The 144179-nt window shown below is 38.4% G+C and overlaps 1 non-coding gene across 1 annotated transcript; it reads left to right on the top strand.

Moving 5' to 3' along the window:
* Positions 1-112636: 112636 nt before the first annotated feature.
* TRNAC-ACA (transfer RNA cysteine (anticodon ACA)) lies at positions 112637-112709 on the top strand. Its single transcript has one exon. It is a non-coding gene; the product is annotated as a tRNA-Cys (tRNA).
* Positions 112710-144179: the final 31470 nt, after the last annotated feature.

The following is a 144179-nucleotide window of genomic DNA, read 5'->3' as shown; positions in this document are numbered from 1 at the left end:
ACATGCACATATATTTAGCAATCTCGGTATTTTTAAAACGACTCTAGAGATGCATCCCCTATGACTAAGTAGCTTGAAAAGCATAAGTTCCTTCCTGATCATTAAGAGACATCATATTTTGGTCAATTTGGGTGTGATCTGAACCAGTATTTGGGGCTTTTCTTTACCAGGAGGCTGTGACAATTCCCACAGGAATGTATTGTGTCTACCTCAATGCTGTGTTTTTTGCCTTAAAGGCCCGTACAGAGCCGGGGCAGGAAGCCTGCACAGCTTGGCTGTGGTGTGGTGGCCAGCGGGCCCACGGTGGTTCATCAGCCACGAGGACTACACTGTCGAGTAAGCCGCTTGGCTGGAAGGACCCCTGGGGATACAGATCTATAGCCTCAGCACCTGGCACAAACCTCCACAAATTCACACTGCCCTCCCTCAGGTCCAGGACACTCATGCACTAAGGAAAAAAAACAAAAACCCGCAAATGGGGAAAATTAATAAACACAATTACTAAGCGTGTTATGATTTTGTAGCAAATACAAAAAGGAAGTATTCTGAATCAACAGGAAATAAAGACAACAGTAAGTTAAACTCTAGTAAACTAAACAGCTTTTAAAAATGTATCTTCATCTCAGCTGGCTGACATTCACCTTTGGAAAGCAATATTTACCTTCCATTTAATTACATTACTGATTAAGTTACTTCAATCCCTATCAATGTCTGCTACTTTCAGAATAAATGATATAATGGAGTGATGACAACTCTGATGAAAATAAATATTTTCCACTGCTATGAAATACTGTACAGAATTGTAAGCACTATAAGCGGTGATTATATTTCAAAATTATGCATACTGCCTGAGATAACATTTCTTATGTTTTCTGAATATTCATCACCTGAGTCTACAGAAGAGATCTAAATGACAAAATTATTACTAAATCCATCAATTGGAAGACACTATGTTATTACTTAATATTTCTGAACACATTCTATTTTACAATCATTCATAGTACGCTCACTGAGTGCCAAGTGTTGCGCTAGAAATGGGGTTTACGGAGATGGATGAACCCAGAAACTTTGCAGTCTCACCACGAAGCCACCAATTCTTTCTCAAAAATGTGATCAGTAAGCCAGCTTCAGATGTTTCAGGATTTACATCCAAATATTTGAAAATTTGTTAATAATAAATAACAGTGATGCATTTGGTTATTACTTAATAATGTAGAATAAATAATGTTGCCTCTGGAAGTTCCACATATATTTTATGTGTGCATCCAGATAACATTTTCATATGTTGAGATAAAGAGAAATCAGAAATCTTCTAGGTCTTTTATACATTTTAACCAAAGGAAACCCTGATTTCTGTGGGACTGTATTTGAGTATTGCATGCTCTTTTAATTTATACAGACCAACTGAACAAACACCTTATTTAACTGAATACAAAAAAAAATTTTTTTGTTTATCAATGAACAATTTCTTCCTAGTTAAAGCAGTTACTAAGGCTTCCAATTTGAACTAGCTGTATTCATCATATACATCACCAAAGGTCAAATTCTTGCTTATCCCACAAAGCCAACCATGAAACTCGCATGCGTGCATGCCTGCTCAGTCACTCAGACATGTCTGACTTTCACAGTCCAAGGCCCCATGGACTGTATCCCGTCAGGCTCCTTCTGTCCATAGGATTTCCCAGGCAAGAATACTGGAGAGGGTTGCCATTTCTTCCTTTAGGGGATCTTCTTGACCCAGGGATCAAACCCACGCCTCCTGCATCTCATACACTGGCAGGTGATTCTTTACTCCTGAGCCACCTGGGAAGAAGTCCTGAAATTGGCATAGTGAATGACTAAAAACATCTTGAAAAGAATAAATATGGTTTTGGAGTGGGAAAAACATATCTCAGCCTGAAACCTGCTAGGTTTTCATCTTTTCGATTTTTAATCTTTGCCTGTTTTTTGACAAGACATTAATACCCTTTGGTGAACTGAAAGCCTTGATGTTAATTACTAAGCAAGTCTTTTATTAATAACAGAGCTAAACGATTTTAACACCTTCCAGCCACTTTCTGGAATGAATGTATAATCATAATTCTTTCAGCACATTGGGGGAAGTACATAAAAGCCCCTGGAAATTGTTCATTTTGCTTACATGAAGCTGTTAACTCAGTTAATTACAAGCCATTGTCTTGATATTATTTTTTTTCATACAGTTTCTTTCAACACAGCCATTTATTTAGGAAGAACCATGCACACTGGGTGCAGTTAAAGAAAGAAAGAGACTCAAGAGCAATTATATTTGGGAAAGGAGACACCAGAGTCCCTGTGGTCCTCATACCCACAGAGCCCTCCTCTTTCACTTGCCTGGAGATACCGTGTATGGAACATCTATCTACCCAGCACACTGCCCTGCATTACCCAAGTAGATATGTACCATCAGACTATGGAGGTCTGCACCCCAGTCTCCTCTCTAGCCAAGTCTTCCTTTTCTTAGAGCTCACATCACATGCCAGGTAGTAAAGAAATGAGACCGAGTGAATGTATGAATGAATAAACGGAAACCAAAGGAAGAATGCATATAAACTGGAGAGAAGACATGTGAAATTATATTTTTAAATTATCAATTTAATCCAGTTACATTAATTTATGGGAGTATTGTAGGTTTCTTCCCCATTGGTCTCTCAGGCTAACAGTATAAACATAATAGTCCTCTCTCTGAGAGTGACTTTGTTTATAGATTGTAAATATGATATGATGTGAGTGGTATATTTGATGATCTGTGGGAGTCAACTATTAAATATTCACAAATCTGGGACACTGGTTGCTAAATTCTTGGTAGCTTGAAATCAATCATGGTAAGTGTTTACACTATGGAAATCAGCAAAAGGTAACAATCACGGATTTCTTTCTTTTTTTGAGAGTGTTTGCCAAATTACCTATGGGGAGGAGTTGTTCCCTTCTCTAGGGGATCTTCCCAATCCAGGGATTGAACCCGGATCTATTGCAAAGTCCTTTATAAACCTGTGACCAAAAAAAAAGAGAGAGAGAGAGAATTCACAATATTCCAAATTCCTAATAATCAGCTCACGATGTGCCATTCACGTTTTCTTTCCAAAATTCTTTTTGCGTACATGTTTCTATCAAGTCAATTTCCTGGGATTATTAATGTAATATGAATATTAGCCATTTCATAAATAAGTACTTCTTTTAATAAGTCAAAAAATTATTCTTTTAAAATGTCAATGAATTTGGTCAAAAGCCATGTCTTCTCTAATCTATACACTTCCTGATTTTATAGCCATTAATGAAATCCCTTCTCAGCTTTGTTTATTTCAGGCTGAAAAAGCCTATTTATTTTAGACTCTCCTTATATTGCTGCTCTTCCCATCAGCTCTTTTTAGGCACTCTTTTCTGGACCAATTCCAGTGCAGTCCTTTCCCAAATGCTGCAATCAGAACCATTTGCAGAGTCTCACTTGTAGACGGAAAAAAAATCTGCAACATAATCACAGCAGAATGGTTTTTCACTCTTTTGTCTTTAATTATGAGTAAATGTCCATTTGTTTTAACAACAGCCACAGCAAAACACACCAGCCTGAACAACAAAGATAAAATCAGACCATATCCAAAGAGATTAGTGGTTGAAGTATACATTTGCTCTGGGCAGGAAAAGAACTTACTAGATTCTTAACCAGATTCATGAAATCTCATAGTGTAGAAAACACTTAATAATTCTCCTTTTCTAATTCTCCAGGAAAGTTGAATTTTCTCCTAGTAAGAATACAATGAGGCATCTGTTCAAATTTTCTGTTACTTAGCATTACCAATGAAAATTAAAGCATTCTACAAAATTAATATTAACAATACCAGATTTGTCAGTATTATTTTTTAAGTGCATGCTTATTAATATCTATAATATCCTTGATTAAGGCATATGCCTGAGACCAATTAATATATTTTGTTTTTGCAAGACTATTCCATACATATTTAAGCATCCTTTTTTAATCAAGCTTTATTATCTGTGTTTACACTGCCTTACCCTTTATAGTAAGAAAATAAAAAACAGCTTTCTGGTATCAGTTGGAGAAGCTTCACTTCCATGGGTGATATCAACTCATAAGCATGTCTATTGTATTTAAAGATAGCTGTGCAGTATGAATATTGAGGTCTATTTTTTTAACTTCCAATCATTTGTTGATTTTAAATCTTCAAACGCAAACTAAATTACATGGTCAAGAAACCACCAGAAAATCTAATTTAAGCAATATACCCTAAGGCACGTTCACGAATAATCACAAACCCAAGCAGAAGGTCTTCCCTAACTAAGCAGTAAGGAGGTCTCAGTAACTGTATTGAAAAGTAGGGTGTTTTCCTTTTGTATGAATAAATCCTTTCAATTTTAAGATATGACTTAAAGAAACAGCTGAAACCAAGCTTTGGAGAACTTCCAGTGCAGCAGGTATTCTTTGTATAAATGTGTGTGATTTAAGCACATATAGCTGGTTCTACATAATGCACGTAAAGTCACCAAAAAGTCCAATACAGAGTTTGCAAGTTCTTTTGAAACATTCATGTTTGACAAAACTATAGATGATATTCCAAAAAGGATATAATGAGCAAATCTGGAAAACTGTCCCACAGAAAAACAAAAACAGATAAATTATAGCTTTTAATCTGTGAGTATACTTTCTGAATCTCTAAAACAGGAATATAGCATTCTGTGTTTCCAAAACAGATTTGAAACTGTTTGTCCTGAACATCTTCTTTCCTGTTGAAAGACAAGAGTTTTTATTAGAGTTTGTTACTGGTTGGCTTGCCTTTTTGCCCTTAAATAGCTAATTTTTTAGAGCGACTTTGGTCCATTGAGGCATTTTAATATCCAAGATGCTTCCCTGGTGGCTCAGCAGTAAAGAATCTGCCTGCCAACACAGGAGACACAAGTTCAATCTCTGGGTTGGGATGATCAGCAAGAAGGAAATGGCAACCTACTCCAGTATTCTTGCCTGGGAAATCCCATGGACAGAGGAGCCTGGTAGACTACAGTCCATGGGACCTCAAGAGAGTTGGACCCTGCTTAACTAAACACCACCACCACCAATACCCAAGATGCTGTCCCTCATCCAGTTCCCCACAGCCAGCAAGTTGAGAACAAATTAGGTACAACTTCACGTCTTGATTTTTGATCCTTTGCAAACTGTAGATAAATTATGGTTCTGAGCATTCAATTTACCATTTATTTTTCATGCTAAGTAGATCAATGTATTTCCCTAAAGGCAGATATTCTATTTCTGATAATATTTTCCATCTAAAATATTGCTGAACACATTCAGATAAATAAGCAAGTCAGGAAAAACAGAGTTGCTTAAATTGGATCATTTTAACTGATTTTGTATTTTAATCTAGCTTTTCTCTTGAAAAAAGAAAAGAGCTATAGAAGGATGCTAAATAAAAAATGACATTCTGTAATTCTTCCATTCACGTTTTCCCAGCATAACAAGGAGACAAAGTCACCTTGCCAACAAGATTCAGTATCTTATTAAAATGTGTAGAAACCTGTATGTGCTGTTTTCTGAATGTTTACAAACTCTAAATGATGAAGCTAACTTTGGGTCAAGAAACACTCTTTGTTGGCCTTTAAAATATATCCGTTCTACAGATTCTAGTGGCTCTTACAAACTGAGACTCCATATCAAATAATGTTTAGACTATGTATACTGCCCTGCTCAGGACCCTTATACATAGTCCATGGTTAAACATTCTTTGCCTCAGTGGATTACTTCTAATGAACAATGAGTTGATTGTGTGGTTCAGTCCTATTAGTCCAGGGATCCTCAACTTCTGGGATCTAATGCCTGATGATCTGAGGTGGAGCTGATAAAATAATAGAGATAGAGTGCACAATAAATGAAGTGGGCTTGAATCACCCCTAAACCACCCTCTACAACCCTTGGTCCATGGAAAAATTGTCTTCCATGAAATTGGTCCCTGGGGCCAAAAATGTTGGGGACCGCTGCCTCAAGCCATTTGAAACAGTATCACAGTGACCGGCGGGGGGAGCTCCGTGTGCCCTTTGAATATCAGGTGTCTCTGTTGTGTCCAACTCTTTGTGATCCCCATGGGCTGTAGCCCACCTGGCTTCTCTGTCCATGAAATTTTCTAGGCAAGAAAACTGGAGTGGGTTGCCATTTCCTTCTCCAGGGGATCTTCCTGACCCAGGGATTGAACTCTGCATCTCTTGTGTCTTCTGAATTGACAGGCAGGTTCTTTACCATCTGAGCCACCAGGGAAGCGCAGTTACAAGTACCATCTTGTAATGGTACACAGATGACTTATTTTGTGATATGCGGTAGATAGACTGTGGACTAGAGAAGGATGCCCAGATAAGAAATGATTTATACCATGTGTCTTAGAAGGAAGAAACATAATGAAGTCTTGCTTAACAGAGAGTCTACAGAGGAGTTCAAGATAGAAAAGGAAATTCTAAATCATGTAATGAGAAAATGGCAATTAGAGGAATCAAATAGTTTTGTATCAGCTCCATGGTCTCATCTATTTTTAAACAGAATGACAGTTAATGCTGAATTTAAGTGTGACCTGGGTTAAGCATTTTGCTCTTCATATGTATGGTTCTAAATCTTCTTTTCCTCCCTGACAAACAAGGTAAATTAATATCAAAATAAACAGACCAGGGCTTGATGGCTGTCCAGTTCCTGCTGCTAAATATTATCAGATAATAAGCATCAAGGAGAAGGCAATGGCACCCCACTCCAGTACTCTTGCCTGGAGAATCCCAGGGACGGGGGAGCCTGGTGGGCTGCCGTCTATGGGGTTACACAGAGTCAGACATGACTGAAGTGACTTAGCAGCAGCAGCAATAAGCATCAAAACTAAATTCCTCTAGTAATTTCAGTAATAAAATTTCTTGAACATAATTCATACCCTTTAATGTGTCCAAAATTCCCTAAAGAAAGGTCAATGGATAACAATTTTTATCAACTGTGGGACAGGTAGGGGTATGTCTTCGAAACTTTTTTTTGAACCAGTGTTTACACATTAAGCACACTTCTTATTTTTCAGAGTATATGTGAGAGGTCAACAAATGTAGTAAAATTTCCTAAAGATATTTCTATTTTGTATAAGGTCAATTGTCCATATCAAAACAACATTATTCCTGTGATGACTACTGCTTTTTTATTATTGGAGGTGGCCTAAAAATGATGATTGTGGTCACTGAAGTTCACCCATATGATTTCACATCTTAAGAGCCACTGTCAAAGCCATTGCTACACGCCAACTCTATGCTAGAGCAGGTTATGTGATAGCGTTTTTACCTCTCCTGTGTGCCTTAGACTTGGGTGGGTAGGTGCTGGCTGCTGAGCTTATTTATGGCTTATAAATAATGTAAGCCATGTAATGGTTAAGAGGTGCTTTAAAATCACTCAGGGCTTGAATCCTGTGTTATCGTGGGCATGTTGAACCTCAATACCTTATCAGTCTACTGGAAAATAACAAATGTTTTCACCCTTGAAAACACATGTGAGTGTTGAGCTCAGGAGGGAGGCAGAAGGGGGTTTCAAGAGGGAGGGATCATATGTATACCCATGGCCCATTCATGTTGACGTATGGCAAAAACCATCATAATATCATTAAGCAATTATCCTCTAATTAAAAATTTTTTAAAAAAGAGTTGAGCTCATATTTACAATTCAAACAAAAATAATTGAAAATAATTATAGTAATACCAACAAAACAACATCCAAATTGTTTACCCTTAAGGCCTCCTTGCTCTGCCATAAGGATTTCATGAATTTTTACATTTTTCTATAAGTAATCACATAATTTATTTCTCTACCTATATTGTTTGCTTCTATATTCCACAAGAGCCTTTCTAGTTAAGTCTGTACTTTATCTACTATCCATCAAGACAGCTCACTCATTCTGCCCAATCCATCCTTATTTCAGAATCCATTCATTTCTATCTTCTCATGATAACCTCAGAAGAATTGAAAACCCGGTGTAAAGTGAAAACAAATACATCTTTGCAGTCTTCGCAGTGACAAGTTGCACATACCTGCAATAATGATGACCACCATAGAACTAATGAGGAACTACTGTGTGTCAGCGACTCACAGCTCTACTCAAGCAACGAGGGAATTGTGGTCCCATACACTTTGTGTACTAAAATTAATTCTGGCTGTATCTCAAATTTGTGTTTGCATTTCCCTTTTGCCCTTATTCCTTGATTTATTTGACTCTTACCTTGTATAATTTTACATTCAAAACTATTCACTTATATTAATATATTAATACATATGTTCTAGCAAACCTTAAGAAATTATTACCAATTAGCTAATTTGGAACTCAAAGCACTTGAGAAACTTGCCTTTTCAACATCACAACCACAATGCCAGAGACTGGAGTTGGAGGTTGTGGACTTGAACCCAGTTAAGTCTGATTTCACAGTTCAGGTCCTTCTTGGCAACAGGGTCAGTTGCTTATACCCTAACTTCATACAGCCATGAGTCATGTTGACTTAGATATAAATTCTTAGGACTTGGGCTACATTACATCTGTGAACCTGGAGTTTAGGGCACTTGTGGATGATTCACACCTGAACAAGATCTCTACACAACCATGGTTAGCTGAAGTTTCGAGTAGTTGCAGAATAGGGACAACTTTTAGGAAGTAATTGTACTTCCAATGATGACAGGGTACAGTGTGCCATGTGGGTACCTACTTCTGTCCTGTGCAAGGCCCTATGTGAGAAATCTTTGGGCAAAGTGAGAAGATCAGTGAAAAGAGCTGTGGGATGCAGAGCTTTGGACAGCCGTAGGCACTGACTGTACCAAAATAACTCAGTTAGAGGGACCTGTCAACAGAGAGGGTCTCTCAAGAGCCCAGAAATGCTCCTACAAAACCAGGAGTCGATGGTGGATCTCAACCAAATCTGGAGGAAGAGAAACTCCAACTCTGAAGGCTGGGTTAAGCATCATAGTGGGGAAAAAAAAGAAAAACATTTATTACAATTATGTGAGATAATTCTTTTGGCAAAATGACTAGAGGAGATTTAACCATTTATGAGGGAGCAGATGGGTTCTGGGCTCTAAGGATTTATCAAGGGGTCCTTACCTGCCTCCTGAGAAACCCATATGTCAGTAAAGAAGCAACAGTTAGAACCAGACATGGAACAATGGACTGGTTCCAAATTGGGAAAGGAGTACGTCAAGGCTGTATATTGTCACCCTGCTTATGTAACTTCTTTGCAGAGTACATCATACGAAATACTGGGCTGGATGAAGCACAATCTGGAATCAAGATTGCCAGGAGAAATATCAATAACCTCAGATATGCAGATGACACCACCCTTATGGCAGAAAGTGAAGAGGAACTAAAGAGCCTCTTGCTGAAGGTGAAAGAGGAGAGTGAAAAAGTTGGCTTAAAGCTCAACATTCAAAAAACAAGGGTCATGGCATCCAGTCCTATCACTTCATGGCAAATAGATGGGGAAACAATGGAAAGAGTGATAGACTTCATTTTCCTGGGCTCCAAAATCACTGCAGATGGTGACTGCAGCCATGAAACTAAAAGAAAAGAAGCTTTTCTTCCTTGGAAGAAAAGCTATGATCAACCTAGATAGCATATTAAAAAGCAGAGACATTACTTTGCCAACAAAGGTCCATCTAGTCAAAGCTATGGTTTATCCATTAGTCATGTATGGATGTGAGAGTTGGACCATAAACAAAGCTGAGCGGTAAAGATTTCATGCTTTTGAACTGTGGTGTTGGAGAAGAATTTTGAGAGTCCCTTGGACAGCAAGGAGATCAAACAAGTCAATCCTAAAGAAAATCAGTCCTGAGTGTTTATTGGAAGGACTGATGCTGAAGCTGAAACTCCAATACTTTGGCCACCTGATGCGAAGAACTGACTTGACTCATTTGAAAAGACCCTGATGCTGGGAAAGATTGAAGGCAGGAAGAGAAGGGAATGACAGAGGATGAGATGGTTGGGTGGCATCACTGATTCAACGGACATGAGTTTGAGCAAGCTCCGGGAGTTGGTGATGGGCAGGGAGGTCTGGCGTGCTGCGGTCCATGGGGTCACAAAGAGTCAGACTCAACTGAGTGACTGAACTGACTGACTGAGGAAAATAATTTACCCCAGAGTGGGTTTCGACAGACAGTGGGACAGAGGGAAGTTGCTTCTGACTGCATCCTGAGAAGTTCTGCTTTCTGAACATGATGTTTGAGAAATCGCATGTTTAGTATGAGATGTGGTACACTTTTATTTATCTGTTATCTTATGGTGTGGAACCTGTAAAATTGGGAGCACCTAGAGCTTAAAGAATTTCCCCTTCAAATCATTTTAATTCAAAGTGATATGACGCTAGAGAAGCAGATAGTGAATGTGGAAGCCTAGCCCCACAGTGGGTCCCCTGCTGACTCAGCAGTAAAGAATCTGCCTGCAGCATGGAAGATGCAGGTTCGATCCCTGAGTTGGGAAGATCCCCTGGAGGAGGGCATGGCAACCCACTCCAATATTCTTGCCTGGAGAATCCTGTAGACAGAGGAGCCTCAAGAGCTACAGTCTATGAGGTAACACAGAGTCAGACATGACTGGAGCGACTGAGCACAGACACACAGCTCTGCACTGCTCATACACCACAAACCCTGGGCAAAAAGTTGCAGATAAACCATCCTGTCTTTAGGCATCAATGTGACTTTCAACATTAAGAAATCATCAGAAAATTCTATTTTAATTATGCTTTCTACTTGAAATATTTTTCACCGCACACTAAAATAAATATTATACTGTGGATTAACTGACAGTTTTTGATAAGGACTTGTTGTCCTAGAGCATCTCATGACAATTTCTTTGCCTTTCCAAGATACATTAGCAGTTGCTAAGGAACCACATTTCACAGCCATGGCTATCTAGTAATACCATATGTGTAGAATGTCAGAATAATTATGTGATAACTGCTGTGAAAACCATGAAACTTGGACATTAGAAATAAGTAATAAGTTTTAATTAGAGTCCCTGCTACAACCATAATATAAAGTCCAGTTTTCCACTGAAATGTACACTCCATCATCAGAGGGGCTTGATACGTTACTTTATACTTGTATCCCCAGCCTAGCACAACACTAGCACATAGTAGGCCTACAAAGATGTCTACTGAAAGAATAAAGATGTTCCTTCTCACTAGCGCTCAAAAGTAGAATAATCTCTGTAAGGCTCAAGCCAGGTGATTCTCCAGGGAGAAGAAATGGAATGCTTTAAGAGAATTATAAAGGGATGCTTTGCATTTATAATATTCTCATTTTTCAAAGGTACTGATAATAGCAAAATCTTTGGAAATTCATTAGCAGTGGCATTTTAAATTTGCTTGGGGTAAATTCCATTCAGAAAACTACATCTTATTAAAAGAAGAGTGCACAGAAAAAAATACTGATTTACCCTGGTGGCTCAGATGTTAAAGAATCTGCCTGCAGTGCTGGAAACCCAGGTTCGATCCCTGGGGTGGGAAGATCCCCTGGATGAAGGGAATGGCTACACTCCAGTATTCTTGCCTGGATAATATGGACAGAGGAGCATAGCAGCTTATAGTCCATGGGGTCACAAAGAGTTAGACAACATTCAGCAACTAAGCACACACTATTTAATAACTTACTATATTTGAGACTAGAAGAATTAACCCATATCCTTGGGCTCACTTTTTCCACCCCTAAAGAAAGGTAGGGTTTGCTTATAACCTGGTCACTGTAATTGTTCCTATATCTGTGGTCACTAGTGTAATGAAGATATTCTACACAGCATGTTTAAAAGTGGTTCTACCCTTTGCTTTTGGAAATGCTCTTCATCTCAGCAGGCTGACATTCATCTTTTAAAAGGTATGTTTAACTTCAGTTAATTTTCAGTGAGAGCAGCAGTGCTTAGACAGACACTTTTTTAATTAATTATTTACTGAACATTTTCTGCCATAGCAAGTGTCGTGCGAAAGCCCTGATACACTCCATCTGCTGCTTACATTTTATTCATCCACTATGCCATTTTACAAAACACTAGAAATCAAGTTTGTCTGGCATAATAAACTCCTATGATTCTGCCCAATAAACTGTTATCCTCCGAACACATGCAGATTTTGTTTTCCTGTTATTTTTCAAAGGACTGCACAGGGTCACCAGGCATCCTTTGATCAGACCACACTATTCGCCAAGTACTGCCAAGTTCTTCTGGCTTCTCTGGGAAGGCGTTAACTGATTCTTTAGTATTCTAGATTGTAGACATGCCCATTAGATATTCTCTTTTCTGCCTATGCCTGATCAAATTACGTGGTCCAGCAATGAATCTAATCTAAAACACCTCAAAAATTAAAATATTATTTTGATAGGAAACTTTTCATGGGGCTTAAGGATTGTCAGTATTCTCATATTAAAGGGATGTTCTGTGATGGAGGTGTGAGGAAGGTGTGGGCTGTGGAGGCTACTGAAATCCCAGATCTATGATGGGAACAAATTAAAACAATCAAGCCTCTTACCATTTCTGAATTTCCATCTTCTTGTATATAGAAGAGTTACAGTCACACTAACCTTTTGACTGGCATGAAGACTCAGTAAAAGAATTAAAGAGCACGGCATAGAAATGACTTAATCATGGGTGATTAAGCACATTTTTATCTCCTCTGCCTCCCAAAATCCTGAATAAGATGACAGTAAAGGATCTCAACCTATCCTTATCTTTGATAAAAAATACATATATTTTATTGGGTTAAGTAGTAATATTCTACTTGAGACTGTTCCAGAAAAAAACATCTACTTCTGCTTCATTGACTACTCTAAAGCCTCTGACTGTGTGGATCACAACAAACTGTGGAAAATTCTTAAAGAGATGGGAATAACAGACCACTTACCTGCCTCCTGAGAAACCTGTATACAGGACAAGAAGCAGCAGTTAGTACCAGACATGGAACAACAGACTGGTTCAAAAATTGGGAAGGAAGTACGATAAGGCTGTATATTGTCACTCTGCTTATTTAACTTATGTTCAGAGTACATCATGCTAAATGACAGAAGAAATATAAGCAACCTCAGATATGCAGATGATACCAGAAAGAGCCTCTTGATGAAGGTGAAAAAGGACAGTGAAAAGCCTAGCTTAAAACTCAACATTCAAAAAACGAAGATCATGGCATCAGGTCCCATCACTTCAGAGCAAATAGATGGGGAAACAACGGAAACAGTGATAGATTATTTTCTTGGGCTCCAAAATCACTGCAGATGGTGACTGCAGCCATAAAATTAAAAGACACTTGTTCCTTGGAAGAAAAGCTATGACCAACCTAGACAGCATATTAAAAAGCAGAGACATTGCTGACAAAGGTCCATCTAGTCAAAGCTATGGTTTTTCCAGTAGTCATGTATGGATGTGAGAGTTGAACCATAATGAAAGCTGAATACTGAAGAATTGATGCCTTTGAACTGTGGTGTTGGAGAAGACTCTTGAGAGTTTCTTGGACTTCAAACCAGTTAATCCTCAAGGAAATCAGTCCTGAATATTCAGTAGAAGGATTGATGCTGAAGCTGAAGCTCCAATACTTTGGCCACCTGATGCAAAGAACTAACTCATTGGAAAAGACCCTGATGCTGGGAAAGATTGAAGGGAGGAGGAGAAGGGGATGACAGAGGATGAGATGGTTGGATGGCATCTCTGACTCAATGGACATGAGTTTGAGCAATATTCAGGAGGTGGTGGAGGACAGGGAAGCCTGGTGTGCAGTCCATGAGGGCACAAAGAGTCGGACGTGACTGAGTGACTGAACAAGGACAACATTGAGTCTGGGTGGGAGAAATCCCTCAGAATGCTTGAGGTGAAGCTTCCATGGGAGGCTGGTTCCTCCCTGACCTGCCTGGGTGCAGAGGAAAGCCCAAGCAGGGCAGGGACTGAAACCAGAACTCAACTCAATCCGAGGTATAACGAAAGCTGTTTAAAGGGACAGAGCTCATGTTCCTGGAGTGGCCCTTTGGTATGGAAGGCAGAGATGCTGAAGATTGGTGTTTAACAAATTCCCTCTAAAACATGAAATATAAACACTTGCCTCTGAATCCTTTGGACAGCCTTTATAAGATGTTCTCTACTCATTTTTACATGATGGAGCTGGACTTGACTTTCTGAGGTTGTGGCAGAGCTTTTTTAGTCTAGACCCCTAAGGAGGAAAACCAGAATTTTTATGGCTTGAGGCTCAGCAATCCAAATACCTGCTGCCCTGGACTCAGTAAAGTATGGCTGCCTTTCATTCACAGAAAGGTCCTGAATTGGTCAATAAATTACAAAGTCATTTACTCCACAGGCTTCTGCTAGGGCAGAGATGAGGCAGCCCATAAAGATGCATGTGTACGTGCATGCTCAGTCATGTCAGACTCTTTGTGACCAGTGGACTATAGCCTTCCAGGCTGCTCTGTCCATGGGATTTTCCAGGCAAGAATACTGGGATGGGTTTTCATTCCCTTCTCCAGGGGCTCTTCCCAATCCAGGGATTGAACCAGCATCTCTTACATCTCCTACAGTGACAGGTGGGTTCTTTACCACTAGCGCCATCTAGGAAGCCCACTCATAAAAGAATACATGAAATATATATATATAAATGTATGTTCTACTTAATGGATTTCTTTACAGTAAGAACTTTTCTAAAATAAAATACTCAAAGTGATGCCTTTTTGATAAACTGAACAAAACAATTCACCCTGTTCTTAATGACTTGAGTCAATAACTAGGACAATTGTTGAGATACACTGAGGATTTGAGCACTGATAAAGGACACAGGCTGAATAGCTCATTGATAGTTAATGAGCTTCATTTTGGGAAAAAAAAAATGCCTTGATGTCAGCTTGATTTTTGCTCATTTGCTTCCTTCACATAAAAGTGAGTTAGGTGTGCAGCTGTGTGACCTCCTGGGTGTTATAGCATGACTGCATCTCTCCATAATTAATTAGCAAATCAAAGGTTAAAGAAGTCTTCTCCAGAGTGATAGGAATTGCAAGCAGACATGCTCCCTGTCGTTCTCACTGTCCTCTGTCTCGAAACCATCAATTATTTTTGCTCAAATAATACGACTCCTGAATTTACTATATTCTTCAGTCTCACTTATACATACTATGGTTAATAGGTGTGAAGATAGAAAATGCTTCCCCATTACAGGAGTTTGTCAGGTGATACTGATACTGCTCTCTGGATTCTTGACTTATAACTGAATCTCAGACACAAGCTAGTACAAAAATTGGAAGTTGGATGCCATAACAAAATTAAATTCCAACACATTAACTTCCAGGAAAGAGGATGGTAAAAGATTCATATTACCACTTGTTCCCCGAGCTGTCACAGTCATCAAAAAACTGACCAAGAAGGACAAAGAGGAGCAAAAGTCAGGGATAAAATTGCACTAGCATTGAAACTGAGAGGATGACCAACCACAGGTCACAGGGCCACTACTGTGTGAACGAAAGCAAAGAAAATCACAAGCCACTGGCCAGAATTCACCCTCCTGAGAAAGCTGGCACAAAGCAGCAGAAAGCGATCAGAGAAGAGTCCGGAAGTCTCTGTTAGTGGTTTCTGTTTTGAAGAAGCCAGTGCTGGTGATGTGGGCCCCTTTCTGACCTGCAGGTCAGAGGCTCTGGAGGCCAGGCTGGAAGTGGAAGGAGCAATTACTTTGAGATGGTTGGTTAACATCACTGATTCAGTGGACCTGAGTTCGAGCAAACTCTGGGAGATGGTGAAGGACAGAGAAGCCTGGTGTGCTGTGGTTCATGGGGTCGCAGAGCCAGAAATGACTGAAGAACAACAACAAACAACTCAGTAACCGTGACAATGTTTGAAGGGTAGTACCTGCTCCTGTAAGAGATAAAATCTGGAAGGTAAAGGATCCTGGAGACCAAAACCCAGATTTACCAGTAACCGGGCACCAACTTAGCACAGCATAGGAGAAAGCATAGCTTATGACATAAAAGATGCCCAAAAAGACAGGTTCAGGATGGGGAACACGTGTACGCCCATGGCGAATTCATGTTGCTGTGTGGCAGAACCAATACAATATTGTAAAGTAATTAGCCTCCAATCAAAATAAATAAATTTAAATTAAAAAAAAAAAAAAAGACAGACAGGCTACCTTGACTTCTCATCTATGTGCCCACCTACCAGGCTAATCAAACAATTTTGAGCTCCTAATATCACTGTAATGGCTGCAAATTATCTGGACAAAAGGTGCAAAATATTCTCCTATATCCCAGCTTTTCACACTTTCCCAAGCCCCATAGGCTCTGACAAGTTAACCTTAATAAGCTCTGGCCAAGCTCTTCCGTTTTAAGGATAAGATTTTAAACACAACCTAAAACAACAATGAAATACCACTTTTCACTTAAAACATTGCTGAGATTAAAAGCATTGATAATAGACAGCTTAAGGAGGCTGAAGGAAATAGGAATCCTCAAAGACTGCTGGTAGAAACATCAACTGAAAAAAAAATTCTTCCTGAAGGGTAATTTGACAATCAGCTCTAAAATCCAAATGCATGTTCACTGACCCAGCAATTCTACTTCTAAAAATACACACTGATAATCAGATGAGTGTTCAAATATATAGTACAAGGATATTCTATTGATAATAGAGAATAATTAGAAACCAAAAAAAAAAAAGTACATCAATAGGAATCTGGAAATGCTATGGGACACCATACAAAGGAATACAGTGTAGTCATTAAAATTAATTGTATATGTCTATATTTAGTTACATAGGAAAAATCTGCAATGCTTGGCAAGTGTAAAAGGCAATTTACAAAGGAGCTGTCTGTGGAAAATATTCATTGAGAAAAAGTCTGAAAGGCTCCACATCAAAATGTATGTGGTGGTTGTCCAGGCTCATGGATTTATAAGTGATCTTCTCTTCTTTCTTTACAAGAGTATGTATTCTCTGGATATCTTTATAAGGAAAAAAAATTGTTTTTATAATTGAATATAATTTTATATTATATTTATTATTCCATTGTTATATTTATGCTTATAGTACAATAGTCACATTTCATATAAAGCTTATCTGCACTTTCCTTTGTTGGACACTGACACACCCCCAAACAGCTTTTGCACACAATCTGATACCAAAAGAATGATACATCATCTGTCAAGCACATATTTTGAAAATCCACTGACATACAAAAGCTCTGTTTTAAAACACATGATCTATCTGAACAGCAGTGTTAATATAATAATTTTATTTTCATTTCATCTGTTTCTTTGTAAAACTTATTAGAATCAGGAAATGCATCTATGAAAAAAGTTGATAACTTTTTCAGTTATTATAATTGAAAAACAATAAAATCATTATCTTTGCCAAACACATACAATTTAAAGTTTCTACCTGCATTGAACTTAAGTCAGCCAATTATTTTAATAGTGAATTACTTGACCTGCATTTCCCTCTTGAGAAAGTCCCTTCTCAAATGTTAGTGTCCATAACTCCTGTCCATAACTCCACAAAGTCATGTGACCTCATTCACATCCATTACACACTTTCACATCCATCACACACTTTCACATCCAATCCTCAGTCCCTTCACCCACTCACACACACAACTGATTAGAAAAAGAGCCAAGTGGGCTAATGAAATGTCTTTAAAAGGGATTTGTGTTAGAACAAAACAACTGAAGTTGGTCCCTTCTAGTGCTTGAGTGAAAAAATATATTGGGATTTTGGAAGATGATCTTCAACTAGACACCAAAAGAGAAGCAGAGATAAGGAAAATCTATATACACAGAAAGACAGAAACTGACTAATTTGTTTCTGGAAGATACTTTAAACTCTCTTTTTGGCTTAAGCTACATTTGTTTGAGGGGTTCCCTGGTGGGAGTTGATGATGGACAGGGAGGCCTGGCGTGCTGCGATTCATGGGGTTGCAAAGAGTCGGACACGACTGAGCCACTGAACTGAACTGAACTGGTGGCTCAGTGGTAAAGAATCCATCTGCCAATGCAAGAATCACGGGTTTGATCCCTGGGTTGGGAAGGTCCCCTGGAGAAGGAAATGGCTACCGGCTCCAGTATTCTTGCCTGGGAAATCCCATGGACAGAGGAGCCTGGTGGGCTACAGTTCATGGGGTCGCAAAAAAGTTGGACAAGATTTAATGGCTAAATAATAAATAACATACAAGCCATTGAAATAAGCCTATGTTCTGCTGTGAGAGAAAAGGATAAGGTAAAATAATATCAGTTAAAAATCTGGACATACTGAAAATTATTTTAAACATTTCATGTATAAATAGGAATTTTCTAATTCTTAACTCTCTGCGTATAAAATACCTATTTGTGTGTGTGCTCAGTGGTGCAGTCAAGTCTGATTCTTTGCAACCCCATGGACTGCAGCCCGCCAGGCACCTCTGTCCAGGGAATTTTCCAGGCAAGAATACAGGAGTGGGTTGCCATTTCCTCTCCAATGGATCTTCCTGATTCAGGGATCAGACCCATATGTCTTGCATCTCCAGCACTGGCAGGCAGACTCTACCACTGGATCACCCGGAAGCCATTATATACACATAAGAAGCCAATATGAAATATCACAAATATCATGGAATTACCTTTTAGAAAAATATTCCAGATTAAGAAACAACACAAATCTATAAATTGTATTAATGAGATCATCCAATGAACAAATATTGAGTGGATAAACCAGTAAACGAACAAATTATCCAACAACCCTTTTTTTTTCAGCTGTATAACTACCCCTCAATGTACCTTTTTAAGTTTTATTATCCTCAGAGAACTCTTGGCTATGAAACAATCTCCTGTGATAGAACCTGTTCATCTATGTATAAATCATTTATACTAAGGGAACAAGATTTAAAAAGTCAAAAACCATGAAGTGACATTAAGCTGGTCTCAATAGCCTTTGGAATCATGGGTGAGAAAGCTTTCAAATAAGAACAAGAAAATATCATAAAGGCATAACATTGTTTTTTCTGTAATTTGTATGTTTTCTTGATACAATCACTTTTCTGTGTTATTTGTTTTCTGTCAAAAAAAAAGTAAGGCATCCTGAAGCAGCTTGAAAGGAACTCAACTTTTAACAGTGAAGGGTGTCAAGTTGTTAGCAATGCAGCTCAGAACTGCAAAATCACAGAAACAGGCTGCTTTAGTAAGACTGAAAAAAATGAATAAATAAATAAAGCAAAGCAAGAACACTTAAAGAATGGTGAGCGATGTGTCAGAACAGACATGTAAGGAAAGAGCAAGTGAAAAGTCTCTGACTTCAGAAGAAGCACAGCGGTGATACTGAAGCACAGTAGATGGAGAGTGATCAAAAAGACATCAGCAGCTGACCAGGGAGGTGGTTAGAGTGGCCAGTCACCTCGCGGCAGAGTATCCAGACACAGCAAAAGCAGATCTCTGCCAGCTCCAGGCCACCAATGTCAAAAGAGATCATGGCGACAGATACGAAACATGACAGAGGGCAATGAAAACAGTTATCCTCAACTTGAGAAAATGAGACGGCATTGAGGAGAATGGAGAGGCCATAAATCATATTCATTTGAGATAACTTTATTTTTGTTTAATTTACAAGCTCAAAAACTTTATGGCAGTGTGCCAGAGTATACATATTTATTTGCAAAAAAAAAAAAAAAAAAAAAAACCTTGTTTAATGTCTCAATTAAGATTGGGATTGATATATATACACTATAGCTAGCTTGTGGGAAGGTGCTGCATAGCACAGGGAGCTCAGCGCAGTGCTTTCTGATGACCCAGAGGAGTGGGATGGGGGTGGGCAAGAGGGAGGTCCAAGAGGGAGGGGATATATGTATACTTATATTGATTGACTTCATTGTACAGCAGAAACTAAAACAATATTGGAAAGCAACTATACCCCAATCAAAAAAAAAAAAAAAACTATTGTATTCTCTGGAGCAAAAGTGCATGTGTGCTAAGTCACTTCACTCATCTGTGACTCTCTGCGACCTCATGGACTGTAGCCCACCAAGGTCCTCGGCCCATGGGATTCTCCAGGCAAGAATACTGGAGTGGGTTGCCATGCCCTCTTCTAGGGGATGTTCCAGACCCAGGGATCGAACCTGCGTTTCCTCTGTCTCCTGCATTGACAGGTGGGTTCTTTACCACTAGCACCATCTGGGAAGCCCAGAGCTGAAGTACATGAACCCAAGTATATCTGACTGGTCTGCTCACTGCTATAGCGATTCCCAGCAAAGACAGTCATGGTAGATGGTCAACCTCACTACCGCCCCTTTACCTGGTAGAGGAAAGGTACTGTGTGTTTGAAGTCCTTCCTTGTACTCTCTAAGCCTCAAATAAATGAATACATGAAGGTGTAGAGTAGAACAGAGATTTTGTTCATGACCTCCAATAACTTACCCAAGGTTTTTTATTTGAACTAAAGAACACAGAAAATTATCTGAAGGACTATTTTATCAATAGGACTGCACATAACTAGTATCATTCTAGATGAGAGGAGATAAGTGAATTCTTCACATACAGTGAATGGCTCAGACCACTAGGGGTTAATTCTCATGCAAACCCAGTTGCATGACTGGATTGAAAATAAACATTAAACTTTTAAGCTACTGCACCCAAAATAAACCTCATATATAATATTCACAAGAAATATACAGAAAGCCATTTGCAGTCAAAGTGACGCTTGCAACCAGAGCATTATAAAACCAACTCCATCACCTCAGTAATGGGAGAATTCCAAAGCATCTTGCCAGATTCAGATACGGCTCACAGATATTAGTCAGCTTTCCCTAGTCTTGCTAATAATGTCCCAGTGGCTCAAAACAGCAAATGTGTATTTCTCATTCAGAGCACCTGAGGGCTCATTCTTGGTCCCAGGTGTTCCTTCACTGGGAGGACCATGCGAAAGAAGGAGGCACCCATCTGGAACAGGCCATTCTCTAGAGAGAAGAAGCAAAAATGGGACTAAAGGACTTTTGTTCAGTCTTGGCGTGCATTGGCCAGAGGGTCACATGCACAAGGCACATATGAAGCGGTGGGGATGATACTCCCCCGTAGAGAGGGCCATGGGGGAGGGGACAGGAAGGAGCAGGCTCCAGTGCCCAGGGCAGAAAACATTTTGAGCAAATAATACAAACCAGTATAGAGTCAGAAGGAACAGGATGCTGTAGCACTGTGCCTGCCTGGGTGACGAGTAAAAGGTGGTCAACAATTTATATCAAAAATTGGAGAAAGCAAACAGCCTCCAGGAATTACTCAACAAGGATTTGCATTTAAAGTTGAACATCAACCAATTATAAACAAAAACTGGGAATATTTCATAATTCAACTGAGACCTTCAGTCAAGACTGGTGCCCAATGGTTTACAACATCATGACATTTGTATAAATACCTCTTTAAAGGGAAATTTGGTAAAACTTGTCAAAAATCATGAAAATATCCTTATCTTGACCCAGAAATTCCAATATGGGAGATTTCCTCTAATTAGACGTTCCCTCTTGATGAAAGTGAAAGTGGAGAGTGAAAACGTTGGCTTAAAGCTCAACATTCAGAAAACGAAGATCATGGCATCCGGTCCCATCACTTCATGGGAAATAGATGGGAAAACAGTGGAAACAGTGTCAGACTTTATTTTTGGGGGCTCCAAAATCACTGCAGATGGTACTGCAGCCATGAAATTAAAAGACACTTACTCCTTGGAAGGAAAGTTATAACCAACCTAGATAGCATATTCAAAAGCAGAGACATTACTTTGACAACAAAGGTCCATCTAGTCAAGGCTATGGTTTTTCCTGTGGTCATGTATGGATGTGAGAGTTGGACTGTGAAGAAGGCTGAGCGCCACAGAATTGATGCTTTTGAACTGTGGTGTTGGAGAAGACTCTTGAGAGTCCCTTGGACTGCAAGCAGATCCAACCAGTCCATTCTGAAGGAGATCAGCCCTGGGATTTCTTTGGAGGGAATGATGCTGAAGCTGAAACTCCAGTACTTTGGCCACCTCATGCGAGGAGCTGACTCATTGGAAAAGACTCTGATGCTGGAAGGGCTTGGGGGCAAGAGGAGAAGGGGACGACAGAGGATGAGATGGCTGGATGGCATCACTGACTCGATGGATGTGAGTCTGAGTGAACTCTGGGAGTTTGTGATGGACAGGGAGGCTTGGCATGCTGCGATTCGTGGGGTCGCAAAGAGTCAGACATGACTGAGCGACTGAACTGAACTGAAAAGAACAAAAGATACATTCACAAGGATGCACAGCAATGTATCTAAAACCCACCAACTGGAACCAATGTCATAACTGAGCCGTAAAATTGGTTTGAAAAATGATGGCACATTCACAAAAATAGGAAGTTCAACAGATGTAAAAGTGAGGAGGACTGGACTGGCAGCTACTGTCACAACCGTAAGACAATTTGGCGAGCATGGCAAGGAATAGACTCCTTGTATCTGCATAGTGAAGTCATTCATGAGATAGAATGTACTCAGAACGAGATACCTAAACACTATACAATTTTTGGTCATCATGGTTTTTTATTTGTCACTAACTTTCTATTACCTCCCCAGTTTGAAATGATAAAACCATATTTTTTTAATTTCCATCCATATCCAGTTGAAGAGCAGTTTCTCAAAACTCTTTGAGAAAGTACTAATTTAAAGAGACAAACTCAAATATTTCCTTTTCTCTGAGAATCTTTAATTAAGAGTATGAGCAGAAGGCCTAAAATTTAGGTGAACATACACACCTTCTGTTAATTTATCCCTTGAGGTAATATGGAAGTAGAGGAAGAATTAAATAGCTCTGCCAACAAAGACCTCATGTCATATAGGAAGATGATTTTATTTTATACTTATTCATGAACATTTCTTTTGCTTACAGTGTGATTTTTTTGTCTTATAAGAGGAGCAAAGTACTTTTATTCCTTTGGTTTCATAAAGAAAAGAAAATTATTGTAAAAACAAAAGAGACATTTGGGCTTGATGCAAAGGTGTGGATTCTATATTTGCGAGATTCATGCATCACATTTTCATGGCTTACTCTATGCAGGCCCAAGAGGCTGCACCCTCAGACCCATATCCTGGGTCCTCCTGTATGTGTGTGTGTGTGTGTGTGTGTGTGTGTGTGTGCATGTCATGTGTACACATGCGCACTCACTCAGTTGCATTCAATTATTTTGCAACCCCTGTGTGTGTGTGTGTGTGTGTGTGTGCATGTCATGTGTGCACATGCACACTCAGTTGCATTTAATTATTTTGCAACCCCATGGACTATAGCCCACCAGCCTCCTCTGTCGATGTGATTCTCCAGGCAAAAATACTGGAGTGTATTTTCTTCGCTAGGGGATCTTCAAGACCCATGGATTGAACCTGCATCTCTTGCATCTCCTGCATTGGCAGGGGGATTCTTTACCACTGCAACCCCTGGGAAGCCTGGGTCCTCTTTTCCTCCTAGCTGTATAATTCTGGAGCACATTACAATTTCTTGTCCTCACCTCCTAAGCAACACACACACACACACACACACACTCCAAATGAATATTTAAAGTGCTAGATCACTGTGGTTCTAACACTTTACTGGAAGGGCTACATTGAGAGAGCAGTGCCGAAGAAGACTCTCCATCTGGAATGTTCCATTCCATCCAGGCCTCTTTCTATAAACAGATGTATCAAGGAAACAAGATAACTCCTTGCCTTACAGAGGGAACATTGAGGCCATATAACCTCATCATTTCTCCTTCTCAAGGCCACCTCACACCCCACCTCCATGCAGCCCACTCCTGCCCAGCAGTTCAGAGCCATCCTCTTTCATCTTCCTGTGGTTGGTCTTCTTTTCTTTTTCTGGATGCCTACTGCTCACCAACCCCTACACAAATGTCATTGCTCACAACTGCCACTCTTTCCCCTCTTTTACTGATGACTCTCATTTCTTCTCTTCTCCATTTTTATATCTCCTGCCGCTGCTGCTGCTAAGTTGCTTCAGTCATGTTCGACTCTGTGCGACCCCATAGATGGCAGCCCACTAGGCTCCCCTGTCCCTGGGATTCTCCAGGCAAGAACACTGGAGTGGGTTGCCATTTCCTTCTCCAATGCATGAAAGTGAAAGTGAATTCACTCAGTCGTGTCCGACTCCTACCAACCCCATGGACTGCAGCCTACCAGGCTCCTCTGTCCACGGGATTTTCCAGGCAAGAGTATTGGAGTGGGATGCCATTGCCTTCTCCGTTATATCTCCTACTTTTCTGCAAAAAAAAAAGGTCCTCCTTCATCGGGGCATCACTTTCCTCCCTACATCACCACACGTCAGGTTTCTCCACCTGCTCATCACTTGTCATCCTTTCTAGCAGGTCCCACAGACCAAAACCTCCACCAGAACTCTTTCCCTTTGTGTTGTTGGTAGAATCTGAAGCCCCCAGAAGGTTGTTCTCCACACAGCGGATATATTCATGCATTTTTTATACACATGTAGCAATAAATATGAAATTTTAGCTGTAGCATTTGATATATACTTGGGTTAAAAAGACTTCCTCAATATTTAATCTACAAGGTGCATAGGGTGATTTAATATTTCCATTAGTGGTATGAAGAAAAAATATTACTATTTTATGCTAAAGCCTACTGAAGCATATTCAGAATACTAAGGAAGGGTAATCATTCTTCTCATTTAAAAATTCATTTGGAACTTCTAATTCATTTGGAATTCATAATTCATGTGGAAAATACCTTGAGAGGCTGTTTGAATATAAATGGCAAGGGCTTCAGGGCATGGTCTACAAAACAGAGTTGGAGGAGTTTAGAATTTCCCAAGGACAGGTTGGCTTTGCAGATGGAAGCTGGGCATTCTAAGGAAGGGGAGATGAACGGTGATGATCAAAGATTTCAGGAAAAAGAAAGACCCTAGAAGTACGATGTGAAGTCTGAGCCCAAGGAGATCTACAATCAGTCTGTATCAGGTAATGACAGATAATTTTCTGAGACCACTGATGTTGACATTAAGTTTTGTTTTTGTTTTTAATTGGGTACAATTGCTTTACAATGTTGTGTCTTTTTCTGCTGTACAACAAAGAGAATCAGCTATATGTATACATATATCCCTTCCCTTTTGGACCTCCCTTCCACCCCCTCAATCCCACCCATCTAGGTCACCACAGAGCACAGAGCTGAGCTCCCTGTGCTATGCAGCAGCTTCCCACTGCTACTGCTACTGCTAAGTCACTTCAGTCCTGTCTAACTCTGTGCAATCCCATAGATGGCAGCCCACCAGGCTCCCTATCCCTGGGATTCTCCAGGCAAGAGCACTGGAGTGGGTTGCCATTTCCTTCTCCAATCCAGGAAAGTGAAAAGTGAAAGTGAAGTCACACAGTCGTGTCCGACTCTTAGCAACCCCATGGACTGCAGCCCACCAGTCTCCTCTGTCCATGGGATTTTCCAGGCAAGAGTACTGGAATGGGGTGCCATTGCCTTCTCCACAGCTTCCCACTAGCTCCCTGTTTTACACATGGCAGTGTGCATATGCCAATTCCAATCTCCCAGTTTATTCCCCCACCCACCCATGTTGACTTCCTCATAATCTGCATGTGTGTCTCTATCCTTACCCTGCAAATAGGGTCATCTGAACCATTTTTCTAGATTGCACACATGTGCATTAGTATATGATATTTATTTTTCTCTTTCTAACTAACTTCACTCTGTATGACAGCCTCTAGGTCCATCCACGTGTCTACAAATGACCCAATACCATTCCTTTTCATGACTATGTAATATTCCATTGTATATATGTACCACATTGAGTTTGAGATTCTCTCCTACCTTTTAATTCCTGGCTTTCTCTACCCACTAGTCTTGCTGTCTACAAGGCAGCTATGAAGGTTTATGCCCATGGAAGCTTAGTAGAATGAAGAAACAGAGAAGGTGTTTAGCATGGTCTAGTAAGAAAGAACAGCAGCATCAAAATATGAGGTGTTCTTTACATTTTTAATTGTGATAAAATATAAAATTTACCATCTTAACAATTTTAAGTTTACAGTTTACTAGTCTTACGTACATTCACATTTCAAAACTCCATCTTGCCAAAATGAAACTCTATACCTATTAAACATCTTGTATCTATGATGACTACTCTAGGTACCTTACATAAGTGGACTCAAGTAGTATTTGCTTTTTTTATGATTGGCCTATTTCACTTAGCATAATGTCCTCAAGGTCCATAGAATGGTTTAGAATCTCCTTTCTTGTTAAGGCTGAATAACATTCCTTATTCTGCATATATCATATTTTGTTTAGCCATTTATCTGTTGATGGATACTTGGGTTGATCCCACTTTTTGGCTATTGTGAATAATGCATCTGTGCACATGGGTGTGAAGTGAGAGTTTTAAATAGGAGTTGATCTATTAGCATCGACTGATAACACTAGTTTCCAAGACAGTCAACTGTGAAAGAAGAAAAAACAGACATGTGAGTTGTACATGCTAATTTTTTTCTACTATATCCAACTTCATGAGAAACCCATATGCAGGTCAAGAAGCAACAGTTGGAACCAGACATGGAACAATGGATTGCTTCCAATTGGCAAAGGAGTACATCAAGGCTGTATATTGTCACCTGCTTATGTAACTTACATGCAGAGTACATCATGTGAAATGCCAAGCTGGATGAAGCACAAGCTGGAATCAAGATTTCCAGGAGAAATATCAATAACCTCAGATATGCAGATGACACCACACTTACGGCAGAGAGTAAAGAGGAACTAAAGAACCTCTTGATGAAGATGAATGAGGAGAGTGAAAAGCTGGCTTAAAACTCAATATTCAAAAAACAAGGATTATGGCATCAGGTCCCATCACTTCATGGCAAATAGATGGAGAAATAATGTAAACAGTGACAGACTTTATTTTCTTGGGCTCCAAAATCACTGCAGATGATGATTGCAGCCATGAAATTAAAAGTCGCTTGCTCCTTGGAAGAAAAGCTATGACCAACTTAGACAGCATATTAAAAATGAAATATATTACTTTGCCAACAAAGGTCTAGTCAAGGCTATGGTTTTTCCAGTAGTCATGTATGGATGTGAGAGTTGGACCATAAACAAAGCTGAGCACTGAAGAATTCTTGCTTTTGAACTGTGGTGTTGGAGAAGACTCTTGAGAGTCACTCGGATTGCAAGATCAAACCAGTCAATCCTCAAGGATATCAGTCCTGAATATTCATTGGAAGGATTGATCCTGAAGCTGAGACTCAAATCCTTTGGCCACCTGATATGAAGAACTGACTCATTGGAAAAGACCCTGATGCTGAGAAAGATTGAAGGCAGGAGTAGAAGGGGACGACAGAGGAAGATGGTTGGTTGGATGTCATCACCAACTGGATGGACATGAGTTTGAGCAAGCTCTGGGAGTTAGTGATGGACAGGGAAGCCTGGCATGCTGCAGTCTATGGGGTTGCAAAGAGTTGGACACGACTGAGCCACTGAACTGAACATCCAACCATCACCAAACTTATCTAAGCTTTGTATAAAACATATTTTCACATGAAAACTATATAGTAGAGCAAACATTTACACTTAAATTTCTAACAGGCATCTCTAATTAACATGAACACTAGTCTCCAATCTTCCCTTCAAACTGAGCCCCCATCAGTGCTCTTCTCTTACCAATAAAGGGCAACAGCGTCCTTCCATTTGCTCAGGCCAAAAGGCCTAAGGCCGCCCTTTACTCCTCTCTTTCAGTGGCAAATCCTATATACCGCACCTTCAAATTATAACCTGAGCCCAGCCATCTCCACCACCTCTAGTCCAGGTCACCTTCATCTTTTACTTGGATATTGCAATGGCCTCCCAACATCTGTCACTGATCTCACTGCTTTCCTCTCTATTCTCAACAGGGCTGGTAAAGGGACCTTTTAAGCCTTGTGTAGAATCATGATGCCCCTTGGGCATCAGCTTCGTTTCTGAGGAAGATCCAGAGACCTTGCAATGGTTTCTCCATCATAACAGGATGTGGTCTTCTGTCCTCTCTTTGAACTGACCCCTCCCTGCCCCCCTGTCTCCTCATATAGCCCCAGACACCCTGCCCTGTCTGCTGTCTTCCCCAACCTTACAGGATTCACCTGAAATGCTCTCCCTCCAGGACATCTTTAGCTCCCTTTCTTACGTCCCTTAATGTCACCTTTTCTGTTAGGGATTTTCCAGGAAACTGCATTTCAAATGGCCAATTTTCTCACTTCCTGAAACACTCCCTATCCTCCTTCCCTGCCGTAATTTTCTCCATAGGACTTATCACCTGTCAGTATACTGTGAGGTTTCCTTACTTTTCTTAGACAGTGTCTACCCTCTACCACCAGAACGTATGCTTCATGAGGGTCAGGAGTTTACTCACTTTGCTTATTAATGTACTCTTAGCAGGAGCAGTGCCTGGCAGTAAGTGAGTGCTTAATAGGTTTTTGTTGAATTAATTAAATAGGTAAGAAAGAATGAATAAAAGCAAAGTGTAAAGTTTTAGGAAAGGAGAAATATAAACAGAAATGTTATGAAAAGTGGAAACCAACAAGTGTCAACTAAGATATTTTTTTTATTCTTTGGAGGAAAATTGCTTTACAATGTTGTGTTGGTTTCTGCCATATAATCTAATTCAGTCATAATCACACATACATCACCTCCCTCCTGAGCCTCCCTCCACTCCCCGCTACACCCCTCTAGGTCATCACAAAGCACAGGCTGGGCTCCCTATATAATATAGCAACTTATCACCAGCTATCTATTTTACACATGGAAGTGTATATATATATATATATATATATATATATATATCCATGATACTTTCTCCATTGGTCCCACCAAGATTTTTGCCTTTTAGTTAGTTGACAAAACATAAATACGGCATTCAAAATAGTTGGCAATTAAGAAACTGTGAAAAAGAAAGGAGGCAAACAGCTTTTACTTCACTGTAAAAAAATCAGTTTATCTTAAAGTTATTGTAATCTTCAGTCTGAACAAAATTTGTCTAGAATGAAGACATCTATGATATTTTGAGTGTCTAATTTTATCAACTCATAAAGGTTTTCTTAGAGCCCAGTAAGATGATGGACAAATAACTCAAGAGATGCTCATAGTTTTCTATTAGTCAAGCTAAGGATAGAAGAAGTTAACAAGAAGCTTTCAGTCTAGTCAAACATCTTCGTTCAGCACCTGTCCAAGTCCTCACCAAAAAATACAGCTTAATTGGGGTCACTGGAAAACATTCTAGTTTTACCCAGTTGATTCTTTTCTTTATCACAAGATACAAGCAAATGACTTCTAGAACTAGCCATATATCCTTCAGCTTCAAGACACGTGGACAGATATTTATTTATGGCTCAGTTCTGCATTTCCAAGGTGGTTTGATACTCACAGAACATTAACACAAGAAGAGAGCTTCTCCTCTTCAATGCTTCATGAGCCATACCCTAAAAGCATCAGACTTTGAAATCACATTCAGTCTAGAATTGTGTTGCATTTTTTATGAGAGTTAGGAAAACCCTGTCTTTCTGAAATTGATGATCCCCAGGGCTTCTTACCGTCACCCTCTAAACACATTACTTCCATATATTTCTCCTCTTACTGTCTCTTCATTTTTTTAATTATTTATTAGGTTTTTATAGCATCTTACCTCTAAAGAGTTCAAATCCTATATGGAGAGTTTTTAGCAGTAAAATCTAATAAACATTTCCTAAACATTATGTACACTATTAAAGCAAAAGTGAAACCATAGCAAGAGCCTAAGAAGCTGTGATGAGGAAAATGAAGATGAAAAGAGCCATGAAAGAATTGTGGTGAGAGTAGACAGTTGCACATTTACAAAATAAATCTAACTCACTTCAAGCTCTATTCTAAAATGTTTTCGTGCTGTGACTGGGACTGCAGAAGGATGACCGGGGAACTTGTCATATACCTTTTGTTACATACATTGCAGTATGTGTGTGTGTGTGCATGCATATGTTCAGCCATGTCCAACTCTTAGTGACCCCATGGACTGTAGCCCTGCCAGTTTCCTCTGTCCACGAATTTTTTCCAGGCAAGAATACTGGAGTGGGTTGCCATTTCCTACTCCTGGGGACCTTTGCAACTCAGGGATTGAACCCGCATCTCCTGCAATAGCAGGCAGATGCCCATAGCCTTCTTTACATAAGATAGTAGTTACATCTGTCCACATGTAGACTAAAGTTACTCAGAATCATCTTTGAAGATCTGTACCTATAGTGTTTATACAGTATTAGCCTACACTTACATAATATGTACCATGCGTTAGACACTTTCTAAACACTTTATGAACATGGACACATTTAATTCTCACAGTATCCTGTAAGGTACTATTATCAGCTTCACTTCAGAGCTGAGGAAACTGAGGCATAGCTACTAAGTGGCAGATCCAAGGCTGCACTCCAGGGCACCTCCACCAGAAGCCATGCTGTGGTCCATCACAATAAACTGCGGAGCCTGGTAGGCTGCAGTCCATGCGGTCGCTAGGAGTCAGACACGACTGAGTGACTTCACTTTCACTTTTCACTTTCATGCACTGGAGGAGAAGATGGCAACCCACTCCAGTGTTCTTGCCTGGAGAATCCCAGGGACGGCGGAGCCTGGTGGGCTGCCGTCTCTGGGGTTGCACAGAGTCGGACACGACTGAAGTGACTTAGCAGCAGCATCTGCTCTTAGGCTAGAAAATATTAATACTAGACCCTTCTTAAGTAGGGGCTTCCCAGGTGGCGCTAGTGGTAAAGAACCCACCTGCCAATGCAGGAGACATAAGATACACGGGTTTGATCCCTGGCTCAGGAAGATACCTTTGCAAAGGGCATGGCAACCCACTCCAGTGTTTTTGCCTGGAGAATTCCATGGACAGAGGAGCCTAGTGGGCTACAGTCCATGGGGTCACAGAGAGTCAGACATGACTAAAGCAACTTAGCACACACTTCTTAAGTAAATTCCTTTCACTCTATTTTCTTGGACTTCGTGTTTTCTTTTTCCTTCACTCACTCTTGAAGCTGTTGTAAATATATGTAATGATTTTACTTATCTTATTTTTGAAGTAAAAGTGTACTACCCATTGTCTAACTAGAGATTCTAAAGTATCATTGAATTTAATGCTGATTTATTTGCTTAGAGTTACCATTAGCTGCTTACTTTTGGTATGTTGATCTTTTACCCTTAAAAGTCTCTCTAATACTTAGGACAATTTGCCCTTTAATAAGTCAAACATGAGCAAAATATAACAAGCAGAGGTTTAGGGAATAAACTAAGCCTTATTGTCCGGGGAAGCATTTAATTTCCTATATATGGTTCACCATTTCTTTGATTGAAATACTTTATTGGATTTTGCCTTAGTAAAGAATAAGCTGTTTAATCCAACAGAGATAACAGTTTCCAATAAAAATAGTGCATCAACTATTTAAACTATTGTGGTCAGAGAAAAGAGCTAAATGATACAGTTCTGATGGCTAACCGAGAGGCTAATTACTCAAAATAGGTTTTAGATGGCAACTTTCTGTCAGTATAAGTAATTGTAGATCAGTAATTACATCTGTCCACATGTAAACTAAAGCTATTCTGCCATGGGTCATATATATATCTGCTCTCTGACCCACCTTGTCTATGCCTCCCATAGCTTGCTGGGAGAGATTTTGCCGGTGCAATATCCAAGTTTGCTGGTACAGAGACTTCCAAAGCAAATATGGAAAAAATAAAATTGTTAATGGCCCACCCTTGCTCAGTGACACGTTTGCTCTCAAGTTTCAATTTCTTCATTCAGTCATTCACACAGCAAACAATTGTTGAGCTCCTTCTCTTCCCCAAGATAAAAGGGAAATTAGAATTTCCTGGCTTTAAGGAAGTCACATCTAAAAAGGAAAATGACTTAATAAATGGACAATTGTCCACACCTGCTTAGTCAAGTCACCTCTGAACCATTCTACTACTATGGCTCAAATTCTTCCTTTGTGCTCCAGCTGCTGAACTATTTCTTTTACTATTATTATTAAACAGACTAGGGAATTTGACAATTCATTTTAAACTGAAGAGCCCAGGAGATCATGTGTCCCTGGAATCCAGCATCCTATGATTTTAATCATTCTATCCACTCTCTTCCAAAAGCCACCACAAAAGTGCTTTATATGGAAGAGATATTTGATAGTCCTTTAATTTGAACTACATAGCTTTTAACTATTTCAGTATATAAGGCTTCAGTTCAGTTCAGTCGCTCAGTCGTGTCCGACTCTTTGTGACCCCATGAAGGCTTACAGGATGTCATATAAAATTTCTAAGTTCTTCATCAGAATGAAAAGAAATTAACCAGAGCTTTGATATGGACTTTAAACATGAGGAAAAGGGTAAGAAATTGCAAAACACCTATGAATCATTTCATCCAGCAAAGACAGATGTACTATTATGTAATCCTATGAAATGCATTAGAGAAATGAAGATGACAAAATTTGGATTATTTGGAGGCAGTCGGTATTCTACATGTTGAATTGTTACACCTGATATTTAGACTAACAAAAATATTACAAAGTTCTCTGAAATATATAAAAAAGCAAGAGCAATAATTTAAAACAACAGCAACAACAACAAAACCAATTTACATAGAAGAAAGATAAGGAGAATGATTTCTAAATACTTTCTTGTTGGAATTAACTCTCTGGATACAGATATTATCTGCTACCTACTCTTTTAATTGAAAAAAGATAAAGTAGTCTTTAAGGTAATTAGTTTTCCTGCATTACAATAATCAAAGAAGTATATTTTAAATGCTTAAAGTAAAAAAGAAATATTGCAGGGTAAGAGAACCCAGCACTGATTCCCAGCAGAGTGGCTCAGCCTCAGGAAAATGTACATCATGCTTGAGTAGCTGAAAACAAATCCAGAAATATAAATACGCTTTCTATTTAAAATGTGTTCTTGCATTTTATTTAATTTTATCAGACACATGAGATAATAGGTTGTTCTCCTTACAATGGAAGAAGCACCCACTGAAAGGCCACCAGCCCTTCAGGGCCTCTGCGCTCTGATCATCATTCATACTCAGAAAGCTATTTCTCTTTTTAGCTGTAGATCCAACTGGGTATCACAAAAAAGTTCTATTAAGTCCAGATTTTTCTGTGGAAATAAACTTTATTGCTACCCCTTAGAAGTACTGATTTCAGTTTGAATCATTTTTCTTTTAATCTTGTTAGTATGTGAGCCCCTGAGGGTCTTCCTTTATGACTAAGGCAAGTAATCAAGTCTGTTATATATGGTTTATTTGCAATCTGAGATTTGGGGTCTGTGTCAAATACCATATCTTGGTCTGGATTGTATGGACCTGTAGTAAAGCCTTTATTCAACTTCACCTAAAGTTGTGAGTAATTGTATGTTCATTTCCCACCTAATTTTCTACACCTAATGGCTTCCACTCTATATTCAAAGAGGTCATCCTTGAACACAGGCCAAGAAAATAGCCAAATCAATTGAACAGTGTGTTTCTTCACACCACTGAAAAGAGAAAATAGATTTTGATTTCTTATGCAAGCAAAGAGAACTAATGTCTTAAAAATGGAGGTTTCTATGTTAGAAAAGCTAGCTTGTATGTAAAACAAATTGCAAAAAACAGTTAACTGAAACAGAATTATTCAACATTATATTCTGCCTCATATTAAGGGAAAATAATTCTCCTTATTTTTATTTTACTTGCTTTAAATATTTATTTATTCAGCTGCATCAGATATCAGTTGCAGCACACGGGCTCTCTAGTTGCGGTGGGTAGACTCCAGAGCACATGGGCTCAGTACTTCCTGAGCATGGGCTTAGTTGCTCCCCAGCATGTGGGATCCTAGTTCCCTGACCAGGGATGGAATCTGTGTCCCTTTCATTGCAAGGCAGATTCTTAACCACTGAACCACAAGTCCTTATTTTTATTTTTTAATAAAATAGAAACCAAGTAGTTTACAGATATGATGAGTGGAAGATATACTGGATTAGCAGTCAAGGCATAAAGCAAATCATTTAATAACCACTCTAAATCTCAGGATATTGATGAATAAAATATTTTTAAAATCTAAAGACTTCCTCCAATCTATATTCACAACCCATTTGTATGTGTGGCTAATGAAACATCAAAGAACTCTTTACCAAGTCTCAAAAGGAGTGACCATCCCTGATAAATACCCTCAATCTTGGACTCTATTTTTTAACAAAGTCCTAGAATAGAATTTTACCTTTACTGAAATGTGTTGAAGCATGTTCAGTGTGTGATTTATCTCTTCAGAACATCTAGCAGTGGTGTATACTTACTAAATCATCCAATACCACAGACACAGATTTTACCTGAATTCTTCACATCGATAAATACAGGGATAGCTTTATTGCTAAGTCACATACCAAATAAAATACGTAAAGGGATTACTTACTACTAAAAGTGGTTTATTAGTCATTAAAATCAAATAAATCATTATTTTAAGCCTATTTATTCTCATTTTGGAGGAGATAAAAATATCGCAGTGATCTACTCATTACAACATTCAAAAACAGAAGTGGTCAATGAATTTTTTCTCATTGGAGTCTAAAAGATTGCTGCAACCTCAAGAAGAAGACAGTAAATCTAGAACTTAAAAGCCCAGACTTATTGACATAAACCTGACTTACTATTGGTGTGGTACTGAGCAAATTTTTCTATGAGCCAGAGCTTTATTATCTATGAAACAGAGGATACAGTATCATTTAATACTACTCAGTTGACTAAATGATATGATTTCTATAAAGTACATAACAGTACCTGGCACATACATAGAATCTACCAGATGCCACAAATTATTTCATGAATCTCTTTAATTGTATGATAGAGAAGTGTTTTGTGTATTACAATATGCAGTATGTCTCCACAGAGTGGTGTGAAAACCAAAGATATTAAAATGCAATAGAAGGTTAAGTGGAATTACTATGGAAAACAGCATGGAGTTTCTTTCAAAAATTAAAAAGAGAGCTACCATATAACCCAACAATCCACTTCTGGGTTTTCTTAAAGGAAATAAACTCAGGGATACCTGTGTTCCATGGTCATGGCAATATTATACACAGTAGCCAAGATACGGAAACGATGTGAAAGTTCATCAACAGGTGAGGGGATTAAAAAAAAAAAGCTAGCAAGGTAGGTAGCTATCTGTAGAAAGAATTCTATCTATAGAAAGAATGTCATTCAGCCTTTAAAGAAAAATAAATTCTGTCATTTGCAATAACTTGTATGAACATGGAGAACACTATTCTATGTAAAATAAATCAGACACAGGTGGCTCAGTGGTAAAGAATCTGCCTACAATGCAGGAGATAAGGGTTCACTCCCTGGCTTTGGAAGATCCCTTGGAGGAGGAAATGGCAATCCACTCCAGTATTCTTCCCTGGGAAATCCTGTGGACAGAGAAGCCTGGCAGGCTAACAGTCCATGGGGTTGCAAAAGAGTCAGACACGATTCAGTGGCTAAACAACAATAAAAAGAATCTAAAAGAATCAAACTTATAATAATAAGAGAGTAGAATGGGGGTTACCAGAGGCTAGAGGGTAAAGGAAAAGGGAAGATATTGGATGTAAACTTTCATTTATAAGATGAATAAGTTCTGGTTACAACATGGTAACTACAGTTAATAATAACGTACCACATACTTGAAATTTGCTGAGTAGGTCTCAGGTATTCTAAACATACACACAATGAGAACTATGTGAGGTGATAGATATAAGTAACCTGATTGTAGTGACCATTTCACAATATACATGTGTATCAAAACATAATATTATACACCTTAAATACCTACAATTTTTGTCAATCATACCTCAATAGAGCTGAAAGACAACAAAATTCTAAGATATGCATATTTTTTAACAGGCTCATTTTTCATGGCATTCTTGGAAATTCATTTGAAAATAATCCTTGGCAGTGCACAGAGCACTCCTTAGTATTCTCATCATGTAACTTTAGAATGGTGACTAGACAATTATTAAGTGGCATTTGTATTTTTCTCAGACTCAACTCCTTCATAAATAGATATTTTATTTAAATATTCTTTTTTGTTTGGACTTCAATTACGGTCTATCATTAATCACGCTGCATATTCTACAAACAGATTGAATTCAATGCATAAAAGTGCAAAACACTCTGAGCTGTCCTCATCCTGGAGTCTCTGGTAGAGGGATTAGTACAGCTCATTAACGGCTGAACTGCTGGGTCTAGTAGAGCAGGTCTGGCAGGTGAATACAAAGTAAACTGGCATTATGCCTCGATGGGGCTTCAAGGTGCAGAAGCCTATTAAATAAGGATGAAACACAGGCAAAACTTATGATAGAGAAATGGAGAAATACAAGGACTTCTAGGTGAGGAAAACTGCAAAATCAAGGAACAAAGTTAAAAAAGAGAAGAGCCACATTAGGAAGAGCAAGTAGTGATGTCTGTAGGAAGATGGGCTAACTGAAGGTAAGAAGAGGAAGATAATTTGAGGCTTATTTGTGGGCAGCACTGATTAGCAAGATGAAGAGGCTAAACCTCCTAAAAGGCACTGTCCTTGTGAACTTCGAAAATTATTTTAAATGAATAACAAAAAGGAATTCTATAATTATAAATTAAACATGTTCTTAATATCAACATTATAATGAATGAGGATTATACACATCAAACTGAAAGCTTAATTTAAGAAGTCTGGTAATCTAAAACAGAAGCTTTCTGCTGGCCCACCTTCCACACTGTAACATGAAAGTTACTCTCTGCTGCTATGTTAATGGAAGCTACAGCTAGGAGTTCTCTCTTCCTTTGACATATAATTTTATTATCTTTTAATTTTTATTTCACACATAATGTACTGTATGTGGTGACCCAAGGATGAAAGAGCAGATAAAACCAAGGAGGGTCTTGGAATGCAGGACTGAAAAATCAGACCCTTATCATCCTTCCCTCCCCCATGTTGTAACTATTACAGGATTTCAGGTCCTCCTGAGCAGTATAACCTGTCTCCCCTCCTACCACATAGCGAGAAGATATTTGCCTTACTCTCCCCATCCCCACCGAGTATATGCACCTCATCCAATCAGCAAATGACCCACAAGACCCCTATCCCACTCCTTGTGGAACCCCTTGTGGGTCCTTGTAGGACCCCCGTTCAATGTCGGTTCTCCCTTGAGCTGGCGCACTGTTCTAACAGCGTCTCCCACTCAAATAAACTTTCCCTCTCATTCTGTCTCATGTCTGGAAATTCTTTTCACGACACTATATTCTCAATTTTAAAGACGTTGATTTTCTTTTCTCAAATATTTCACACCTATAAATATTTAGCATTTGGTGACAATACAGTATAATTGAAAATTCTCAGAAACCATCTGTGTTTAAAAAACACACTATATGAACATAACAAATTTTCAAAGAAAAAATTTTAAACGTATTAGCTTTATACTAAAAATACCACAAAAATCCCGAAGTACTGTTTCATAGAAGAATTATTATGTGATCTAACTAAACTATCAGTGAACAAAATAAAGCATATGATTTGAAAAATATATTTTGAAAGATAAATGTAAACAACTTTCTCTTCACAAGGGAGTAAATAGTTTTCTCGGGTTAAAAAAAAAAAAAAAACTTATCAAAAGAAACTACATGTTCCAAGCTCTTTAAAAATTTGTCAGACTTACTTTAAGGAATAACTTAGAGGTAATTATTTTCCCTTCCAAGGATAGCAAAATGTGAAGTTCTTAAAAAACTTCATTGAATCAAATATTAACCACCAGTCAGTTCATTTCAGTCGCTCAGTCGTGTCCGACTCTAAATAGCAATACAGAATCATGAAAACACCTCTAGAATAAAAGTAACCCAACATGGCACAAAAAAGGCATGGCACTGTGCCCTGATGGTAAAAGTTATGCCATGAGGGGGCAGGTAAGGGGATGTTTTTCCCACAGAAGCTCACAAGGAAGAGGAGCCAGTGCAGCAAGTGGGCTATAACATGTTCTAGAAAGAGGAACTGAGGCTTGACCTCATCTGATAGGACCAAGACACTAATCGACAAGAAATCCAGCAATTTTCTGGGACCAGTACATCTTGGATTATGAGGTCTTGTTTTGTCTTATCCATAAAACTTGACTGCATCAACTACTTAATAAGGAAAACTAGAGACACTTAATCTTACACTGAGAAAAGGATAAAAGAAATCTACAAAATTCTGATAGAATCATAAATTGATTAAAGAAACTAATAAAAGAGTGAAGGCAAATATTCAGATCTAAAATGTACAAGGTGCAAGAACAGTGATGGAAAATTGTTCTATGAGCTAGAAACAGATGAGAGTGTACCGCTTATATCATCAGTCCATCCTGAAAACCTCCTGAGACACCCTAGCACCAGTCTGTGTGAACCCTTCAGAGGGGCAGGCTCTTGGGCTTCCATTCCACACAACTGTGGAAGCGGAGAACCTCCCTCTCCTCTAAGGTCCAGTCTCTGCATATGACCCACACAGCCACTGCCCTACAGGAAATACTGCTTCCTAGGACTTCTTCCCTGAGCTCTGAGCTCAGGACCTGCCTTGATGGGAGCTCCATACAACTGTTCCCTTTTTCGTTCTCTGATTTTTCCCCAGGACATCCCTTCCCTTGCCGCTGGGGATCTCCTCTTTCTGCCAAGGAACTTCTCTAAAGCATTCTCTTTCTCTCCCACATCTACGTGACACCTACTACAGGCTATTGAGTGTTGGAGTTTTAACTGAAGACTGGGAAACCCACTGACTCTAGATGTCCCTGCATTCTACCCACCCCAAAGCCCTGAAGCAATGATTACAAAGCCTGGCCTAGGCTATGAAATGCAGGGAAGAAAAATATAGAGGGATACCAATGGAAAAAAATACACAATCTATAAACTGCTGCTACTAAGTCACTTCAGTAGTGTCCGACTCTGTGCGACCCCATAGACGGCAGCCCACCAGACTCCCCCATCCCTGGGATTCTCCAGACAAGAACACTGGAGTGGGTTGCCATTTCCTTCTCCAATGCATGAAAGTGAAAAGTGAAAGTGAAGTCGCTCAGTCATGTCCGACTCCTAGCGACCCCATGGACTGCAGCCTACCAGGCTCCTCCATCCATGGGATTTTCCAGGCAAGAGTCCTGGAGTGGGGTGCCATCACCTTCTCCGAATCTATAAACTAAGATAGTCCAAAAGGTACCCAAAATCTGCTTTTATTTTACTGTGATTTATGAAATGTCATCTTTGATCAAAAGCAATACTCACCGTGATCTAGGCATAAGAACAGTCACAAACTTAGCATAGATGCAAAAGACAAGTTGACAAAGAAAAGCGGCAAACAGAATGCCATCAGAGGAACCCATGTGGTTCATAGTAAACTAAAACAATAAAAGAATCAGTGTATGCATCTGGTGGTGCTAGTGGTTAAGAACCCTCTTGCCAATGCAGGGACATAAGAGATGTGGGTTCAATCCCTGGGTCAGGAAGATCCCCTAGAGAAGGGCGTGGCAACCCACTTCAGTATTCTTGCCTGGAGAATCCCATGGACAGTGGACCCTGGCAGGGTACAGTCCATAGAATCGCAAAGAGTTGGACACGACCGAGAGACTTAGCACGTAGCACAGTCTCAGTGAAGACACATTTGCATGTGCACGCATGCACACACATACAAACCCCTATCTATCAAGTAGCAATAGTAATTTATTCTTGAAAATCAAGCCGCTTCAATAAAGAGTAACTAAATGAAAAAATATACTTTCATTAATTTCAATGGGGAAAAATTATGACATGTTTCATTTCAATTTAAAGTACCCAAAGAACTTGCACTGAGGAAAAAATATAAATATGTCCATCAATTAATGAAAACAATTTGAAAATAAATAGTTTCTATGTGAAATAGAACGAAAGCTTTGTTTTTTCATTTACCACACATTTTTATTCACCAATTATCAATCATCTAAGAGTTTATCTTGTATTCAAACTATATCTAAGAATAAAAGTCACACAGAAACACCTAAACACCAAAATAAAGACTAAACACGAGAGAGCTTAGACAGCAAACCCTTCCTCCAAAACTGTGTGCGCTGATCAAACTGAGAAGTTTTCTCACATACTCTTGGCAAAACAAGAAACTTTGGTTCATACAAACACAACACAAAATTAAAATTTGTTCCGTGTTATATTTTCTGATCAGAAACTGTAGTGTTAAGTAAATCTGGGGAGTATGTTTTCGCCCGCAACCATAATGTCAAAATATACCTTCTTAAAATACACTTAATGTACACTGCCGTGAAGATCTTTATATACTGAAGACAAAATGTCATCCAAAAAGAAGATAACTTTTCAAGAACTGTTAGGACAAAATGCCATTAACCAAACAGTTTCATATGAGGTAATTATCTATAGAGGCGTGTGTATGTGACTGTGAGTATAATTCATAACTGCATTAAGGAAAGGAAAGGATGGACAGAAATCCGGAAGATGAAAAGTTACACTTGGATCTAGAAGAGAAAATAAAACAGGATTACTTGGAGAGTTAAATTTTGTTTCTTTACTCTCCTGATAACTTCTAAAGTCTCCAATTTTTTAATTTTCAATTTTTGAACTTCCAGTACATGCCATGCAGGGGCAAAATGGTTTCTAAGGATAGTAGATAAACTACAGCATAATTCTGATTACAATCTTTAAAGAAATAATGAAGAAGTCACTTTATTCACTGTAAAATGACAAAACAGCAAAAATCTCAAAGTGCTCCCCTCTGTCTACAAAATGACAATTTTTCAACATCACACAGAACTAGATATGTGTATTTGATATTTCAGAAATGTTTATCTAAATGGGTAGTATCCTTTATTTAACTTTTAGATTACTGACTATTACACCAAACCTACATCATCAAACTATAAATGAATACACTATAATCAAAATGACTATTATACTAAATATACTACAACATACCTTTGAAAACTCAGAGATGTCACCTGAGTTTGTATAATCTATGGGTCATTTTGTGTGTTAGTGATTGTTGGGCTCTACTCATATTTGAAAGTTTTAGGGGATTGGGTTTAATCCAAAATGATCCCATGACACATTATTGCAGTTACGTTTGGAGAAGAAAAATCACAAATATGTACTTGTTTATTGTCATACATTTTTATGAAAATATGTGTAAAATACACCAAGATAGTTTCCTCAATTATTTATTTTTACTAATGATCTTAATTCAAAATAAAGGAGTGCTTTCTCTCACAGATATTATAATGATACAGTCTCTTCTCACAAAATCTACTCACATTTTACAAAAATTAACCTTACTAGTGAGCATTATGACTCAAAAAATATTTTCTGTGATTAAGCATAATTACTATATAGTGCATAGAGGAACAAAGGCCAATGTAAAACAAAGAGAAAAAAAGAATTGTTATAAGAAAGAATGATGAGCAAAATCTACTTACATGCTTAAAGGGGAAGTGAATGTGCAGCTAGCTACTTTTACAGAGCTAAAAAAATATGTATTTTATTTGTTTGCATCCTCCATCTCAACAATACATTCGAATTACACATTTTCTATATTTTCTGAAAGATGATTATGCTCAAAATGCTTAATTTTCCTTAGCATGCTTGCTCATAATAGAAAATTATAATTATAATAAGTTCTTTATCATTTCAAGTAAAATGATAACACTAAACTGATTCATATGCCTTTCATCTGGAAGACTTTTGGGAGAGAATCAAAGCCCATTTCATGATAGAGATTACCTAACACTTTTTAAAAAATCCCAATCATATTTAAAACTAAAACTCAGAAAACCAAAATGTGTCATTTGTAGTTAGGCCACAGATATGTAAGAACCAGAGAATCAAGCTAATTTTAAAAGCTAAAACAGATGTATCTACATCTTCTCAAAATAGGATAGATCATCTCATTTAAAAAGAACTCTTAGGTTGTTCGGAGCAAGATGAAAATTAAGAGAGTTGTGCTAGGAACTCAGTTGCTGGATGTCTTTTGTCTGTCGCTTCCATCCATTGTCTGCCTTTTTGCTGCTGTTGTGCTGCTTCCTGCCCTAGGATTGCATGTCCTCAGCTCTTCTGTACTCTGCCTTCACTAGGCAGTGGGAGACACCATAGAGATTGGGGAAGAGAGAAGAAACAAGATGAGCTGTTCCATCACCCACTCCCTTCCTGCTTTGCTGCTCCTGAAGTGGCAGCCGTGGGTCCCGTCTTCACCAGGCTTTAGTCACATTGACTCTCCCTCTCAACCCTGGTCTGTGATGGCTTCTCGCTCTTGCTAATCCCTACCTACCTGCCCCAACATCTCTCACTGGCTCCCTTTAAGCGGTCTCTTCATTAAATTCTCATTTATCAAAGTCTAGATAAGCATTTCACTCTTTCTTGCCTGGCGCTAATTAATAAGGCAAACAATTGGAGAGTCTAAGAGCAAGTAGGTCTAAAAAGACATTGAATATGGAAGGTCCCTTTTATCTCCCAGGGTATCTTTTAGGTCCAGGGAAAATATCATCCTGTTTCATATAAAGTGGAAATCTGCACTCAGTTTAGGAACAATATAAACAAAATGGGGGCAGGGGAGCCGGGAGGGATGTTCCCAGATAACTCAGTACTTAAGAATCTGCCTGCCAATGCAGGAGACATGGGTTTGATCCCTGGGTTGGGAAAATCCCTTGGAGAAGGAAATGGCAACCCACTCCAGTGTTCCTGCCTGGAAAATCCCATAGACAGAGGAGCCTGGTAGGCTACAGCCCATGGAGTTGCAAAAGGGTCGGACACGACTGAGCGACTGAGCACACACACAAACAGAATGGGAATTTTAATTAGGGATTAGATAAACCTCACAATACACTCTCTAAAACAAAGTTTTTTTTTTTTTTTAAGAATTTTAAAATATTCTTTATTGAAGCTACAGCAGGAAATTAATTCAACCTTAAAACACATTAATTTAAAGAAGGTATTTTGAGTAAATTTTTATAAGGAAAAGAGTGTAAGTAATCAACTCACAGAGTCACTGTAGATAGAAGAGGGGCAAACAAGAATATGCATAACTTGATTTGTGAGATAATCCATAGATCACCATATCTGAATTGTAATTACCAAGTTTGTGCATAAAAAGCTATATGTGTTACACTTTTAGGAACTGTATTATTTTCTCTTATAAAACTTGGCATCTTTATTTTGCTTTAGAACTGAAAGTTGCTCAGTCGTGTCCGACTCTTTGAACTCCATGGACTGTAGCCCACCAGGCTCCTCTCTTCATGGAATTCTCCAGGCAAGAATACTGCAGTGGGTAGCCATTCCTTTCTCCAAGCGATCTTCCCACCCCAGGCAGGGATCGAACCCAGGTCTCCCCCACTGCAGGCGTATTCTTTATGGTCTGAATCACCAGGGAAGCCCAGGTGGTGCTAGTAGTAAAGAACCTGCCTGCCCATTCAGGAGACATAAAAGACACAGGTTCAATCCCTGGGTCAGGAAGATCCCTTGGAAGAGGGCATGGCAACCCACTCCATACTCTTACCTGGAAAATATCATGGACAGAGGATCCTGGTAGACTACAGTCCATGGAGTTGCAAAGAGTCGGACACAACTGGGCAACTCTTGTGTGTATTTATTCACTTGAAATACAGAGACATGCTTTCTATCTACAGCTCTAGTTATCCACCTACTCATCTACAACTTCTTGAAAAGTAGCAGATGAGAAAGAATGAGACAGAGATAAGAGAAAACAAGCTGTAGAGAGGAAGGCAGAGAAGGGGCAGGAACTTAGCTGCTTATTTTGCTAACAGTTATTCTCAAGACACCTTCCCTACCATGTAAAGATTTCCTTGTCTCTTCCTGTGCTGTTCTTATGGCAGCCACTACCCATATGTACCCATTAGAACACAAACTAACTAAAGTTAAATAAAATTTAAAATTCAGTTCTTCAGTCCCAGTTGTCCTATTTCAAGAGCTCATGGCTAGCCTATTGGACACCACACAACAGATCCCTTTAGATCATCACAGCAAATTCTATTGGATTGCATTACTTGAGATATTCCAATGAGTGAACATCTCATATAAACCAGAACTGTATGTCCATATATATTATAGATACTTATGATATTTATACAAAATGAGATCAACTAAATCCTTAAGATCTGCAACTTGGTTAATGATAGTTTTTGACTACAGAAACTTCATATGTAAATATGTATTCTTTATAAATAAAAAGCATTTTTTTAGCTTTTCTTTTGGCTAAAATAAAACAAAGGTCAAAATGAAAATTACTTAAGCAATAAATTAAATACATACAAAATAGTCTAAACAGAAATAGTCTCTGAGGGCTGATATGCTGACTTCAGTGAAAGGTTCAGCATTTGCCATCCTCAAATCAGGCTTCTACTCATAATCTACATATGGTCATGAGTGAAATCTTACCCACAATCCTGGCTGCTGCTCCAGCAAAAAGAAGGAGGAGACAGAGACAGGGCATACACACTCGAGACAGCCACATCTATCATTTCAGCTATATTCCGTTGTTCAGAACCAAATCTGTGTCCCAGAAAGACTGAGGAATTCATTCACTAGTTATTAGTTGTTGGTTAAAAATCCAACCAACACTTCGCTTCTGAGATCAGAAAAGAAATACTGGGGAGCGAGTAGAAGGGTTGGCTCATTGCTCTGTCCACATTGACGCATTTTCCACTCAAATTTCCCTTTCCACTAATTACTATCCCCTCCCATCTGTTAGAGAAATTATGAGACCATTGACCACATGCTGAGTTTTCACTACACATACAGAAATTAAAAGAACTATAATAGTCTCCTTTAAATTGGTGGACATTTCTTCTGCATGTGTTGCTAATTGATTCCCAAACTTTAAAGTGCTCCTTTAACAAATATCACAGTAAGAGAAGTCATTTGAAACAACTGATTGAATTGTTTATCAGGTTTTCAAGAAAGAATTAAGTAAAAAATATCACTAAATCAGTGACACAACATGCTTTTCTAAGTATACAGCCTCTAAAATAGTTGCCACTGATATTGACAAAAGTCTAAAGAGTGGTCTATGACCAACCTAGATAGCATATTGAAAAGCAGAGACATTACTTTGCCAACAAAGGTCCATCTAGTCAAGGCTATAGTTTTTCCAGTGGTTATGTATGCATGTGAGAGTTGGACTGTGAAGAAAGCTGAGCGCCGAAGAATTGATGCTTTTGAACTGTGGTGTTGGAGAAGACTCTTGAGAGTCCCTTGGACTGCAAGGAGATCCAACCAGTCCATTCTGAAGGAGATCAGCCCTGGGATTTCTTTGGAGGGAATGATGCTGAAGCTGAAACTCCAGTACTTTGGCCACCTCATGCAAAGAGTTGACTCATTGGAAAAGACCCTGATGCTGGGAGGGATTGGGGGCAGGAGGAAAAGGGGATGACAGAGGAAGAGATGGCTGGATGGCATCACTGCCGCGATGGACATGAGTTTGAGTGAACTCTGGGAGTTGGTGATGGACAGGGAGGCCTGGCATGCTGCCATTCATGGGGTTGCAAAGAGTCGGACATGACTGAGCGACTGAACTGAACTGAAAGAGTGGTCATTGGTCTAATCATCTATAGAAAGTAAGGATTTGTCAAGGATTTGTAGGGAAGTGATGATTTTATTTATTTGACAATTAAAATATCTGCTTAGAAAACAGTATGTTGATAGATACTTGATACTTGCTTTGGGTTGGGAAATGTAAAAAAGTACAGTTATCTATTCAATAATTGGATAGAAATACAATGTAATATTAAAATGTACTTCTTTAAGCCTCTAATACATTTTTCTGCTTTCTAATGAATTATTAGGTTGTCCATCTTCAGTCTTTCTCTTTTTCTTCTCCATGTTCTAAGTATCAAACATTTGTTCTCTAATCACCTCAAATATCTCACAGTGAAAATATTGTTTTATGATGTACTTTAAATTACTAGTAAAGGGAGATAGTTTGCATACTGAAAGATACACACGGTACTAAAGAATTCCTTTCCTTTCAAGTTTCAGGTATAGAGCTTGATTATTCATTTATTTATTTCCTTATTCAGGAAACATTCTCAGTTAATAGCTTATGCTAAAAACATATTCAGGAAGTAAGGACTCTTCATGTATCCTTTGGCTTTCATTTATATACAGGGTTCTGGGTAAGTTCATAGCATTTCTGACCAAGCAGTCAAAAAGTACATTTGGGACACCTACATTTCACTTAGAATCTTTATACTTCTCAATGTTGTTTTCTTGCCAGTAGCACAGCAATAAGATTGAGGAGAATAGGATAAAGTTAAGCAGTTAAACTAAAACATTCAAGTTAATATTGAAGAGTAACCAAAGTACTACTAATTACAAATGTTAGACTCCCTACCCTGGTTAACAGCACCAAGATTCTTCTTACTATTGGAGGTAAAAACTTTATTCGATATTCTTTTCCTTTCCAAAATAAAAGAAGGGTATATTTTTTCAGATGAACACACCCCTTTCTAATTATAAATCATTATCTATAAAGCCTTATTCCTGGAGTTTTGAAATATAAATTCCTAATTTACCTCATATTTTATAATTTATCTTCAAAAGAAAGGCAGTAAAATTTCATTCCAAGTATAAGCAAGTTGTATTTCATAAAACTGCACATTAGGCAATCAATCAATATTTATTGAGTGAATGAAAGGTATTCACTTAAATTGAATACTGTCTGATTTCAATCAAACTTTCGTCTATAGTTAATGAGACAAAAATGTCTACAACATTGATTTTGTCAAAAACTCTAACCTTGAAAATTCATTTTTAAGCAACTGGGGTTTTCAAGCATTTAAGCAGATCTTAATGGCTCTGTTGCCTAGTAATTCAACTGTCCGTGACTTCAAATTTAAACAGATAGATTGCATATTGTGGAAATTTTGGAGACAGTTTGAGGGAAGCTGTGATTATATTTTCACTACAATGATTCAAGAATGAGGCCCGTTTCATTTTAGGAGCTATAACTATGAAAGGTCAATGAGATGTGATACCTTAGGTTGAGAGCTCTTTTTAGGTTAAAAAAAAAAATCCTATGATTAAATACAAAAGAACTAAATAAAAATCACTTAAAATATGTTTATTTTTAATAATAGTTTAGACATTAAGCAAAGTCAAGGACCTTTAGACCTTCCTCAAGGGCTATAGATAATACTCTGAGCCATGTCCTTTGTGCTGTTTCGTGGATATTGAAACCCCCAGCAGATGGAAGAAATTAACTACATGATGACCAGACTGTAGCCATGACATAAGCTGCCATGATCCTGAGAACTGGCATCAAAATAAATAAATAAAGGGAATAGACCCTGGAACTGAAGATTAACTGTACTTAAAACAATCAAGAGGACATGATAAGACTACCATGCAACCAATTTCAAGATGACTGTCAAACCTGACTATGCTGTTTCCGTATGTAGCCCCCTTCCTCTGCCAGAAACTACTCATTAAAGGCTCTTGCTCACTGATATTTAGAGGGTAGGGAAGTGGGGAGATGGCCTTTGAACATGAGCCCACCCTCTCCCCCAGTGGCCAGGCTCAGAAATAAAGTAAACTTTCCTTTGACCAAAAATTAATGTATTTTTGTACTTATGATCTTTCCTTTAATGTTATTATTTAAAAACAGGTATATAGTCAGTTGATATATAATTATTAATTATATGATTATAGTGTGTGTTCTATCCTTGGGATGATTATAGTAATTATTTAGTAAATCAGTCTTTTTTTGGTTTGGTTTTTTTTTTTTTTTTTTTATCTAAAGTAATCTCAGCTCCTATTCTGGTCAAATGTCTGTGCACAAGTACTATTCAACAAGCATTTGCTGAACCTTCATGGTATTCAATTTTACCGACATTCTAAATTTCTTGGATCATCAAATAAATGTAAAATTAAACATTTGCCATTCTGCCATTTCTTTTTCTCTCTGTTTGTAAGATACATGTAGTAGATGCTCATTGCCAACCCAACAGCTATTTCCATTTCTTTTTCCAGGATGGTAGAATTCCAATGTTAGTCAAGTTTCTACATGATTAGAAGCACATTCTGATATACTCTGATAAATCAAGAGAGGTATGTGTGACCCAAATCTTTCATAAGGCTTGAAGGAAGGGCTGGGGCAGGAATGGCTTATGGGTAAAATTTCCTCGCTCTCAAAAAAAGACAGAAGAAAGAAAGACTGTATTCTCTATTCATCCAATGGGTACAGCCAGCCTGGAGAGAAGAACTGCAGCATTTTTGCAGCCATGAGAGGAGTGAGAGAGAATAACAGGAAAACTGCACATCTGAGAACTTGATCACATTGTTGAACCGAAACAACAGATCTTGGACAACTTTGCATCTGGATTACTTTTTATATGAGATAATTACTTTTTTAATGGTCTAATGTGAAGAAAGCTGAGTGCCAAAGAATTGATGCTTTTGAACTGTGGTGTTGGAGAAGACTCTTGAGAGTCCCTTGGACTGCAAGGAGATCCAACCAGTCCATTCTGAAGGAGATCAGCCCTGGGATTTCTTTGGAAGGAATGATGCTAAAGCTGAAACTCCAGTACTTTGGCCACCTCATGCAAAGAGTTGACTCATTGGAAAAGACTCTGATGCTGGGAGGGCTTGGGGGCAGGAGGAAAAGGGGATGACAGAGGATGAGATGGCTGGATGGCATCACCGACTCAATGGACGTGAGTTTGAGTGAACTCTGGGAGTTGGTGATGGACAGGGAGGCCTGGCGTGCTGCGACTCATGGGGTCTCAAAGAGTCGGACACGACTGAACGACTGAACTGAACTGAATGTCTAAGTGGAGATGTTTCTATTACTTATAATTAAAATTATCCTAACTGATATAAAACACTATGATGAATGATTTCCTGTAAGAGGCATACATCAGTCAATAAGAAGCTTTAAGTTTTTGCAAAAAAAAAAAAAAAAAATGCAATACTAGATGAGTCTTGAATTAAGCCCAATTTTCCTTATTATTCCTTGAAGCCACTTATGTTCACTGTACAATTATCCTCTTTTCTTTCATTTCAGCTTGGTATTACAAATCAGCTCCATATTCCTGTTTAAGGTAGTGCTTCTAATATAAAACCATTATATTATCCAAACACGGACACTCATAAATTTTCTTAAAAACTGGTATTTTTTCAACTATTTCCCAGAAATTTGAATATGTATATTCAGATATATAGAGTAAATAAAATCAAACTTATCTAAAGAAAATTTCATATCATAGTAATTTTTAGGCACATTCTTTCTCCTCCCTAGATCCCTCAAGTTAAGAACCAATATTTTATTGACTTCAAAACCAGTGTATTGATTCTACTTATAAACACCAGGATAACTATGGCTAGAGTTTTATAATATATATATAGAAGTTATCAATTAAACAATCATGGCATTGTATTAGAGGGGAAAAGATATTTTTTAAATATCTTTTAAATTTTAAAATTCAAATGACATCTCCAAATGTAGAATCTTAACTCCAAGAAAACTATGTGAATTAATTATTTATTAATATAATTTATTAATTTACCAAACTTATTATAATTATAAATTATTTAAAATTATATAATTTTTCTACTTATGAATATACCTGTGAGTGGATGCATACAAATTTTAACCATATCAGTATAACAATAATTTCTATTTTCCATAGATTCAGATATTCTTTAGAGAATTTAATAGTAGTATACTTCACCAAACATCATAACACCAGAGTATTAAATGAAATGGGAATTATACAAGTTGAATAAAATGAAGAAGAATGGATGGTCCCAAAATTGGTGTCCCATCGTCCATTTCTATGAGTTTTTAAATTAGCTAATTTTAAATTAGCTCATAGAACATCTGTCCCTAGAGGAATTGTTCTGTACAAAGCTATTCTATAGTCTCCTTTAAAAAGTACTTCTTAGTGTATCTATAGATCTAAATTAGCTAAAAATGTAAACACAGAATTCATATACACCAGTGTAAGAAATCAATTTACTGGGAAAAATTTTTGTCTTTGTCTTTCTACTTGGTAGTCATGAAATGTATTTGGACTATTTTGTTTTGTTTTCACTCATTGGCATGACTCATTTAGCATCTCCTACAAAGAACAGCTCTAAACACAATAAAACATTTTCCAAGTAAAAGTCCTGTTCTGCTTGTTTTAATAAACAGATAAGGATCATTTGTACTTAGCAGAATAGATTTGCATATAAACAAGTAATGTGCTAAAAGGTTTCAATCTGCCATTTCACTTGAGGAATAATAAATATACTTTCTGGAATTTCATTGTCACTAGTATTTGTTTCCTTTAAGACTTCTTTGTCATATTGTATCAGAAGGTGGTAATTTGAAAAGGGAAGAAAGAGGAAGGAGAGGAAGGGAGAGGGGCAGAAAGGTCTGAGGATGAAGAGAGAAAGCAGCCTGAAGACCATATGGTCACGTCTTCCCTTGTCTTTCCCAATTGTTCCACTTTCACTATTGTTCACTGAATATCCAGAAAATAGCACAGATATTCTATTAGAAATCAAAGAAACTAGTAAAGTCTATGACTGATTCATGTTGATATATGATAAAAAAAAAAAAAATCACAATATTTTAAGGTAATCATCCTCCAATTAAAATAAAGACCAAAAAAAAAAAAAAAGAGGGCAGCACATAGTAGGCAAATTTCAATTTGTTAATTGAGAGTAGTTCAGGAAGTTGGCCATACTTTTACCGAAACATATTTTATTTTCACTTTAATATAGATCAATGTGCATTTCTTACAGTATAGAAGTAAGATTTATGTAAGAAAAATGTACTTGGTTTCATTTTAAAAGAAAATAAATTTGAAAGTCAGTTTTGCAAAGGAGTAAATAAAATTAAGAACACAGTATTTGATCTAGGTCTCCATGTGCTGTGCTTAGTTGCTAAGTCATGTCTGAGTCTTTGTGACCCCATAGACTGCAGCCCACCAGACTCCTCTGTCCATGAGATTTTCCAGGCAAGAATATCGCAGTGGGTTGTCATTTCCTCTCCAGGGGATCTTCAGAGCCCACGGATTGAACATGCATCTCCTGTGTCTCCTTCACTGCAGGTAGATTCTTTATCAGCTGAGCCATCCAGGAAACGCATCCCATAATGTTTTATATTTGTTCATTGTATTAACACACTCACTATACAAAAGCAAACACTTTTCACCAGTAGATGCATGATGCCCTGAAGGAACGTTTTCCTTGAAATGCCTGCTTTAAATGGCCATTGTAGGTTTTTTTAAGGGAAGACTTCCATCCAAAAATTTACCTGGCACCTAAGTCATGACAGCTTAAACAGTAGACTTGGCACCCATTTCCTGTTAAAGGACTCTTCGGATGAAGGTGTCATTTCAAATATTTTGAGGACACTGATGCATTTTCCCAAGTTAAACCTCCTGCCATGTTCAAGATGCTCTTTATTTCATCTCCTCCCTGGGTCTCCACTAACTTCCTGTGTGCTACAGGCCAAAACCGTTGCCTTTGCATCCCAAGCCCGTAACAACCTAGTACAGCCATTTCCTGCCATTTTCCACAAAACTGCCTGTGATACGGCCCACTTGACTTTCTCATCCCAGGCCCTTTCACAGATCTGTGACTGGATGTCTGTTCTTCCTCTCTCCACTCAGTCCCTGATCCCTCTGGTCACAATGCCGGGGCTCAAGTATTTTTGAACTCCTTATGCTATGGCTTGTTCAGACTGTACGCAACCCTGCTCCCAGTGTCTTCATCTTCATAGAGCAGTCTGTGCGTGTTATTTGTGGGCAAATCAGGAATGGAGAGATAAAAGGACTACTAACTCATTCATTTGTAAGTACCTATCATGCACCTAGTCAAGGCTATGGTTTTTCCTGTAATCCTGTATGGATGTGAGAGTTGGACTGTGAAGAAGGCTGAGCGCCAAAGAATTGATGCTTTTGAACTGTGGTGTTGGAGAAGACTCTTGAGAGTCCCTTGGACTGTAAGGAGATCCAACCAGTCCATTCTGAAGATCAGCCCTGGGATTTCTTTGGAAGGAATGATGCTACAGCTGAAACTCCAGTACTTTGGCCACCTCATGTGAAGAGTTGACTCATTGGAAAAGACTCTGATGCTGGGAGGGATTGGGGGCAAGAGAAGAAGGGGACGACAGAGGATGAGATGGCTGGATGGCATCACTGACTCGATGGACGTGGGTCTCAGTGAACTCTGGGAATTGGTGATAGACAGGGAGGCCTGGCATGCTGCGATTCATGGGGTCGCAAAGAGTTGGACACGACTGAGCGACTGATCTGATCTGATCTGATCTGACCATGCACCAGGCATCACCAGGCTCAGAAAAGACTGCATAAAACAAGATGTACTGCTGCTTCTAATGTCTTATTAGAGAAACAAAGAATCAAATAATTACAAACCAGACACTTCCGGTTCCAAGAAGACCTCTTGAAAGGCTCTCTAGAATCAGCTTGTCTCCTCCAGGCGTGAGGCAATATAAACATATAAGTTGATACTATTCAGATACTTTTTAGATTATTTCAAAGCCTTCAAAGTGCTTGCCTAATCTCCTATTTAAAACTGGCTGTCCAGCAGTTACAACTTCACCTTCCAATGCAGGGAGTACAGGTTCCATCCCTGTTTGGGGAAATAAGATCCTAATTGCCTCAGAGTCAAAAACCCAAAACTTAAGACAGAAGCAGTGCTGTAACAAATTCAATAAAGACTTTAAAAATGGCCCACATCAAAAATAAAAGCTTAAAAAATAAATACACTGTGTGTGTGTTGATTAGCAATCAAAACCAATCAATAAGGATTAGAAATTTAGTAAAAAGTCATCTTCATTAGTAACAGTATGAGAAATAATGTTCCTAAAATCAGTCAGTAGCAGCTAAATGACACTTTCTTTTAATTCAATTACATTTGGACAAGGTGTACAATTATTTATTTCAAGTTTTCAGTGATACCCAATGACCTAATCTGGCCCTATCTTTTTACTCTTTTATAATTTTCTATTCTAAGTATTATGGGTACAGTGTTCTAAAAATTAAAACACCAAAATACACTTTAATTACAATGATAATTCTAATTAAAATCAATTTCAAAAGCTTAATAATTATGCAACATATGTAACTAAAAGTATTTGTGTTTATTTTTCCAAGATCATTATTGGTACATAATTCATCTGATGAATTAAAAGGGATCTAAACTGAAATATATACAATGTTCAAGATTGAAAAATTCCAAGTTTTCTTCTGATTTAGTCAGTATTCAGTTGACTCATTCTCCAAAAGAAAATAGTTCGAATTCACTTTATATTTGCAAATATACCTAGCCAGGCAGGTAAACTTATCATAACAAATGATGTGGGAAATGTTTGACCAAGTTGAATGTCACTGCTTAAGGGATTTAAACTAAACTATAAATTTGAGAATAGGAATCATATTTAACCTTGAGAACAACTTGAGGTAAGGGTTTAAGTTTTTTTTTTTTTAATTCCTTAGTATTTTTAAACTAGATATGTTAAGACCTAAAGTTCTCCCTACACAACATGTCTCTGTTTATTCAAATTGTTTCCAAAAATATTTGCTAAATTATTACTATATATGAAGGTAGGAAATATTTGATTTAGGAAAAGCAGCAAGGATATAAACATAATGGATATTTAGCTTATGCCTTACATGAACTTCAACTGTAGTAATAAAGCATATTACAAATAGTAGAAAACTTTAAACAGTTGAAAAGCATCATTATATTTCAGGAGAGGAGTGAAGTCTCTGTTTAAATTTTTCAGCAGTACTACTTATACAAAATTATTCTAAAATATTAAAGGTAAAATAACCAGGGAGAAATATATCACACTTCCATCTCCACACTTTATGGTAGGATCTTTTTTTTTTTTCTTTTTTTTAATGGTAGGATCTTGAATCTACTATCTCTTAAAGTACATGTTGATCTTGAAGGGGCCAGATTGCTGGCTTTGAAATTCAACTCAAGTTAAACAACCCTGAGCAAAAACAGTTTCTCAGTTTTCTTATCTGAAAAATGGCATAAAAGCAGTGCGTATTCAAAGGATTATGAAGGACAAATAAGTTAAGATGTATAAATTACTTGGAACTTTATACATTATAAAAGCTCTGTAATCCAAGCTTTTATTATAGTCCAGGGCTTATAATTCTGCCATGATAACCCTTTCTCCCAAGAACAGCAATATTCCTACTCCAAAATGGTATTAGTTTTTGTACTATTTCTTCATCAGTGTAAAATTTTGCTCCTAAATCCTCTTGCCTGAATAGATAATTGCCCTCGTGTCATCTCTTTATTCTTTTCAATGGCCAAAATCCCTGGAGATCATGTTAACATAGCTTTAACTTCTTCATAACATTGTTTAATGAGTAATATGAGAAAAAAATGGAAGAATGAATACTACTATCTCTTAAAAGTACATGTGAATTTGAAGACCTTGAAAAAGGCTGAAACCTAACAGTTTAATTTACAATAAATCAAGGATGCTAGAAAATATTTTGAAAACAAAATCATATCACTCCACTTAAACATCTTCTGGTTGTGACTAAGCAACAATTGAAAACATTCCTTCTTTATCTCTTCTACAACTCAGAAATTTGGATTTTCAAATCTTCATTTTAGGGAGAGAAAGCTGCTAATGTCTAATCCAAAATCTCAGGACTGATACTTAATGGTTGACTGCCACCAATGGCAAACACATCAAGAGGTCTCACACCCTATGAGTAAAGCAGACCAGTGTCACAAGCGTGAAGTTTGATAATGTTTTCTCACTCTGGAGTTGCACAGCTCCTAACATGATCATTTTCATTCAAGTCTTCTGTTCCCTTGCAGTTAACTTCAGAGAGAATTTTGAGCTGCTTTAGGAAATCCTTCTGGGTTCTGTGTCCTTGTAGTTTCTCATTCCGAAAAAAGCGAAAACAGTCTGAACTGGTTTATTTTAAGCTGTATCTATAGAGGAAAGATAATTCTAAAAAAGAAAACGTATTGAAATAAGAATTCCCAGATGAAGAAATAGATTCATAGCAAAAAAAAAAAAAGTTTTAAAGAGGCAAAACAACTGACACACTTTGTTCATTTGGTGGAGATGATTCCAGGCCTGTCAAGAAAGCTCTGCCACTCAAAGTGGTAAATACTGGGAGAGCAGGTGGAAATGGGGATACGGCTATCCAGAACCTAAGGCAGAAGGTAAACGGTAGACGCATCTAACTGAAAAGGCTAACATGCTTCAGGTTAGTCTCCCAACTCCTATATGTATTTTTTTCCCTCAAGCTTCCAGTATGACTAGGAGTAGAAATAATAATTGGAGAAGGAAATGGCAAGCCACTCCAGTATTCTTGCCTGGAGAATCCCAGGGACGGGGGAGCCTGTTGGGCTGCCGTCTCTGGGGTTGCACAGAGTCGGACACGACTGAAGCGACTTAGTACCAGTAGCAGCAGCAGAAATCATAATAGCATTTATGGAGGATCTTCAGTAAAAGGGTAAGTCTCAAAATATGGAAGATTATTTGAATACATTGTTGAATATAATTGTATACTTAGCCAAGCATGCAAAACCATTTAGGTCCAAAACACTTCTGATGATACCTTCCTAACTGCCACACATGGGATTTCTGACAAATTTGGACTGACTTATTATTTATATTGGGCCTCCCTGGTGGCTCAGATAGTAAAGAATCTGCCTGCAATGCAGGAGACCCAGGTTCGATACCTGGGTTGGGAAGATCCCCTGGAGAAGGAAATGGCAACCCACTCCACCAGTATTTTCCTGGAGAATTCCATGAACAGAGGAGCCTGGTAGGCTACAGTCCATGGGGTCATAAAGATTCAGATAGAACTGAGCAACTAACACAAACAAACACAAACTACTTTTATTAATATCTATTGAGTATTTTCTATGTTACTAAACGTTGCTTTAAGCACTTTCCATGTATTAACTCACTTAGTGCTTGTAACAATCCTATATAGTAGGTGCTATCAAATGGTACTTTGCAAAAATAACAAGTGATGCACAGAATAGTCAATAACTTGCCAAACACCCATAACCAAGAGATGGTGAAGAATTTGAACTCACATATTCTACATTATGGTGCCCTTTTTCTCAAGCATTATTTGCTTATAACTGCTATTTTATAGTATTATCCATTATCCAATTTCTGGCTGAAATATTTATAGCTAGTAAGTATTGTGGCAAATCTATAGTAGAACACTTCTATACAAAATATAATTTTCTGATGGTGGCACCACTTGGCCATATATAATCAGAGAAGAAAAAAGAAAACTGAGTTCGCTTTTCTGTGGAAAACCATGGATCTCATTTTAAGATAAAATATAAGCAGTTACTTCTTAAGTGCTAGTTCTCAAAGATGCTCAACACTATTCTAGAAGCTTAAAAAAGTGAACCAAAATTCTCACTGGCTTTCTTCTTCCCTCAAATTAAGGAATATAATTTGTTAGAATATATATTCTCCTATTTATAGACTTGATGAATTTCACTTTGCTTAAAATAAAATCAGGCCCGTTAACATACCATGTTTTCTAAGTTGACTTTTAGGTCAAAAAAATTTTTTTTTTTTTGCTTAAATAGAGTTTCTGTGTAGTTTTAGTACTTTTTATTCAACAAGGTTTTGACCTGAGCTATTCTATATGTTCCACCCTGAAACACACACACACACACACACACACTGCCCTCCTTTGGGTATAACTCACCCAAAATGAAGTCAATAAGCTTCCTCTAAGGTGTGGTGCCTCTAAGTTCATTCATCATGGGCATCAGTGCCCAATCATAAGGTCAGAGAGGGTCTGCCTTCAAACAGATATCAGTATGCAACTTAGTGTGGTAGACCCAATAATTCACCCCAGAAGATGTTCACATCCTAATCTCATGAACCTGTAAAGATGTCAGTTTACTTGGCAGAAGGGAGTTTGCAGACGCCATTAAGTTAATATTAGAATGGGAAGATTATCCTAGATATCTGAGTATAATATAATCATAAGCATCCTTGTAAGAAGGATACAGGAAGGTCAGAATCAGGAGGAGAAGACGTAAGGATGGGAAACGGAGGGCGTGGGATTAAAAATGCTACATTTCTGACTTTCGAGATAGAAGGGGTTGTTGGCCAAGGAACACAGGCAGATTTTAGAAGCTGGAAAAGGCAAGGAGACAGATTCTTCTCTAGAGCCTCACTGACATAAAGTCCTACTGACAACTTGATTTTACCCAAGTGAAACCCATTTTGGACTTCTGACCTCCCAGACTTTGAGAAAATAAATTTGAGTTGTTTTAAGCAGTAAATATGTGATAATTTGTTACAGTGTCAGTAAGAAACTAATACACTTGGAATATATCTATAACCTTTAATGAGGTATTTAAAATAATGCAAAAGGCATTATGAAAAGTCTGTTTCTAATAGAATAAAATTCTCATCTTTTTATCTTAAGCATCTGTATCCACCCAATTAACTGTAAATATTATCCAGTAAGTGTTAGTCGCTGCCCAGTTGGGTCAGACTCTGCCACCCCATGGACTATAGCCTGCCAGGCTCCTCTGTCCAAATTTAGTGAGATTCACAGATCAATATTCAGCTTTCCTTGCTGAAGGAACTAATAAGAATGCTACACTATGAAAAATATGATACAGTCTATACAGTCGGATCAGGATTCTGCTCCTGCTGTCCTACTAATCATTTTCTAGACCCTAAAGTTTTCTTAGACTGCAAGGAGATCCAACCAGTCCATCCTAAAGGAAATCAGTCCTGAATATTCATTGGAAGGACTGATGCTGAAGCTGAAACTCTAATACTTTGGCCATCTGATGTGAAGAACTGACTCATTGGAAAAGACCATGATGCTGGGAAAGATTGGGGGCAGGAGGAGAAGGGGACAACAGAGGATGAGATGGTTGGATGGCATCACAGACTCGATGGACATGAGTTTGAGTAAGCTCCAGGAGTTGTTGATAGACAAGGAAGCCTTGCATGCTGCAGTCCATGGGGTCGCAAAGAGTCGGACACAACTGAGTGACTGAACTGAACTGAGAGTTTTCTTGCCCAGGGGCTCCGCTGCTAGGAGTGCTGTGTCCTCTTGCCAGGGCCCTTAATAACCTTTGAAGACTATGCACACAGTACGTGATCACTTATTTAAAATGCCTGACACTTGATTTCTCCGAAGGCTCACCTTCTCAGCCCCAACTGCCTGCTGTTGGCTTTGCATGTTATCACAGGCTGACTTTTGTTTACGATCTCAGCCCTTGGCACACTCGCTCTCATGCCCAGCCCTTGGTTCTCTCTAACCTGAGCATCTCTTTGTCACTTGCATCTCAGTTTCTTGTCATCAGCCTTGTGTCTGGCAATGCTAAAATGATAGGAAAGGTTATATTTTTATCCCTTTGGTGATATTTGTCCATGTCTGATTGATGATCAAATTCCACTCATGAACCAACCCAGTGAAATACTGCTGTAAGGCAACTAAATATCTCACTTCAAAATCAGCCCCCAAATATCACTGCTTAGCATGCCAAAGGACAACAGTGTAACCCTATGGCTGCAAATCATTTTTCAACTGAAAAATTTTACCCCCACGTTTCAGTGTGAATGTATAAAAAATAATTTAAACTGTATTTGTATAGTAAATAAGACAACACAAACAGCTGTTCTTAACAATGGGTTTTATGCATTTATATTGTCTTAAACTTAGTTTTCTTTTTTAAGGAATTCTTTCCCAACTGTCATATTTATTTATGTATATTTGTTCAAAAGTATAGTCAAGTTCTTTTCTTAATGCCAAATTTATTTAGTGTCAATACTGGGCTCAAAAATATCTCATTATCTCCATTAGGTCAAGTAGCATTCACAAAGTTTTAAAGAAAAATAATTATAAATTATTTTAAACATTAAGGTATTATTTAATACTAAATAATTCTAAATGTTTAGGATACAAATATATATCATACAGTACTATTAAGAGACAGTGGGTAATGACAATAGACATGTATTAAAATGTCACTGTGAAAATGTACAGGAATCCAAATTCGATAAGTTTAGGAATCACAGTATAAAGCTTTCCAGGTGGTGCAGTGGTAAAGAATCCACCTGTAGTGCAGGAGACTCAAGTTAGATCCCTGGGTCAGGAAGATTCCCTGGAGGAGGATATGACAACCCACTCCAGTATTCTTGCCTGGAAAATCCCATGGACAGAGGAGCCTGGCTGGCTATACTCCGTGGAGTCACAAAAAGTCAGACACGATTGAGCATTCACACACAAACACAAATATAGTCTAGATTACATGAGATGTTGCTGCTGCTGCTGCTGCTGCTGCTAAGTCGCTTCAGTCATGTCCGACTCTATGTGACGCCATAGACTCCCCCGTCCCTGGGATTCTCCAGGCAAGAACACTGGAGTGGGTTGCCATTTCCCTTTCCAATGCAGGAAAGTGAAAAGTGAAAGTGAAGTCACTCAGTCGTGTCTGACTCTTAGCGACCCCATGGACTGCAGCCCTCCAGGCTCCTCCATCCATGGGATTTTCCAGGCAAGAGTACTGGAGTGGGGTGCCACTGCCTTCTCCAACATGCAATGTTATCATCTTGCTAATGAGCAATAATTGGAAGAAATTTATTGATTGTGTTCTTTTATATCTTTTCCAGATTTTTTGAGGTAATATTGACAAATAAAAATTGTGTGTATATATATATTATTATTGCATGTATATTATATATATATAGTGCAATGTGATACTTTAAAGTGTACAATGTGATTTAATTTACATATACACTGTGAAATGATAACCCTATTATTTCAGAACTAATATTATATTTCTTATAAGTTCAATAATCATGCCCTGGGGGCTCCACCCTCATGACCTCATTTCAATCTAGTAACCTCCCAGAGGCCCTACCTCCAAATACCATCACTTTAGAGGTTAGTGTTTCAACAGATGAATTTGGAGAAGGGACACATATTCAGTCCATAACAATGCTGGAAGTGGTTATGCATTTTTCATTAAACTCACATTTCATATCTCAACAAAAAAAGAAAAACTTCACATTCAGAGTTTTTCATAATTCTTCCATATAACAAATACACATATTAAACTTGGCAGGCCCTTCTGGGTATTGTTACTCTAGTCATCACATTCTACTCACCCTGATTAGAAAGTATTAAAAATTTAAGTTAGGAAATGAAAGTCTTTAAAAGTATGACATTAATCTAGGGTAGTTCATACATGTAAATTTTTTATGAAAAGAATAATTATACTCTGGAATACAAAGAATTCAAATTAATGGTAACAATAGCATATAGCCACAGCCCCTTCTTAGATGCTGTTAACGGTATGCTCCAAAAGGAATTATTATAATGTGCTCGTGGCCCCTGGTGGCTCAGATAGTAAAGAATCCACCTGTAATGAGGGAAACCTGGGGTTCAATGCCTGGGTTGGAAAGATCCCTTGGAAAAGGGCGTGACAACCCACTCCAGTAGGCTTGCCTGGAGAATCCCTTTGACAGAGGAGCCTGGAAGGCTACAGTCCATGGGGTTGCAAAGAGTCGGACATGACTGAAGCTACTTAACAGGGCACAAAGAACCTGCTGGCCAAAGCAGAAGACAAAAGAGATGTGGGTTTGATCCCTGGATGGGGAAGATCCCCTGCAGGAGGGCAAGGCAACTCCCTCCAGTATTCTTGCCTGGAGAATTTCATGGACAAAGGAGCCTAGTGAGTTACAGTTTATAGGGCTGCAAAGAGTCAGACACAACTGAAGCAACCTAGCACACACACATGCACCCCTTAGTATAATAGAAACAAAATCAATAATCACGATAATGATGGCTGCTGCTAACTGTGAGGCTACCGTGTGCCTGTCCATCTCCTTACAAAGTAGGCACAACTAACGCAAAGCATGGAACATGAGAGACGCTTCCAGCTTAATGTTGTACAGTGTAATTGCAGTCTCAGATTCAGTGTGACCCTGTGGCTTCTGTGTTTACCCTCCACTGTGTTTTTTTGTCTTGGAAATCAATCTAGAGTTGGATTTGAGTACCAGGGAAAAGCACAGGTTAGCAGGCTAATGGAACATCTACATGACGTGCAATTCACATTTAATATAATTTTTAGCATACGAAGTAACTTAAATCTTCTCTCATAAGGCAATCATTTGTTTAAAAGATCTTCCTGACCTTCTTCAGCCTACACGAGCTACCAAAGCTTTGTAAATTTTAGAAACATTCATTTTTGGACAGCAGTGATGTCCAGGATTTTGGATTTTTCACAGAATTTGGGATGACATTTCCAATTCATTTATTCATTCATTCATTCACTCATTTCTTTCTTTGACAAATGTTTCCTGAATGATTGCCAAGTATAATCACAATGTTAGTCCTTTTTTAAAAATGTTCATTATATATAGCTGACACAACTTGATGTATGCTTGAAGCTAACACAACATTGTAAATCAACTATACTCCAATAAAAATTTTAAATAAATAAATATATAATGTGTATTATGACAGTGATAGCAGAAACTGCAAAAATCTGAAGCGAACTTTCACTGTAGATCAGAGATGCAATTCTCTCAACCACTGAAGCAATTTAATCCCCATTAAACACAGAATTTCTTTCTTTCTAATGTTTAATTTTTAATCATTTAAATTTGTGTAATAAATGTGAGCAGTATCATTACTTATGAGATTGGAAAGATCCATGTGTCCTCAAAATCACTGTCACCCCATGGAACTCTACAGTCAGAAGTAATTATGATTTTTCATCCAGTAGGGAAAGTATGAAGGAGATTGTGGCTTCCACTCAGGATTAGAAGTAAATTAACAGATCATCTTTATAAATGAGAGATAAAGCAGTTGACACTCCTCTACAGGCAGGAAGATATAAATCCACAGTTTGCTAATACCTGCCAATAATATTAAAGCAGAAATCAGTATTAATAATTACCATATAAACTATCTCTTAAGAAATCAAAGGATATACTTTATTAACTTCAGAAAAAAAAACCCTCAATTAAGAAACAAATGATACTTATGAAATATTTACTCTAACGAATCAGTCCTGTAAGAGGAGGTGACATATTTTTCCTGTTTTTAGTCAGGTGGAATAGGGCAAGAATTTTTAAGTGCATTACTTTCTTTCTTTCTCCCCAACTAGTGACAACATGATGAAACTCTAAGTACCAATTACAAAAATAAATAGGAGGATTTGTAAAGAAGAGGAACAAAGATTTCAGATGATGTGACATATTTGCTGTGGCCCATACTTTCATTCTTCTTGCTTTTAAATGACCTAAGTCAAGTTTTCAATTTTCAGTTGTGAAAATTTTGTAACCAAAAGAAATAGTTTCTTTTTATCCAGAACGAGCTTTCTGGGTGTGTGCTTGGTGGGTTTTCACAAACGCCTGCACCCAATCTTCCAACTTAAAGTCAGTTCTGAAGGCATATGTGTGCTCTTTTATAGCTGTGGCTTCAGACTGGTTTAAGTTCCTAGAATTTAAATAAATTATCTCTTGCTACCGGATCTAAAAATGTGAAAAATTCAGTAAGAGCCTCACAAGTATTCCACCAGGACTTGAGCCCTTGGGTTTCCCTCATTGCTCCCGGCAATCGCTGTACCGCCTACAAGGTATCAGAATATTATCTGGCTGCTCTGCTGTGAATCGATGAGACAGATACAAGCTGAGTCCCACAGAATCTACAAGCAGGATTCAGCGCTACCTGGAGATGGGTCACGGAGCTTCGGGGTGGCCCCACGATGTGATGTGTGAGCAGTAACAATCAATGCAACTCTTGGCGTCCATGATTGTCTGTTTACTCATTACTGTTAAATGTAGTCACATCACTTTGGGTCCTTTCTGTCACGTGGGCAGGAATAAGGCAAGGTGGTTAGAGAATAAAACAGAGTAACTCACAAATGGACGTTCCCTCAACACTATTCTTGAGTTATAGGAACTATGAAGGTCATAAGAGATGAGAAAAATAAAAAGAATGCAGGCAACATCATGGAAATAGGAAAAAGCTAGGCTGAGACACAAACGCATGTCTGTCTGATCCCAAAGGCCCTCTTGTCTCTTTTACACTCCACCTCAGCCCCTCTTCTCAAATGACATACTCCACTCAATCCTCAGAAATAATATTTGCTTATTATAAGAGTTGTAATCAAAGTTCAAATGTAAATGAGCATCTGGAAAGTTCCTAAATATTCTTTTCCTCTTGTGTCTCCACTGTCATTGGGGATAAACTCTCTGCCCACAGTTCAGTTCAGTCACGTCTGACTCTTTGAGACTCCATGGACTGCAGCATGCCAGGCCTCCCAATTCCTGTCCATCACCAATTCCTGGAGCTTACTCAAATCGAGTTGGTAATGTCATCCAACCATGTAATCCTCTGTCGTCCCCCTTCTCCTCCCGCCTTCAATCTTTCCCAGTGTCAGGGTCTTTTCCAATGAGTCAGCCCTTTGCATCAGGTGTCCAAAGTATTGGAGCTTCAGCGTCAGCATCAGTCCCTTAATGAATATTCAGGGTTGATTCCTTTAGGAATAACAGGTTTAATAATCTTGCTGCAGTCCACAGGACTCTCAAGAGTCTTCTCTATCACCACAATTCGAGACAATCTTGGAGAAATGTAACTTGCCAAAGGACACACGATTCATAAATGTTAGTTCAAGGCTAAGCCTGAACCCTTGTCATCGGTGGAAGTACATGAGGCTCCTGAGTTAAATGGTCTATATCTAGGCCTTCTGATGGGGACTGTCCAAGGGTTTGTGAAACTTCTGCTGCCCTCAGTTCAGAGGCAAAATTATGCTCAACCACTGGGATTACACAACTGAAAAGAAATATACCTTGCAATCTACAAAATGTGGGATTCTTCCCTTTTTGGTAACATTTTTGAAAAATCGGAATACAGACAGGTTTTTCACACCAGAATCATTCCTCTATTTACCCAAAGAGTAAAAACACTCACCTTATTCACTTGTTGTCCTTCTAAAAAGCTCACCCACTAATGTACTTTTGTTTTCATTCTTTACGTATGATTAAAATAATTAGAGACACCGCCCCTTGTTCCACAGGCAAAACCAATCATTGCTAATGGATTCATTTAAGGGTCAGAAAAACAACATTCTCATGTTAGAATGTCTTATAATAAACTGGATAACAATTTCACAGCCCAAGATCCTGGATGAAAATCTCAAAGCAAAGGAGGGTTCCAATGGTAATACGTTGCCACTGTTAATATTTGCCTAAGTAATAGCTTCTCTGACAGGAATATTCCTTATTTTCTATAGACAGATATTTTATGTCTATTCAAATTGTAGGAACAATCAACAACAATTTTTTGTTTGTTTGTTTATGTACACTGGCCGTTTTAAAAGTGTTTATTAAATTTGTTACAACATTGCTTCTGTTTTTGTTTTGGTCTTTTGGCCGCAAGGCATATGAGATCTTGGCACCTCAACCAGGATCAAACCTTCATTCCCTGCATTGGAAGGTGAAGTCTCAACCACTGGAGCACCAGGGAAGTTCCAGCATCACTTAGAAATGAGAAAAATTGCAAGGAATGTGGGCAGGGCCAGAGAGCTAGCAAAAAACTAGACTGAGGCGCAAACTCATCCGGTTTGACCCCAAAGACCCACTGCTTCTGTGACACTCTCCCTAGGCCCCCCTTCCATTCCACTTTTGTGGGGGTGGGGGGAATTTGCTTATTATAAATAATTAAATCAATATTTGAATATAAATGCATATTCTGAAGGTTCCTAAACTTATCTTTTATCTCTATTGTCACTAGGGATAAAAAAACTCTATAGGGATGGGACTGGTATTTGGCTTCTCAATTAGACCAATGTCAAGCTTGAGTGTTTAAATCGCATGACAGAACCACAGTTTCTTATGTGCATTTTTATCAGATTCAGCTCAAATGGAATACACAGAATTTATGTAAAACATGATCTTCATTTTGTGGATTTAACTACGCAGCAAGAAGCCTATTGATTCTTTATGCAAATACCACAGGCTACTTAAAACCTGAATTTATTTTGATTTTTACTTTTTTAAAATAGAGAAATGTGAAAGTCCTATGTATCATATAGTTACATGTGATATGTGAGCCAGTGATAAAAACAAAATGCAAACAAAATGGATAATAAATAAATTGCCAAGACCTTGTAAGGCCTATGATCAGGAAATTAAAACATAACACATCAGTGGGAATGTAAACAGGTACAACTACTACACAAAACAGTACGGAGATTTCTCAAAAAATTAAAACTAGGACTACCATATGATCGAGGCATTTCACTCCTGGGTACATGTCCGAAGAAAATTAAAACACCAATTTGAAAAAGATAAATGCACCCAAGTATTCATAGCAGCATTGTTTATAATAACCAAATTATAGAAGCATCCTAAAAGTCCATCAACATATAAGTAGATAAGAAAGATGTGGTACATATGTATAATGGAATACTACTCAGCCATAAAATAAAATTAAAGTTTGCATTTGCAACACCCTGAATGGACCTGGAGGGTATTATGCTTGGTAAGTTAAGTCAGACAGAGAAAGACAGATCCTACGTGTGTTTCACTTGTATGTGAAATCTAAAAAATTAATCAATGAATTTAACAAAACAGAAAAAGACTCACAGATACAGAGAACTAGTGGTTACCAGTAGTGAGAGAGACAGAGAGAGGTTGTAAATAAGATACGGGAAGAGAATCAAGAGGTACAAACTGTTAGGTATAAAATAAAGAAGATACAAGGATAGAATGTACAGCCTGGGGCATATAGCCAAAATTTTTGCTACAAACCTGAAACTAATATAATGTTGTATCTCAACTATGCTTTGATTAAAACAAGCATACATGTGGTTTATCTAAAATATCACATATAATAAAGCCAGTGCTTCAGTATCGATCATTTTCTTTTCCATCTAAGGATTAATAATTTCCTTTTTGTTTCTTATCAAAAAATGACAACAATTTTAAAAGACGTAGAATAGCTAATTTTGTATCTCATTTACATACTATACAAACAGAATTCAAATCAATTCACTTGCCCTAATTGTGGGTCATACAGTTTTTGCCACAAAACTAGTTTTTCTTATTTAATAAAATTCTCTTTGGACTATATTTAGGTGACTCACAATAAAAAAATACTTCTCATTTTCTTGTTGCTTTATATTTACATTTATCACATATGAGAAAATAAAAACTTGTGTGGCCAGAGTTATTAGTTTTCCAAACCATGACCAATTCCAGTAGCTATTTAATTCCACCTTTAAAAAGTACTGCTTCATATTTTCCTACATCTCTACAGTTTCTCAAATATCAAATACTGTTGAAGAAAACTTTCTATACCTAAAGATACCTTTCTATACCCAAGAGAAAAATGGCCACCTTGATATTGTTTCACAAAAATTACATGATGTTGAAGCCACCAGGTGTAGAGTTTGCAATGAATAATTCTAGAAAGCTAAAGTCAAATAACATTTTCTCCAACATAAAATGCAAATAATATACATAAGGGTTTTATCTTAACAGTTGTTTATAGAAGGAAATGCATGAATAAAAGGCACTTTTAGTAGGAACTGGAAAAAATACATCCATATGATACATAATTATATTATTTATTTTAATTTTTATCACCACCAATAAAACATTATGCTTCAGTCAAACTAGACAGCTTGCTTTATTCTTAAAAATGACTTGAATTTTTACGTATTCTATTCTATTCAAAATCTACATCTCAAGAGTTAGCTTTCCTGTGATAAATTTCCTCACCCAGCTGAGGTCTCGCTTTCTCTTGAGATGCTCAGAGCACTTTATAAGAATAAAATATGGTAGAAAAGGGGGACCTATTTTGATGACTACCCTCAAGAAAGTCTTCAGACTCCTCTATTAGCGTGACCTTTTCTAAACACTCCTGATGATGGCCATCTCTCGTTTTCCTCCGAACTATATCCCACACATAACTTCTAGTATAACATTTAAAACAACCTTCAGCAATTACCCATTTATCTTCCAGTCTGTTCCCCCAGAGTGGCACTGTTCACAGGCAGGATCATGTTTGATTCAGCTCCACATCACTCAAAACTTTCACAGGAAATAGAAAAATCTAAATGAATGAACATGGCCCTTGTCATTACGGTCTTTTATTCTATTCTATTTTAGTGAAGAGAAATAAACCCATCTACAGTACAATTTAAAATAGATTTAGCTCTTGAAAATACATTTCTAAAAGTAGTTCAAGATAACAGAAGCCTAGGTTGTCATGCCAGCACACAACTCTCTGCAAAATGAATGATTATTTAACACATGCTACCAAAGTTTATGGATGCATAAACATGGTTTTGTGTCAGGTCATTCAGGAAGGCTCTGCAGAAGAGGTGAGAGCTGAGCTCCACATTACAGGCTGAGTTGGTTGTGAGCAGTACAAAGGGCCTTCTGGGAAACACGCCAGTAAGAGCATCAGCATTTCGTGAATGTGGTGACTGATCCAATTAGCTCGAGCAAAGGGTCCTTTTGTGAAGAAAGATAAGAACAGGAAGATAAACTGCTTTTACATTGAGAAGAGTCTTTAACAAGTGACTAAAGAGATTTTTCTTCCAATAGAGGAGTCATGTAAGATTTTGTTTAAAATGGCATAATCAAAGCGGTATTGAAGAAAGACGAATTTGCCGTTAAGAGTGCAGAAGGGATAAGAACTGGAGTGAAAGATGAGATAGGAGGATATGGCCTGCGAGGTTGCTGCAGTTAAGACAAATATCACCCAATAAAGATTCAGAGTAGAAGAGTGCAGTGAAAAGACGGATTAAATACAAGCGATACTGTCAAGAAATAATTTACAGAAACCCTAAGACTGAAGGGATATGGAGCTTAAGAAGGCAGACAGAGTGAAAGGAAGGCTATTAGGTTTCAAAACTTTCTAAAGTGAGATTCTGAAGTCACTGAAAGATAAGGGGAAGTCAAAAGGCTAAGGAGTTTTATAAAGAGGAAAGCTGTTTCATTCCAGACACACTGCGTTTGAGCTGATGGCAGGCTAATCAAGCAGAAATGCTAGGCCAGCGATTGGAAAAGTGGGCCTTTGAGAGAAGACTAGACATTTAGTTGAAATCATTTTCCGGGATAAAGCCCTGAGAACAAAGTGAGTAAGCTAAGAAGAGTGTACCAAGAAAAATTAGGTTAGACTTTGAGCTAAGTACCCATGTTTAAGAGACATGAGTGTGGAGAGGAAAGAAGGAAAAGAATGACCTGAGACAGCAAAAGAGGAGATGGTAGAAATAAGGGATGAAAGAGGGCAGAGGGGTCCAGGGAGCAGAGAGCTCAGCAGTACCTACAGGACAAGGACATTTAGGCCAAGAAAAAGTCATTGCACTTAACATCAGGACGTTAGGAAGCCCAAGAAAACAGGTGAGAGAAGCAGTCACAAGGAGTTTGAGAATGAAGGGCTTTCTCCATCTGACCAGGAAGTCTGGAGGTGAAAAGAAGAAAAGCTAGCTGGAAAGAACGATAAGGTTTAGAGGAGAGGCATAAAGTAGAAATCACATAGCATTTTTATACAAAGAGGGAAGGTAGAGGTGAAGGGGATCCTAAAACAAAGAAACAAAAATGGACAGGTTTAAAAGGGAGTTTGACATAGGAAACACACTTGTTCTAAGAGGAAGCTTATATTTAGTATTGACAATTTTAATGTAAGTTTCTCCAAATTCTGCACTTTTTAAAAATAAGGCTTGATGCAAGCCCTGCACTTCTTTTGGTTTCCCAAAGAGCTTTCAGATTTTTCCAAATTCTTAGGAAATTTTAAATTTCTTAGTCTTTATTCAATAGGCTCATATGTCTATAAGATATTGTTTATCTCTGTTGTTTAAAGACAAGCCATAAAACAGTAAACCCACACTGAAAGAGGGATATAATGAAAAATAATTCCTTTCAAGGCCAAAATGATTTCCCTGGAAGAATGTGTAAGAATGACAAAGAAAGTGATCCTTATGCAGGAAAAGACATGGGGAGGGACTCACCAAAGCCAGGCCAGTGATGCCACTGATTATCTCCAGCATAATGTATGGCACATTATAGCAAAGAATCAATTATTACCAGTGACAGGTGTAATTTAAGACATAATTTCTAACTAACCCATCCAAATAATTTGCTTGTAATCTATTCTGAAGTTTGTTTTATATTTAATTACTAACAATTCCCATCTCATAAATAGTGTTTTCCAGAAATGAGTTTATAAATCAGTTGTCAGAAATTCAGACTGTATTTTTCATAGACTGTTTTTCCCAAAACATAATATAGAACACAGTGATTCTGTGAACACAGTAGCCTACAAAAGTTAACTTATTCCATTGTGTATCAATAAGAAAAAGCATTTTTAGTGACAGTTACCTCACTGAAATCTCTCAGGAATTCTATAAGGTAGGAATTATTAATATCTTACATTTGCAATGGGTCAATTGAAGGATTAAAGAGCAACATAAACTATTATGGGAGGCCTTGAGCAAGTTACTTTCTAATGCTGCAACTGACCCATTGCAAATGTATATAACATATAATACTTCCACATACATACATATATGTAGTATAGGCTTCGTTGGTGGCTTAGTGGTAAAGGTTCTGCCTGCAATGCAGGCATTGAACATGGGTTCAATCTCTAGATTGGGAAGATTCCCTGGATAAAGAAATGGAAACCCACTCCAGTATTCTTGTTTGGAAAATCCCATGGACAAAGGAGGCTGGCAGGCTACAGTCCATGGGGTCGCAAAGAGTCAGACATGACAGAAGAGACTTAGCACGCACACACACATGTGGCCTTGAGAGATTTCAAGTCTCCTCACCTGTAGAACTAGGATTTAAGTTACACCATATGCCTACTGCTGCTGCTGCTAAGTTGCTTCAGTCGTGTTCGACTGTGTGACCCCATAGACAGCAGCCCACCAGGCTCCTCCGTCCCTGGGATTCTCCAGGCAAGAATACTGGAGTGGGTTGCCACTTCCTTCTCCAATGCATGAAAGTGAAAAGTGAAAGTGAAGTCACTCAGTCGTGTCCGACTCTTAACAACCCCATGGACTGCAGCCCTCCAGTCTCCTCTGTCCATGGGATTTTCCAGGCATGAGTACTGGAGTGGGGTGCCAGTGTCTTCTCCGACAATATGCCTAGCCCTAGAACAAAAAGTACTGGGTATCAATCAGCTGCTGTTCCTCCTTTCTATTTTTTTAATTTTTGTTGCTTGAAATAGGTGTTTTAACACAAGCTAAAATCACCAAGTTTCTTTAACTTTTATGCTGACTTTCAACTATTTTGTCCCTGCATCTGCACTAAAAAAACAAATAAAAGACAAGATTGTGAAAATAAAAAGTGAAGACTCAATACGGGTCTCTCCAATTCCAGAGGTCTTAATTTTTTTATACTCTTTTCAAATTGTCCCAGAAGTCACTTGGAAGAGAATTCTCATTTAACAATATTATGTATCATTTAACAATATTATGTATCATTTAACAATATTATGTCAAAGAACTTTAGCGGCTTTTGCTGTTGTTCAGTCGCCCAGTCGTGTCTGACTCTTTGCGACCCCATAGACAAGGGTTTAATTTTCCTTGTTCATCCAGCTAAGTATATAAAATAATGCAACACAAACTGATCACAGAAACATAGAATTTTGGCTCTAAAAAGTGCTCTGTTGCAAATATTTATGCAAAGAATGAACAATCCAGTACTCTCCCTCTCCTTGTATCCCTCATTTCTAGAATATTTATCACCAATGCCCTCCAGACATGCACTCCCACACCCATACTCAGCTGAAACTTCTCTAGCTCTTAAAATCTAAACTTAAGCCTCCGATTCTCTGCCAACAATCTCCCATTTTTCTATCTCCATTTACTCCCACTAACCTTTTCTTTAATTTTTCCCCAACCGGTGTAGAATCTACTACCATTTCAAAAGCTTCAACTTCCTTCAGTTCAGTTCAGTAGCTCAGTCATGTCTGACTCTTTGCAACCCCATGGACTGCAGCATGCCAGGCTTCCCTGTCCATCTGCTGCTGCTGCTGCTGCTGCTGCTGCTAAGTCGCTTCAGTCGTGTCCGACTCTGTGAGACCCCATAGATGGCAGCCCACCAGGCTCCGCCATCCCTGGGATTCTCCAGGCAAGAACAGTGGAGTGGGGTTGCCATTTCCTTCTCCAATGCATGAAAGAGAAAAGTGAAAGTAAAGTCGCTCAGTCGTGTCCAACTCTTCGTGACCCCATGGACTGCAGCCTACCAGGCTCCTCGATCCATGGGATTTTCCAGGCAAGAGTACTGGAGTGGGGTGCCATAGCCTTCTCCATCCCTGTCCATCACCAACTCCCAAATCTTGCTCAACTCATGTCCATCAAGTCGGTGATGCCATCCAAGCATCTCATCCTCTGTTGTCTCCTTCTCCTCCCACCTTCAATCTTTCCCAGCATCAGGGTCTTTTCCAATAGTCAGCTCTTCACATCAGGTGGCCAAAGTATTAGAGCTTCAGCTTTAGCATCAATCCTCCCAATGAATATTCAGGATTGATTTCCTTTAGTATTGATTGCTTTGATCTCCTTGAAGTCCAAGGGACTCTCAACTCCCTTTTACCCTCCTCTTCCACTGTCTCTTCCTAGAAATCTATAATCAATCTAACTGTCCAAGTCTTCTACAATATCATAGTTTCTGTTTTTATAAAAAACTGCAGAACCCATGGGCTTTCCAGGTGGCACTAGTGGCAAAGAGCCTGCCTGCCCAATACAGGAGATGTAAGAAATGCAGGTTTGATCCCTGGGTAGGGAAGATCCCCTGATGGAGGGCATGGCAACCCATTCCAGTATTTTGCCTGGAGAATCCCATGGACAGAGGAGCCTGGTGGGTCATTATCCATAGGGTTGCAAAGAGTTAGACACAACTGAAGCAATTTAGCAATAATTCACAATCTTCAGTAGAAATCAGTCCTTCTCTCCTAAATAATATGCCTCTGTGTTCCCTAAGTTTATTCTTTTTTCCATTATCTTTACAGTTAGTTCTCATCCTCTGCAACCTCCATCAAACTCCTGATCTCACACCCAGCCCTCCATCCCCAGAAAAATACCTGGCTGTGAAACAGGAGGAAAAGGGGAAAGGCACAACCTTTAAAAGAAAGACACAGCCTGAGGACACAACAGAAACTAATTAGCATCAAATAGATCCAAGATGGTAGACGAGTGGACTTCCACTAGACCTTGAGTCCCAGCATATGCTCATTGTTAATACACCAGCAAACTAAATGACACACTCACGCCACGACAGGAGCCATGACACTTCCAAGGCTGACCATAAAGGTCAAACAATAGAAAGTGGCCCAATTTCTGGAAATCCCCACTTCTTCCCCATAAAAGCTGGAATACTCCTCCCACTCAAAATTACCCACCCCTACAAAAATTAACAACCCCATACCCTGGGACATCTCTCGCCTTTTGAGATGGCCCATGATCTATCTGTGGAGTGTGCTTCTCTGTAAAGAAACCCACTTTGTATATGTCACTCTGTCTCTCACTGAACTCTTTCTGTGATGAGACATCAAGAACCTGAGCTTTGAGCTTCCCTGGTGGCTCATTGATAAAGAATCTGCCTGCCAGTGCAGAAGACACAGGTTTGACCCCTGGTCCAGGAAGATCCCACATGCCGTGGGGAAACTACTCAAGTCCAATCTGCACTTGAACTCTAGAGCCCAGGAGCCACTACAGGAGCCACACAGGCTAATGAAGCCTGTGTGCCTAGAGTCCATGCTCCCCAACAAGAGAAGCCACAGCAAAGAGAAGCCCCAGCACCACAACCAGAGAACAGCCTCCACTCTCCACAACTACAGAAAAAGCCTCTGCAGCAATGAAGATCCAGCACAGACAAAAATAAATAAATAAAATTATATTAACAACAAAAAAAAAGAACCCGAGTTTCATTAAGCCCTAAAGCCAAGGGTGCTCTCAGTGAAAGACCATGGGTTCAAGTCCCAATCTGAGTTAGACAGTTTCACCACCAATATAACAGCAAAACAAGATGCTCTCAGGTAGGAATCCCCTCTATTTCCTGCCATCACCCACACCTATTACTCACGGACCTGTACATCTACCCATCTTTTCTCCCTCCGTGGGAAAGAATGCCCTAAACCCTCTTTCTACTTGTTCCCTCAGTCTCCTCCTCTTCTGCCTACTGAAGGGACAACCAGATCTAGTGACGACTTCCTAACTTTTCTCAGATATTCAGCCTTGTTCCTTTACTGGTTCCTTCTCATCAGCACAAAACACATGTTCAAATTCTCTCTTCCAAAAAGGTAGAAAGTGAAGCCATCTGTGGTAGGCTGAATAATGACCTCTGAAGCTAACCTGGGCTAAGTCCATGGACCCTCCAAATGTTACTGTATATGACAAAAGGGATTTTGCACACGTGACTAAAGAATCTTGACATTGGGAAATTACTGCTATCTGAATGGGCCTGCTGCTGCTAAGTCTAATTAAAAGAGGAAGGAAGAGGAGATTTGATAGCAGAAGAGGAACAAGGCAGTGTAAGAACAGAAGCTGGGGGAGAAAATGTGATTGGCTACAAGGAAAAAGTCACAAGCCAAAATATGTAGCTGACTTCCCTATACTAGAAAAGGCAAGGAAATAGACTTTCTCCTACAGCCTCCAGAAGAATCGAGCCCAGGTGACTTCATCTTAATCTTGTAAGACCCTTGGCTTCAGAAATGTAAGAGACTACATTTACAGTGATTTAAACCATTAAGCTTATGCTATTTAGAAACTAATGTGTGTATGTGCTAAGTCACTTCAGTCATGTCTGACTCATTGTGACTCTATAGACTGTATCCTGACAGCTTCCTTTGTCCGTATGATTTTCCAGGCAAGAATACTGGAGTGGGTTGCCATGCCCTCCTCCAAGGGATCTTCCTGACCCAGGGGTCAAACCTGCATCTCTTACATCTCCTACACTGGAAGGCAGGTTCTTTACCACTAGCACCACCTGGGAAGGCCCCACAAACTAAATAAACCAACCCTCAATTTCACGTCTCTCTTCTGCTGCTGCTGCTGCTAAGTCGTTTCAGTCATGTCCGACTCTGTGCAACCCCACAGACGGCAGCCTGCCAGGCTCCACCATCCCTGGGATTCTCCAGGCAAGAACACTGGAGTGGGTTGCCATTTCCTTCTCCAATGCATGCAAGTGAAAGGTGAAAGTGAAGTCGCTCAGTCGTGTCCGACTCTTAGTGACCCCATGGACTGCAGCCTACCAGGCTCCTCCATCCATGGGATTTTCCAAGCAAGAATATTGGAGTGGGATGCCATTGCCTTCTCTGACATGTCTCTCTAGCTACCCACAATGTATATAAGCCTACTTAGGTAGTGGTATTTCCTCAAGACCAGCTATCTTAGAAACATAATATAATAATAATAATAATAATGTTTGTATTTAATGGATTATATTTCAAAACTTAGAAAACCTAAATGTTTGCATTTCTTCTCTATCATAACACATTCCACTTAAAATTTTTAGTAATTGAAACACATGTATTAAAGCATGCTAGGGACACATAAGCCACTGGGGACTCTGACTTTGTTTTCTTCCATAGTTTTATTTATTTATAATTGGTTCTTGTTGGTTATCTATTTTAAATATAGCAATGTGTACATGTTAACCCCAAACACCCAATCTAGTCTTTAAATTGCTACCACCACTCTAAGACTAAAACAAGCAATTATAAAACAGAATGATTATTTAGGATAATGGAATATTTAAGCATTCAGATTACATTTCTGTACATAACTAGAACTGTTGTCTTTTAATAGAACTATCTTTGAGTAGATTCTGCTTCAGGGAGAAGGTTTCTAGTGATGTAAGTGTTTAAGCTTTAACCTGAATCTTGAGAAAAAGGCAGACTGATTAGGAAAACAAACAAATGGAAATGTTATCAAAGGGTTTTGAGTGTGCATATTGGTCAGGTTGCTCAAAATGGCCACACTTCCATGCATAGAAGAGATTCAAAAGAGGTCTAAAATTTTTCTCTTAGATTGGATCCTAAGAAATGACTTTCAGTTCAGTCACTCAGTCATCTCTGACTCTTTGCAACCCCATGGATTTCAGCACAACAGGCTTCCCTATCCATCACCAACTCCTGGAGCATGCTCAAGCTCATGTCCATCAAGTAGGTGATGCCATCCAACCATCTAATCCTCTGTCATCCCCTTTTTCTCCAGTCTTCAATCTTTCCCAATATCAAGGTCTTTTCAAATGAGTCAGTTCTTCACATCAGGTGGCCAAAATATTGGAGGTTCAGCTTCATCATCAGTCCTTCCATTGAATATTCAGGGCTGATTTCCTTTAGGATTTATTGGTTGGATCTCCTTGCAGTCCAAGGGACTCTCAAGAGTCTTCTCCAACACCACAGTTCAAAAGCATCAATTCTTCGGTGCTCAGCTTTCTTTATGGTCCAACTCTCACATCCATACATGACTACTGGAAAAACCATAGCTTTGACTAGATGGACATTTGTCGCCAAAGTAATGTCTCCACTTTTTGATATGCTGTCTAGATTAGTCATAACTTTTCTTCCAAGGAACAAGTGTCTTTTAATGTCATGGCTGCAGTCACCATCTGTGGTGATTTTGGAGCCTAAGAAAATAAATTCTCTCACTGTTTTAATTGTTTCCTCATCTATTTGCCATGAAGTGATGGGACCAGATGCCATGATCTTAGTGTTTTGACTGTTCAGTTTTAAGCCCGCTTTTTCACTCTCCTCTTCCACCGTCATCAAGAGGCTCTTTAGTTCCTCTTCACTTTCTTCCATAAGGGTGGGGTCATCTGCATATCTGAGGTTATTGATATTTCTCCCAGCAATCTTGATTCCAGCTTGTGCTTCATCCAGCCCAGCATTTCACATGATGTAGTCTGCATATAAGTTATATAAACAGGGTGACAATATACAGCCTGACATACTCCTTTCCCAATTTGGAACCAGTCCGTTGTTCCATTTCCAGTTCTAACCCTTGCTTTTTGACCTGCATACAGATTTCTCGGGAGGTAGGTATGGTAGTCTGGTATTCCCATCTCTTTAAGAATTTTCCACAGTATGTTGTGATCCACACAGTCAAAGACATTGGTGTAGTCAATAAAGCAGGAATAGATGTTTTTCTGGAACTCTCTTGCTTTTTTGATGATCCAACGGATGTTGGCAATTTGATCTCTGGTTCCTCTGCCTTTTCTAAATCCAGCTTGAACATCTGGAAGTTCTCAGTTCATGTAGTGTTGAAGCCTGGCTTGGAGAATTTTGAGCATTACCTTGCTAGCAGGTGAATGCAATTATGCGGTAGTTTGAACATTCTTTGGCCTTGACTTTCTTTGGGATCAGAATGAAAACTGACCTTTTCCAGTCCTGTGGCCACTGCTGAGTTTTCCAAATTTGCTGGCATGTTGAGTGCAGCACTTTCATAGCATCATCTTTTAGGATTTGAAATAGCTCAGCTGGAATTCCATCACCTCCACTAGCTTTGTTCATAGTGATGCTTTCTAAGGCCCATTTAACTTTGCTCTCCAGGATGTCTGGCTGTAGGTGAGTGATCACCCCATTGTGGTTATCTGGGTCATTAAGATGTCATAAAGTCATTTAAAAAATGACTTTACCGGCAGCAAAATAATAATATGGGCTTCCCAGGTGGTTCAGTGGTAAAGAATCTTCCTGTCAATGCAGAAAACACGGGTGTGATCCCAGGGTTGGAAAGATCCTGTGGAGAAGGAAACGGCAACCCACTCCAGTATTCTTGCCTGGAAAATTCCATAGACAGAGGAGTCTGGTGAGCTACAGTCCATGGGGTGGCAAAGAGTTGGACGCAATAGCACACACGCAGACAATAATATATTCAAGAATGGTTCCAAGTTTCCTGTTCTCAAGGGGCTGCTTAAGTCTCTTAAGATCCACTGCTTTTAATTGGAGTTGTTCTTATAATGATTAAGCTTCTCTATCCTGACATCAACAGTAGCTAGCTTATTTCAAAAAGAGAAGTATATTATACAAAACTATACCTAAGGAAAACTCTTTTGAAGCTACATCTTAATGGATTAACTCTATCTAATCATCATTATTTTGTAATTAAGCCAGTATAAAAAAGATTCTAGTAATTAAGCTCAGAATTCTTACCCTATCTCTTTCAAAGAGTCTTTACAGAATAATTTAGCATCAGAATAATGTTGTTGTTTTTATTAAATTTAGGGAGAAATTTCACTGATGGTCTCTTCTTAAATGTGACTGCCTAGCTTTTACCATTTCATTACATCGTGTGGGTTAATTGAGAGCGTTGACTGAAGCTCAAAAAATACATCATTTTTTAATGCATTTAAATACACAGATTTTCCTAAGAATCCAAGGACCCACAAAGAGAACAAAACTGTCAATCTTAGACAACATAGTTATAAATTTCTCAGATTGTAAATCTACAAATATGTTAAAAGTGACTTTAGATTTCCCCAGGGGACTAAGGACTTGCTATAATTGGAATGGGGGAAATACTATAATTTGCTAAAATGACTTTAATTCCATTATCTAAAATATAGCTTCTCTCTTTGGAGCAACAGATTATAGCTGACCACAGAGTCATTGGAGTGAAAAAACTTAGAACCCTAGATTAGAAGTTTGCTTCTACATGTTTGTGCTCGACATAATAAAAATCATAATTCTAGTAAACCCAATTCAGTAAGATTTACAACCGAAATGCACAAAAGAATTTAGTGTCTTTCTATCCAATACTGAGGAGTCACATAAAGAAGTCTGAAAATATTTTCAATCAAGTAAGCATAAGTTACAGTAAATGCATTTAAAAATAATCCCCTTTAATTGGAGATAAGCCCATATAAAGTTTAAAGGAAATTAGTTTAAGGGAAATAAAATCTTAACCACATAATTGCAAGGAGAGTGACTCTACCCCTAAGTACATTGAAATGTCTTTTTAAATGTTACATCATACAGAAGTAAAATATACACTAAGTAAAATATACACTTCTTTTTTTCTTTTGGGAAATCATATAAAAATATACATACATTTATTGCAGAAAAAAAGTCAACGTTACTACATTTGAAGAGCCAAAGAAAAAAGCATTATATTCATGAAAAAATAGTTCTAATATAGACTTATTAGTATTAATAATAATCATGGAAAATATTAGTTAAAATTCTCTCCAGTATCTTTCCATTTATGAAGTAGTATCAGTCTATATATGAAACAAGTTCCAAATCCTAAATGTGCTTTTCCTACATAGATTCATAAATTTCATTGATATACAAAAATCTCTGTACATTTGATAAATAATTTTCAGAGGATTCCTGTAGCAAAAGAACAAGATGACATGAAACCCAAGGACTTCTTGCTCTACAAGATGCTTTATGTCTTGAAAAAGCGGTAAACTCAGAATTTGTAATTACTCAAATATTCTTAAAAAAAAAAAAAAAGGAGAATGTTTTCTGCCCTTCCCAACAAAATTTCTCTGGAAAAGAAAAAAGAAAATGAGCAATTTTAAGCTTTGTAGCTATGAAGGGTTATTAACATCATGAGATAATATATTTTTGCTGTTATTCAGCTGTACTCTGTGACTTTAAGAATACAGGTTTTAATTGGCTTAAGTTACTAACATTTTTAAAATGTGCCCCTGTTTAATTGAGTAATAGAAGTTTTTAATATTCTTTAGCCTTCCATAATTTTTATTCTAATATAGAAATTGTTAACTGATGCTCAACTATCTAAAACAAAGGTGTTTTTATATATAAAAAAAGCTAGGCCAAAAAAAAAAAAAGTCAGGCACACCAAAAGCGATGCTGAAAAGCAGCTATTATATTATGAATGATCCATAATGTAAAACTATTTTCTTTTTTTGGAACTATAAAATATTATCAAATAAAAATATATCAAAGAAAATTTTATATATTTTTGTTTGTATCAAGGAATACACAAAATAATAGTCTAAAAGCAAACATTTTAGCAAAGATATTTACTATTTAAAACATCTATCTTACTTTGTAGGAAAATCTAAAATCTCAACACTGCTTCTTTTATGTTTTAAAAATTAACATTCAATGAGGTTCATTTGATTGTTGTAATTTTGACTTGTCCAACTTTGATGTGCCTGTGAATATAATCGATTATATAATATCCAGTATACCAGCTAATCAAAATTAGACTTGAAATCTAAAACTTCAGTACAGTTTCTAATTGTTTCTTGGGTCTTGTCAGATAATTTTGCCATGCTAGAAGTAAATGCCTTCTTATGTAGTCTCAGGCCAGTTTCCTGAACTGTGGAGGAGCGTATATTATAATTTATCTTCCAAAAAAGAAGCATAGACTTTATAGAGGTCATATATAAGAAACCTCAGACATGGATTTTGATCACTTTGACTTAACGTCTCCTTTCCAAGGTAATTGCCCATCAAACTGCTGAAGAAGCAAGTTTAAGGATATAATTTGGCAACTGGTCTTTAGAGATGTTCCTAAGAGCAAATGAAAACAGCAAACTCAATAAGAAATGAAGAGCAGGTGTTCTTTCAATTAGAAAGAAAAGAGAAGTTTCAGATAATGAGACTATGATGAAAACTCGTGGTGGATACAATCCGTAAAACACAATGGTAAGGTCGATATTCTTCCCACACACTCATCTGCATGCTTCCTTAATTAAATGAGCATGTTAGTTTGCATTTTTTAACATTTAATCTTGAAACAACTCCCTCTTTTCATCTTTAAATAATGACAATGTAGATTACTGAATATGTAAAACACGGTAAGAAATTAGTTTATAAATCTCTAATTGACTGAAGTAGACTGGAGCATCCTGTGGCATTAAACTAGACACATCAGAATTACAATTAAGAAAATCCTTGTTCTTTAAGAGATTAATAGGTGGGTATTTTGCATTTGAATAAAGCTTTCTACTGTATAAAAGTAATTCTATGTAGACTGCCTATACAGTACTTTTCCTGAAAGTCATCTCATTTGGTATCCACAAGAAGAAACTTATTTAAAGTTTCAGTAAAAATCATTATCTGAATATAACACAAACAACTGAAATTTTGCTGAACTGTTTTACTTGCTTCAGGGGAAGTTTAGTCAGATTTGTGGCTAAATACCACATCCATCTATCTAGTGATGTCTATACATGTTTATGGTTGTATTTAGCCACTTAATGATTATTCAGAATGAATAGAGTCAACTGGATGTGAGACTGTCCTGAAGGCTGCCACGGGTCTTTTTCAACACAGAAGTAAATGTAACCTTTCTTGGTCCAAATTACAAAGCTTCATCACCAAGACAAACTGAACCAAACCATTCATTAAAGCAGTCCGATCCCTCCAAACTGATCAGTCCTGTTGAGCTCTGGAATAGAAATAAAGTCACCCATTAAAAGGACTGTATGCACTTTTATAGATGGGAAACTGATTAAACACATTTTTCCAAATATATAAATAAATATGTTGCAGGTCTATGCACAAAGTAAGATGATGATAAGGCAGGAAATGAATATTCATTGGAAGGACTGATACAGAAGCTGAAACTCCAATACTCTGGCCACCTGATGCAAAGAACTGACTCATAGGAAAAGACCCTGATGCTGGGAAAGATTGAAGGCAGGAGGAGAAGGGGACGACAGAGCATGAGATGGTTGGATGGCATCACTGACTCAATGGACATGAGTTTGAGCAAGTTCCAGGAGTTGGTGATGGACAGGGAAGCCTGGCATGCTGCAGTCCATGGGGCCGCAAAGAATTGGACATGACTGAGTGACTGAACTAAACTGAAGGCAGGAAAACCTTAATCCATTTGTGTTCTCAAGAATGCCCTTTTCCATTCATTATGCTTGAATACTGAAAGCACATGCTCCCTCTGGTCTCAGCCTTCCCTCCTCAGTAGTGCGTTTTAAATGCACCCTTGTTCAGGAACAAAATGGAGCTGAGGCTGACCAGCAGTGCCCAGAACATCTCCTTGGCTATCCATTACTAGTAACATCTGCCCAGAGCCAGTAATTCATTCCCTAGGGATAAGATTGACGGAAAAGGCATATCCAGTTTCAAGAAAAAAGAAGTTCTCATGTACTATTGCATTCCAAAATTGTTCTAAAGGAAGCTGACCATATCAAAGACCATGTACAAGTTCTGTATCACTGCATAGAATTCCCAGAACACTGTCAAAAAGACTGCATGGATATCACTACTGCTATCAACTCACTGTTTAAGAAAATATAGAAAATATCTTGTTACTTTAGATTCCTGGAATCGTATCTTCTAAATGTCAAGTATTTTAAAGAAGTAAAAGATAAAATATGCTTGTAACAATTGCAGCTATAGTAGAAATAGAGTTACCAACGGAATGTTAGAACTGGAAGAGAACAGAATTTATCTTTTCTTGAACTATTTCCTTTTATACAAGGCTATAAGAACGTTGTTGGAAGATATTTGGCCAGGAGGGAAGATCAAAGGGCAAAGGATTCTACCATTACACTGAAGACAATCTTTTGGGAAGACTGATAGAATCTCTTTTTACCTTCTGGCCATCATGTCCTGCTTATAAGCTTATGTTACAAAATTGATAGGATCAAAAAGTGACTATCATAACAACTCATATTAACCCCACAAAGTAGGATAAGAATTGAGCTCACTGAACTAACTTCTTGGAAATTTCAGTGTTAGTATCAGCTTGAACTGGAAGACTGGACTCTGAGTCATGACAGATTACACCAACCTGCTACTGCTGCTGCTAAGTCGCTTCAATCGTGTCCGAATCTGCATGACCCCATAGACGGCAGCCCCCCAGGCTCCCCCGTCCCTGGGATTCTCCAGGCAAGAACACTGGAGTGGGTTGCCATTTCCTTCTCCAATGCGTGAAAGTGAAGCCGCTCAGTCGTGTCCGACTCTTAGCGACCCCATGGACTGCAGCCTACCAGGCTCCTCCAAACATGGGATTTTCCAGGCAAGAGTACTGGAGTGGGGTGCCATTGCCTTCTCCGTACACCAACCTAGGCAGGGCTATAAACAAGTTCCTTGTTCTATCTTGCCCTGAATTCCACACTGAAAAACATGGAGAAAGTATCATCAGCAATGCTTTCTCTCTTTTTTCCCCCAAGTGTGCAGGGATTTATTTTTCCACTTAGCAGTTTTGAAATATCAGCATACACAAATAGACTAGCTTGCCTACTTATACAAATTAGAAATTGAAATTCTCCCGTATAAAGTCTTCAAGCAGAATAAGATGATAGCAATAAGGCTTACAAAACAAAGGCTCTGCATATTGAAGTGCTCTGCATACCAGAACAAATAAAAGTGTCATTTTAATTTTACTTTGGTAAACATACATGCAATAAATTCTATGTAAAATATAGACCATTTATTCTGCAATATGAATGCATTTTAATAAAATTTTGTTTTTCTATTCTATTAGATTTTGTTTTCCCCAATGGGTTGAGAGAGAACTTATTGATGGTATATAATTTTTCTTAAGTTTCTGAGGAAAGCCTTTAGATTTTAAAATATCTCAGGGAAATACGTTGCTGAAAGCATGCATACAAATAGGCAGAATAGCCATTTAATGCAGGCCTGTGTACATTTAAACAAGCTGTGTGCTCTATTATAAATAAATAAAATAGCCAGTATCTGAGACTAGTTGAGCAAAAAAGTAGTTAAACTTGGTGAGATGTGAAATTAGGTTTTAATGCATGCAAAACACATTCCAATGCATATTTTTAGGTGGAGGCTGATTGACTTTTCTCAGTGTTTAAAATTAAAAGCTGCCTTTAGGCAGTTAAGAACCTTTGGAGAGCTTTTGATATTATTAAACTCAAGCACTTACATTTAGTTCTACCATACAGCCATGAAAAGACCGACACTTAAGTCTCATTCGACGCTAGATTTTTACATGGCCAGCTGGCAATATTGTCCCCTGCAGCCTGCTCATCAGCTTCCATCCGGGGTGAAACCGCCATCCTTCACAGGTGAATACACTCATTTTTTTTTTTTTACACCTCAATAATGTTTCCCTTGTGCTTGCTCACTCTCATGAATGTCATGTAAATAATAATGAAATAATAATAGAGATATAGATAGATAGCTCAATGCCAGGCATTGATTACTCTACGCACATAACTATCTCATTATATTCTTGCAACCTATACTGAGTAGGTATAATTACGAATCCAGTTTTGCTATTTGTGGGCATCACATTTAATGAAGTTTTTAATAAATAGCTTTGCCAGGTTCATAGAGCTCACAAATGGAGCTGGGAATGAATCTGTGTCTACAGGCTCCAAAGTGGAGCAAAGAGTGCTAAAACTGGCTTCTCAATCTAAATATCCATCGACAGAGGAACAGACAAGGAAGATGCGGTGCATATATACAATAGAATATTACTCATCCATTAAAAAGAATAAATCATGCCATTTGCATCAACATGGATGGACCTAGAGATTGTCTTACTGAGTGAAGTAAGTCAGAGAGAGAGAAACATCATATGATATCCCTTATATGCAGAATCTAAAAAGAAATGATACAAATGAACTCATTTATAAAACAGAAACAGACTCACAGACTTAAAGAACAAACTTATGGTTACCAAGGGGGTAAGTAGGAGATGGGATAGGGAGTTTGAGGTTGGAATGTACACACGTGTATTTAAAGTGGATAATCAACAAGGACCTACCGTATAGCACAGGGAACTCTGCTCAATGTTATGCAGCAGCCTGAATGGGACGGGTGTTTGAGGAAAGAATAGATACATATATACGTAGGACTCAGCCCTTCGCTGTTCACCTGGAACTGTCACAACACTGTTAATCAGCTATACTTATATATACAAAATAAAAAGTTGAAAAAATAATATTAGGTTGTATTAGTTTTCTTCTTCGATGAGAAGCCTGCAACTCATTTTACTCCATGATTAGGAATTTTCTATGATTAGGAAAACAAAGATCTTCTGTGATATGATCAAGCTCTGCTCAATAATTATGCATTAAGTACTTTTTGTACAAGATACTTGGCTAAGTGGGTGGCTGTCTTCATACTATATGTACTTGTCATTATTTAAATTCATTTCTTTTCAGAGTTTAACATTCCCCGGACTGAACTCTATCAGAGATGGTATGCATCGGTGACTATCATGATACTATTCTCTTTGACTTTCTCTCGTATTTCTCCAAAACAGCTTTGTTTTGATATATTTCACATAAACATGGAAGTGTGCGATTTGGGCAAAATGCAAACTAAAAATCTTGATTTGTCTGTTAAAATACACTACTGAGTCAATATAATCTATAAACTCTGATGCATCTGATGCATTTGTCTGTTAAAATACACTACTGAGTCAATATAATCTATAAACTGATGCATCTGATGCAAAGCTCCTACTGCAGGTTCTCCTTCTATATACAAGCATTTATTTCCTATTATTCATAGATCAAGATTGACTGCCAGATTCAACAGAATGGTCCTTTGGGAAAGGTGTGGTTTTTCTTTCTATGACTGTGAGTGGTCATGGGAACATTCCTCCAGGATGAAGTATGACACATTTATCCCAATAGTTGTATGACAGCAGTGCAAGTGTCTTGGGAGCCTGAGTAGATGACATATTTACCACCATCATTATCCACCTCGTCTAGATAAATACTGAGTGAAACAGGTGCTTCGACTAAGGAGAAATCTGTCCTGGGCACATAGATCATTTCTAGTCACATACTCACTTGTGTCTCATAATGAATTTGGAGGACAAGCAGTAAGATTAATACTAGAAAACAACTTTCATTTAAAGTTAATTAATTTTACAAATACTTATTAAGCACCTACTATGTGTGATGCCCTTTTCTAAATCTTTGAGATAAAATTTAATGTAAAAATAATTTGACAGCAGTTGTAAAGAGATATAAAATGTAAAATGTATTCATTTTGTTCAATATAACTTTTATGAGTACATAACCTATATATGGTTTTAACAATGCCTTTGAAATATACCTAAGTGTAATATAAACTTATAACTGACAAATATGAATCTTAAAATAATTTCAAGGACAAATAGAAAACATCCACACCTACAAACATTTTTAGCAGTTGCAATAAAAGGAGAAAATCACTTTTCTCAAATAGTCTAAGCTATATACTAAAACCAGAAGTTTTTAAGTTAATGTATGTGGAACTGGGATTTCATGTCATTTTTATAGCTCTCTTTAAATAAACCAATGTTGACAAAAATAAAGTCTTTCTCCAAACTTCTTGTTACGCGGTCCTATTCCATAAAGTGTGAGAACCATAGATAAAGCAGCAAATATGTTGTCTTAATAACAGTTATCTACAGCAATGATGAAGGGGGACTAAAAAGAAAGGGTGTGAAGACATCAAAGTCACGGTGCGTTGCCCAATGGGTCCTGCCTCACCTTCACCTCTAATAGCCCGGGCAATTCTGATTTCAATCAGAGACAAGTCAGGTCCTAAAGTTCCAGTTTCTGGACCATTAAGACTCAACCAGGATATCTCTTTTTAGAAAATTGTGTAAACTGTCATACATTGAAATATTCTTCTTTGCTTCAAGAAGTAGAAGTCCCAAACTTCCTCTGGATTTAAGAAGAAAGGGATATATTAAAACAGGTTATTTGAATTGAAAAGGAGAGAAATCAAAATAACCTAATGTTGTGTATGAGATGGAAGAGGAGTAAAAAGCAAAATTTGATTTCAGTGCAATATCATAGGACTCCAGAAAGAATGGAACTCTTTCTCTTCTCTGTTGCTTTTCATTCTTTTTCAGCAGCAGAGTCCACCACCGTGCACTGCACTTAGTCGACTAGAAGCTTACTTTCCAACCATTTAAAACTCTAGCAACACTTAAAAACAAAACAAAAAAAAAGTCCACTTTATCATCAGCTAAAGTAATAAATTTCACCAGGGGCAATACTTTCCCCTAGAACGAAAACTTGAACTGTATCGACATTTTTGGCTTTCACAGTGATTTGGCCGTGGGGGTTGGGGGGTGATGGTGTGAGGCTAAATCCTGGCAATGAGTCGAACAGTTGAGCACCACTGGGCCTTGAATCCCAGTCCATTTTACATATTTTTGAACATTTTAAAATAAAAGTTAATAAATTCTTACACAACTAATGAACTGTCCAGGAATACAACATCTATGTACATGGTAAGAGTGCTGTATTTTACTTAGTTCAGAATTTACTGAGCGATGATTACAACTTTAAAGAAAAAAATATCATGAGGAAAAATCACTCATGGAATTTGAGTGGAATAAACATCTTGTCAATTTGAAATTATAGCTTTTGTATTCACTGTATCCTAGCATTTATATTCTGAAATAATGGAACTTCATCAGATTATGCTTTCCTCTCTCATTTCCTTTTATTTCTCCTTTATATTGCAATTAGGGCATGATATTTTCAAAATTATGTGCAAGAAGGTTATACTATCAAAGCATTTGTAAGAGAATTCTAGAGGGGGCTTTGTAAAAATTATTTGCAAGTAAGTTATACTGTATTATCAAAGTATTTTATGAGATAATTTTAAAGCAGGCTTTATAAAAATTATTTTCCATTAAAAGTGAATATTGGATCCAATAGGGTTGAAGTCCTGTTATTTCATCCATATACCCTGGAGGAAGAATTTAATTGGGCCCTCTGGGGTCAGATGTCTCACCATGGCCCTATTAGTAATAGTAAAGTGGTTGGACTCAAGAAATCGGAAGAAGGTTGCCAGAAGTCCATCCTTAATGGCAGAGTAGGCCAAACCAGTGACACAGAAAGACAGACCATTCTAGATTTTTCCTATACTGTTACAAATCTGGCATAGGAATAATCATAAATGATGTCATAAATTAGGTCAATTTCCCCAACTAACTTTTACCCACTTACAGAATTCAACTTTTCCCTTTCCCATGCCTTCCTCTATGTTACAGTTATGAGTTTTTAATTCTGTTCTCTGATAATGCAGGACCTCTTACCAGATTGCCCTACCCAGGCTCGCTCATTCATTCAATTATTCACTGCTTCATTCATTTAATACAACTTCTAAGTATTTACTATATGATAGGCATCCATTTAGATGCTGGGTCTCCTGCATTTGCAGGAAGATTCTTTCCTGTTTGAGCCACGAGGGAAGCCTGCTCTGGGAATAGAATGATCAAACAAGATCACTACCTTCAAGGAACTTATACTTTATAGTGAAAAAAAATAAAAGTATATTTTAAACCTTACTTTGGGGACTTCCCTGATGGTCCAGTGGTTAAGACTCCACACTTTGAATTCAGCAGGTGCAGGATTGATCCCTGGTCAAGGAACTAAGACGACACAGGCTATGCGTGTGTGTAAGTGTGTGTGTGTGTATTGGAAGGCAAGTAAGAAAATGGTCATAGAGCAACCTCTATATCATGTTGTATCATGCTGAAAAAAATGGATTATAAAATAAACAACAGGGAATCAACAAAGGCTTTTAAGAAGGTGAGGGACCAAAATTATTATCTTATTCTAAAAGGGAAGTCTGGAGTCGTGGAATGAAGATTGCTTGTCAAATAGGCTAAGCAAAGAAGATCAGTTAGAAAGAGTCAAGAACTTGGCTGGTTTCCTAATAAGGTATTAATCTCCCTTTGAAGAACCATGAATAGATCTTGTTTCCTGGACTCTTCCATTCGTACAAGTTACATTGTCTTAGGCAATCCCTTACTAGCCATTGTTATCACCTGCCATCTTCAGTTAGATCTAGGTTCCTCATTCCCACTTTGAAATATGCATATTTGTATTACCTTACTCTTATTAGCCCATAAGTCTCATAGAACTTCTAAGACTTAGCTATGATGACTACACAGCTTTTACTGAAAGACTAAGGCTATAAAGAATAAAATATCTGCAAAGCCATCTAACCAACAGCTGAGATTTACAGATCAATAACCAACCATGTTCATTAACTGTGATGTGCATTTCAGAATACAAACACCTTAGCCTATATTTATTGAATTTTCTTCATAATTTTTCTATGCTTCTCTGCCTAGTTAAGTGGTTTCCTCTGTTAGCCTTCAGGCTTTGGGCCACCTCTCAGAGATAGAACTGCCAAATTCCCAGAGACATAGAAACATTACTGACTATAAGTTATCTGATCAAAATGTCAAAAATACAGAAAATCCACTAAGGAAATTGTCAAACATAATTCATGGTTCCTGAATAGTGTAATGTGAAGATTTCATCAAGATACACACAAAAAAGACTATAAAATGAGTCACTATTATCTACCAATAATCTGTAGCTCCCTTTTTTCCAACTCAAACATTTTAGTCATAATTGATAATAATTAATCAGTAGCTATGGTCAAGTCTAGCTTCCAGAAACCATCTTTTCTTCATTTTGAGGGCACCTTTATGCATTTCTAGGAACTTCTAAGTCCCTCTCCGTTCTGCTTCAGGCCTAGCCAATGTGCCCCAGTTTCCAATATTTCACAACTTACTCTGAGATGACTTACTAAGAATTAGAAAAGGAAAGTACAAATTCCTTAACGGTGATTCCAGCTAAACCCCTAACCCTCAGGCCACAACTGCAGCATCACATTAGAATTCACTGCAATGTGATCAGCATCACTGCAAGAATAAGAGAATAGTCAACAAAAGTTCAGAAGAGAGAAGATGAGAATTTGATCTAGGGTTTTAACAGAAAGTAAAGAAAGGATAAATGCTGACAATGTGGTTTGATGGACCCGCTGATCAATTAGATGAGTGAGACAGGTCAATGTGATCCAAAGAAGAGGATCCCAGAGCACCAGCGGAGGTACCTAAGTGTACAGTGACACCCTAAACCAACAAAAAAGTTTTGTTAAGCTGACGTGAGTGTAAAACATCCAAGTAAAGATTTCTAGAATAGATTGTTGACAGAGAGGAGGAAATGCAGTTTCCTCTGGGTATGCCTTACAGTGAATCATCCCCTTGTAAGTAAAAACAGACGCTATGAGTAGATTATGGGTTTGAGTAAGCTCCGGGAGTTGGTGATGGACAGGGAGGCCTGGTGTACTGTAGTCCATGGGGTTGCAAAGAGTCGGACACACTGAGTGACTGAACTGAACTGAACTGAACTGAATTGATGAGTAGATAAGACTAACTAGAAAGTATGTAAAAATAAAGAATCAAAAAAATATCATGAACAAAGTCCCAGGCAACAGGAACTTTGCAGCTGAAGATGAAAAGTAAAGCGAGAAAAAGAGAGTGAAAGATAAAGCTGATAAGAGTTCATATACTGCATTTCCATTGAAAATATAAAAAAAGACAAATTCTTGCTAAGAATTCGATAATGCAATCTATCAAAGAGCTTTAAGACTTGTATCTACTAACACCACAGTGAATCACAAGTTTTGTAATGTATTAATTTAGACATTGGAACATTTAAATCAAAGAGAGACAGAATTACCAATTAAGTCAAATGTTTGTTTGGGGTAGGAGTATCATGTTTATTTTGTTTACTTGGAGTCATTCTTTTTTTTTCAATTAAGCTTTAAACTGCTGATAACTTTCCCAAGTTTTAGTTGATGTTTCTTCTTGTGATCTTTATTCATTTGTACTCCAATACTATTCATGGTAAAACAAGAAGTGGAGAAAACAAGATTTCAATCTTTAGGATTTTGATTGCGCTGTATCAGCTGGAATACACTTAGCATACAGTCTACAGTTTTGAATGAGCAGAGAGTTTAAGATAAGACGGGTAGTGCATCTCACTAAACATCACAAAAGGAGTCAGAGAAGACAACAATTATACTCTGAGCATGTGTGCAGATAATTTTTATAATTATGTAAGTCTATAATCATTTGAGATAGAATACTATCATGGATAACGTTATGTTTTTAGCACGTTTGAATCATATTTTTCAAAAGTTTCTGAAATTCACTTCAGTGTGTATAAGTATGAAACAGGTATTGAAAAAAATTATTAGTTGCCAATTTTAAACACTTTAAAGTCAGTTATGTTTTTATTTATTACATGCAAAGAGCTCTTCTTGTTTTAGGAAATAAGTGAAATAAATACACACATAAAAACATATCAGTATTTCTAAAAGGAAAGAAGGCTTGTATAGTAAATGGACGCAGACACAAATGAAAGATCTTCACTTGTACTTGTCACATCCCAAAATGTATTTAATTAATCCAGCTGTATATATCACATCCGTAACTACTAAATGCTTAAAATTTCTCCCAAGAATGCTTTAACAATGAGGACCTTTATTATTAAGACACAATACTCTGCGTGGAACTGCTTATCTTTGCATCACAACTAAAGCATGAACTTTAGGAAACTTCATGAGATAAAATATCTAGATGTCCAACTGCCTCTGCTGCCTAGAGCAACTCAACTGATCAAAACATTGATTCTTGCAAAGTGAGTCTGAAATCAATAAATAGATAAAATGCTGATTCAGATGAGCTCATTTTCTTCCACTTTTATTAGTGTCTCCACACCAGACACAAGTAATAGACATTAGAAATGCAGAGATTTAGAAATGCAGGCAATCATTCTCCACAAAGGCCAAATTTGAGAACAACAACAAATAACAATAATGACTTAAGACAGAATGCCTTGGAACAAATAGAAGTTTTGATAACGTAAGTGCTAAATAGTGGTCTTTTACTTTGGATGTGCCTGGGTTTCATTTCGTGGTAAGCAGGTCCAGAAGTGATACAGCTATTCTGTGCAATGAACATCATGCACACAGCATAACTGGATACCGCAGCATGATAATCCAAACTTTTAAAAATTTGTAGCCTCTGACAAATGGAAGAAAGTACCTGTTTCTTCCTATAAGCTGTTCAGAAGAGATGAGAAATATTAAGGCATGCCCACCAGAATTTTATGAGAATAACTGAGTCTCTGCAAAAGGTCTTAATAATTTATGAGTATTTATACAAAATTATAGTCACTAATTCTTTATGAAAGTATTTAAGCACAGTGAAGAAAAGAAAAAAGTATTATGAGGCCAGGAATTAGGTAAAGACACAGGTATACTTGTTAGAGATGGGCCACAAATTTACCTCTGAGCATTTTAGCAACTAAAGAAGAAAACACAATCAGTTTTATGATGAAAACGATCGCTAAGATGGAATACCAACTGGTTGCTCAGAAGCATAACTAATTCTGGTATTCAGGCTAGATAGTATTTTCCTTTCATGAGTCTCATGTTGAGAAGGAGGTAGAAACCCAGAATATAATTCAGTAAGTCTTAGGTAAACAATTTCTTACTTGGAATAGTTAATTTCTTCTTCTGATTTAAATTTTAAAAACCCTCGACTACTCTAAGTAGATATAGGCTTGTGGAACTGCAACGATAACAGTATTTTCCCATTCGTGACATTGATTTATTATATCATGTTTCACAAAAACGTTCTTCCTTGTGGCAGCTGAATTGGTTGTTTCGACCCAAGAAAGAACCAAAGGCTCTTTTATCTCAGGTAGATAATGTGTATTTTTCTAGCCATTCTAAACAAAGATGAGAGTTTAAAAACCAATGTGAAAAGAAGTTAGATAATGATAACATGTGTCTCCAGCAAAGAAAAATACGGTAGGCTTTTGCCTCTCCTAGATTTAAGGTTGCATTTCTAATTATTTAGGAGTAACCCAGAATGTCCCTGATTTATAGCCATTAACAATTCTGCTGAGAAATGACAAAGCAAGTGTGCCTGTGCAAGGCACTAAGAGTTTAGGCCAACCTGATCCCCATCCCCCCAGAAGCCAAACCTCAAATCAACTTGGTTGTATTCTCTTCATCATGTCATTTAACCAGTCACTCTGGTAAATAATAAAAACTGTATTCTCTAGAAGAGTACCCAAATCTAGTTCTGATGATGAAAGGAAAGAGATTTGAGAAAATGATGGCTCTTAGGCAGAAAATATGTTATCATATAATCATACCTCCTAGTTAGACACTTAAATGTTGAGGCTTGCAAAGGCTTTGAAAAACATTCCTCAAGAAGAGGTGTTATTCAGTAATGACCCCGTTATGAATATAAAAGAAATGTCCTTGCAAAATAATGTTCAGTTATCTGTATATCTTCACTTGTGGTTGCTATATGTTACGTCTCAAAGATTTCCATTGAGGACTTTAGTTTGATTATGGATTAAATTATCTGGTATTTATTTCCAGGTTTTGGGGCTATCATAAAAGCTAAGAACATAATAATTTTAGTGTAAGTACAATAATTCAGATCTATTTTTTTCAATTTCAAGAACGATTCTAAATGTACAAAAGGTGGAATGCCAAAGCCAGATTGGAGGTTAAATCCAATTTATGGCCCTAACAAAATCAAAATTATTTGCAGTGATTCAAGAGTAATTGAATTCATAGTGATTCAATCACTCAAGTCATTCATAGAACTAGATAAAATATGTAGAGTTTATTTTTAAAGATTGATACAAGGTTATAAAACTGATTCAGTGACCTAAATTCATGATTTAATTATCACTTCCTCTAACATTTTATTCACAAACATCAACCAATAATAATTTGGCCCAAAGTAACTGATTATGAATGAGCATATCAGTAAAAAATTAAAACTGTGAACAATTATTCTGTAGCAAGTGTAAATACTATGACTATAGCTCAAATATTGTCAGTTTTCTTAGAAATAAGAATGTTAGAGGAATCAGTGAGAAACCTCTATCATCAGAAGTTCCGCAAGTATCCTGGAATTTTTGCCCATAAATAAGAACATAGTATTTGGATATAAAAAGCACATCTTTGAGTTCTGATTCCTTTATTTATTCACCCGGTGATTATAGGCATTTTCACTAGATTTTTCTGAGTCTCCATTTTGGTACCCTTAAATGAGAATACAGTATTCAAAAAACTTACCATGCTGTTCAAATGAGGCTATATTGGGGGAATAAAAAGAGCTATATTATCTTTATTTATTGATTTGGAAATGATTTCTTTCCGGGGGGGGCACAAAAATGTCATTCTCAAAAAATGTTCTCAGAGCCCTAGACTCTCAGACTTGGAAGATAGAGGTCAGCTGGTCCTGAGGTTTTGACTTCGTGTTCTTCAGTCTTAGAGTTCTAGGTAGTATCCTGGGGTCAAGTGCAGGGGCAAAGAAGAAGTGGGCTGATAGAGCCCTCAACCTCTCTTGCCCCAACTAGAACTGTTCCCCTTTTATGAGTATTAGATATTGTACTTGTTTAGAAGACACTGTTCGAACAAGTTCTTTAGTTGTGGCTAAAAAATGATTACAACAAGACCTAGATATCAAATCCAATTTCCACCCTGCAGTGCCACCATCGCCTGAGAAACCTGAGGCAGAGAAGGGCTGTGATACACCCACGGAGCCACCTATGGGTGACGGCAAAGCCAGGCTTGAAACAAGGTCTTCTAAGTACTGCGTGAACCGGATCTGTGCCCCTCCCACCACACAAATCAAGCTCCTTAAAGGTTTCAAGCTGTTAGATTTGGAGTGAGAGATTTAGTACATTGGGGTGCCTCTGACTTCCAAATGCCACTGAACTTCATCTTTAGTATGCAGTGATTATTTCAATTAATAACTAAGGCTGAAACTTCAGCTCCTGTTCCACTGATGGGCATTGCCATGGCAATTAAAGCTTTTCTGGCTGGATAATGAAAAAAATTTTTTTAAAGGTTTCTGATCTCCACTTGGCATAGAAGACTCTAGACAACCTATTTAATTCCAACAAAGCAGTATAAATGTGCTAAAACCAGATCAGGGCTTACAATATTTTTTAGAATCAATCTCTAAAAATACCATTTAGGAATATCAAGGAAACTCTCGAGATACTTGGGGCAATTTTTAATTTTTAGGATGGAAATCTCTGTAATTCTCTTGGAAGCATGGTAATCCTTAAGTTTGTTCATTCTGTGGTTGGCCTAGAAGTGTCTGGTAAGTTTCATTGAGGATATAAGATTACCTCAGGCTTCTAAACATTTTCCAAGAGAAAGAAGAGCATTAGAATAAAATAAAAACTTATATGTTAGTATGTTAAAATCTGCACTTGTATAAAATGAAGCAGTTCACTTCGTCACATAGAGATTTAGAAGCTAAGAATTTTATCACAAATCTATTTTCTGGATGCAAAGAAATCAAGGTTAACTGTTTCTCAAGCACAATTCTAAAGAATTAAAACTATAAACATATTTTGACACAAAATGTTTATTCATTTATATACTTACCTATTTAAATGTATATACACAAAAACTTCACAGAGATTTGAACAAAAACACATGGTCATTTTCCTTTTTTCCACATCGTATTTTAGCTGAAATTCCAATACAAGTATGAGAAACACCTTACTAAATATTATATAAAAGGAAAGCCCCAAAAGACATGTTGATTTATTGTCTTACAGCATTAAGCCATCTTGTAAGCTATGATTTTGAGTCCATAAATCTTAAAATATTCTTTTTCACTGGACCTTCAAAATTTGATGTATTTTCATTTGGTAAAGTCTGGAGATCAGCAAAGCTATAATAGCCAGTACAGAGACTAGAGTATACCCTTAGTGATGACAGGGGCCCACTGAAGACTTCTAAAATTATCATTTGCACAACTTCCCTCAAATGTATTTTTCTTAATTCTCTTCCTATTTATATCAAAATTGTTCCCTCATCCCACTTGTGTATGTGTGTGCTCATTTGCTCAGTTTTGCCCAACTCCATGACTCCATGGACTGTAGCCCACTAGGCTCCTCTGTCCATGGGATTCTCCAGGCAAGAATACTCCAGTGGATAGCCATCTCCTTCTCCAGGGGATCTCCCCATCTGAGGGATCAAACTCATGTCTGCTGCATTGCAGGCTGATTCTTCACCATCTGAGCCACCAGGGAAGCCCCTCATACCTCCTAAGCTATATAAAAAGCAATTGTTTCCCTATTGCTACTTAAAGTTTACTTCAACTTCAATAAAACAAGGCTATATTCTGAACACAAAGAAATCAACTTTAACTATTTCTCAATCTTGGTGACTGGTCCCTGCCGTCAAAAGAGAACTGGAACTTGACCTGGATGGTCAGAACTTATAATTCATTTAGATGTGAAAGAGGTCAAATAATTCAGTAGTCACAATCATGTTTTCTTATTTTAAACCAAGAAATGAATATATAAGGCAGGTTGCTAAAAATATGACACTGGTTGGACAGTACTATTTTTTACTATGGAATGACTAAGAAAAAAATACCACCTACTTACACTTATCACAAAGCCTCCTACACAGAAGCAAGCCGACTTTCCTGGGCTGAGTGTCTTATTGATGAAACAAACAAACAAAACATTTTTAGAATTCTTTTAAGTGCCAACTCTCTTTTTGATTGAAATTGTAGAATAATGTACTATGAGACTTGGTTTAAGATCTCCACAGTGTTCGATCAACTACTTGTTTAAACACTTATGTGTTTTTCGGCTAGATTATCTCACCCAAGCGCTGTACTTTCTTAATGACCTAATTGTATTATTCAGGGAAGCTTGTACCTTGCCTATCTAGGGCAAGTTTCAAGCTCTTGGTAGATGGAATTTTATTTAAATTGAAGAGATAAAATTAAGCAACAGTGACTGGACTACATTTAATTAACTCAAACAAGTACAATTATATTTATTGAAAAACTGTCTTATGCACCTTTAGGATTATTAACTATACAGTTTATAATTTTTGTACATTAAATGATAATTAGGAAAATATTCCAGAAGTATATTGTTTATGTTCTGCAAGTAATGGAAAAATTCGATTTTAACATCTAGCTAATCATCCTGTTAAAGGAACAATTCTGACAAATAAAAGCTGGTATCAAAAGAATACTGCTAAAGTTGTAATGTCCTCCTGATATGTTTTATGTTTTTGATCTCAAAGCAAATTACAGTTATTCACAAATATATGATTAGCATCTGAAAGCCTAATTTCTTGATTGCTAAATTAACAAAAATGAATTAAAGCTCATATTTCAAAAGCTAAGTAAAAGAATTGCCAAAGACATATGGGCTACTTAAACACACTATTTATTAAGCTTGATATCTCACAAACAAACACAGCAAAAAGCAAATGTATAAGTGCCAGCTCTGTAAATTAGTGGCATTCTCTGTTTCAGTGCATAAGATATGTAGCTTAAAAGAGGGCAACCCTAGAGCTAAAATAAAAGCTAAAGTTATTCTGTCAAATATCAGCTACTAAAAGTACTCTGTAACTCAGATATTCCAGGGTAGAGGGTGCTGTCTCTAATATCAATATTCATTAACACCCACGTTTCCAAAGCAGTCACCCATATGCTGGGTTGTTTGATGCTGTTTCTTCTTGAAAAACAAACACCACGGCAAAATCCAGGGTAAAGTTATATATTTATTGGAGAAAGAAACAGAGATCAAAAGGAAAAGCAAGACCAGAACACTTTGAGTGAGAATACTCTCCTTTCAACACTGATCTATTTCATCAGGCACTTGGGTGTAGAAGAGAAGATGAAACATGCTTGTCTTCATTAGCAAGTTTTATACACATAACATGTTAGTTTTCCACCTGTAAATCTTTTAATATGCAGATTACACTTAGTTTTATAATAATGACAGCAGTGGCTTAGCACCTAATTTCTGGAGCTTACCTTTAGTTTAGAAACTTGCATAGGACAACACTATTTTACTAAACAGTACTTTAAATATCAATATCCATGCATCCAACATAGCAAAAAATTTTGTTTGCTTTTTAATCTCAAAAATTGAAAACAGTTTGGCACAAAGATGAAGAATTAGCAGAACCTTTCTTCCCTAAGGCCTGGGGTGAGCAGGTTCAACTAATAAGGACACTAATGATCTAAAACTAAGCTAAATGGAATTCTTGCAGTATTATGTACGTTTGTTTGTCCATCAAATCCCAGAGAACGTTTATTATTTCATGTATTTAAAGCATCCCAGAAACTAAAGTACTTACGTGCATCTGTCTTAAAGTAAGCATCTTTGGATCATAGGAAGAAAAGTGAAGAAGCAAATGATGTCAAAAAATAAATATCCGGAGCTTTTTTTTCTCCTCTCTCTCCAGTTACTACATGACGGGCCCTTCAGCAGGAAGCCACCAGAAAATAACTTCAACTGGAATGGTCTAGAAATCCCAAGCCAATGATTTCCTCTGATAAGAGGTAATCCAGACAAGTGTTTACATACGCAGTTCACCCATCTTTACAAAGTATATATTCCAGAGTGTGTGTTAAAGTCCCCTTGTTCCAGAAGTGTAGCCAAACATGACAACACAAATTTTGTTTCCCAAACAGGAGGATCTCAACGTTTTCTATAAGGCTTGACTACCTTTCCTCTCTTGCCAGTTTTGACTTCCCACTGCACCTTGGCCCTCATGTAATTTTTCAGCACCCTCCACAGATCTTTGTCTCTAACATCCCTTCATCTCTTCCCAGTGGGTCATTGCCAAAACGTTCCCTCACCTTTTGTGGCTTATCCACCCAGTCTAGCACATTCTGGCTGTGAGAAGCCCTGAATAAGTGTGTAGCAGTTTGGAGGTTAAGGTGGGATCTTCTACTGAACTAAACAGAAGTTTTCACTGTGGATTTGCTCTTTTCACTGATTTAAAAAATTTAGTGATGCCAGGATTCAGAGGGAGATAAGCTAGCAGGAAACAAATGGAATATCAGGGAAAGTGATCCCCCCAAAACCATTTTTCCCTTACATTTCCCACAAGAATAAGCTTGTTCCTGTGGCCTCCTTTGCAACTCAAATAAAACCTACCCTTCTCCCAAGAGACTGGGATGCTTCGGAAAAGGCAATAAGATCTTTCAATCACAAAGGCATTGCGTCCTGCCTTAGGTTAACATAGAGATTATAGGAAACCTCTTTTCCAGGCCATGGTCTACGGATGGTGACCTTGGCCATAACACAAACTTATTGTTTCCCAACTCTAACTAGAGCAGCAAATATATCTCCTCCCTATTTAACTTTTCCCCAACAAACTCCATGTCTTAAAGGAAGTGATGTCTTGGCTCCTGTGATCATCCTCCCCCAGGCCCTTCTTCTACAGTGAGAGGCAGGGCCAGCCCTCTCACTGTGCCTCCTTGCTCTCCTATGCATTTAGCATAGGGATCTGGGGTGCACCTCCCAGGAGAACTGGGATCCTGGGTGGGCATGCTGGTGGTCTGTGCTCAGGGCAGAGAGAGCAGGCTGCAGACAGAAACTTTTGCCCTCTACAGGGGATTTCTCCCATCCTTTCCTCCTCCTGGGCAAAATCCGTTTCCCTGATATTTCTGGGGAAACCTCTACTAGTGAAGTTTTCCCAGTTGGTGGGGTGCGTCTAAAAGTCCACACCTGAGCAAAGAGTCCATCTGAACTGAATCTCTAGTATTAGAGACAACTCTCTGATGCAAGAGAAAACGCCTGGGAGGTAAAGAAGAGTGAAAAATAAAAAGAAAGGATGCTCCCAAGCATTGCCCCCTTTCCTGCTGTTTCATTTACCGTGAGCGGGACATTTAAATGATTTTGTGGATTTTTTTTTTAAGTTGTTTTTCTTTTGGTTTTAACGGGCACTACAGCGGTGCTCTTTGCTTATTTAAAGCTGTGCCCACAGACAGAGGGGCAAACTGTCAGCCTGAACGCTCCCGCCAGCCAACCCTTCTCGGTGGAAAGAGGGTGCGGCGAGGGGACCCCGCGGAGCGGCGTGGGGCAGAGGGGGTTCCGCGCGGGTCAGGAGAGCCCCTATTTCGAAGGTGGGAAGAGGGCAGAGAACCTCCCTGGGCTTCCCGCCCCTACCCCCGTGCAGCCCAGACCGGCTCCCGCCTCCCCGCCCCCTCCCCACTTCCCCAGAGCGGCTGGCGCGCTGTGGATGCTCCGGGCAGGCACGTTCTCTGCGCGGGTGTCGCCGGGCCAGCGGGGGAACCCCTCTGGTCCCTTCCATTGCGCCGGGTCCCCGCACCGCACACGAGTTCGCGCCCAGGGCAGTGCCGCTGTGGCTGAGACCGTGTCAGCGGTCGTGGGAGAAAAGGGGAGAAAAGGAAGAGCCGGGATGAAAACCAGCCATAGCTGCAGACAGTACCGAGAATCTCTGAGCGGAAATAGGCGGTCCCCGTGGGGGCCGGAGGGGCCAGGCAGCTCGGAGCGGGAAGAGGAGGCAAAGTGGCCGCGCAGCTCGGGCAACTTTGCTGGGTAACCGGGTGGCAAGGGGCAGAGACCGCGCCGCCGCCGCCGCTGCCCCGGCGCGGTGAACGGACACGCGGAGCCGGGTCCGGTACCCAAAGTGATGCTGTAACTGACGAGGGGAGGGAGGACAGGATGGCCGTGGCCGGGAGGAGCAGGCAGGGAGTGGACCCGGCCCGAGAGTGCACGCCGAGCCCCAGAAAGCCGCCCTCCATCCTCGTCCTCGGCCCTGGAAGGGGAGCTCGCGCCCGGGTACACTTCACCCCAAAATGCCCACTCGCCGTCCCATGGGGCCACCAACTATTCTAGCAGCGCGAGAAAGAGGCAGCTGGAAAAAAAAAAGAGACAGGAGAGCAAGAGAGCAGGCGAGCGCCAGCAAGGAAGGAACGGCGCCCGCTCCGAGCATCACGTACCTTGAGCTCCTCAATGTCCAGGTTTGTTGATCTGTCCATGGAGCGAAACTAAAGGAAGTGAAGAGGAACCGGGCAAGTGGGACCAAAAAACAATCTAGTCTCTTAGTTTCCAGCCTAAACTCAGCTTTATCCTCCTCCAAGCCCTGGCAGCATCTCTCAGTCTCATTCTCCGTGATCACGCCGCCTCCACCGGTTAAAAATAATATAAATAAATAAATAATAATTGTAATTCACTTTGTTTGACTTCCTCAAAGATTTAGTGCCAGGTGATCTTTAACCGCGGTGCAACACAGCTCAGTCGAATCAAGCAGGGGGTGGGGGGAAAAATCCACTCTATTTAAGATTATTTCTTCTTCTGCAATAAGCTTAGAAACCAGCGAATTGCTGCATCCCAAGAAAAAAAGCTGCTTCCCTGGACAGCATCATGCGGCAAATCTCAAGCAAATGTGTTCAAACTGAAGAGAAGAGTATATGATAAAAGCCTTCCTCCGCCAGCCTTACTCTGGTAGCTCATTTAGCACACGGAGTCCCAAGCTTCAGCAGTGATCAGTTTCCGTGGCAAGATAACCAAATCCCCCAAGTCCTGCCTAGACTTAAAAAAATGTCTTGCAGCTCTGAGGTATCCTCTCAGTGAAGAGGGGGTAAAGATAATAAAGTCTGAAGGGAACGTTCTCCTTTGAAGGTTATGCTAAAAGAGTTGAGAGGAATAGGAGGTGGCTTCCACAGAGGAGAGAAAAGAGAGAGAGAGGGAGAGGGGGGTTGCGGGGAGAGACAGAGGGAGAGAAAAAATTTTCCTCTTGCTTTGCTGTTTTACTGGCCTTCACCAGCAGGTGACTGACTTCACTTCTCTCTTTCCACAGCCAGCGCTAAGGGGATTTCTCTCATCTGTCAAAAAGCAACATTTCCTCTCCAGACAAATACTGAGCTGCTGGGTCTTAAAGACTGCCCTCTCTGCCTGGAATCCACTAGGTGACAAGCATCTGAATTCCTCTCGCGTGTTGCCTCGTCTTGTTCCCATAGATCTGGGAGAAACATGCGTGAGTGCTTCATACACATGTCTTCACTTTACATCACTGCTGCTTTCAATGTCAGGGATTTTTTTTTTTTTTCAACTTAAGACTTTTAGAGAAAGTGACAAATAGAAATGTTGGAGGAAATTTCCTGTGCTGATGCTTAGAAAAAAAGTACATTTTTTTACTTGGAAAAAGTATTTTTTAAATAGACCCTGATGGGTGCATACACTTAGCTTGTAGGGTGTCAAAATGGGGAAAGGTTTCATTTTCTACATTTGAACGTCTTCATGTAAAAGCTTGACTATCTAAAAATATTCTTTATTGAAGTACAGTTGATGTACAATATTATATAAGTTAAAGGTATACAATATATCGATTCATAATTTTTAAAGCTTATATTTCACTTATAGTTATTTTAAACTGTTGACTATATTCCCTGTGTTGTACAATATATCCCTGTAGCTTATACATAATATTTTGTGCCTCTTAATCTCCTACCCCCATATTGTCCCTCTCCCCTTCCTTTTCTCCACTGGAAACCACTGGAACAAATTAATGTGTGTTCTCTATATCTGTGGGGCTTCCCAGGCAGCTTAGTGGTAAAGAATCTGCCTGCCAATGCAAGAGCTGCAGGAGATAGAGGTTCGATCCCTGAGTCAAGAAGATCCCCTGGAGGAGGACACGGCAACCCACTTCAGTACTCTTGCCTGGAAAATTCCATGAACAGAGGAGCCTGGCAGGCTATGGTCCATGGGGCCACAAAGAATCAGACACAACTGAGCAACTGAGCACACTATATTGGTTTCATTATTATTATTATTATTTAATATTTATTTACTTGGCTGCACTGGGTCTTAGTTGCTGCATGTAAGATCTCCTTCCCTGACCAGGGATCGAACCCAGGCCCCCTGCATTGGGAACGTGGAGTCTTCGCCGTTGGACTACCAGGAAAGTCCCAAATCTGTTTCTTTCACGTTACATTCACTAGCTTGTTATTCTTTTTAGATTCCATGTATAAGTGATACCATACAGTATTTGTCTTTCTCTATCTGACTTACTTCACTTATGAAAGCTTGACTTTAAGAGGGATTTAAACAATCCCCCCTTTTATTACGGCACATAAACTGGTGAAGCAAAAATGTTTTCAGATTCAGAAAATAACTGAATGATTACCTCTGTGTGTGCGTGTGTGTAGGATTTAGATGATGTACACTAAATGTGTCCAGTCTTCTGTCTCCGTCCACCCTCTCTTACTTCATCTTTGTCCTCTGCCCTCGCTGTGCTCCGGCCCCACGGTCTACCCAATCCACCTGCCATTTCTTCTGCCTTCAGCTCTTTAACACCAGGTCCTGTCCCTCAGTCAGCACCCCAGCTCTCTCTCCCTCTGCTCTTTGCTTCATGAAACCATCGCCATCTCTTCAGAGAGGGTTCTCCTCAGGTGAGTCCCTCATACATCCCCCTCCTCTGTCATCTCTTTGTGGCAGTTATTTGCTTTTCCAGTATTCTGTGTGTTCATTTGCTATCTGTCTCCTCCAGTAGACTGACTCTAAGTTCTGGAGGGCAAGTGCTATACCTTGTTTATTTTGCCAATATACCCCAAGAAGCTAGCACATGATAAACCCACAAATATGCCTGGAACAGATACATGTGCGTGGGAAGAATCTTTTATAATTGCTTCTGCTGCTGCTGCTGAGTCACTTCAGTTGTGTATGACCCTGTGCAACCCCACAGACGGCAGCCCACCAGGCTCTCCTGTCCCTGGGATTCTCCAGGCAAGAGCACTGGAGTGGGTTGCCATTGCCTTCTCCTGTGTAAAAACCTCCATGATTTCCTCACTCCTCAATACACAAAGACCAGTTCTTCTTCTCCAAGTCTGTAGCTCAGATTTATAATCAAGCATGCAGAATTCTTTAGTTTTCACCTAGTCTATGGCTTAAACTTATCAAAGCTAGCTTTCCTTCAAACTTTGACTTGTGACTATAGCTTTTGAGGGCTAACATCAAGTGGCCAATAGGCCACAATTAGTGGAGCTGAACTGCAGGTTCTCAAAATAAATTTTAAATGTTCACTTGCAGAATTATTTTACATAATACATGATGTAATAGAACAAGACTGCAGGTGGAGAGTAAATGAACTTATGTAAAATGTATAACTCTAAAAAAGAGATCTTTTCTAGAAATTATCAATAATGCAACATGAATAAACATCATTACATATGTTTCTTAAAAGTCAAGTTTTTCCATATAAAGTCATTTTACATTTCCTATAAGCTTATACTGCCTAATTTTTAAAAAAATGAATATAATCAGCAAATTTATTTTGAGCACACTAACAAAGTGATAAATTTCTGAGATAACTTTAACTTGTGCCATTGAGAAAACAGCTAAACACAGATATCTGCAAAAATAAGGATTAATGTTTAAACACTATTCAGAAAGGGGAGACCCCAGAAATTTTCTTAATAAGGCATAAAATTATAGCTAGAAGAAGTGATATTGTACTAAATAATAACAGAGAAGCATGATCGTATTTTTAAAGTTGTATATAGTCATATACATATAATGACCTTAATACATCTTTAGTAACATAAAAAGATATCCAACATTTGATGTTGTCCAGGCTGACATTATATGAGTTACAGAAACTATAAGTGATTTCCAAATCAGTTCCAAATTTGAGCCTAATTAAATGCCTATAAAGCAAGAGACTTCCAAGTCTTTTACTATTTCATGAATTCTCATGCAAATTCATTAAGCTAAATAGTCTTAGAATAAAAAAATGAAATTTTATCACAAAATATGGATTTCTAAAACATATTTATGTAACTTTTCAAGGCAATCAGGACTCAATTCCACTTCAACTGGCATGTAACTAAGGAAGACAATGTGAGAAAATGAAATAACTTTAAATAAATTTGAAATAAGGCAATGCGAAGATGAAAAAGCAAACCAAGGAGAAGAGTATTATCTAGATGTCCTGAAATCATAATATCAAGATGAAGTACAGCTACCCATAGCTGCTCCAAGAGATCATGCTAGCACATGGCAGGGTGCGTGGAAGAAGCAAAAATCAATTTTAGCAGAGATGTATAATCCACATGCGAACTGCAAATAGCAACTACAACCCCCAAGCAGGGGGAAGGCAGTGTAGAAACACCTGCAGGTCATGAAATGTTACATTTCAGGATCACTCATCCATAAACACATTCATCAATGTCACCTTCTACCTTAAGGTATCAAAGGAAATTACACATGCCATTAGGAGCTTCTTTATTTTAACTAATTTACAGAAGAGGGAAACATATTATTTTTTCCAATAGACAGTTAATTTTTATTCATCATACATGGCTTCAAAACCCTTTTACAATTTTCCATTTTGTAGGCCTTTATATTCCCCTCTCCCAACTCTCAAGTCAAATTTTAAAATTGTTATGCTTTATATTTTGATTTTCTTAGTGTACTGTGTAGTAAGATCACGTTTTATTTCAGTTTTTTGTAATTATTAAAGGGTTAAATAATATGTTATGAGGGCTTCCTTGGTGGCTCAGAGGTAAAGAATCTGCCTGCCAATGCAAGAGACACAAGAGATGCAGGTTCAATCCCTGGGTGGGGAAGATCCCCTGGAGAAGAAAATGGCAACTCACTCCAGTATTGTTGTCTGGGAAATCCCATGGACAGAGGACCCTGATGGGCTACAATTCATGGGGTCACAAAGAGTAGGACGGGACTTAGGAACTAAACAACAAGGTGTTTTGATTCATTCAATAGAGTAATAACTTATTTATATAGTTGCCCCTAGTCGGTTTCTCAGAGAAGGCAATGGCAGCCCACTCCAGTACTTTTGCCTAGAAAATCCCATTTGACGGAGGAGCCTCGTAGGCTGCAGGCCATGGGGTCGCTAAGAGTCGGACATGACTGAGCGACTTCACTTTCACTTTTCACTTTCCTGCATTGGAGAAGGAAATGGCAACCCACTCCAAGTGTTCTTGCCTGGAGAATCCCAGGGACAGGGAAGCCTGGTGGGCTGCCGTCTATGGGGTTGCACAGAGTCGGACACAACTGAAGCGACTTACCAGCAGCAGCAGTAGGTTTCTAGTGATTACCATTTGTATTCATGTGATCTAGATACTTGTCACAGAAAATGTTTATTTCTCAGAAAATGTTATTCTTCATTCCATGATGTTTTAAAAAATATATATATATTATAAAAATATTCTGAAAATATAAAATATTTGCTTGTTTTTATGTTTATAGAGATAAAAAATGCAACTGCTTATATATAACTAGATGAGGAATAATAAATTCAATGAGCTATTAGCATTTAATATTATTTTGTAGTGGAAAGAATATCCTTTGGCTCTTCCCCAAAATGATTACCTCTATTATAACATAGATGTATATTTTTATTTAAAAAAAATCAATGTTGAAATTATGTTACAATAATTTCTGCTCAACTTGAACTTAGTTCATGCTCCTACTCTAAATTTTCTTCAAGGAAGAAAAAAAATGGAAAAGAAAAATAGGATTAGCTCAGGCAACATGAGAGTGCAAAGGATAAAAAGAATAAAAGGACACAGACATACCTTTTATGTCCAAAAAGAAGTCAGAATGTAGAATTAAAGCTACTAAAATATTGAATCAGGGAACATATTTATGTTCCTTTTAGATTTAGTGGAGAAATCTATTCCTTTTAGATTTAATGGAGAAAACTACTGGTAGCTGCATATTTTTAGTTAAAATTATATTTAATTATTAGCTACATATGATTTTTAAAGTACTTCAGTTATGAGATCATATGCTTTGGATAGCACAGGTTATGAAAGATAATGCAGAATCTTCTTTGCAGAATTTAGAGATTTGTGATAAAAACAGTTTTAAAAGCATCCCCCAAACCATTATGTACTGTAGCTCAGTGTCATGAATATTGGTAATTATAGCTGGAAGTTTTAAAAACAACCCACATCAAAATGCTAAACTTCATGTGGTATATAAGAAATAGAAACATAACAAATCTACCAAAAAAAAAAGGCCTGATCAAATGTGAATTAAAGGTAACAACAAATGACTACCAGTTAACACTATAATAGTAATAATTAAAACAAAAGAGAAGCATGCCAACACCAGTCAAATATTACATCGCAATTACTGTGTATAAGTGCAAATAGATGAGAAAGAAATGATGTCAAATTCTTCAACATAAAGGTACTGTTGGTCCTCAATGGACTTTCCTAACAGAAATGATTATCAATTTACCTAGAAGCTTTAAAAGGTTAGAGACAGTGAACTCTAAAACATAACCACACACCAAACAAAATGCAACTGAAGAATTTGTTAAATCACAACCATCCCCCTCAGACCAACAATCTTTTACTATTAGAGAAAAAGGAAAGTCTTTGGCTTCATTATTCATAATGACTGTATAAATTGGTTCATTTGATTTCAACACTCAATTTTTTAGCAAAGCTAATCTCTATAAACAGGCTTAATATCAAATAGTCTAAATGAAAGAAAGTGACTTTGCTGAAAATATTTTTTTTATTCCAGCAGAACCCAAGACTGTTATGCCATCCCCCTACACACACAGTGAAAAACCAATATGATGCCTACAATAAAAGCTTTATGAACAGTCAGTCTTTGAATGTGCTCTGCCAGCATCACTCTAACAAGAAATGCACATGAGGCCATGGATATGGTGAAAGATTGAGTAAAACAGTATTTAATTCTAAAAACAAAATATCTGAATAGCCAGGAGGAAATGAAAGTAGCATTTTCCTTGGATGGAGTACTTTGGTAGCAGGAAAAAAAAATACTGCAAGAAAATACTTAGGGTGATTAAACACTAAAACAAGTCCCTTACTTTCAATTAACTTCTAGTTTGAAATTTTTCCTATTCTGAGAATAACAAAAAATAATACCAGAAAATAGCACATTATTGTCTTTTCTGTTTTGTTCTGTTGGCATACAATTGTTCTTTGAAACTTGTTTTCAGGTAATTAATGTGAAATTTCTTCTCTTAATTCCCATGCCTGCCATAAATAAAGTAAAATAAAGATTAAATGAATGAAATTTCATTTGATAAGGTAATCTCTTATTATATGTACCTTAAAGAATTATCTAGCTGTGAAGTTGATTTCTAAAGAATATAGTATTCCTAAATTATCAAATTTTGATCGAGATTTTTTTTTTTTTCCAGTTCTTTCTTCCTTTGTGGGATGTGGTAGGGTCCAAAGACTTTCCAAAGTTAAATTTTACTAGTATCTTTCAGCAATTTCTTATTACCATCAATATATAGTATTGTCCCAGATCTTTAAAACTTTGACAGTTTTCTCCAAGAAGAGAATTTTGGTCTTTTGGTCATTGCTAACGTTCTTATTGTATACAAAATACTCCAAAGTTCACCAAGAACAAAAAATGAAAACATTAAAAAAAAAAAATACAATTCTGTAGTGTTTAAAATTGTCATTGACTTGCTTAAAGTAAAACAATAAACTAGGAAGGCAAAGTGGGGGCTTACGGGGGCTGTGAGTTAGTTGGAATCGTCCAAATTAGATGAAAAGTCTAAAGTGTCTGCCTGCAATGCAGGAGACCTGGGTTCGATCCCTGCGTCGGGAAGATCCTCCAGTATTCTAGCCTAGAGAATCCCATGGACAGAGGAGCCTGTTGGGCTACAGTCCACAGGGTCACAAAGAGTCGGACACTTCACTTTCACTTTCTTTCTATGTTTACACCTCATTGTCACAACCTGCTTAATCAGCCACAGGAACACGGAAGCCCAGGCGGCATGATTACCGCCTGGGTCTTTTTCAGTCTCCCCATTTAGGACTGTTGAAGAACCCAGTTAGAGAGCACATATTTGGTTTTTAAAAGCTTAATTATGCATGACAGTTTTGTTACATAAACTGATATATTCTTGATATTGAACCAAGAGTACATTCTCCATAAGCATCAGCCTGACTAATACCATACGTCATCATGACAAGAGATTTTCTAAAGAGCCCAGGAATATCTATCTTTGTCCTAATTGCAAATAAAATTTCATATGTTTGGCAACAACTTTCATACAAGAAGGTGTTCCTTCCCACATGTTGGGTCCTAGCTTTTGCTTTTCCATTATTAAACTTTCTGCTCTGCATGCAGTCACCTTCATCGGTGAATATTTCAAGATTTGGCTGTTTTCCTGGTGCTCCTCAGAATGTATTCAAATAAAGACTGCAAACATCTTTGATTTTTCAAAGTTGATGCATTTGAAAATCTATGTTTGAAAGGGTGAAATTTCCTAAAAACACAATTGGGCATGTGAATTTCTTTGATCTAGAGAATAAGGAATTTTTATCTATAATTAAGTATTTTTATTTTCATTTATAAAGCATATATGGATAAAATTTGGGTTTATCAGAGGTCTGAACATGAAAGAATGAAACACCTTTACAGGTTTTTCTTTCAGTAATCAATTTTAGAAGCTGTCTTAGTATACTGTAGGTTGTAGTTACAACTACAGTAGTAGTTGTAAAACCATCTTCATAATTCTTTCTTACTGTATTATTCTTATTCATATGACAATGTTATAAACCTGTTTTTCTGCCTGATTTTCTAATCTGGAAGCAAAATATAAATTTCCTATATTTCACTAAAAATTGATTTCACAAAAATACATTTTCTAAATATATTTCATGAGTTGCCTTGCCTGCACACCTCAGAAGTTTATTCTGCATTTTATTATCCTTGTTGTCCACATCTATAAGAAGGTTGGGGAATAGGCTCTTAGGGGCTGGAACACTTTTGCAAGTCACTTCTTGCTGGAGATAATTTGGGAGCTGTATTCATTTTCAGCAAGGAGATCAAACCAATCAATCTTAAAGGAAATCAACTGAATATTCATTGGAAGGACTGATGCTGAAGCTCAAATACTTTGGCCACCTGATGAAAAGAGCTGACTCACTGGAAAAGACCCTGATGCTAGGAAGGATTGAGGGCAGGAGGAGAAGGGGGCGAGACAGCATGAGATGGTTGGATGGCATTATTGACACAATGGATGTAAGTTTGAGCAAACTCTGTGAAATAGTGAAAGACAGGGAAGTCCGATGTGCTGCGGTCCATGGGGTGACAAAGAATCAGACATGACTTGGTGACTGAACAACAACATTTTCTAGATAATCTGTCGCTGCAGACAGATTATTTACCAGCTGAGCCACCAGGGAAGCCCAACAAAATACCCATTGGTAGTTAAATAAAAGAAATGTATTTTCTCACAGTTCTGGAGGCAAGATGTCTGAGCTAAGGTGTCAGCATGTTTGGTTTCTTCTGAGAGACATGAGCGGAGAATCTGCCCATACATGTCTCCTTGACCTACAATGGGCCACCTTCTCACTGCGTCTTCATTTGTCTCTGTATATCCTCATGTCTCTCTGTGTGTCCCAATTTCTTACCATGATAAGATCTCTGGTCAGATTGGGTTGGGATCTCTGGTTAATCAACTTTTAAAAAGCTCTGTCTCCAAATGCAGTCACATCCTGAAGTCGTGGGGCCAGAGTTTCAACATGTGAATCGTGGAGGGGACATGATTCACTGCACAACAAAACCTCGAAGTTGCTTGGTAGTTGGAACGTCCAGTGTTAAAGGCCGTTTGTTTGGCAGTGAAATTCCCTCAGATTATCAGTAGGCTTATGATCTATTTCCTTCCATTTAATTTCATCTGTCAGTCACCTCTTCCAAATTTCTTGCCAAGATAAAACTCACAGAAGTGCATGGAATCTTTGCCTCTTTCTCAGTGTCCCCTTTGTTAAACTAAGACTTATAAGACGACACAGGGACAGCTGACTTGGGTGGAAGACCACCCTTAATCAGAAGTTTGCCACACATCTACTGGACTTTATTTTATTTTGGTCATGCCGCACAGCATGTGGGATCCTAGTTCCCACACCAGGGATCAAACCCAAGCCCCCTGCGTTGGAAGCTCTAAGTCTGAACCACTGGACCACCAGGGAAGTCTCGGGACTTTATTAAACTGATAAATGTTGCTGACCCTTTCGCACACCAAGCCTCTCAAAATTTCTTCTCTCTTACTTTGCAGGGTCTAAAAACAGTTGATATAGCTACCCTAATGGTGCCTCAAGTTTCTGGACTGTCTCTATTCCTGTAACATCTTTTTCTTACAGTACTTTGCCAAAGGCAGCTAATTTTAGCGAATGCACACAAAAGTGCTTTTCCAACTTTTCCCTCTTGAGCTGAAAGCTTAGTAGATAAATGATCTGCCTTCCAAGTTATCATTGGCAACTGTCTTACCAGATTTTTGCCTGCTATAACAGGGTTCTCCAGCCTTTTAGTGTCTATTATCTGACCCCTTGTCATGGGTAACTGAGAAGTCAATACCACATTTTAGGTGTTTCTGGCTAGGAGTTAAGGAAAAGGGATGGACATTGGGGAGTTTTCTGGGAATAAGCCAGAAAATGGTGTACACCACTTGTATACACACTGCATTGACCAGAAGGTTGTCCCCCCTTCCGGGGGAGCCTGGGAAATGCAGTATTGTTGTGTGGCTGGAAAGGAATTGTGTGAGCAGCATTCTCCAGGGAATTTTTTGCACATTTGTTGGTTGTAAACCACAACCACACACACACCAAAAAAACAGAATAACACAAAATTACAATAACACTAAAATGAATATATACATGCATGCATCCATAGTCTAGTTCTATAGACTTAAGTGCAAAAATGTAAAACTGAATAAAATATTACTATAGTTAACACTATTTAATTATATATTTTGTAAAGCTATAAAGAAATAATAGTTTTGGGAGATTGATGTGGTCGGCACACTTATTCACCACGGTGCTCATCATACCCCATCAGTTCACCTACCCATTGCTGTTTTCCTTCACAGACACTCACTGAAAACCATCCACCTCTCAGGCCCTGAGCTCTTTATTGTCTCAGATCCAGTAAAAAAAAAAAAAAGCCCCACCACTATTAACAAAAGCCAGCCCTTTGCCAAAGTAAAAGCCTGTAATGGGAACATCTCCTAATAGTTAAACAACCCATTAGGTCAGAAATGGAATGGTCAAGACAGGCAAAACAAACTGTTCCAAACATTCATTTCCAGACACTGTGCGTTCCAGCAAATTATCAGAGGACTGTTACGAACAAAGCACAAAAGGAATAGTTATGGCTTTGACTTTTCTGCATACCATCTTGTGTAAGCATAAAATTTTAGAAAAACTGGACCAAGAAACGATAAAGACAATGTTGGCAAATCTTCATTTTATAGGAAAAAAAGATGCATACATAAATGGAATTATCAAAAGCAGAAAGTGCCAAAGCTAGGATTAAACTCTCTCCATGGACAGAATAAGAAATATTAAAATGGGGAGCTACCTTGGAAGATACCAAAGTATTTGGTAAAATAAGAAATTACAGTGTTAATAATACATTACTAAATATGATTATTTTATATAATTATCCATAGAGATTTTCCACACACAGGAAATATATCAACTATAAATAAATCAACATTCTTTTCATATTTTTCTTTCCCCCTCCAGTGTTTGGATCTATAGTTTTGTTAAGAATATTCCTTATTTACTTCTAATTTACATCATTTTCTTGCTCCAACTCTAAGTTGGATATTATTCAAATTCAGTATTGCTAGTAACCCATCATTGACAGATTTTCCATACCACTTTTAAAGGAAGTACTAGCAACATTTTCTTCTATTTATGGAATAAATACTATTACAAGACAATTCATACCCTTTTCAGCCATACTGCAATTCCCATGTCCCTCTTCTAAGCTCCTTGAGCAGCATTTTTTGTGTCTCTCTGCCAAGCTTTTAAACTTTTCAAGAGGCCCCCATTTGTCTAGCATTGTGTCTTGCAGAGAGTAAAAGTCTCAAAACTATTTGTGAAATAAGTGAATCTGTATTCATATATAATCTGTCTCACACACACACACACACAGACACACACATACATACACACATGGATGATAATAATAACAAGAACTCTACTGCTCAATGGCTGATTATTGATTCAGGGTTCTTAAGGTTTATTTTCCTACGTTTAGCTTTGAGAATGTATATGTAGTCAGACTTATCTTTTGGTGACAAACATGAGGAAGCCCAGATCTTTACTATGCTACTCAAAACGTTTACTACGACTTACTGCCATGTATTGGCGGCCTCACACAAATTATACATAATAATTTAAAAGTAAAATTATCACAGCTTGGTCAAATCATACTGCATCTTAGCATACTGGCATAGGAAGGGCAGAGTGATTGCAAAATTTGCTAGTTTCACATACTCCCGTCTAAGCCAAGAAGAGGGAATGAGGGAAGTTGTTCCAGGAATGTCAGACAACTGGTGGCATCTCAACAAGATAATTTTAAAAGTGAAATCAAGATTTGACTAATTTCTTTCATTAACTATTTTACTCTCCCCTACTCTTGCGTAAGTTAATCGGCCTTGTCTCTTAGCGCTAATAATAAATGACCTAAACCACAAGAAGAATTTGTTATAAGGCAAAGTTCTACAAAGTTATTCAAAGTTAAAATTTTATCATCTTAACTGAAAAATAAGTACAAGAAGTATATTAAGAAAACAGTGTACCTTCTTCAATGTATTTGTTTAATATGAGCATGATATCATTATCATATTATGAATAAAACCAAAAATAGGAATATGAGTTGGGATTATTATTTTATTCATCAAGACATTTAACAATGTAAAAGGAATAACTGAAATGTCATGATATGTTCAAGTCAAACAAAACCAAACATCTACTATCCTATGGCAATAAAACTAATTTCTGCTATAATCAGATGAATTTGTAAAACTCCATATTTGATAATCAGCTTATAATACAATGGGTTCCTATTTAAACAGACTACCCAAAGTTGTCTATTCAGAGACAAAAACAAAAATGGAAAGCTTCTCTGTCAGAATATTTGCCCATAGGGGAGGAATATTTTGGGTCCTTCAACTGCTTTTGAAGTAAAGAGTAAAAGATATGTTAGCGCTAAGAGCAGAGCTAACAGGAGGAGCCCTGGCTCCATGAACCAGGTGTGTGAATGTGGCTGTTGCTATCGATCTCCTTAAATTTCAGTTTTACAACATCCTCAGCCTACTTCCCTGGTGGCTCAGATGGTAAAGCGTCTGCCTACAATGCAGGAGACCCAGGTTCAATTCCTGGGTCAGGAAGATCTCCTGGAGAAGGAAATGGCCAACCCACTCCAGTATTCTTGCCTGGAAAACCCCATGGTGGAACCTGGTAGGCTACAGTCCATGAGGTCACAAAGAGTCAGACACAAATGAGCAAACTCACTTTCACTTTCAACCTACAAAATAAGGATATCATCTATCTTATGGATCTACAGTTTTGAGAATCAAATGAGATCATTCGGATAAAACTACTAACGAAGTACTAGTAAGGAATCACGGGCTTGCCTGGTGGCTCAGCAGTGAAGAATCCACCTGCAATTCAGGAGCTGCAGGTTCAATCCCTGGGTCAGGAAGATGCTGCATAGAAGGAAATGTCAACCCACTCCAGTATTCTTGCCTGGGATATTCCATGGACAGTGGAGCCTGGCAGGCTACAATCCACTGGGGTTGCAAAAGAGTCAGACATAACTTAGCAACTTAACAACAACAACAGAATAGAATCATAGGTGAGCATGCTGTAAAATACGGTATGCTACAAAAGGCTGCTGTCATTATCATAGTGGTACCGGTAGTAGTAGTAACAGTAGTAGTAGCAGCAGTAATAATAGTAGCAAAAGGTAGTAAGATCTTAAGAGTAAAAGAAAAAAAAAGAGTTGGGGGCAGACCTAAGGCCCATAAATATGAAACCCTTGCTTCCTATTCAGTCCCACCTGGGGACTAAATTCAGTGTTTATATCAGCTCTGGCCCAGTATTTCTCTGCCTCAGCTCTTTGAATACCCTAAATCTTTCACCCGGTCTCTCCCTGATGCCTCTAGGTTTGCCAGAGGTGTCTCACTGGTCTCCACAGATGAGTTCCCAGATAATAGTGTCATATCTGTCATTTTGCTCTCTGGAGCACCCCCAGAGGGGCTGTTGTGCCAGCGTCCGGAGCCTGGCCTCCAACGCCCTCTAACAGGATCACCGCTGAGCCTCCCCAAGGTGCCTCCACTGTTCACAATCCCTGCCAATGCCAAGGCTGCTTCTGCCAACACCTACTAATGTCTGCACCGAGGCTGCAATACCCTCTGTCGAGACTGCTGAGGCATCAAGGACACAGTTCAAAGTCACAGAGGAACACGGCTGTGCCAGAGAACTGGGTCTTAATTTGGCCTGGCTTCCAGCAAACATTTGGATTCTCCAAACATTTATGGAGTAACTCCTATGCGAGACATTTTCTTAGACTTTTATTTTTAGGACATCATCCTAGATGTTTTTTTGACTCCATGATTACTTATAAAGTGGTGACTACAAGATGATACATTAGATGGTTTTAAAGATGCAGAAAATATGACAATCCTCTCCTTTCCGAACGGGAGTGACTGTATAGGCATGCATTATTGTAAAGTCATTGCAAATGACAGTCGTTTTAGGAATAATAATATTCAGATCAGGAGAAGTTTTGAGGAGGTTGGAATTAGGGGAAAAAAATACAAATACGCATTTCTAAATTTTTCATCTTCAAAAGATTTTCTTGCCCAGCAGGTATTATTTTAATAAGTAAAATGCAAATAAGAGTCAACAGTCAAACAGAGTAGTATCACTGGTTTATAAGTCTGCTTTTAGTCCAACTCGTGTTATGGGCCTCAATGGTATTTTTTAGTTCAGTTTTAAACAGTAAGCTCTTTAGCACTGCTCCATTAATTGAAAATTGCTTAATGAGATTGCCTAATGCATTTTTGCATTTTGGGCCAACAACAACACTTCTCTTTCAGTAGTCTACTTCTTAATTCTATCTACAAATTCATTTACCTCTACAACCGTTATTACCACCTCTCTTCCCATGGTAGAGAGTTAGGTGTCCCTCCTGCGATCAAGAGAGAATTAATCTCTCCACCTATGTTCTGGTTTCTTTTCTGAACTCAAACAGAATTTGCTGACCCTCCTTTCCTATTGGTTAGGTAGAGGCATCATTCTTGGTTCCTATAGATATAGAAAACATTTTACATCCTACAATTTCTCTGTGTCCAACCTCTTAGAAATAATTTTGAAAACTTGCCCTTTTATTTCCTCATTTCATGTTCACTCTTCAATCTCGGATCATCTAATTTCAGCTCTCCACGGCGAATGCAAAGACTATACTCTTGAAATGATTCTAAATCCAGTGACTACTTTTTCATTTCTACTAGATGTTTCTTTACCTTTTAGTTGACTCTGTCTCTTGCGTTGGTTGCCATAACATGTCATTTGCCTTCTCAGCTAGGATCACCTTTGTGGGTCGCTTCCCTCAAATGTCAATTCAGCTAGGTCACCACCAAAACCTTCTCTCTTAAGCGCAAATCTAGTGCAATTCTTTTTTTAAAATCTGGAAGTGGATTCCCATTTCCTACATGGCTCCAATTTTTAGCCTAATGGTCTACTTTGTACAATCAATTCCATTCTCTCTCTGAACCACAGTTTCCCAAACGTGCCAGAACTCTTCAAGCCTCAGAGCTTGTGCACCTGTTTCCTTTGCCAGATATCCTCTAGAGATAAGCCTAGAACATTTGCTTTTGGTCCTCAAGTATTTATTAATCTTATCTCCTACAATAATATTAGCATTATCTCCTACAATATATACGTGGAGAAGGGAATGGCAACCCACTCCAGTATTGTTGCCTGGAGAATTCCATGGACAGAGGCGTCTGGCTGGCTACAGTCCACGGGGTCTCAAAGAGTCAGACACAACTGAGCAACTAACACACTACAATATATATGAAGATATGCTGGGCTCCACGGATGCAATGAAGATAACCACATGTTCCAACTTTAACATCACCCACCTCATGGCCACAGAAAAAGACCATTTTAAATGTTATTACATCAAACTTTATTTACCATTCCCTTAAAATGTTCTGAGGGTTTCCCATTATAATCCACTTCTAATACTACCCACAGAGCTGTCATCCACAACATAAATTGCCCTCTCCTTCCTGCTTTTCCAGGTTCTCATCACACACTTGCCTCTAACATGTTCAAAAAGGTCTAGAAACACATTTTTAAATAAAGTCCTATGGTGACAAGGTAGAAAAGTAAAATGCATTTATTCAAATACTCATAAAGCCAAAAGATGTGAAATGTAAGTGTTCTTCCTGTTATTATCATCTCAATCAGTAACATACATGGAGAAAACAGCTACAAAGTAAGTGAAAATCCAGATGCCAGAAGCATAAAGCATTTTTATGTAGCCTCCACATAGTGAAGTTTAATGTATACACACCGATGCTCATAAAGACATACATTATCATGTTCAGTAAAGGAATACTACCTTTCTTCATGAAAAACTTTGAAATGTTCAAGGAAATAAAGATAATCAATGTTTCACATTCATACTAAATATTCAGAGCAACATGCTTCATTATTAAAGCCTCCAGATCCATCCTGGAAACTAGTATTACATTTTATTAAAGACAATAACTGAATCACCTTCAATGTCATTTCTCTATATATACATATTAAAAACCTATGCAAATATAAATATTAATATATATTTTCAAATAGAAATATGTACTCTTCATACTATAAATTCATCAACTGACAGCTCATGAAAACGTATTCTTTCTAGAATCTTCCCAAATTAAATAATAAGCACTAAATGATATTGCAGTATAGCAAAGAGCACATGGAGCTTTTATGACTGAACTTTCTGAACTGCAGTCAATTATATGTTACTAAAACTCTTTGCTTCCAAGATCATAGACACATATGTCTTTCAAACACATCTATTTTTAAACCGGGATATATAAGCTCTAAGTTGTTATATTTTAGATAATGTACTTTCTTATTTCATCTCTCCATGGTGTATCCATGTTGCTGCAAACTCTGTCGCTATTGCCTGGTCCTTTCCTGAACTTTTCTTTGTTGATTTACTCTTACCTTTCCAGACTCATCTTGTCCTTCTTTCCTTGGTAAGTCTTTCTTCTCCTTTCAAATTGCTGTTCTCAATGACCTCTCTGCTCAACTACATCCTCTTCACTTTCCCTCAATAGTAATGACCCTCAGATTTACATCTACAGCTCAGATGTTTCTCTCATGCTCTCAACTTATATCATATTTAACATCAAGCCTGAACATGCCATTAGTATCTTATATTTAATGTATATAGAGATAATTCTCAGAGAAGGCAATGGCACCCCACTCCAGTACTCTTGCCTGAAAAATCCATGGACAGAGGAGCCTGGTAGGCTGCAGGCCATGGGGTCGCTAAGAGTCGGGAACGACTGAGTGACTTCACTTTCACTTTTCACTTTCATGCACTGGAGAAGGAAATGGCAACCCACTCCAGTGTTCTTGCCTGGAGAATCCCAGGAACGGGGAAACCTGGTGGCCTGCCGTCTCTGGGGTCGCACAGAGTCGGACACGACTGAAGCGACTTAGCAGCAGTAGCAGCAGCAGAGATAATTCTATATAGTCGCTTCCTAAGTGTGTTTAGCTAACGACAATTTAGAACTGGAATTATTTTCACATGTTTCTCCTTCATGCTCTACCATCCAGTCAATTTCCAAAGCTCCTTGAGTTTTTCCTATGAATATTTCTTCAAATATTATATTTGATTATATCATGGGACAAAATTTGGAAAGATATTACCTTCCTTAAGCTTACATTCTAGCAGGAGACCATAGAAAATAATTTTTTTTTTTTTTAAAAAAGGAGTAAATTATTGGCATGCTAGCATAGAAAGCAACTCAGAAATTTAAAAAATGAAAGATAAGATTAACAGGGATGAGGAAAGCCAGGGAAAGACAAGCTGGCAATTAAATAATGTAGTCAAAATAGGTCTGATTAGATGACATCTTACTAAAAACCTGAAGGAGATGACATTGATTAAACATTTATTAGGAATAAAAAAAAGTTCATGAAGAAGGAACAGCCCATCTTAGGACTAAAAGTCCTAAGATGAGAACACACATAATATGTTCAAGAAGCATTAAGAAAGCCATAGACAAAAGCAGATATGATGGAAAGAGAAGCAAGAAGGTGAGATCAGAGAACTGATAGGCACTTGGGGCTGTTGTTCAGTCTTAGGCTTTTACTCTGTGTAATAGTGTTGAATAAAAAAACAACAAAGTTCCTTAAGGGACTTTCCTAGCAGTCCAGTGTCTAAGACTGCACTCCCCATGCAGGGGGCCCATGTTCAATCCCTGGTCAGGGAACTAGATCCCTCATCCCACAACTAAGACCCAGAACAGCCAAATAAATAAATAAATTATATTTTTAAAAATACAATAAAAATAAAGCTCTTTATGTTTAACTGAAAAAAATAAGTAAATGGAGGGAAAAACTCCTTATGAAAGAGATGGGATTGCAAAGCTAAAAAAAATTCACCTAAATAAGAGAGAGAAGGTTAAGGGTAGCTTCACAAACTGTTCATTAGCTCAGTGTATCCAGTAAAATACACTCATTTTAAAATATCATCAAGACACGTCATGTGGGATTCCATTAGTGTGTATTGTAAATTTGGATGGGTCACATAAAATCAACAACCTTTCTGACAGCACTCATTTAAAAGCTGACCATGGGTAAGTTCATGTCACCACAGCATGTGGAGAACTGTTGTTCAACCTGCCTTGAGCCTCAGGGGTTTTGAAAATGTTCTTAATGGTCTTTAATAAAAAAAAAAAAAAAAAGTGGCACCCAACACTGGTTAACTGCTGCAAGAAGCACTAATTCTAGCAGAACACACAGTTTTAAAACTGCTGCTGTAAATCAAGAGTGAGTGGTTAGAAGGTAGATTCTCGAAAATGAAATAACCATCCACAATTTAGTAAGACGTGACACATTATTTGAAACTACCCTGGGAGGTTGATTTTTCTAAAGGGTCCCAAATGCTCTAGTTTTACTTCCTTGACTTTGAGAACTATGATGTTGATGAAAAGCTTCCATTTTGAACGAAGAGGGAGTTGTAAACTCTTCACGATCCTATCAGTGACCTATTGCATTGGGAAAACACCTTATCTGGAGGCAGTGTTTTCATCAGACCCCTTGCAATGCCTCAGTGACCTTTCTCTGCCTCCTGCCTGCTCAGTCTCTAAGTCATGTCCGACTCTTTGCTACCCCATGGACTGTAGCCCGCCAGCTCCTCTGTCCATGGGTATTCCTCAGGCGAGAATACTGGAGTGGGTTGCCATTTCCTCCTCCAAGGGTCTTCCTGACCCAGGGATTGAACCGGTGTCTCCTGTGGCTCCCACACTGCAGGCAGTTTCTTCACCATCGGAGCCACTAGGGAAGCCCTCTCTGCCTTAGACGGGCATCCAGAAAAGTGGCGGCAGAAAGGAAAAATTTCCCCACTGACTGAGAAAGCCAACTGTACAAGTGTACTTTCCATTATACATCTAACCTAAAATTGCATCTGATCTCTCCCAATATATCTCTAGATAATATTTTTTCTGAAGCTTAACACATTTGCTAAACATGAGTCAGAAGACAGCTGGGCCCCAGGCTTAACAGTTTCTGCCCCCATGGACTGAAACTCCGTAACAGCAGAAACTCCACAAAAGCAGGATGACAGAGGAGGCTGGGCCCTGAACAGATATGAGATAAGAGATTACATTTTCCTCATTCTCAAAGTTAAGGAGACTTCCCTGACTACACACCCGCAGAAAGGCTCCTTGGAGGTCAGAAAGCGAAGGGGCGTCACCGCATAGGAAGTGATGGCAACTACCCATAGGCCTCTTCACTGGGATCCATCTTGGCTAAGAGATGTGCAGACACACATGGAGGACCCTGAGATAAACCAAACAACAGACTCAGAACCCGGCAAAGCAAGGCCAGAGCAAACCCCGAAGAAATGCTCCATAAATGTGATTCACACTACCACACGAGTAGGACTCTCTATCTGAGCCCGTCTCTGTGTCTATTCACTCGCACTGTACTCTTTCTCCTCCTAATAAACACTTTACTTGTATCACTGCTTTCAGTCTTTGTGGGAATTTTTCTGCAAAGCCGAAAAGTCAGGGCCTTGTCTCTGACCACTGGTGTACACGCATGCTAAATGGCTTCAGTTGTGTCTGACTCTTTGTGACCCCATGGACTGTAGCCCACCAGGCTCCCTCTGTCCATGGAATTCTCCAGGCAAGAATACTGGAGTGGGTTGCCATGCCCTCCTCCAGGGGATCTTCCTGACCCAGGGATCGAACCCCAGTCTCCTGTGTCTCCTGCATTGGCAAGCAGGTTCTTTATCACTAGCGCCAGCTGGTTGTAGTGGCTACAGATGAGTTCTCTTACCACCTGGACCTGACTTCAATCTCTGGCTGGGAACCCAAGCCCCATTTCAAGGTGCTGCAGGCCTAGGCCACTTGACATCAAATATATGATCTTCAATACGTCTTTTAAACACATCATCCTCTACATGTATAAAAAGCAAATCCAGACATCTATGGTTTCAGCTACAACATGGCAAGAGTTTGGAAGTTGCCACTCCCAGGCTTAAAATAAGAAAACTGTCTAACAAACTACAAATCATGGCTTTCCTTGGACTCATCAGAAAACTGCAGTTGCAGGACAATTAGTCACTTCTAGATGTGGAGAGAAAGTTGAACCTGGAGATCCACTGGGATAGCTGCTTACCTGGCGCAGAAGCCACAGGAACTATTATATAAAATGGTAGGAACACTGAAATGGTAATTGTAACAAATGGCTGAAGGCTGAGTGTAAACTCTCATGTCAGGGAAAAACTCCAGGGACTTCAGGTTTAAATGGGACTTCACATTCTTGTGAATTTTACCTCTGGAAAACCCATCTGATCTTAGGTGAAAAAGGATTCTCTCTTGGGTCTGGCAGCGGGGAGGAAAGGAGGAATCATTAGGAAATAAAGCCAGGGTGTTCTCCATAACAAAAGCTTACTCTCCAGGGAGACTTTGCCAGAGCCAAGTTCTACCAAAGGAAGGGAAAGGACATGTTGCCCAGTCCATCCCTCTTTATCCTTCTTGTCTCAATTCAGGGCTTCCCAGTAGTGGTGCAGCAGTAAAGAACCTGCCTGCCAAAGCAGGAGGCTCAGGAGATGTGGGTTCAGTCCCTGGGTCAGGAAGATACCTGGAGCGCATGGCAACCCACTCCAGTATTCTTGCCTGGAGAATTCCATGGACAGAGGAGCCTGGCAGGCTACAGTCCAGGGGTCGCAAAGAGTCAGATATGACTGAGCAGGCACATGCATCTCACCTCAAGGGGGAGAAGCTATAGTGTTAGAGGAACAACTTGTGTTGGTGGGAAACAGGCCCCATGAAAAGATGGATATTTAATCACAAGACTATACGGTGCTTCCTTTGCCCCCACCTCACCACTGCACACAGGGCTCCCACAGAATAACAGGGGATTACAGCTGAGAGAGTACAAGATGCAGACTCTAGAAAGGATTTCTTAGGGAATCCCAAAGTCAAGATGGGAAACAAAAATAAGTACACTAGAGGGATTTTAAGCCTCTTTCTCCTACAGCTTTAGCAAACATTCTACACAGCTCAACTCCTAACCAGATTAACGAAAATCCTCACAATAAAGACCTATTTACCTTAGTTCCCATTACTCCACGAAACATATCCAGCAACAAGAATTACAGTGTATACCAAAAGAGCAAAAAATAAAATTAGAAATAAAAAATAAATTCTGAAGGACAAAGAAATCATCAGGCTAAGACTGAAATATGACAAACAGATTGGGATTCTAAAACAGAGAATTTAAAATAATTATGATCAACATGCTAAGGACTCAAATGGAGATTAGAGTGAAATATTTAAAGTGTTGAAAGAGAAAAAAAATAGAATTCTGGATATAGAATTCTGGAATTTTGCTGAGTATAGTAAAATTCTCCTCAAATGTAAGAGAGAAATAAAGACATCTCTGGCAAACAAATTTAAAAAAAAGGAGGGAATTCACTACTACTCGAACTGTTGTTACTGTTGCTACTAGAACTTCCTACAAGAGCTTTAGAAGTTCTTCCAGCAGAAAGAAAGAAAAAAAACACAGCTCAGAAACTCAGATCTTTACAAAGAAAGGAAGCATTATGGAAAAGCAATAAATTAAGGTAAATTCAAATCTATCATTTTTCTCTTTCTTAATTGAGCTAAAAGATAACTATTTAACAGTGCATTTTTGTGTGATAACAGTATATAAGTGCATACATGGCAGAAATATTATGAGACACTGAAGGGAAATACTAGGGAAACTCACATATAAAGCACCTGCACTCAAATATCAAGTTCCCTCACTTTACTTATAAAGTAGTAGAGTTTTATAATAATTGAGGATGGACTTGGAATGGTTAAAAAAGGTGTAAGGGAAACACAAACAAATAGTTTTAAAAAAAAGTTTCAAAAGTGTAAGTTGGTATGCTAAGAGAGGAGATAAAGTCAGGTGTCTAGGCATAAAGAAATGTTTTTCACAATTAGAAAGCAATTAAAAATGATCTATATATCAGAAACAGCAGTTGGCACCTTCTGGATGGTCATATGTGAATGAACCCTGTGATGGCCTCTTTACAAACTTTGGAGATCAGGGCTGGCACGTGTGGAGATTTACTTGTCTCTTGAGGCCCAAGACAAGCCTCTGAGAAAGTCACATCACCTCTGCTCACCCAATTTGGCAAAGACCCCATCACAGAGTTCCCCATCAACTATGAGGAGGGCTGACAAATGCAGCTTGGTAGCTACAAAGAATTAGAATGAATTAGAACAGCCAGCATAACTGGCCAGAGCAGCAGCTAACAGGAAGTCAGCCTACTAGCGTGACTGGTAATATGGTTTGCAGAGACCCAGCTTCAGAATCAAAAAGCATAAAGCAGTCAACTTGCAGCTGTGTGACAAAAGAGATCAAGCCCTAAGCTTTTGGAGTGGGAGCTGCTGCTGCTGCTGCTGCTGCTAAGTCGCTTCAGTCATGTCCGACTCTGTGCAACCCCATGGATGGCAGCCTACCAGACTCCTCCGTCCATGAGATTTTCCAGGCAAGAGTACTGGAGTGGGTTGCCATTGCCTTCTCTGTTGGAGTAGGAGCACTGACTCCAAAACCCTAGATGACCAGAGAACTAACCCTGCTGCTGTTGCTGCTGCTAAGTCGCATCAGTAGTGTCCGACTCTGTGTGACCCCATAGACAGCAGCCCACCAGGCTCCCCTGTCCCTGGGATTCTCAAGGCAAGAGCATTGGAGTGGGTTGCCATTTCCTTCTCCAGTGCGTGAAAGTGAAAAGTGAAACTGAAGTCGCTCCGTCCTGTCTGACTCTTAGCGACCCCATAGACTGCAGCTCACCAGGTTCCTCCATCCATGGGATTTTCCAGGCAAGAGTACTAGAGTGGGTTGCCGTTGTCTTCTTGGGAAACTAACCCTCAGATCAAATCAGATCAGTTGCTCAGTAGTGTCTGACTCTTTGCAACCCCATGAATCGCAGCACGCCAGGCCTCCCTGTCCATCACCAACTCTCGGAGTTCACTGAGAATTTTGAGCATTACTTTACTAGCGTGTGAGATGAGTGCAATTGTGCGGTAGTTTGAGCATTCTTTGGCATTGCCTTTCTTTGGGATTGGAATGAAAACTGACCTTTTCCAGTCCTGTGGCCACTGCTGAGTTTTCCAAATTTGCTGGCATACTGAGTGCAGCACGTTCACAGCATCATCTTTCAGGATTTGGAATAGCTCAACTGGAATTCCATCACCTCCACTAGCTTTGTTCGTAGTGATGCTTTCTAAGGCCCACTTGACTTCACATTCCAGGAGGTCTGGCTCTAGGTCAGTGATCACACCATCGTGATTATCTGGGTCGTGAAGATCTTTTTTGTACAGTTCTTCTGTGTATTCTTGCCATCTCTTCTTAATATCTTCTGCTTCTGTTAGGGAGTACCGAATAGTGAGAACTCACACAAAGGAAACCACTATGATACAAGACCGGGCATCACCCAGCCACCAATAGCACCCTCATCTAAACAACAAACAAAGCAAAAATACAATCCCAATCATCAGCAGACAGGATTACCACCTCACTCAGCCTTGCCCATCAGAGTGAAATAAACAAACAAAAACTTAGCACAAATCCCATACTATAAGAAGCTTACACAGACCACTGGACCAACCTCAGAGGGCAGAAACCAAAAGAAAGAAAGAATTCAACCTTGAAGCCTGGGAAAAGGAGACCTCAAACAGAGTAAGTTTAAAAATATATAGATAATGAAAAGACAGATAAATACTCCACAAATGAAGGAACATACTAGAAACACAGAAGTCCAAATAAATGAAAAGGAAATAGGCAAACTACCTGAAAAAGAATTCAGAATAATGATAGTAAAGATGATCAAAAACCTTGAAAGCAAAATTGAAAAAATGCAAGAATCAATTAACAAAGACCTAGAAGAATTAAAGAATAAACATGCAGAGACAAACAACACAATTACTGATATTAAAAATACTCTAGAAGTATTCTGCTCTAGCAGAATACCTGAAGTAGATGAACAAATCAGTGAGCTGGAAAATAAAATGGTGGAAGTAACTTCTGAAGAGCAGAACAAGGTAAAAAGAATGAAAATAACTGAGAATAGTCTGAGAATATTGAACAGAACTAAGAATATTGAAAAATCTGAGAATAGAACTGAGAATATTGACCTCTAGGACAATATCAAACACACCAACATTTGAATAATAGGGGTACAGAAGAAGAAGAGAAAAGGAAAGGGTATGAGAAAATTTTTGAAAAGATTATAGTTGAAATTTTTCCCAAAATGGAAAAGGAAATAGTCAATCAAGTCCAAGAGGCACAAAGAGTCCCATACAGGATAAACCCAAGGAGAAACATGCCAAGACACATACTAATCAAACTAACAAAGACTAAACACAAAGAAAGAGTATTAAAAGCAGCAAGGGAGAAGCAACAAGTAACATACAAGGAAAACCCCATATGCTTAACAGCTGATCTTTCAGCAGAAACTCTTCAGGCCAGAAGGGAATGGCAGGATATGTCTTTAAAAAGTACTGAAAGGGAGAAATCTATAGCCAAGATTACTGTACCCGGCAAGGATCTCATTCAAAATTGATGGAGAAATCAAAAGCTTTTCAGACAAGCAAAAGTTAAGAGAATTCAGTACCATCAAACCAGCTTTACAGCAAATGTTAAACGGACTTATATAGTCAAGAAATAGAAGAAAAAAGATCTACAAAAGCAACCCCGAGCAATTAAGAAAATGGCAATAGGAACATATATATCAATAATTATTTTAAATGTAAATGGATTAAATGCTCTAACCAAAAGACAGAGACAGGATGAATGGATACAAAAACATAACCCACATATATGCTGTCTACAAAAAAACCACTTTAGACCTCAAGACACATATAGACTGAAAGTGAGAGGATGGAAATATATATTCCGTGCAAATGGGGAAGCAAAAAAGCTGGAGTAGCAATCCTCGTATCAGACAAAATAGACCTTAAAATAAAGAAGATTACAAGAGATAAGGAAGAACACTACATAATGATCAAAGGATCAATCCAAGAGGAAGACATAACAATTGTAAATATCTATGCACCCAAAATAGGAGCACCTCAATACATAAGACAAACACTAACAGACATAAAAGGAAAAACTGACAGAAACACAATAATGGTAGGAGACTTTAACACCCCACTCACACTGATGGACAGATCATCAAAACAGAAAATTAATAAGGAAACACAAGTATTAAATGATAATTAGATGAGGTGGATCTCACTGATATCTTCAGGACATTCCATCCAGATGTAGAATACACCTTCTTCTCAAGTGCACATAGACCACATCTTGGGTCACAAATCAAACCTCGGTAATTTAAGAAAATTGAAATTGTATCAGGCATCTTCTCTGACCACAGTGCTATGAGGCTAGATATCAATTACAAGTAAAAAACTGTAAGAAACACAAACACATGGAGATTAAACAACACATTTCTAAATAATAAACAGGTTACTGAAGAAATCAAAAAAAGGGAAATAAAAACATTTCTAGAAACAAATGACAATGAAAACATGACAACTCAAAACCTATGGCATGCAGCAAAAGCCATCCTAAGAGGGAAGTTTATAGCAATACAATCCTACCTCAACAAACCAGAAAAAACATCAAATAGACAGCCTAACTTTACACCTAAAACAACTGGAAAAAGAATAAAAAAATCCAAAAATTAGTAGAAGGAAAAAAATCATAAAGATCTGAGCAGAAATAAATGAAAAAGAAAGAAACAATAGTAAAGATTAATAAAACTAAAAGCTTGTTCTTTGAGAAGATAAACAAAATTGACAAACCTTTAGCCAGACTCATCAAGAAAAAAAGAGAGAAGAATCAAATCAACAAAATTAGAAATGAAAAAGGAGAGGTTACAACAGACAATGCAGAAATACAAAGGATTATAAGAGACTATTATGAACAACTATATGGCAATAAAATGGATAACCTGGAAGAAATGGACAGATTCATAGAAACATTCAATCTTCCAGGACTGAACCGGGAAGAAATAGAAATTATGAACAACCCAATTACAAGCACTGAAATTGAAGCTGTGATCAAAAATATCCCCAAAACCAAAAGCCCATGACTAGATGGCCTCACAGGAGAATTCTATCAAACATTTAGAGAAGAGCTAATGCCTATTCTTCTAAAACTCAAAAAATTGCAGAGGAAGGAACACTTCCAAACTCATTCTATGAGGCCTCCATCAGCCTGATACCAAAACCAAAGACAACACAAAAAAAGAAAACTATGGGCCAATATCACTGATGAACATAGATGCAAAAATCCTCAACAAAATTTTAGCAAACAGAATTCAGCAACACATCACAAAGCTCATACACCATGATCAAGCTGGGTTTTTCCAGGAAGGCAAGGATTCTTCAATATACGCAAATCAATCAATGTGATACACCATATTAACAAACTGAAATATAAAAACCACATGATAATCTCAATAGATGCATAAAAAGTCTTTGACAAAATTCAGCACCCTTTTATGATTAAAACTCTTCAAAAAATGGGCAGAGAAGGAACCTACCTCAACATAGTAAAGGCCATATATGATAAGCCTACAGCAAACATTATTTTCAATGGTGAGAAACTGAAAGCATTCCCCCTAAAATCAGGAACAAGACAAGGGTGTCCACTTTCACCACTATTATTCAACATAGCCCTGGAAGTCCTAGTGACAGCAATCAGAGAAGAAAAAGAAATAAAAGGAATCCAGATCAGAAAAGAAGAAGTAAAGCTCTCAGTGTTTGCAGATGACATGATACTGTACATAGAAAATTCTAAAGATAGTATTAGAAAATTACTAGAGCTAATCTGTGAATTTAGCAAAGTTGCCAGATACAAAATCAATACACAGAAATCACTTGCATTTCTATATACTAGCAATGAAAAATCAGAAAGAGCAATTAAGGAATCAATCCCATTCACCACTGCAAAAAAAAAGAATTAAATATCCAGGAGTAAACTTACCTAAGGAGACAAAAGAACTATACACAGAAAATTATAAGACACTGATGAAAGAAATCAAAGACAACATAAACAGATGGAGAGATATTCCATGTTCCTAGTAGGAAGAATCAATATTGTGAAAATGACTATACTACCAAATGCAATCTACAGATTCACCGCAATCCCTATCAAATTACCAATGGCATTTTTCACAGAACTAGAACGAAAAAATTCACGATATATAGGGGAACACAAAAGACCCTAAATAGCCAAAGCAGTCCTGAGAAAGAAGAATGGAGGAATCAATCTTCCTGACTTCAGATTATACTACAAAGCTACAGTTATCAAGACAGTACAGTACTGGCACAAAAACAGAAATATAGACCAATGGAACAAGATAGAAAGCCCAGAAATAAACCCATGTTCCTATGGGTACCTTACTTGTTACAAAGGAGACAAGAATATACAATGGGACAAAGACAGTCTCTTCAATAAATGGTGCTGGGAAAACTGGACAGCTACATGTAAAAGAATGAATTAGAACACTTCCTAACACCATACACAAAGATAAACTCAAAATGGATTAAAAACCTAAATGTAAAACCAGAAACTATAAAACTCTTAGAGGAAAACATAGGCAGAACACTCAGTGACATAAATCAAAGCAAGATCCTCTATGACCCACCTCCTAGAGTAATGGAAATAAAAATAAAAGTAAACAAGTGGGACCTGATTAAACTTACAAGCTTTTACGCAGCAAAGGGAACTATAAGCAAGGTGAAAAGACAACCCTCGGAATGGGAGAAAATAATAGCAAATGAAACAACTGACAAAGGATTAATTTCCAAAATATATAAACATCTGATACAACTCAATACCAGGAAAACGAACAACCCAATCAAACAGTGGGGAAAAAACCTAAACAGACATTTCTTCAAAGAAGACATACAGATGGCTAACACATGAAAAGATGTTCAACATTGCTCATTACTGCTGCTGCTGCTGCTAAGTTGCTTCAGCTGTGTCCGACTCTGTGCGACCCCATAGACGGCAGCCCACCAGGCTCCCCGTCCCTGGGATTCTCCAGGCAAGAACATTGGAGTGGGTTGCCATTTCCTTCCCCAATGCATGAAAGTGAAAAGTGAAAGTGAAGTCGCTCAGTCGTGTCTGACTCTTTGTGAGAGAGAAACGCAAATCAAAACCGCAATGAGATATCACCTCAAACAGGTCAGAATGGCCATCATCAAAAAGTCTACAAAAAATAAATGCTGGAGAGGGCATGGAGAAAAGGGAACACTCTTGCACTGTTGGGAATGTAAATTGTACAGCCACTATGGAAGATGGTATGGAAATTCCTTAAAAAACTAGGAATAAAAACACCATATGACCCAGCAATCCCACTCCTAGGCATATACCCTGAGGAAACCAGGGTTGAAAAAGACACATGTATCCCATTATTCCCTTGGACTGCAAGGAGATCCAACCAGTCCATTCTAAAGGAGATCAGTCCTGGGTGTTCTTTGGAAGGACTAATGCTAAAGCTGAAACTCCAGTACTTTGGCCACCTCATGCGAAGAGTTGACTCATTGGAAAGGACTCTGATGCTAGGAGGGAAAGGAGGAGAAGGGGACAACAGAGGATGAGATGGCTGGATGGCATCACTGACTCGATGCACATGAGTTTGGGTGAACTCTGGGAGTTGGTGATGCACAGGGAGGCCTGGCATGCTGCGATTCATGCAGTCGCAGAGTCGGACATGATTGAGCGACTGAACTGAAACTGAACTGATCCCATTATTCATTGCAGCACTATTTACAATAGCTAGAACATGGAAGCAAACTAGATGCCCATCCAAAGATGAATGGATAAATAAGTTGTGGTACATATACACAGTGCAATGTTGCTGCTAAGCTGCTAAGTCACTTCAGTCGTGTCTGACTCTGTGGGACCCCGTAGACAGTAGCCCACCAGGCTCCACCATCCCTGGGATTCTCCAGGCAAGAACACTGGAGTGGGTTGCCATTTCCTTCTCCCACGCACAAAAGTGAAAAGTGAAAGTGAAGCCGCTCAGTCCTATCCGACTCTTAGGGACCCCATGGACTGCAGCCTACCAGGCTCCTCCATCCATGGGATTTTCCAGGCAAGAGTACTCAGCCATAAAAAGGAATGCATTTGAGTCAATTCTGATGAGGCAGATGAACCTAGAACCTATTATACAGAGTGGAGTCAGAAAAAGAAAGATAAATATCATATTCTAATGAACATATACAGAATCTAGAAAAATGGTTCTGAAGAATTCACTTATAGGACAGCAGTAGAGAAACAGACACAGAGAATAGACTTATGGACATGGGGAGAGGGGAGGTGCGGGTGAGATGTATGGAAAGAGTAACATGGAAACTTACATTACCATGTGTAAAATAGATAGCAAATGGGAATTTGCTGTATGGCTCAGAGAACTCAAACAGGGGCTCTGTATCAACCTAGAGGGGTAGGATGGGGAGGGAGATGGGAGGGAGATTCAAGAGGGAGGGGATATATGTATATCTATGGCTGATTCATGTTGAGGTTTGACAGAAAACAACAAAATTCTATAAAGCAATTATCCTTCAATAAAATAAAAGAAGCTATCATCTTAAAATAATGATCTATATTTCAATAGGACTCTCAGTTGAAATATAGAAGCTAACTGTTTAGGAAACAGAGAAAAAGAGAGAGGGGGAGGAAAGAAGGAAGAGAAAGGAAGGAAAGAAGGAAGGAAGGAAGGAAGAAAAAGTTCAGTGGCCAAAAATTAGTGGAGAGGGTTGGAGAACCACGTTTAGCACTAAACTTCCAAAAGCAGGGAGTGCTCTGAGCTCCTCCGCTGAAACCATCACAAGAACAGCACGGCCCCTGCACTGCTACTTACGATCTGAAGGGACCACGGGTGTTTTCAATTTGGTGCATATAGCCGGCGTCTCCTGCAAGGCTCCAGACGCTTGCCGGAATGGACTCCTGACCAGGATCCAGACCAGACACCCACCACCGTCACCCAAGCCAGGGGCACCTGCCCTCCCCTCCGCGCAGAATGAACTCTGCCCAGCATGTCCTTCCTGAGACCACTTACTTCCAAGTTGGAATCTCCAGCTGACGCTCCTAGTGGACAGGAGGGTCTGCGCTCGGGCTTCAAAGGAAGACGGGAAGCAAGTTTACTGGCATCTCCACGGGATGGTAAGACTCCAACACGGGAGTCTTTTAGACTTTAGTCTTTTACAAATCTTTTAGTCTTTAAGACCGGAGAAGGCAATGGCAATCCTTTGTACTCTTGCCTGGAAAATCCCATGGACAGAGGAGCCTGGTAGGCTGCAGGCCATGGAGTCGCAAAGAGTCGGACACGACTGAGCGACTTCACTATCACTTTTCACTTTCATCCATTGGAGAAGGAAATGGCATCCCACTCCAGTGTTCTTGCCTGGAGAATCCCAGGGGCAGGGAAGCCTGGTGGGCTGCCATCTATGGGGTCGCACAGAGTCGGACATGACTGAAGCAATTTAGCAACAGCAGCAGTCTTTAAGACATTTTTCAGATATGCAGGGTTATACTCCAAAGTTCCTGGCAGCAAGAAACCGCAAAGCTCAAAGACATCAAGAACATTTCAAATGTATATACTGCCTTTTGGTTCCAAAACTCACAAGCTTATCAGGTAAAACCTGAAAATGCCCCCGCCCCGCTCCAGGAGGGCAAGGAAGGACCAAAGAAAGACACAAACCGCACCAGGCTGGCAAATGGCCATTTTAATGAAAGAGGACACATACAAAAGAGGCTCGTCCTGGCGCCACAAGCCTTTTAGGTCTCAGAACCACCGCCAAAATCCTCAAAGTTTCCAGGGCGGTCTTTTCAGTGTTCAGTCTGGTAGACTGTGCAGGTGGTCTCAATAACACATCACTCTCCCTAGCCTGCATCCTGGAAAATGGCTCCAGGTGTGGCAAGGATGGGTAGAGCGTGCTTTCCAAGGACGCGAGTGGGGGTTGGGGGGTTAGTTCAGGGGTCGACGGGTAGTCACGTGCTGCCCTCTTAATGACCTCCTCCAACACCGCTGGCAATTTTAGAGCCCTGGCCCCATTTCTTAAAAGAAAAGAATATAATACTCAGTGTCCATGCTCCAGATTACATAAAACATGAAGAAAGGGGAAAAAAAAAACTCATACACAAAAACTCAGGACGATTTCTTCTTAAAGAAAGACTACCCTTAAATTGCCTTTAACCAACATAATGACTTAAAGTTACAGAAGAGTGGATACGTAGAAGCACAGCATCCAAGAGCTAAAGTGCTGAAGGTATAAAATAATTCTTTGTCCACCTTTCTAGCACCAAACGTTTCACTGTGGATCAGTGTCTATGCGTTGAAACTTATACTTGCAGAAAAAATATTTTTAAGAGTCAATAGGCAATGAACTTAGAGTACACAGGAAAACACTGTATCTGTTTCATAAAAATGAGGGTTACCTTCTTAGTCACAGGATCCAAACTGCTATTTCTGTTTCTTAATAGAAATACTGTGGTCTCAAAAATTACATGCTGCTTTGAAAAGGGCTTAATTTATAATCAGGGATTATTTTCTGGTTTGAAAGAATCTGTTTCAGAATGTAAAGTATCACAGACTGGCATGAAAGATAAGGTTAATTGAGATATTTCTGTGTGAACTGCTAACTAGTTGGAGAACTTGAAACCTGACTGATAATAGATATTTACTAAATATCTGTTATGATGTCCTTAAGTAAACAAAATCTAGAAATCCTTCATATGATTGCAATATGGCATAAAATGAAACAAGGCATTAAATGAAAACTGGATGAATTTCAAATCCATTGTTTCTTAAAAATATATTCAGTTCAGTTCAATATTAGAGATTAATATAATATATAAATTTATTTTCCTAATCTAACTATAGTCCCATAATCCAATGATAGATTGGTTCTGACTTTATAAAGTTACCAGAAGTGTATGTCAAGGTCAATATATTTTTGAAACAAACCAACCTGATTTTCTCTATAACATCACTCAGATTTCAGGGCTGTAGGAGTATATTAGTTTAACCAGGCTATGTTCACAGAGCAGTTTATGACACACCCAAACTGACAATCCTCAAAATCTCGCAAAATGAGAATTTGTGCACTAATCAAACTGAATTTGTGTGTAGTAGAAAAACAATTATGTAAGTAAACTATAAAACAAGGAAAATAGGTTTGGTTTCTTTTTTCCATTTTTAATGCTATTAGCAAAGGGACCTGTGTTATGATGAGCCAAATGCTCTAAGTGAATATAACAGTCTCTGGAAATAAATTAGGTGCATCGGGAAGCTACATTAACTCTTTCTGCACTCAGGAGTACCATTTGTTGCCTGGGGACATCCATACAGGATAACCTGGATACAAAAAGTGCTAGGGGACACACTGATTGTCACCGTTAACCACTATCTTTCCATTATGGTATTTTTCTGAAGCAAATGTTCAATTTTCCATGTTGACAGTTTTTCATGTGTTATATTTTATCTGATTATGTAATAAAGACTTTTGGTCATCTAAGAGTTCAGAAAGTTCAGGGAATCCATAATGATGGAAAGAGTTGAAAATAATAGATAAAATTCTAGAAGAATTGATCAATTTACTCAAAAGATAAGAATGTTGAAGGCAATTTTAGAACAGTCCTGAAATACCTGAGGTTGTAATGTATAGGCAATATTCTGCACAGAAATAGTAATTAGCTGTTCTTTATCTCCACTGTGGATAGAAAAAGGAAAAAAATTTTGACAGTAATATGAGGGGTTTGGTTTAAAAATAAGGAAAAAATATCTTGACAGTGTTTTCGTGAAGCTGTTATTATTTTCTTCTCATCAAAAAAGATATATATAGTCTATGCAGAAAGGTTTTTAAAGTGGAAAAATAAAATCAAGGAATAAAAATCACACGTAATCTTATTACCTGAAGATAACCCTTCCCTTTTCGCTCAGCTGGTAAAGAATCCACCTGCAATGTGGGAGACCTGGGTTCGATCCCTGGGTTGGGAAGATACCCTGGAGAAGGGAACGGCTACCCACTCCAGTATTCTGGCCTGGAGAATTCAATGGACTGTACAGTCCATGGGGTCACAAAGAGTTGGACACGACTGAGAGACTTTCACTTCACTTTAACCCTGATAAGATGAAACATTGGTGTATATTTTTTCAGCTATATACCTATGTTTACACACATTTGTGATATTTTGGTTGTGATTTTTTTCATGGGAAGTATCTTCAAATCTATAAATATGCTTCTGCATGTGTGTGTGCTCAGTCACTACTTCATGTCTGACTCTTTGTGACCCCATGGGCTGTAGCCTGCCAGGCCTCCTCTGTCTGTGAGATTCTCCAGGCAAGCATACTGGTTGCCATTCATTTCTCCACGAGATGGTCCCCACCTAGGGATTGAACGTGCATTTCCTGCACTAGCAGGTGGATCCTTTACCATTGAGCCACCGAGGACATCCAAATATGCTTCTAAAACATGATTTTTTTTTAAGCTTCTTGTTTTTAAAAATTGTGTTTGGCTGTGCTGGGTCTTAGTTGCTGCACCTGGGATCTTTTAGTTGTGCCATGTAGGATCTAGTCGGAGAAGGCAATGGCAGCCCACTCCAGTACTCTTGCCTGGAAAATCCCATGGGTGGAGGAGCCTGGAAGGGGTTGCTAAGGAGGAGCCATGGGGTTGCTAAGAGTCTGACAAGACTGAGCGACTTCACTTTCACATTTCACTTTCATGCGTTGGAGAAGGAAATGGCAACCCACTCCAGTGTTCTTGCCTGGAGAATCCCAGGGACAGGGAAGCCTGGTGGGCTACCGTCTATGGGGTTGCACAGAGTCGGACACGACTGAAGCAACTTAGCAGCAGCATCTAGTACCCTGACCAGGAATCAAAACCAGTCCTCCAGCCTTAGTACCTCAGAGCCTTAACCACTGGACCACCAGGGAAGTCCCTAATGTGATGTTTTTGCTTCATCATTATATTTCATAGATGTGCCATAAATAATATGTCACATATCTCACATTTCTGCTATATATTGTTTTGCTAATATTTAATGCCACAATGAATAACCCCCTACAATAAAATGCTTGTGCACATGTTTGAACTTTTTCCTTGGTGTAAATTCACAGAATATGCAGATTTGATGGGGATACATATTTTGTTTCATTCTATAAAGTTAACCTTTAGAATGATTGTTCCAATTTAACTCCTCACAGCAAATGTAGGAATATTCTTGGTCTACTTGGGCTTGTATTTCTTTAATTTCTGGTTTCCTCTGTATTGTTTTAGTAGTTGTGTTAACTCTCTTTAGTAAACTGACCACTCATTTTTCCAATAGTTGCTCTGATCCCACTTTCAGGATTTTGTAAATGTTCACTATGTATTTAATTTCCTAGTTTATAGTTTACTTTTTCCTTTATTAATCATTTTAGTATGTTTTTTCCCTGTTTGTAGTTTCTCTCTCTTTTCTCTTCCTTTCAGCCCATGTTCTAGTTAACATTCAGCTATATTTTCAAGTAATTCTATTCATTTTTAATGTTGAATTATCATTGTGTTGAGAGGCATGAAGCAGAGTTCTAACTTCGTCTTCTCAAATAGTTAACCAAATATATTCACCTATAAGTAACCCATATTTGTTCTGCTAACTGTAACTGCAACCCAAGAATATTTCCAAAATATTTCCACGGACATGAGTCTATGTCTGAGTTTTGCAGTTTGTTCTTCTAATTTGTCTTTTTGTCAGCACTACATTATTATAACAACTAGATTTTGAAATACATTTTAATATCTAGCTATTCATGTTAATTCCATTTTTCTGTTGTTTTTATTTTTTCAAAGTTACTTTGATTATATGTGTTGTATGTGAACTTTAGTTTCAAAAGTGTAATTCATTTAATATTTTTTGTGCAATTGAACTGGGAATATGCATCCACTTGGTATTCATATTTCAATGTCTTCTTTACACTCAACATGTAACTACTGGGAAAAAAAATGGAAAGACAACTGAAAATACATTAAAAAAAAAATAGTTGGAGCTAAGAATTTGCTCCACTTTGGACCCATGGTCAGCTCTTGTGAGTTGAAGGTAACCAAAATGTTCCATTTGAGATGAGGGTCTGAAGTTAGGTCTGTAGTTTGAAGTTAAAATAGGGACATTAAAAAAGATAAAAGGAGGATGTCTTCCAGGAAATTTTCTGTGGGTAAGTGTTATGGATTGAGCCGTGTCCCCTCCCACAAAATGCATACATTGAGGTGCTAAGCCCTATGACCTTTAAAGAAGCAGTCAAGTTAAAGTGAGGTCAAAGTGGGGTGTCCCTAATCTGATTGGTATCCCCACTGAAAAAGGGCAGATTTTGGAGACACATGCACGTGGGGAGAGCACCTTGTGCAGATAAAAGCAGTGATGATCTGATGCTTGTAAAATTCAAGAAATGCCAAAGATTTCCAGGAAACCACAAGAAGCTAGGAAAGAGGCATGGAACAGATTCTTCCCTAGAACCTTCCTAAAGAATCATCACTGTCAGCACCTTGGTCTCCGACTTCTAGAACCCAGACCTGTGAGACAATAAATCTCTGTTTACTTCACCTAATCTGTAGTACTTTTCTTAGGCAGCCCTAGCAAACAAATACGCTGTGATATAGAACAAATGAACAAAGCTAGTGGAGATGAGGGAATTCCAGTTGAGCTGTTTCAAGTCCTAAAAGATGATAATATGCCAGCAAATTTGGAAAACTCAGCAGTGGCCACAGGACTGGAAAAGGTCAATTTTCATTCCAGTCCCAAAGAAAGGTAATGGCCAAAGAATGTTCAAGATACCGCACGATTGCACTTGTCTCACATGCTAGCAAAGTAATGCTCAGAATTCTCCAAGCCAAGCTTCAACAGTACATGAACTGTCAACTTCCAGATGTTCAAGCTGGATTTCAAAAGGCAGAGGAGCTAGAGATCAAATTGCCAACATCTGTTGGATCACTGAAAAAGCAAGAGAGTTCCAGAAAAACATCTACTTCTGCTTTTATGACTACGCCAAAGCCTTTGACTGTGTGGATCACAACAAACTGTGGAAAATTCTTCAAGAAATGGGAATACCAGACCACCTGATCTGCCTCCTGATAAATATGTGTGCAGGTCAAGAAGCAACAGTTAGAACTGGACATGGGACAACAGACTGGTTCAAAATTTGGAAAGGAGTATGTCAAGGCTATATATTGTCACCCTGTTCATTTAACTTCTATGCAGAGTACATCATGTGAAATGCCAAGCTGGATGAAGCGCAAGCTGGAATCAAGATTGCCAGGAGAAATATCAACAACCTCAGATATGAAGATGATACCACTCTGAAGGCAGAAATCAAAGAGGAACTAAAGAGCCTCCTGATGAAGGTGAAAGAGGAGAGTGAAAAAGTGGGCTTAAAACTCAACATTCAGAAAACTAAGTTCATGGCATCTGGTCTGATTACTTCATGACAAATAGAAGGGGAAAAAGTGGAAACAATGACAGATTATATTTTGTTGGGCTCCATAATCACTGTGAATGGTGACTGCAACCATGAAATTAAAAGACACTTGATCCTCAAAAGGAAAGCTACAACAAACCTAGACAGTGTATTAAAAAGCAGAGACATTACTTTGCTGACAAAAGTCCATATAGTCAAAGCTATGGTTTTCCCAGTAGTAGTGTACGGATGTAAGAGTTATGCTGTAAAGAAAGCTGAGCACCAAAGAATTGATGCTTTTGAACTATGGTGTTGGAGAAGACTCTTGAGAGTCCCTTGGACTGCAAGGAGATCAAACCAGTCAATCCTAAAGGAAATCAGCCCTGAATATTCATTGAAAGGACTGATGCTGAAGCTGAAGTTCCAATACTTTGGCCACGATCCTGATGCTGGGAAAGATTAAAGGCAGGAGGAGGAGGGGACGACAGAAGATGAGACAGTTGGATGCCATCACCTACTCATGGACGTGAGTTTGAGCAAGCTCCAGAAGTTGGTGATGGACAGAGAAGCCTGGCGTGCTGCAGTCCATGAGGTCACAAAGAGTCAGACACAAATGAATGATTGAATTTGGAAGACAAAGACATAGCCTATTGATCAGAAACCTAGCCAGGACAGCTGAGAGTTTGGTGACTATTATCTATGATATACCCAGAGCCAGAAAACAGCATTTATAAGTTGTGACTCTGGCTTGAGGGTCAGAGGGAAAGGGGAGGACGGGAACACATACAAAACTGAAAAACAGCTAGATAGCTAAGAAGACAGGAGAGAAGAAAATGAACACTCAAAATGGCTCAACAAATGAAAACTTCAAACGTTATACGATCATAACCTGATAAAGATAGGTAACAGAATTTAAAAATCAGATCATGAATTCCGCTCAACTGAAATGGAAATGTGCATTACCATATGTAAAATAGATAGCCAGTGGGAACTTGCTGTTTAACTCAGGGAACTCAAACCAGGGATCTGTAACAACCTAGAGGGGTGGGGTGGAAAGGGGGTTGAGAGGGAGGTTCGGGGGGAGGGGACATATGTGTACCTTGGCTGATTCATGTTGATGTTTGGCAGAAACCAACACCATTTTGTAAAGCAATTATCCTTCAATTTAAAACATTAATTACTTAAAAAAATTTTTAAATATGTACATAAAGCTCAACAAGATAAAATTAAGCCAAAATACTTAAAAGATCAACTTTAATGAAGAAACAAAAATGGGTATAAAAATTTAGAAGTCTTAAATATGAATAATAATCTTTGAATTAAAGGACTATGTAAGAAAAAAATCTCTAAACTAGACTTGATTGAAGAGAGAAGAAAAACAGTAATAATATATGTACTCCCAAATCAATACACAGATAAATAGGTAATAAATATGAAAGGTGCAATTAGGATACATAGGTTACAAGACTGAAAGACTGCAAAGTATGTTCAACCAGCTTCAGAAGGAAAAAAGAGAATGGCAGAGAAACTACCTGTCAAGACCCGAATTGAAAATTTCCAGAATTTTTAAAAAATATAACATCTCAGATCAAACGTTTGCTACAGGAACTGAACGGCATAGAAACATAAATTCAGACTTAGGCACAACCTTGTAAAGCTTCAAATTGTCAAAGATTTTCATTAAAAAAATTCTTAAAACTTACCAGGGGGAAAAAGATTACCTACAAAGGATTGCAAATTAGCCTGAAGCTGACTTCTTAACAGTAGTAATAAAAGCTAAAAAATAATAGAACAATATTTTCAAAGTACGAAGAGAAAGAACACAGTGTTACACTCATCTAAATAGTCATTTTAGAGCAAAAGGCAAAATAAAGGCATTTCAAATACATGAATATAAGTAAGAGTTTACAGCTCACAGATCCTCATTCAAATAATTTTTAATAATGTAAGCCCAGAGGGATAATAGAGACTAAAACAACATCAGTAAGTGAAAACACTGATAAAATTATGTTAGAAATTTTAATTAATAGTTGATACTAAAACTAATAATTTTTTGATAAAAGTAAATCTCTAGGAAATAGTGTGTGTGTGTATATATATATATATACACACACACATACTGTATATATAAAAGGATTTTAAACAGGGAGTTAAAGCCTCCTAAAAACTTAAGCACAGCTGATCCAACTTCACTGTAACTAATCAGTATTAGTCATGAGTCTTCCAATCACCCAGCGTTGACCCCTGAGCATCAGTCTGAGCTTCCCCCTATTTGTTCTTCACATCCAATCAGATAACAAGCTCTTGCTGTATAATTCTACAATATCTCTTTTGCTATCTATTCCTTCATATTTCCATGGCCATCACTTATTTAAATTCTCATTTCATCTCTGCTGTAGGCAAGGTTTAACTCAATAATCTTCATCCCTTGGTGTTGCACTGTTTACATTTTGTGACAAAATAGACTTTGCAGATGGAATTAAGGTGATTAATGTACCATCCTTAAAGAAATGGCCTTGATTATCTGAATGGACCCAACATAATCACATGGGCACTTAAAAGCAGGACAAAAAAGCAGAAGAGTCGATCAAAAAGATGTCACAGATAAGAAGCGGGAGGGATTCAAACCATGAAAAAACTTGATCCACTATTACTATCTTTGAAGATAAAGTCAGGAAATGAAGTTGGGTTCTAAAAGATGAGAATGACTGCCTGAGCAGCAGCCAGCAAGGAAACAGAGACCTCAGTCTTATAACCCCAAGAACTACAATTCTTGCCAACAACCAGAATGAGCCCAGAAGCAGACTTTTCACTGGAGCCTGTGAAAAGAATGAAGCCTTGATGACACCTTGATTTTGATCGATGGAATTTCTGACCTACAAAATCGTGGGATAACAGATTAATGTTGTTTTAGGCTGATAAATACATTTGCTGTATTTGTTACAACAGCAAAATTAAGCTAAATCTCCCAACTTTTCTTATTTTTATGCTCTCTGCCTTTAAGTCAATTTTCTCCACCAGTTCAAGATTAAACATACACACACACTAAACATCATAACATACTGCTATTCTTCTTAAAACTTTAAATATTTTTATTGCTTATCATATTTATTATTCTCAGCCTCAAATAAGGCCATCAACGAAATGACAAAAACTCTTCTTTTTACATTTCTCTCTGCCAAGAATATACATTAGAACCAGCTAAAGGAAGAGACATATAGAGCCGAATCTAGAAGCGTTCCAAGTGCAAAGCTCCAGTCAGCCTTAGGGTGAGTTATTTTCTGGCATTGAGATGTGAGAATACACTCAGAGGACTAGCAAACCAGAGAGCTCCCAAGAACTTTAGTGTCCAGGGTTTTTATTCAGGCTTCATAATGCAGGCACAGTTGACTGAATCATTGCCCATGTCATTGAACTCCATCTCTAACCCCCCCTCTCTCTCTGGAGGTCAGGCCAATACCATGTGCCCCCATGTAGAGAAGATCACCTGGAGAAAGAAATAACAATCCACTCCAGTATTCTTGCCTGGAAACTCCCATGGACAGAGGAGCCTGGCCAGCTACAGTCCAGGAGTTCCAAGAGTCAGACACGATTTAGCAACTGAACAGCGATAGCAACCAAGTCTCAACCCTCTAATCTCACTGTTGGTTTTTCTGGTGTGGCAAGCCCCATCCTAAGTCTTTTTCTGAGCATAAACTATCCAGGGACCGACTATAAGTTAACTCTTAGCATAAACTATCAAAAATGATCTACGGGACCCACCATGAATAATAAAGACACTCCTATTCAAGGGTTAGAGATTACCTCCAGGAGCCATGATAAAGATCACACTTCTCTCTGGAGTCCAAATTTCTTACTACCCAGTCTCCCACCACTCTGGCATCCTACACTCCCACAGAACTGGAGTGCTCATTGCTCTGCACTTTTCCTGACACCCACCTTTGACTCACTGCTGCTGCTGCTAAGTCGCTTCAGTCGTGTCCGGCTCTGTGTGATCCCATAGATGGCAGCCCACCAGGCTCCCGTGTCCCTGGGATTCTCAAGGCAAGAACGCTGGAGTGGGTTGCCAATTCCTTCTCCAGTGCATGAAAGTGAAGAGTGAAAGTGAAGTCGCTCAGTCGTGTCTGACCCTCAGCGACCCCATGGACTGCAGCCTACCAGGCTCCTCCTTCCATGGGATTTTCCAGGCAAGAGTATTAGAGTGGGGTGCCATTGCCTTCTCCGACCTTTGACTCACAGTATTCCTCAATTTAGAAGGATCTCCCTCTAATGTCTTTCCTAAAAATATGTATTTAAGTAGTCTTCAGGACCTAGATAAAATGCTAGATTATTCATCAATTGTTTCTAATGCCAACAATGAGAGGCATCACTGTCTCCTGTGTATCCCTACCAAATTTTCTGGCAATTCGTTAAGCAGCTTTCCCCTTCCCTTTTCGTTATTTTAGTGAATTCTGAACTTGTTTTATCTCATCTCCGTTTACAACCACCTTATCTTTATACTGTAAGCTTTTCTAGTATATCAAGGTGGGATATATCTGTCTTACTCATTTGTTTCCTATATAGTTGCTGCATAATTTATAGTTGTGGAATTGTATGTACAACACAGACACTGCTCAGGAGGCATGTCATTCTAATACCCACTAAAACAATTCATCCTTGAATGGAGCAAGTTAGATAGCTGTCATCTTGAGAAGCGGGACTAAAAGACGTGCGAATGGGGATGGTGTCTCAAAAAAGAGGTGCTGAAAAGTCTGTAGAAAGACACTTCCACAGAAAGTTGTTATAATAGACTAGCCTCTGAGGTATGAAGCGACTTAGTATGCACTGAGGTATGCCAAGTGATGGGTGATGGCAATGGAGGTTTTGATGATTGTGGGGTATGTGTGTCTCAAAGAAAAAGGGTAGAAACACTTTAAACGTGTTTATCCAATGTCCTATAGTTTACGGTTTATCTTCAGTGTTCTGATGGTGCAAAATTACTTCCAAAGCATGTCAAAGGACTTGCAAGTGAAAAAGTATGCAAACAGTAAAAGTACTCCAAGCATGACAGCTTTATAGAATTTCGTAAGTAGTATGGAGGGCATGGCAAAGCCAGCATCCTCATTCCTCTCCTGCGTTTTACTGCCTGACCCACTCAGTTGCAGCTGTTTTCATGGAGGGGTGTTCTGGCCACTTCTGCAGACTGCCCTGCCTGGTTCTGCATACAGCTGGGCAGATGTTAGGACCAGAAGCAACCAACAGACAACATGGTAGGACTTGCAAATGTAATTTCAAAACAGCATTGTTGTGGAGTCAATAAGGTGTTAGTTGCTAAGTTCTGTCCGACTCTTGTGACCCCACGGACTGCAGCCCACCAGGCTCTTCGGTCACTGGGAATCTCCTGACAAGAATAATGGAGTGGGTTGCCATTTCCTTCGCCAGGGGATCTTCCTGATCCACGGATCGAACCCAAGTCTCCTGCATTGCAGTCAATAATAGACACAATTAAATGCTCACTGTAATTGGAGATTAGCTAAACAAATTATGACAAATCTATTAAATAGAAAACTAGGCATAATTAATAGACGCTAGAGTCTATGTCTGATAGAAACATTTTCCAAAACATATTGAAAAGTTAAAAAAGGTAAGGAATATTATGTACACCTATTTGTGTAAAAGATATTTTGTATACTTGCTTGCATGTCAAATGTTTTGAAGCATTATAAATATGCTCTTAATAATGACTGTCCCCCCCAAAGCAGTGCAAGGGGATGTGGGACTGTGGAAGATTTTTCCCTTTCTATATTTCTGTACTGTGTTGTTTTTAAATGATGAGCATGCACTATTTTACTTTGTAAAAGCTTTAGTCATTTTACAACTTTGCTTTATTGCACTAGCCCTTAATTTCCATTTTACTCATTTTTCTGTATTTGACTAATTTGCCCATCAAAAATCCCCATATGAATTCTGTGGCAGCAAAGATGAAAACAAATTACTTAGGCATAATCTTATTTTACCTCTAAGGTGCTTGTAATAATGGAAATAAAAGGTGTGAAACATGTTAATACTGTATGTTTAAGATTAAAATCTTTTAGACAGAAATCTTTATGATTCCTTTAAATAGGTCCCTTCTAAGTCATGTGAAAGTCTTTGTTTTGACAGATAATTTTCTGTTCATGTTTAAAATCTACTCCATTTCTAAGGTTTTTTTTTCTCTCCATCTGTGGAAAATGAGTCACTAAAAAAGTTAACCTAACATTTTCTTCTTGAACACATTGAAAGATTAATAATCTTTACTTTTGTTAAGTAAGAAAGTCAATCTAATTTAGATAACCTAGGATCATATTTCTTTCTATAGAATTAACAGACCAAGTGATATTCTATAATTATGTCTAGAATGTCCTCTATGTTTACTAATACATGTCTATATGGTTAAAACTAAATTTCCAGGAAAAAAATATGTATGTTACTCTAGAATTTTATCTGAGCCCAGTGGTGATTTTCTTAGGATGCCATTTGGTGGGGGGAAAAAAGAGTTTATCTTTCCTTATGGTATTTATGCATCTTATAGCTTTTATGCTTACTTTGCTCTCCCTGATACTGCTAGTATAAAACCAGATTTTATTAATAATAGCATTAAGTGATTACAACATGAACAGTGTTAGCAGTAATACTTAGTAGTAGAAACTGGTAAACAATGCAGATATACACCACTAAGCACTAAATGTTTTCTATCTAAATGATTTTAAAAGTGAGAGAGTGAAAAGAAAGTAACAGGTTCTGAGTATCTACATGTACTAGACATTCTGTCTGGCTCTTTTAAAAAATCTAAGGTCTCTCTTTTATTTTATTGAAATATAATGGCTTTACAATGTTGCTATTTCTGCTCTACAACAACATGAATCAGCCATACATATATTCCCTCCCTTTTGGGCCTCCCTCTCAGTCCCCCATGCCACCCCACCCCTCTAGGGGATCACAGAGCATCAAGCTGAGCTCCCTGTGCTGGCAACTTCCCACTAGCTATCTGTTTTACGCATGGTAATATATACGGGCTTCCCAGGTGACTCAGTGATAAAGAATCTGCCTTCCAATGTAGGAGACACAGGTTAGATCCATGGGTCAGGAAGATCTTCTGGAGAAGGAAATGGCAACCCACTGCAGTAGTCTTGCTTGGGAAATCCCATGGACAGGGAAGCCTGGCAGACTGCAGTCCGTGGGGTTACAAAAGTATCAGACACAACTGAGGAAATGAACAACTCCAGCAAGTGTATATACGTCAGCGCGACTCTCTCAATCCTTCTCACCCTCTGCTCTCCCCACCGTGTCCACAAGTATGTTTTCTATGTCTGTGCCTCCATTTCTGAGATGGGTATTTTAGCCGTCCTCTCAGGTCATGGCAGGAGGCAGAGAGGGACTTAGCAGCATTGTTGTTGTTGTCCAGTTGCTAAGTTGTTTCCAACTCTTTGCGACCCCATGGGCTGCAGCATGCCAGGCTTCCTTGTCTTTCACTATCTCCCGGGGTTTGCTCAGACTCATGTCCACTGAGTCGGTGATGCTGTCTAAACATCTCATCCTCTTTTGCCCCCTTCTCCTTTTCCCTTCAGTTTTTCCCAGCATTGGGGTCTTTT

Source organism: Bos indicus, chromosome 27, assembly GCF_029378745.1.
Source record: "Bos indicus isolate NIAB-ARS_2022 breed Sahiwal x Tharparkar chromosome 27, NIAB-ARS_B.indTharparkar_mat_pri_1.0, whole genome shotgun sequence".
Lineage (NCBI taxonomy): Eukaryota > Metazoa > Chordata > Mammalia > Artiodactyla > Bovidae > Bos > Bos indicus.
Note: the sequence above shows the minus strand (reverse complement) of the source record. Positions and strands in the feature narration are given on the sequence as shown.